The sequence below is a fragment of the Miscanthus floridulus genome, chromosome 1, assembly GCF_019320115.1.
Source record: "Miscanthus floridulus cultivar M001 chromosome 1, ASM1932011v1, whole genome shotgun sequence".
Lineage (NCBI taxonomy): Eukaryota > Viridiplantae > Streptophyta > Magnoliopsida > Poales > Poaceae > Miscanthus > Miscanthus floridulus.
In genome coordinates, this window is record NC_089580.1 from 155,039,914 (window position 1) to 155,183,314 (window position 143,401).

General features: G+C 45.3%; 9 protein-coding genes, 1 long non-coding RNA gene and 1 pseudogene across 10 annotated transcripts; 6 read left to right on the forward strand and 5 right to left on the reverse strand.

Annotated features, from left to right (window-relative positions):
• The first annotated feature begins 2,791 nt into the window (after positions 1 to 2,791).
• Positions 2,792 to 5,008, forward strand: LOC136465842 (heat stress transcription factor B-4d-like). The gene is made up of 2 exons (XM_066464424.1): positions 2,792 to 3,091; positions 4,373 to 5,008. The coding sequence occupies exons 1-2, from the start codon at positions 2,792 to 2,794 to the stop codon at positions 5,006 to 5,008; spliced, it is 936 nt and encodes a 311-aa protein (XP_066320521.1).
• A 34,190-nt stretch (positions 5,009 to 39,198) lies between these two features.
• LOC136465851 (heat stress transcription factor B-4d-like) lies at positions 39,199 to 41,432 on the forward strand. Its single transcript, XM_066464429.1, has 2 exons — positions 39,199 to 39,498; positions 40,785 to 41,432. The coding sequence occupies exons 1-2, from the start codon at positions 39,199 to 39,201 to the stop codon at positions 41,430 to 41,432; spliced, it is 948 nt and encodes a 315-aa protein (XP_066320526.1).
• A 2,939-nt stretch (positions 41,433 to 44,371) lies between these two features.
• LOC136498663 (uncharacterized) lies at positions 44,372 to 48,268 on the reverse strand. Its single transcript, XM_066494546.1, has 6 exons — positions 47,903 to 48,268; positions 46,786 to 46,872; positions 46,461 to 46,694; positions 46,226 to 46,328; positions 45,360 to 45,589; positions 44,372 to 44,979 (listed from the first exon to the last, which is right to left on the reverse strand). Exons 1-6 carry the CDS (start codon positions 48,214 to 48,216, stop codon positions 44,769 to 44,771), a joined length of 1,179 nt encoding a protein of 392 aa, XP_066350643.1. The 5' UTR covers positions 48,217 to 48,268; the 3' UTR covers positions 44,372 to 44,768.
• Positions 48,269 to 60,302: 12,034 nt separating this feature from the next.
• Positions 60,303 to 71,445, reverse strand: LOC136544573 (calcium/calmodulin-dependent serine/threonine-protein kinase 1-like). Its single transcript, XM_066536688.1, has 11 exons — positions 70,421 to 71,445; positions 67,756 to 67,886; positions 63,327 to 63,368; positions 63,136 to 63,244; positions 62,685 to 62,763; positions 62,309 to 62,605; positions 62,104 to 62,216; positions 61,157 to 61,264; positions 61,028 to 61,081; positions 60,783 to 60,950; positions 60,303 to 60,712 (listed from the first exon to the last, which is right to left on the reverse strand). The coding sequence occupies exons 1-11, from the start codon at positions 70,940 to 70,942 to the stop codon at positions 60,575 to 60,577; spliced, it is 1,761 nt and encodes a 586-aa protein (XP_066392785.1). The 5' UTR covers positions 70,943 to 71,445; the 3' UTR covers positions 60,303 to 60,574.
• Positions 71,446 to 80,815: 9,370 nt separating this feature from the next.
• LOC136498676 (10 kDa chaperonin, mitochondrial-like) lies at positions 80,816 to 87,284 on the forward strand. Its single transcript, XM_066494550.1, has 3 exons — positions 80,816 to 81,044; positions 86,168 to 86,307; positions 86,923 to 87,284. The coding sequence occupies exons 1-3, from the start codon at positions 80,940 to 80,942 to the stop codon at positions 86,969 to 86,971; spliced, it is 294 nt and encodes a 97-aa protein (XP_066350647.1). The 5' UTR covers positions 80,816 to 80,939; the 3' UTR covers positions 86,972 to 87,284.
• Positions 81,745 to 83,742, reverse strand: LOC136498692 (uncharacterized). The gene is made up of 2 exons (XM_066494551.1): positions 82,994 to 83,742; positions 81,745 to 82,921 (listed from the first exon to the last, which is right to left on the reverse strand). The coding sequence occupies exons 1-2, from the start codon at positions 83,727 to 83,729 to the stop codon at positions 82,446 to 82,448; spliced, it is 1,212 nt and encodes a 403-aa protein (XP_066350648.1). The 5' UTR covers positions 83,730 to 83,742; the 3' UTR covers positions 81,745 to 82,445.
• Positions 83,977 to 85,187, reverse strand: LOC136498708 (L10-interacting MYB domain-containing protein-like). Its single transcript, XM_066494552.1, has 2 exons — positions 84,632 to 85,187; positions 83,977 to 84,519 (listed from the first exon to the last, which is right to left on the reverse strand). Exons 1-2 carry the CDS (start codon positions 84,929 to 84,931, stop codon positions 83,977 to 83,979), a joined length of 843 nt encoding a protein of 280 aa, XP_066350649.1. The 5' UTR covers positions 84,932 to 85,187.
• An 804-nt stretch (positions 87,285 to 88,088) lies between the features above and the next one.
• LOC136498740 (uncharacterized) lies at positions 88,089 to 89,373 on the forward strand. The gene is made up of 2 exons (XR_010769748.1): positions 88,089 to 88,152; positions 89,012 to 89,373. It is a non-coding gene; the product is annotated as an uncharacterized lncRNA (long non-coding RNA).
• A 1,076-nt stretch (positions 89,374 to 90,449) lies between these two features.
• Positions 90,450 to 92,241, forward strand: LOC136498724 (GDSL esterase/lipase At1g28600-like). Its single transcript, XM_066494553.1, has 5 exons — positions 90,450 to 90,811; positions 90,899 to 91,120; positions 91,213 to 91,364; positions 91,454 to 91,730; positions 91,832 to 92,241. Exons 1-5 carry the CDS (start codon positions 90,562 to 90,564, stop codon positions 92,059 to 92,061), a joined length of 1,131 nt encoding a protein of 376 aa, XP_066350650.1. The 5' UTR covers positions 90,450 to 90,561; the 3' UTR covers positions 92,062 to 92,241.
• Positions 92,242 to 99,134: 6,893 nt separating this feature from the next.
• LOC136465861 (uncharacterized) lies at positions 99,135 to 99,692 on the forward strand. Its single transcript, XM_066464433.1, has one exon. The coding sequence runs from the start codon at positions 99,135 to 99,137 to the stop codon at positions 99,690 to 99,692; it is 558 nt and encodes a 185-aa protein (XP_066320530.1).
• A 22,496-nt stretch (positions 99,693 to 122,188) lies between these two features.
• Positions 122,189 to 143,401, reverse strand: part of LOC136465871 (uncharacterized) — a 22,018-nt pseudogene continuing 805 nt past the window's right edge.

Here is a 143,401-nt window from a genome sequence, read left to right on the forward strand (position 1 = left end):
CAGATATCCATGCATATGCATGTATAATGATGATGAGAGAGAGATGGGGACAGAGATTGGAGGAGACTGTAGCTCGAGCTAGAGGGCCGGACAGTGCCCCACCGCCGGTACCCAGCAAGACTATTTGAAGGTGGTGCCTTGTGGGCGTGCATGTGTGCGCTCCAGCCTGAGAGGTGAGAGCTAAGGCCTTGTTTAGTTCCCACCAATTCCAGAATTTGGCATTATGTAAAAAGAAGATTCTCCATCACATCAAACTTGCGGTATATGCATGGAGTACTAAATGTTGACGAAATCAAAAACTAATTGCACAGTTTGGTTGTACTTTGCGAGACGAACGTTTTGAGCCTAATTAGTCAACGATTGGACAATTATTACCAAATAAAAACAAAACGTCACTGTAGTGAACTCGGCGGCGCCGATCCGGCGGAACTAAACGCGGCCTAAGTAAGCTTTAGGGAGAGGTAGAGAGCCTTCATAGCTTCTCCGACGATCCTGTCAAAACATCGTAAATAAATGTGAATGAGAACCATAACTACAGTACAACCAATTTTATTCTAAAAACTCAAAGCAGTTAACATTAAATCATAAACTTAGGGTTTCCTATTTGATACACAACAATGAACCCATAACATAACTACATACGCCTATGTTTGCTAGCTTTTTCACGCCTTGGCATCATCCTACGATTGTATAATACATATATTGATGGATACAATGAAACCCTAAGTGATAACGATTATTACATTCAAAAATCTGACTAATACATACCGAATCAATGCGAAAAAAATTAGGAAAGGAGCGAGGATACCTTGCTCTCGAAGATCTACGGATCAAATCAAAGTTTCCAAGGTCCAATATGCCGATGCGTGAGGTAGGGTGAAGTGGGGAGAGAAAAAACCCGAGAAGAAGAAGAAAGAAGAGGAAGAACGCTCGGGCAGGAAGGTTGGCCGGGGTTAAATGGCAGTGAGCTTGGCGCCAGAGTGACTGGTACCGAGATCACTGCTGTCGGTGTTTCGGACTGGGGGGGGTCCTCAATCAACTAGTAAATTTATCCTGCGTGTTCCCGATTCCGGATGGTGATGCAAAGAGACACAAGATTTATATTGGTTCGGACAATTCGGGCCCTACGTCCAGTCCGGGAGATCGATCTTGGATTCCTTGCACCGAAATGCTTGTTGTAGGGGGTTACAAGCTAGGTGAGAGAGGGAGTTCGTCCCAGGTCTCGGCGAGGTGAGGTGTGGGCTGCTTGAGATGTTGCTCTCAGGCGGCTGGGAAGTGTGTGTTACAGGGCCTTGTTCCCCGTGAGTCCCCCCTAAAAATAGTCCAAGTCCTTTCCTTTTATAGTTTAAAGGGAGAACAAGGGTAGTACATGAGCTAACTATACGGCGTTGTGCAAACAGGGACGGCGTGTCCGAGCCCTATGGCCTGTTCCTATGGCGGCGTAGTCGTCGGAGTGGTCCGTCCTTGGAGCACTGGGGCGGCGTGCTGGTCACATCCGATCCTGTGCGGCATGGGAGCTCCCGGGCTGCCTCGGAGTGGGTGCGGCGGTCAGCGTGCGAGTCGCTGTGGACTGACTATGCGCGAGGCCGAGGCTCGGTCGGTGCCGAGGCTGCACCGCAGTGGGGGGTCTCGGCAGACACGAATCCCGAGATAGCCAAGACCCTGGTGCATAGTGCTGAGGCCCGGAGAGAGCGGTTGATCCGGTGTGCTGGCTTGGAGACGGTGATGACCCGGGCCAGGCCGTCCGTGTCGTGTTGTTTTTCGAGGCGGGGATCGCGGGGCACAGTGTAGTGCGGGCGCTGATCGTGGGCACAGCGTCAGGATACAGTGACCGGTAATCCCCGCCGTGCCCTGTCTCAGCTGGTATGGTGCTGATGCGACCACATGTCCCGTCGGCCATTCTGCGGTGTCGAGCCATCGTCCGGCTGAGATTGCGGGAGTGGTTGACGTATTAATGGGACATGACGTGCTGTCGGGAAGATCGGTCGAGGCGGGGGGCGACGGCCTCGAGCGATACGGAGAATGAGGCCTCGCGCGAGACGGAGATCGGACTCCTTGCCGAGGCCTTTCGTGAGAGGCCTCGCGCGAGGCGGAGATTGCACTCCTTGCCGAGGCCTTCCGTGAAAGGCCTCGCGCGAGGCGAAGATTGCGTCAGGACGCCGAGACCTCCTGTGCGAGGCTTGAGGCGAGGCGGAGAGCCTGGTGGGCTCGGACGTGGCCGGTGATGAGCACATGGCTTACCTTCTAGCTTTGTTTTTTGACGGGACTTAAGTGACACTTTTGATTTACGCTCGGGGTACCCCGTTCTACGGTACCCGACAACTGCCATGTCATCTACCATGCCCAGGAGCTCGGCACCAGAGACGCTGGCGCCGAGACGTATTAGCTCGGCGCTAGCACCAATGACGCCGAGCTAAGGGTCTATTTTCTGAATTCTTTCTGCCAGGAGTCTATTTGTGAGAAACTTTCAAAAAAAATTCCAAAATATAAAAAAAAATTCAGGAGATGGGGATAGAGATTGGAGGAGACTGTAGCTCGAGCTAGAGGGCCGGACAGTGCCCCACCGCCGGTACCCAGCAAGACTATTTGAAGGTGGTGCCTTGTGCTGTGGGCGTGTATGTGTGCGCTCCAGTCAGAGAGGTGAGAGCTAAGTAAGCTTTAGGGAGAGGTAGAGAGCCTTCATAGCTTCTCCGACGATCCTGTCGTCTCCTCTCTCTCGCACTAGCAGCAATCTAGCATAGAGAGGCAGTTGCCTGACTCCTTGTTGCCTCCTCTTGCACTGCACCAGTCGATGGCGGCATTCCTCGTGGGGAGGCGGTGTGGTGGTGGTGACGGTGAGACGACGACGGTGGTGTCGTCCATGGACGACATGGATATGAGCTCGCACGCTGCTAAGCCGGCCGGGCCGGCCCCCTTCCTTACCAAGACCTTCCAGCTCGTGGACGATCACCGCACCGACCACATCGTGTCGTGGGGCGAGGACGGCGCCACCTTCGTGGTGTGGCAGCCGCCGGAGTTCGCCAGGGACCTCCTCCCCAACTACTTCAAGCACAACAACTTCTCCAGCTTCGTCAGGCAGCTCAACACCTATGTGAGTGATGATACATACATATATTAGCCGCGCATGCTCAGATTGTGAGTGTGTGTTTATCTGCGTGCGTCTCAGTGTGTGCTTCTCCATCATTTGGATTTAATTTTGCATGGTTTGATTTGGAAGCTCTTGTTTTCGACCTGTGCAACCCAAATGGCGCTCTGACGTAGTTTTGGGCTTTGGTAGATAGGCTTTTAATTTGAACCCACATGTACAGCATATTGCCGAGATCCTAGTGTGTGGCTGTGGTGTTAAGTAATTAGCTGCGAGGTCTGGTGGTCAGTGGGGGGCGAAAAGACGAGTGTCATATGCATGCATGTCTGAAGATTTTAAGACCACCTGTTGGTTGGTGGTGACTGGTGACGTTTCATCATTTCCATTTCGTGTTTCCTAGAACGTGACAAGAGATGTTTGTTTCTGGGCAGTGGCTGTGGACTGAAGAATAGAATAGATACAGAGGACATGTACCATCTTGTTGCTAGATTTGAAAACCACTGCTAGCTATTGTGCTTCCTCTGCCTGCCCTTTTTTTTATTTCCTGGACTCCAAAAAAGAACATAAATATCTTGTATCTTTTACCACTTTCATTTCATTGGTTCTTTGTTGAGGACTGAGCTTTTGGTTACGTTCTTTTTCAATTTGAAACCTCAGTTCTAGCGATATTGCTTCCTACCACCTGCAGAGTTCATGGTTTGCAGACCAAAACTTTTCATAATATACAACAATAAAAGTAGTTGCATTACATTACATTTACATCATCCATCTTATCTTTACCCTCCTCTCATCTAAAAACAAACAAACCATGCATGCATTCATCATGCTTCTCAGGCACCAGTAAATAAACAGTACATTTTTGCAGTGATATTTGTCTCCCAATCATTGTCAGAGAAGAGATTGACATGAGCACTTGCAGTGCTAGTACAGTAGACAAACTCCATCCTGTGGCATCATGTATATATTGTGTTCATGACTCCATGTAGCACCGATGTTTATCGAGGTTTTAAATCCCCGGCTATAGCTAGCCCGCTATATATAGTTGTTTAACGCAAATCAATCTATTTGTGTCCGTATACAATTTAGCAGGCTATAACCCACTAATATATAGCCTCATTTAAAACTGCTATTAAGTGTTTGAGAGGCCATTCCCTGAATGTCTTATCCGAAGATTTAAAACATTTTTCCATACTATCTTCTGAGCTGTGAGTTGAGACTCGAGACAACTAAGCATTCGAACTTGCACCGTCCTTGTAGCTAATTAGCATGGTTTTTGGCCTTTTGCAGGGTTTCAGGAAGATAGTGGCAGACAGGTGGGAGTTCGCCAACGAATTCTTCAGGAAGGGCGCTAAGCACCTCCTCTCGGAGATCCACCGGCGGAAGTCTTCGTCGTGCTTGCAACCGCCGCAGAAGCTGCAGCCGCCGCTCCCTCAGCACCAGCCTTACCTCAGCCTCTTCTTGCCGCCGCAGCCGCCTCGGCATCCGTCGGGCTACCACGTCCAGGAGGAGGACCTCGGCCGCAAGGACTTCCTGGCGACCCTGTCGGAGGACAACCGGGAGCTCCGGCGGCGCAACTCGCTGCTGTTGTCAGAGCTGGCGCACATGAGGAGGCTCTACAACGACATCATATACTTCCTGCAGAACAACGTGGAGCCGGTGCCACCACCGGTGGCGACGACGACCGCCAGCTGCAGGCTGGTGCAGCTCGGCTCTACCGACAGCGACACCTCGGCACCGACGTGGAGGCCACGCTGCGATAATGAGGCGCCGGTGAAGCTGTTTGGCGTGCGCCTGAACGACGGCAAGAAGAGAAGGGCACAGCAGGTCGTGCCGCTGGAAGAAAAAGGCGATGATGAGAAAGGTGAAAGCCTTGGCGATGGTGAGCACACTATCAAGCCCGACACATTCGAAGCCGAGACCTGAAAGTGGGCGACCTGGTGCTGAGACTGAGGTAGAGCAATAAGGGCCACCACAAGCTGACCCCACCATGGGAAGGGTCATACATCGTCGCCCAAGTGCTAAAGCCTAGGACCTACAAGCTAGCCAACGAGAAGGGCGAAATCCTAACCAACGCTTGGAACATAAAACAGCTACATCGCTTCTACCCTTAAATTTCCAAGCATTGTATACTTTGTTTCTCGAAATACAATAAAGAAATGTTCTTTAGTTGTTCTAATTTTTTGAGAAACCCCCCGAGCCCATCGTGGGGCTTAGCATTACGATAACACTATAAGGGAGACTTGGCTCTACCACTGTAGAGGTGCCCACTATGGGGCTCAAACAAGACTCGGCTCTGCCTCTGTAGAACTGAGCCTCCCTCGGGGGCTAGAAAGGGGGACCCCCCTAAGTCCCAGTCACTGTTTTTAGTCGTTTTTTGAAGAAATTTCTAAGCCCAACTCTCTCGCGTACTCTGGCAAATCGATTGTAAAAAACCTAAGGACCAAAAGTCTATCCCAGGGTCAAAAGGCCAGTCGAGCCGCGAGATGGCCTATGCCTCCGGGCTACGGCAACTCCCTCACCACCTTTTGCCCTGAAGGACATCTTAGGCTCCGAGGAAGTTTTTTGCAAGAGATATGTTCGAAGACGAGACAGAGGGTAGAGGCTCGGAAATACAATAAAAAACAATTAAAAAAGCATATACACATAAGTACTTTAAAAATGCCTCGATGGCCACGAGTGTTATGGTACAATAATGTAAGTCCTAATCTATTTACATGGCCCCTTCGGCCTAGGTCAAGGCTTAGAGTCGCCAGCGTCGGCGGTCGGCGTAGGAGGAACCACCTCCTCTTCGAACAGCTTGGCCAGCGCCGTGCCAAGGGCCTCAGCCGCCTCCACTAGCTTCATAACCTCCTCCTCGGCCTTCTCGTCATCATCAGCCATGACGTAACCATCGCTGATGGCCTTGAGGTCAATGCCAGCGTAGTGCGAGGAGACGATGGCCAGGGCGCACTTGACACCCGTATGCAGTGCCCCTAGAGCCGCTCGTGGACTCGGCCGCTAAACGTGATCAAGCGGCTACCGAGGGAGCTACCCGACTCAACCCCTCTAACCCCCAGGGCCTCACAGGCAGTACGGGCGGTGCTCTGCAGCGTGTTGTGCTCCTGGATCTCAGCATCAAGCACTGCCTGCACTACGACAAAGGCCTCAGCCACCCGGGTGACCTCCTTCTCCAACCCTACACCAAGACAGATAGGACGGGGTCAAGCATGAAAGAAAAACAAGCCGAACAGGGGTGCAAGCCTATGAGACTCACCCTCGGCTTTCTCCCTCAGGTTTTAGACCTCAACCTGAGAGGCCTCGGTCGCCTTGGAAGCCTCCCTCTCTAGCTCTGCGTCACATCGGGGAGTTAGGGGTCAAACACAAGGAAAACAAATAAAACAAGGGGCGCAGTTCAACAGAACTCACCCTCAGCCTTTTCCTTCTAGGCCAAGGCCTCGACTCGGGAGGCCTCGACCACCTTAAGGGCCTCTACCAGGGCACCTTTTGTCAGCAGGTGCGCACCCTGCTCCGCACCCAGCTGCCCAGCGACGGCCTTGGTAGAGATCTCCAATTGTTTGGCCCGGGACCTGAAGGCGTCCCACTCACCGGCCACCCAGGTCAACTCCTCCTCCAGCTCCTTGATCCGCACCGCCAAATGGGTGGCCTACTCCCGAGTTGTGGCCGCCTTGGCCTTCGTATCGGCATAGCGAAGGCAGAGGTCCTCCACCTCCATGCTCTGCACCGATAGAAGCTTGTTGGCATGAGCAAGCAAGTCCTTCTACCGCCAGAGCTGGTCCTAGACGTCCCTCTCTCGCCAGAGGAACATCGACTTCCCGAGGGACCGGGCCTCGAGCTCCTGGATAGGCAGAACAGACATCAAGCACTGTGACAAAACTCAGGAAAAAGACGACACAGCACAAGAAAAGAAAGTGCGCACCTGGGCAATGCCAGGCAGATCGTCAGCCAGGACGGACAGCGCTGTCTGTAGCGACTGCTCCGCCAGCTGGTGGAATTGCTCGAAGGAGCCCCAACGCCCCCCTCAGCCGCGTCCTCAAGGGAGAAAAGAGGCTCCCCCTCAGGGTCATCCCGGCTTCGCCATAAGACAGGCGGGTGATCCCACCTACGGTGCTTGGGTTGTACCTGCATGAGGGCCGAGCTCCCCTCGCCAGAGGTCAGAGCTAGCTGCTCTGCGCTGCTAGCCGCCTCAGTGTCCGCCACCCCCTTCCCCCGGGAAGTATTGTCGGAGGAGATTGAATGAACCTCATCCTCCTGGGCGCTCTCCTGTGACGACGGCAGGTCTTGGACCGGGGGCGGTGCCAAAGCTCGCCCCGCCTCCATCTCCACATCCTGGGCCACCGGCCCCACCGTGCCCATGCCGGCCTCCGCCACCTCGGTCTTAGTGGCCTCGGGAACTCTAGCCTCCACCACCTTGGCCTCGGTGGTCCTTGGAGCCCCGGTGTCCGCCACCTCGGCTTCGGAAGCCCTAGGAGCCCGAGCCTCCACCACCTCGGCCTCGAAAGTCCTAGAGGCCTCGGCCTCGCCCTCGGTGGCCTCAGCGATTAAAGGTGCCTTGGCTTCACCTAGCTTGAGGGCCTCGGCCTCGCGAGGCGTAGGCGCCTCCTCCCCCACTTGCTTCGTGGCCGCCTCGGTAGCCTCTCCTTGGGTGACCGGCTCCTTCAGGTTGGCCCTAGCCGATGCCGCGCCACGCTGTATGGTGGCCTGTGCCTCCACCACCCATCAGGCAGTGGAGCTAGTGCTCACCTTGAGCGCCTTACGTGGCGCCAAGGCAGGCGCTTCCGCCTGACGCTTTTGGCTAAAGACGAAACACTTACTTGGTCAGCATACGACCAAAGAACGAGTGGAAGATGTGGCAAACTCCACTGACAAAACACTTACCTCGAATGGGGACATAATAGCTTCTGCACTGCGCCCCTCATCCTCTACAACGGTAGGTGGCGGCGGTGGTGGCACGGCCCTCGTGTCCACCGGTGCCGGCCAGCCCTCGCCAGACTCCAATGCCCCCTCGATCCTCTGTGGAGGCTATTGGGTCACCCCCGCCATAGTCTGTTCCACCTCCGCTGTCGAGCCCACTGGGCTGACGATGCGCTTCCCCAATGCCTGCACCTTGGGCGTGTCGGCATTGGCCCCAGGGTGGGCGATCGCCAGCCTTGAGGCATCCTCTCCTCCTCCTCCTAGAGATGCTAGGCCACTCACCGATGCCCCAGGCATAGTCCCCCTGACATCAGGGAGATGGTCCAGAGGACCCCGCCCCGCCTTGTTCTCGTCGTCGTCGCTCGAAGAATCCGTTGATGACAGTGACGGAGATGGCTCCATCGAGAGACCATCGTGCCTCTACTGCTAGTGATGTTTCTCTAGCTCATCGCGCTCAAGGCTCTTCCTCTTGCGCCTTGCCTCCTTGGCATCCTTCCGCTCCTTATACGCCTTGGCATGCACCTTGTTCGCCGCCCGCCGCTCTGCGTCCTCGGGAACGGGCGGCGGGGAGGCTCACACATCCCTCATCCCCTATAGGAATGACAAACATAGATAAGGGAATAGGAAAATGTAAGAAGCAAGGAGGCCTCGGGGGGCCACAGCAGTGCGTGACTTACCAGAGAGATGTACCCCCACGATGGCCACATCGGGAATGGGGCTAGCTCGCTGCTCCCCTGCCGCCCCTCCACCATCTCCCTCACCCGACGCAGAACCTCCTTGTCAGAAAGGGTGATGGCAGACAACCGGATGCCGTCGATCAGCTCAGCCGGTGTCATCTCGAACAGGCATTGCCACCGAGCCATCAACGGCAGCACCCTCCGGCGGTGGAACACCGCCACGACCACGGCCATCGTAAGGCCACAGCTGCATAGCCTCTCTAGCACCTTCAGGAGCGGCTGTAGCTTGGGCTAATCGACCACCGGGATGCCGTACCTCCACCTCTCCGGCTGGCTCTCCACAACCCGCCTGGTATAGGGGGGAAGCCCACCGTCATCATTGCGGAGGTAGAACCAGCTATTGTACCAGCGGCGGTTGGATGACGTGACCTGGGCCGGGATGTACGAGGGCTGCCTGTCTTGGCGCACTTGGAGAGTGCAGCCGCCGGCCCTCAATGCCTTTCGTGCGCCCGTTATGCCCGTCGGCTTGGTGTTGATCCCCACCCGAAAGAAGTGGAGCCAAAGCTCCCAGTGGGGGGTGATGCCCAGGTACCCCTCGCAGACAGCGACGAAGATGGCCGCCTGCACGATGGAGTTGGGGTTGAAGTTGTGGAGGTCCACGTTGTAGTAATATGGGAGCGCCCGCATGAACCGGTCTGCCAGCAGGCTGAGACCGCGCTCGTGGAAGGCCACAAAGCTCATGATGTAGCCATCGCGTGGCCTCGGCTCTGGCTCGCCCCCCGGAGCAATCCACTCCGGTCTATTGGGGTCGGTAACTGGGCGGAGGAGGCCGTCGTCGACGAGCGACTACAGTGTCATTGTGGACACATTGAACGGACCCCAAGGATCCGCCTGGACAACAACAGTGCCACCGGCCATGGATGTGGTGGAGAATGCGGCTACGGCGGTAAGGCAAGCTCTTGCTATCTCTCTCTCTCTCCCCCCTTCTCCCTTCTTCTCCCCGGCGATGTCTGTTCTTAGCAACCGCTCGAGGGCAGAAAGGGCGAACGCAGGCAGGCAAGGTAAGGAGGGGCGGGGTGAGGCTCGTCACATATTTATGAGGGAGGGAAGGGGGTGAAACAGACGGGCGATGAAACCGGGGAAGTTTCCCACAGATCTAGCGTAGTTAATCCAGATTCGACTAAACCGCCCACGCGTCCACCTCTTCCTTATTAATCATGTGCACAGTAACGTCCCATCCACAGATGTCGCATCACCTCCGACCATAGCGATGGTAGGCGTTGTTCTGTCTCCTCGAGGAACTGCCTCAAAAGGCGCACCCACCATTGTTAGCCGATGGGAGGGGAATATCCCCCACCCTAATTCCTTTCAGACTAAGGAACTAGGCACCGAGCCCGTTACGGTCCAGGGGTTCGAAGGTTGGGCCCCCGAGGGTCTCGATAGCCGCCCCAGGACAAACAGAGTTAGGGATGACTATGGGCGAGCCCGTACATGGCCGAGGCCCAAGTAAGCGACTACTTGGGATGCCCTAAGTCGTGTCCGAGACCGGTAGGGAGGTCTCTGAATGGGATCCCACCGTAGGGAGGCACCGAGCCCCCAGGGCCAATTGAATGGCCCTAGGACCCACTAGAGAAGCCCTCTGGTACTTTTGGAGCGCATCTCTAGACCACTAGCTGACCCCTATCGAATGGGGCATGGGCCTTCACTTGGACTTACCCGATAGCAGCTCACTAAATGTGTCACTGCTCGTGCCCACCGAGGGTAGCCTAGCATACTCCACCCCTCCTTCTGAATGAAAAGGATGTGCGAGGGCCACACACAAAAGATAGGGAAACTCCTGATCGCCCTCTTGCTCCGCGTAGAGGCTCGGGGGCTCTTCCCTACAAATAAGCCGAGGCCTAGCAATCCAAACTCGCACTCGGGGGCTCGACAAACACAGTAAAAGGCACTGAGCCTATTACGATCCAGGGGTTCGAAGGCTGGGCCCCTAAGGGTCTCGACAACTGCCTCAGGACAAACAGAGTTAGGGATGACTATGGGCGAGCCCGTACATGGTCGAGGCCCAAGCAAGCAATTGCTTGAGATGCCCTAAGTCATGTCCGAGACCAGCAGGGAGGTCTCTGAATGGGATCCCACCAGTAGGGAGGACACCGAAGTCCTCCTAAGGGCCAGTCGAACTGGCCCTAGGGACCCACTAGAGAAGCCCTCTGGTACTTTTGGAGTGCGTCTCTAGACCGCTTGCCGACCCCTATCGAATGGGGCACTGAGCCTCCACTCTGGACTTACCCGATAACAGCTCACTAGAGGTGTCACTACTCATGCCCACCGAGGGTAGCCTGGCATACTCTACCCCTCCTTCCAAAAGAAAAGGATGCGCGAGGGTCGCACAAAAAGGATAGGGAAACTCTTGATCGCCCTCTTGCTCCACTGCAGAGGCTCGGGGGCTCTTCCTGCAAACAAGCTGAGGCCTAGCAACCCGAACTCGCACTCAGGGGCTCGACAAATACGATAAACCCCCCCCACTCAATATGAGAAAAGCTCCTGGAGGAATAAATCTACTCCTCTAGGGCCTCGGGGGCTACACCCGGTGGGTGCGCTCGCGCGCACCCACCGGAGCCTCGAGTATGAAACACCATCCCGCCAGGAGCTACTGCAAGCCCAATCTCACCAAAACCTCAGGGAGAGTGCTCACACTCTCCCTGAGGCTCGGGGGCTACTGTCGGGTGCCATAAAAAGGGGTCCCCTAAGCAAGAACCGAAAAAATCGCTTAGACCCTGTAAAAATCAAAGCTAAGAGACAACCACCGGCAAAACCCCACCTTATCTGAGGCTCGGCTAGGCCACCCTACCCACCTCAAACAATACTCGGGCTCACCCAAAGCGGGCTCGGCCCAAAATGAAACCGTAAGGCCTCGGACGAGGTACTGATTCTCCACCATGCCTGAGGCCCCGCCCATAAGGCCTCGGACGAGGTACCGATTCTCCGCCTCGCTCAAGGCTCCGCACGTAAGGCCTCGGATGAGGTACTAATTCTCTGCCTCGCTTGAGGCCCCACACATAAGGCCTCGGATGAGGTACCGATTCTCTGCCTCGCTCGAGGCCCTGCGTGTAGGGCCTCAGATGAGGTACCGATTCTCTGACTCACTCGAGGCCGGCTCGGTAACAACCCCATCGCCTCCGCCTTGACCGACTTCTCTGATAGGACATCACGTCTAACCAACATGTCCAATCACTCCTACGACGTTAGCCGAACGACGACTCAATATAGCGGAGTGGCCAATGAGACATGAGTCACATCAATGCCATGCCATCCGAGATAGGATAGGGTGGGGGTTACCGGCCGCTGTGCTCGGCGCTATGCCCACGACTGACACCCATGCTGCACTGTGCTGCCTAACCTCTGCTCCAAGGACAGCGTGGCATGGAGAGTCATGTCCGAGTCCCTGTAGCCTCAGAATCGACATACAAAGACCAATTGCTCCCTCCGAGCCTCGGCTATCCGCTTTGGGGTCCCTGTAGCCTCGGGACTCGTGCCCGCCAGAGACCTCCATAATGGTTCAGCCTCGGCACTGACTGGGCCTCGGCTCTCTATGTTGTCAACATACAGCGACCGGCACGTCGTCCGCAGTACGCACCATACCCTGCGCCAAGTCGCAAGAGCTCCCACGTCGCATAGGATCAGGCGTGACCGGCACGTCGCTCCAGTGCACCGAGGACAAGGCCGCTCCACTGACCATGCCACCACAGTGACAAGCTACAAGGCTTAGACATGCCACCTCTGCTCACACAACACCACGTAGCAAACCCATGTACCGCCCCTGTGCCTCCCTTCGACTATAAAAGGGAGTGACCGGGGCCGCTTCTAGGGAGGGATACACAGAGATGAACATAGACACATGGACACACGCGCAAGCTATGCACAACGCTCTGTAATACACACGCTTCCTCACTGCAAGAGATTAACATCTCAAGCAACCCATGCCACTCCACGCAGAGACCTAGGACCAGCTCCCTCTCTCGCCTAGCTTGTAAGCCCCTACTACAAGCACCTCGGTGCAAGGAATACAAGATTGCTCTCTCAGACTGGACGTAGGGCACTCATTGCCTAAACCAGTATAAACCTTGTGTCTCTTTGTATCACCATCCGGGATTAAGGGCATGCAGTACACTTTCACTAGTCGGTTGAGGATCCGCCGGACCCAAAACTCCAACAATTTTGCTCCCAAATCTTCACCATCTTTCCAATGTACGGTACAGGATCACCATACTTGAAGCAAAGTGTGTTCTTGTTTTTTTCCAATATATTTTATTTTATTTTTTAATTTGGTGTGTTTCCTAGAGTTTTCACTATGTCACCAACATATTCACTATGCTTCTGAAAGGCGATTCAGTTGTGCAATTGATTGAAAGTTGAAACTGAAGACATTGTACATGTTTATTTGCAGCTACACCAGGTCACCAGCAAGTTATATCTACAGGTATCCTTCTTTCATGGTCTGAATCACTGGTCCTAGAATCACATCAATGTCTCAAATACTATGAGAAGAAAGGAAGCGTAATTGCCTAAATATATGAACACCTAGGAGGATCTAAACTCAGTTAGGTAGAATGCTTGATCTCTTGCCAGCTGTAAACTGAGAAGTGGAATTACAAGGAAAAGAGGCCCACATGGTAGGAAGGGTTATAACATCATGGTGTAGATCCTACTCTAAGGCTTAGCGAAAGGCAAGTAGTCAGATGCTGCTCAAAGATCATTGTAATAGACCCACCAGAAGCACGCAGACATTTAGGATCGCATCGATATATGCTTCACATAGTTTTGAACCCTAAAAATAATTGTAGTTCAATTCAATTTACATTTATGATTTACCATACATCCACACCTGATCACTATGTGAAAAACGGTTTGTAGCAACAGGACAAATTTTTTTAGAGGCGGTTGGTGATGGAACCGCCCCTACAGTGGCGTGCTCGGGAGCCTAGAGACCAGTCGCCCCTACAAATGAAACAGCAGGGGCGGCTGGTGATACGAGTTGCCCCTACAAATGGGTCTGATTTATAAGGGCGGCTCACTCACTAGCCGCCCCGGTGTTTCTATTTGTAGGGTCGGCTCAATCACCAGCCGCCCCTACAAATGACTCTGACTATATATTCTAGAGCATAGTCGAAAAATATATTCTCCTTCAGAGCTTCTCTTCCCCTCCCCTCTCTTTCTCTCCTCTACGCTCTCTCCCCCTCCTGACACGAGCAGCGGCCAGAGTGACAGCGGCTGGCGTGAGCAAGCTAGCGGGCGCCACAGCCGCCCTCCTCTTCCTCCATGTCTCTCCCCCCTCATGCCCCTCCTGGCTTGCGTTGCAAGGGCGCGGTGACGGCGGCCCCGACCAAGTCGCCGGTGTAGTGGGTGGTGGGTGGTCGCCCCTGGCTACGGGGGGGGCCAATGGCTGCTCGGGCACGGCGCTTACTAGTGATTGCTGGCTCGGTTGCCCCCGATGCGACATCTTGTCTGCTCCATGAAACCCTAGGTGCCTGTCTCTTCCTCTGCCTCTCCCTCTATCTCGATCTCTCTCTCCGGATGTGCCTGTCTCTTCGTCTGCTCCATGAAGCTCCTCAAGGAGGCGAAGAAGTTGCGATTGGCCTCCTCCTCTTCTCCATCGGCTCAGACTCAGATATCTGCTTGCGGCGATGGCATCGTTCTTGGAGGCTCCCTCGGGAACCCCAAGGCAGGCGAGAAGATCTTCAAGACCAAGTGCGCATAGTGCCACACAGTCGAGAAGGGCGCCGGCCACAAGCAAGGTGAGCGACAACCCCCCCCCCCCTCCACCACAGCCTTAGCGGATCAGATCTGAGCTCAGGTAGCTGTAGATGCATATTTCTTTGTGTGGGAATGGTGCGCGTGGCGCTTAGATCTGTTCAATTGCTATGGGATTCGTGATAGGAACTTAGGCTAGTTCATTTGCTTGTCATGTTTTAGCATCAAAACGCCTACGGTCTGGGTGGGTTGTTTGATTTGAGCCTGGCGTTAGTAGAGCAGGGCTAGCTTGTTCTGATTCCATTGTTTTGGGCTTACAGTAGTTGGCCAGATGGGAATTTTTACTTATGCAACTTGCTATGCAATTAGAACTGGCATATAAAAAATGTACAAGCTAGTAGTGGAAGAACTAGTTTCATTACCTTTTCATGTTCTGAAGGTCCTAACCAGAAATAAGGAATAATCAATAATGTTCATCACTGACTGAAAATAAAAGGTCTGAGCATGGGGAGGATGATGGACTTCCAGTTGATGTCAAGCTTCCTGTTAAGCATGTATTATCTAGAGAACTACAGGTACTTTGATTATGATACCGTGCATTGTATTACTCATATATTTCCAAGAAACTTATATACTTCTTCAATGTTTGGTTTTGCAGATGTACTTTGATAAAATAGCTGAGCTTACTATGAGTAGATATGATACATCTCTTTTTAAAGAAGTTTTAGTGAGCTTGGCAAAAGATTCTGGTCTTCATCCTTTGGTTCCTTATTTTTCCTACTTCATTGCAGACGAAGTTTTACAGTAGCTACTTGCTTTTGGTGTTATTTTTTGAGATGGCATTAAGTGTGTAACTATCTGAATTTCAGGTTACCCAGAGTTTGGGTGATCTTCCTGTTTTATTTGCTCTAATGAGAGTAGTCCAAAGTCTTCTCCGTAATCCACATATTTATATTGAACCTTATGTAAGTGGTAAACCATAAAGTTTTGATAGTTCATGTGTGTGACTTATTTTTTAGTCATTTTGTATATTATTCTCATCATATTAGTCCTAAATTAGCAATGATTATCTTGATTTGTAGTTGCACCAGCTGATGCCATCAATGATCACTTGCATTGTTGTAAAAAGGCTAGGGCATAGGCTCTCAGATAACCACTGGGAACTTAGAGACTTCTCTACCAATTTGGTTTCCTCGGTATGTCAGAGGTGAGTGATATGTGAAGGGTGTCAATAGGTCCTTTGTATAATTATCAAAATTCAATTCAATTACATTTATGATTTCAACTCCTTGATCCCATATTATGATCTTAAAGAATATATCATATGAAATGTGCCCATGAAAGTGCTTTATCTTAGTTACACTAATATGCAATCTTTTCGACAGGTTTAAGATGAAGGTTAAGTCAATAATAGTTTGACCACTATTTCATACTCTTTCTTTCATATATATAAAATTTTACTATTTCGTGGGATCCTGTTATATGTGACATGATCAGTTTCATGGCAGCTTACATCTTTTTTAGCGGAAAACATACCAATAAACCATTGCGTGGCTTTGCTACTGAGTAGACTACATATTATGTTCTTGGCACATCATAGATAGATTTTTGGCACGTGAAACTGTGGTGCGGAAGAAGCTTCAGTTAGTTGGTGTAACTGCTATGTTGCTCGTGTGCAAGTATGAAGAAGTGAGCGTACCGTGGTCGAGGATCTGATCTTAATCTGTGATCGCGCCTACACAAGGGCTGATATTCTTGAAATGGTAAAAATGTGCTGCTTGTTGATTTTTAGTGCAAAAAAAAAAGATAACTGACATTGAAATCTCTGCAGGAGAGGAGGATAGTGAACACACTTAATTTCAATATGTCGGTGCTGACTCCATACTATTTCATGAGAAGGTTTCTAAAGGCAACACAATCTGAGAAGAAGGTAAGATACTAATACATACTCCTATTTTTGTGATCAATAAATCATGTAAGCTATAGGTTTGCTATATAAGTACATAAACCCTGGCAAAATCTTTATACTACTGGACAACTTGAACTCCTATCTTTCTTCATGATCGAGCTGAGTCTTGTCGAATACGAGATGCTCCAGTTCTGCCTGTCTATGCTAGCAGCTGCTGCCATCGACACAGCTCAATGCACCATGCTTGCTTGGTCTTTTTGTGATATAGATATATGTTTTGTTGTCATAATATGAGTCTGTTTGTTATTATTATGATTCTGGTACTATAGAAGATGTTTAGAAACTTTTGGCTAAACAATCTTATTTGGGCAACAATATTATAGTCAAGTTTGCCAGGATACTTGATCATGTATTTTTACTCGTCACATGATGATTTGGGGGAGCACATGTTGGTAATTTGAATTTTCTTTGGCAAAAAAATACACTATAGGGGTGGTTGGTACTGTAGCCGCCCCTACAAATTGATTTATAGAGGCGATTGGTGTTATCAGCTGTCCCTACAAATCGATTTGTAGGGGCGGCTGATAACACCAGCCGCCTCTACAAATCGATTTGTAGGGGTGGTCTGGGAATAGCCCCTATAAATGCATGATTTGTAGAGACGGTATGGTAGGGGTGGCTGGCCAAACCGCCCCTACAAATGCCCATTAGCCGCCCCTGAAAATCATATCTGACGTAGCCGATGAAATAGCATATCTGCTACTGGTGTTTGCAAAAAATAAACGTAGGCAATCCATTAGAAAGGAAAATAGTTACTATATATACAACACAAAATCAAAGAAAATATTTGATTTTGTTTTGCCAAGTCCCATTAGTGAACTCAGTTTACATCGATTTTGGCAAAATGCGAATCATTTGTTGAACAAATAATTTAATTATTGTTATGATAGACCCAACAATTTTATCTTATCTTATCAAATTATTAGGCATGGCAATATAGCTAGTTAATTCAACAAATATACTAACTGTGAACCAGAGCTGAACGATTGCTTCAGTCTAAATTCAAGTCAGGATTCAATCTCTAATGTTAACTGCAGTGTTCCTCCAGACTCATCTGCTTGGTTCTGCAGATGCAGTACAAAAGCTATATAGAACAATTATATCTATTGGATCCTCTTCCCATCAATCACAGCATATACCTCCATGAAGTAAGACCACAAAAGCAGTATACTAGATCAAGAAAGAGCAACCCTAAGAATACCTTGGGCAAGTACTGCGCATGCACCATGGGCATCGTGGATGTGAGAAACCTCTCCAAATTTCCGGCCACCGCCACCATTGCAGCCACATTCACCTCAACCACCCTAATGGCCATTGTGGTCGCCGTGGACACCACCACCGTCTTCGGTGAGGCCATTCACGAAGAGTCATCGGATCCAACTTTGGTGGCAAACCAGCGCCACTGGAACTGGTGATGGCCACATGCTGCCTCAGGGCGAGTGCCTGGCCACCTACTCCACATCCGCGTTGTCTCCTCACCGGATCCACCTAGGTCGAGTGTCCGGCCACCTGCCCCCTAGCCAAAATAATTAGCTCTCGAGAGGTGGCTCATGGTCCTGCATGTTTGTTGAAAGCAGTGACCATTAGAAGAGACAAAAAAAAGAATAAAGAAGGTAATAATCCAGAAGAAATCACAAAAATCATTTGCTCCTCAAGTGCCATCGCGGCATCCTCCTGTCCGCTGTGGTGTCCTAGATCTGCTCCTCAACTGCTGTAGCGGTGTGCTCCTCTTCCCTCGTTTGCTGTCCAGCTCAAGCAGCACCGCGCTCCACTCAAGTACCTGATTTTTCACACCAACATGGAGTGCCGCACGGCCACGAGCAGCTCACTGGCGTGGCCATGGATCTCGGAGGGGCACTCATTGTGGATGCGACTGGACTTGCGGCCCCGACAGACAAGGCAGCGGTGTCTTCGGTCGGCCATCGCCGCCGCCGCCCCACGCACCGCAAGCCCCACGGCCGGGCGCCGCCGTAGCCTCGCGTGCGCCGAGAACCGCGGCCGAGTGCCGCCGCCGCCCCGTGCACCCTGAGAGCCATGGCCGGGCGCCGCTACAGCCCCTGCGTGCGGCGATAATCGTGGTCGAGAGCCGCCGCCGCCGCTGGATTCGCCCCGAGCGAGGGCGTCGATGCAGACGGCCGCGGGAGTGGAGTCGCTCGCGTCGCCTGGTGTTCGTCTGTGGGGGAGAGGAGAGGGGAGGAGGAGTTGCCATCGTGATGGTGATCTGGAAGAGAGGGATCGGTACAGGGGAGGGGATAGGAGACGATGTTTTTTTCAGAAAATACTACCACATGACCGCATGAGGATCAAACCCTGGCCGCGGTGCGTGAGGGGGGCCGCGATGGTGAGGGGGAGGACCGTCAGATATGGCTGAGCAATAATCTGGTGTGTATGTTTTCAGTGTGGTCTATCTTCGTGTGTGTTTTGTACGATGGATGTAGTTTATTATATGACTATAGAGGTGGTATTTGTTTGGTGGCTGTAGGATAATTTAAAGTGGTGTATTATAAGATAAGATAGAGATAGAGATAACGACAGAGAATAGAGACAGAGATATTCATCATCAATGGCTATTATGTCATTTATCAGTTTTTCCAAAACCAGTCAGCTATCAGCCTGGTGCATGCCACAGATATTTGAACCAACCGTCAAGCATTTTTGTTTTGAAAATAATGACCTGTTGTCCTGGTAAAATACTCTTGACTCACCCCCCTAATCTCCCTGTTCAAATGTTCTTGCTGTTTCTAGTTTGTACCCTACCTCAAATGTGCAAAACCAATAATTTTAAAATTCTGAAGATTCAAAAGGACAGTAAAGCAGCAGGGTTTTTTTCATGAAAAGTAGCTAGCTGTCAGTTCATATTATATTGAAGTTGTATGAAGCGAAAAATGCTTAGATTATCTGGTATGTAAATGTATTTCAACAGAAAAATCTAGTACCCAACATAATTGAGCCCAAGGGTCTCAAGGGAACCAACCAAACATGCCAGATACTCTTGTCCCAAGAGCTTGTTAATTTATTTGTAATATGGAATACATGATGTCATAAAAAAAAGTTCTGGCCTCAATTCCATCTGCATATGAGATCATCATTTCTCTCTCTCTCGTGTGTGTGTGTGGCGGAGCCAGTCAAAGACAGATCTTGACCTGCACAGAGGCCACAAATGCAGTGGCCCACAGGTGGGGTGGGAAAAGGTCATGTGATGTACTGCTCATAAAATGTCTCTCCAAACACATCATGAAAGCAGCTTTGTCATGTATGGAGCAGAATCTTCCGAAGCCTTGTTTAGATTGAGGTTAGAAATCATTATTTGACAATGTAGCACTTTCATTTATATTTGACAATTATTGTCCAATCATGGTCTAACTAAGCTTAAAAGATTCGTCTCGTAATTTACAATCAAACTATGTAATTAGTTATTTTTTTATCTACATTTAATACTCCATGCATGTGTCCAAAGATTTGATGTGATGAAGAGAGTGTGAAAAAACTTGCAATCTAAACCAGGCCCAAATTCAAATTCCAACATCCAACTGCCACGTAACACGAAGCAGTAATTCGTTTGAGCGTTCTCACAAATGCATGTTTGTACTACGTTATATATTTGCCTTCCACTCTCCCTGTGGGTTATGACTTTATCTGATGCTTCACTGCTAAAGCTGATTGCAGCTGGTGAGGTATCTAATGCAGGACATTTGCCATCAGGCCATTTACACCTGCATGCACAGATGCTTCTGAATACGTGCTATGTTATTTGCAGGGTATATGTGGTATTTGAGATGCATCACCATGGTCCATGCCTGCCCAGAATTTGATGTGTGCATGGAGTGCAGCGGTAGTATATCTCAGCTTAGTGGGGCTAACTTGACATAGACGGAGACAGACTGATGCTAAGCATCAGATACAAGGAATGGGGGAAAGGGACTAGTGCGTGTTTAGTTCGCGAATTTTAAAAATTTGGTTACTTTAGCACTTTCATTTTTATTTGGCAATTAGTGTTTAATTATGGACTAATTAGGCTCAAAACGTTCGTCTCGCAATTTCCAACCAAACTGTACAATTAGTTTTTTTCGTCTACATTTAATGCTCTATGCACGTATCGCAAGATTCGATATGATAACCTACTGTAGCATTTTTTGGGAAAATTTTTTGGAACTAAACAAGCACATAGAGGGACTGCAATTCCAGTTATTGCCCTCCAGAACCCTCTGCATCTCCTTTGCACAAAAGGTAAATCCTACCCTGTTCTATTTTCTATATATATACCTATATAGATAGAGGCTTCACACTGCGCCACGTTACCTACAAAACAGTGCCATCCAAGTCACACATTTGATTCTGCCCACACATTTGCCATCCAACTCACATTTTCCCTCTCCAATAGTGATATGTTCGCGTCGTTGGTTTCAGCCAGGGCTTATCAGCCAGCCAACAGTATTTTCCTCTCACAACAAACCAGCACCAGCCAGACTTATTAACCTGAAACCAACCAACAAACAGACCGAATGTCTATCTCCTCAAGTAAGACAGACAGGACACAAGGTGAAGGAGAATGTCATTGAACAGCCTGCGTCCCACCTACTATCCAAAATTGAATAGAAACGGCCTATCAAACCCACCCTATCATCTTCCTCAAGACCTCATAACACGGTCCTCCGGTAGTCTGGCTCTGGTCCATGTATAGACAAAACCGGGAATTAGTTAATAAGAAGTCGGTGGAACTTAAATTAGTAAATTGGACTTTAGTAGTCTCCTTGCTATTTCTATCCCAAAATAAATACATATCTCCCCTTTCAGATAATCAACTAATCTCAAATTGACTGAATATAGGAAAATAAAAAAATGCTAATATTCATGGTACCAAATAAGCATCATTATGTTAATCAGGACATATATTTTTTTTATAGTAAATCTATTTTGATATACAAATGTTAATACTATGTTCTATAAATCTATTCAAATAAAAATTAGTTGACTTCTCGAAAATGAAGATGTTCGTTTATTCTAGGATGGAGGAACTACTTGATAAACACTATTCCCTTCGCCACAAGAAGAATGTCAATATAGGTTTGGACTAAGTCGGCCATTATTAAATTTGACCATAGCATGTCGACCGAGAGATGTGCTAAACGGGTCTTATCCAGGTCAGCACATTTCGAATGCCGCACGATGAGGTCTGTATAAATAAAATTAAGTTGTCTCGTAAAATCACTTTTGTTGTACAACATATTCGTTTGTTGGTTTTAACCGGGGCTTATCAGCTAACCAACAGTATTTTTCTCTCATAACAAACTAGCACCAGCCAGGCTTATCAACCCAGAAACCAATCAGCCACTACTACAGGATGGACTTGTTGTCCCGGGCGGTAACGGCCTTTAGTTCCGGTTACCGCGCCGGGACAACGATCCCGGGACTAAAGGTGGAACCTTCAGTCCCGGGTCATCGAGCCGGGACTAAAGAGGAACCTTTAATTCCGGTTGGTGTTACCAACCGGGACTAAAGACCCTCCAGCCGAGCATACGTGGCCGCACCCTTTAGTCCTGGTTGGTAACCCCAACCGGGACTAAAGATTCCTTTTCTTTTTCTTATTTTTGTTTAATTTGTTTTCAGTTCAGTTACATATATTTGTTTAATATATAATATGTTTTTATGTACGTATTCTACGCTGCTAATATAAATACACACACGCATATAATTACAGCTAATTCTTATCTCGAGCATTATTATATTCGAATAAAGTATGAAACTATATATATTATAGATATATGTATATATACAACACTTTTCATAATCTTGTTCTCGAAAATAATGATATCAATAAACATTTAATTTACATCATTAGTTCCTTAGGATCAAAGTAGAACTCGTCGTTGGGATTTAGCACTTTTCTACAAGATATCTTGCTATTGACTCTTGAACTACTTTCAGATGGTCTTTTTGCATGACCCTCGTTTCAACCATTCAGTCTTGCATTTGAAATAAAAGAAAAGGTATTAATATATATATATATATATATTCATTTAAAAATAAATAAAAAAATGATATATACGTACTCTGAGGACATCTTCAGGAGTTATTCTTATGTGTGTGGTGATAAATTCACAAACGTAGTATCCACACAAGTTATTACCTGGTTGCTGCCGCAAATACCACTGTACAAGAAGAAGATTATTCTCATCATCTCACACGTAAATTGAAGTACGATATAGTAATTAAACACGTGGGGAATTATATATAGTACAACTTACTAGTATTTCAACTACATTAAGTGGTGCCTTGCAATCCTTGCAGTGTTGCCGAATAAACTCTTTCCAAACCCTGTGCGACCAATAATGTACGATCGTTAATAAATTATGGCAAAGTCTATTCAATAATAGTTGTGCGCGAGAGATCGAAATTACCCCTGGATAATATCTATCATATCTTGGTATAGTGCCCGCTCTTTTCTCCATGAGTCCAAGATTACTAACCGACTTGAGTTTAACTCAATGACAATGAGTATCCAGTGAAACCTGCATTGGTTTATACACACACGTACATGTATATAAGTTGTATTGATATTACATAAAATGTGTAGACTACATTATTATTAACACTTACTTAAAGTTGTACGGGAAAAGTATTGTTGTCTTGTCGTGCTGCTTCACGAAGAACTTCATGATATTCGTCTGTGCTTCAGATACCTAGTGCTCCTTGACAATAATATCAGTTTTGTATACGATATAAGGATCAATGAAGCCAACACTGGTGTCTTGTATTCTTTGGAGCTCTGACATCTAGAATCTGTATATAAATATAAGTTACTATGTGAGGATAATTATATACACGTACGCATAGAAGTGAGTTTATTAAATAAAAGTAAGAATCACTTACAAACAAAAGGAGCTAATAATTGATTTGTCCAGAGCGTCCAAGTGGTATAGTTGATGCAATTCTTCGAAACTAATATGTAAGATGTCATCGCCACGGAAGTAATGATGGTCTCTAAATCTGACAAAGATCCACTGCTCACCCATGCCACACGCCTGCATGTACCACTTGTTGAGCAAGTACATTTATGTACCCAATTCATTCAGAGCCATAGGGTTGTACAGACTTTTGCCAAATTTATAAGTCTTCCAGGTATCAACTTCTATGTTCTGGATTGGAGCTTTGCCCGTCAATTGATCCAAGGTTAAACCAGTTTGTTCAAAAAAAGCATTAAGGTCTTGAACCGACACTTCTCCAGAGTTGTCTGGTCGATAGACTTCTATGTTGGAACCATATTCATTAGCAACAACAAGATTTTGCATTGGTTGCTTCTGTTGTCCGAGCTGTGGGACATCCTTTCCTAATGCTCTTTTTCTTTTCTTATGTGCATCATGTGACTTCACGAGGGAGCGGTCATAGTCTGATAGTGGCGGAGGCTTACGAACTTCAAGCATCTTTTTCTTGTGAGCCTCGACCTTCTGCCTTAGCTGATCTCGTGGTATGTAAAAGTACGACTTCTCCTTAAGCTTTGCTTGTCTCTGCTTTTGGATATCTATAAAAAAATCTTTCACTTTTTTGTCTTCTTCAGCTGCTATTTGCTCATCAGTCTTTTCAGGAAGTATTTCTTGAGAAATAACTCTTTTTTTTCTTCTTTGCCGTCGGGACCTTAGACGTCTTTATAGTGCGTCGTTGTGGAGGGGGTGGGGGCGGTGTTGGAGACCGGCGTGGAGGCGATGAGGCCGGTGTTGGAGTCCGACGTGAAGGCGTTGGAGATCGTTGTGGAGGCGATGGGGCCGGTGTAGGAGTTGGAGATCGCCGTGGGGATGAAGTCGTCTTGCCCCCCGCGACGCTGTGATGAGATGGGGAATGAATGATTGGGCTAGGCTAGAGGGAGACCCTGCTATAAAAACAAGTTGTGGGTCAATTATTTTTGAAGCAAATATAAAATTAATGGAAAATAATATTTCATTCACTTTCATTCGTACCTAGGGTGAGGTAGGGGAAGCGGTGGCACCCTAGGAATGATGATAAAGCATTTGCGCCATTGAATAAATGTCTTATCTGCTTCTCCTAGTGTCTTCTCCTCATCATCGCCTTCAATGTCAAGAGGAACATTGCTGTAACCTTTGAGCACTCTATCGACCGAGACGCTAGCATATCCAGGTTGAATAACTGACCCATGGATTCTTGGTGTCTTCGTTTGGTCTATTGGAGATACAACCCCAACAACCACCATGATTGATGCATTATTACCATCTGGAATGTGCAGCTCACATGTTGTTAGAGGCTCGGTAATGTCATCAACAGGGAAGCGCAACCTAGCGTCACCTTGAATAACTGGTAGCTCCGTGGAAGCACAACTGCTTTTCATCTGACCAACGGGGCTAATGGTGACTCTCGGCGTTGATTGCGATTGCATTTGACTCATTGCTAGCTGCACTTGCCTCTTGATCTCCTCCTGCATTCTTGCCTCAAGAGATTTTTCTTGTTCACGTGATTCAAGCAATGCTTGTCGTGACTCATTAACAAATTGCTCCAATACACAGATTCGGTCTGCCTCCTCATCCTTCTTTCTCTGGCGGCTTCTGTAGGTATCCTTGTCTGCTGGGAATGCTTGTAGCCACGGAACCACCCTATAGCCTCTTGTTCGACCACCGTGTTCAGGATTCTCTAGGGTATATGTCAATTCATCCTTTTCTCTATTGGGCTTGAAAACACCACTATCAGCTTCTTCCCTAGCACGAGCTAGTCTCTGTGTTGCTCTCTCAATTTTTTGGCCAAAAAATAGCTTGCCAGTGTCTGGGTCTAGGCTTCCCCCATGAGCGTAGAACCAATTTTTCACGCGTTGAGGCCAGTTCTTCTCTATTGTTTTAGGTATGATTCCCTTGGCAGTAATCTTTGCTTCTAAGTTCTGCCACTTGGGAATAGCACTCCTATAACCACCTGATCCCATGCGATGATGGTATTGCTTCTGTCGGGCATTCTGCTGATTCCTCATTACACGTTCCTCACTCTCTTGAGATGTCTTGTATTGTACAAAGTCATCCCAATGGGACTCCAACTTGACAAACGCCTTAGCATTAAAATTCGGTGTTTCATTCTTTAAGATAAACTTTTTATACAATGTCTTCTTCCAATTCTGGAACAATGTTGACATCTTCTTCATTGTCCAATCCCTCACTAGCTCCTTCAAAGCATCATCTGCTTATAATGTGAAATGCTGAGTGATATCTATCCAAGCTAGGTTCTTGTCACGATCAGATACAAAACTAACATTAGGAGCAGATATCTTCTGCTTCCATTCACGAGCACTAACTGGGATCCTATTTGTTACAATGAATCCACATTGATTGACATATGTCTGAGCATGTGGTCCCAATGGTTTGCCGGTATCGGTGTCAAATTTTGATATTATGAAACGGCCCTCTAATGGCTTTTTTGTCCCTCGGAGTTTCCTACTCTTGCCGGTGGTTGATGTAGATCCAGAGATCGACTACATGAGTAGAAACACAACGATTAACAACAAATATACGTACGCATGCATCTATAAGAGATGATAGATAATCGAATATACCTCGCCAGTATTTTCTTGCGTGACAATTTGTTGATCTTCAACCACCGGGATATTCAGGATATCCTCATAATCAGCAAAGTACTGACTCGTGTCATCTACATCCACATTGGTGCCAACGTTGATAATATCCGCTATTATGTCATCATTCAAGTTATCATCCGGAGCAGCTATTTGTATCTTTAAGATAACACATAGATAGAATTAGGGTGTGTTTGGTTGAGCTGTGGCTGTAGGAAAAAGCTGCTGTGGGCTGTGAGCTATGGGAAAGCTGCTGTGGGCTGTGAGCTATAGAAAAGCTGAAAGCTGTTTGGTTAAACAAGTATAAAATATGCCTTCTATCTTTATCTCTCTTAAAACAACTATGGAAGAGCTTTTTATTCCACCAATTTCAAAAAGCAGAAAGCCAAAAGCCAAAAGCAGCGTCAAACCAGCTTTCAAAAATGTACTACGGAAAAGCAGCTGCTTCTGAAAAAGCAGCCTCCAAAAGCAACCCCTTTGGTTGGGCTTTTGGCTTTTGGGGCCAAAAGCCAAAGCCAAAAGCCCAACCAAACGGACCCTTACTATGGCACATAACATAAGTACATGTGATAACACATATAGAATTACTAAATCCAATTAAATATAATAACACATAATATTTTATAAGAATAAACAATAATAAGGTATAGGCTTTGGAATCGAATCAAAAACACTTTCGATCCAAAAACATGGAAATAAGTACATGCATATATACACATAGAATGATACAATTTTCTCTCTCTCAACACATAGAATAAGTGCATATGTATATATCTCTAGATATGCATGTGATAACACATAGAATGTCTCTCTAGATACAATTTTCTCTCTCTCTCAACACATGGAAATAATTACGTACATATATATATACACATAGAAATAATTAAGTACATATATATGTATACATATAGAATCTCCAGATAGAATTAATTACTAAATCTAATTAAACCTAACATATATACATAGATAGAATTACTAAATCAAAATTAAATTTAACACATATATAGAGAGATATAGAATAATAATTACTAAATATATCAAAAACTATAATAAAAAACTTTCTAAAAGAACTATCTAAATAAAGTACTAATTAAATTTTAATACATCTAAATCTAATTAACATATATCAAAAACTATCTAAAAAACTAAGAATAAACTACTAATTAAATTTTAATATATTTTAATCTAACATATATATCAAACACTACCTAAAAAACTATCTAAAAAAACCATCTAAAAAAGTATCTAAAAAATATGGCCGAGCGCTAGCAGGCTAGGGGCGGATGGCCATGGCGGGCATGCTGGCCAGCCACGGGGCCGAGCTGAGCCACGCGAGGACGACGTACGGCGAAGACGATCTCGACGGCCGTTGGGCGGGGCTCGACGATGAGGCCGGGCGGGGGTAGACGACGACGACGGCGCGGCAGAGCTCGACGCGGCCAGGCGCGGCAGAGACGAGATCGACGTTGTAGATCGAAAAGTAGAAGATGAACAGAGGAACCGTTCGATATATATAGACCGGGACCCTTTAGTCCCGGCTAGTAAGCCGAACCGGAACTAAAGGTCCAACCCTTTAGTCCCGGCCGGGACTAAAGGATCTTTAGTCCCGGTTGGTGTTACCAGCCGGGACTAAAGGTATTTTTGGGCAGGCAAGTCCGCCCAACCCTTTAGTCCCGGCTCGGCTTACCAGCCGGGACTAAAGGATCTTTAATCCCGGTTCCTAGCCTAGGTCAGGACTAAAGGCCTAAAAATTTTGGCAGCCCGCCAAAGTAATTAGAAATGCCTGGGATTTTGATTTTGTTCTCCTTGTTTAATACTAATTAATTCTATAGCAACTTCAATACTTTGCAATATTTATTTTAAAAAATACTATTGATTAAATAATTATTTATTGTAAATAGAAAAATTTTGTAACCTAAAGTTTTTAATTTCTTTTATGAATATAGAATATAAATGTTACTAATACTAAGTATTTTGTTAATGCAAAAATATATTTGTAACTTAAAATTAATAAAACTAATATTATTCAATAGGAAATTTATTATCACATTATTGTAACGTCAATGTTTCAATTTTTTCTCGATTTTTTGACCAAAATGACAGGAAATTTTTGTTAAACCTATAAAAATAAAGAAAATATAGTATTTTTGTTCTATAACTTTTTCAAATGAAAAAATGGCCTATATAAGGATTGTATATCTTGATGAGTTGAACAAACTTAATATTTAAAACTTTTCAATTTGAGATAATCTAGGGTTCCGAAAACTAGTTTGTAGGCGTTGAAATTTAAAAATCATAAATTTGAATCATCTAAACTTTCTCAAATGGAAAGTTGACCAAAACAACAATATTATATCTTGATGAGCTGAACAAACTTGGTATTCAAAACTTTTCAATTTGAGACAATCTAGAGTTCCAAAAACTAGTTTGTAGGCGTCGAAATTTAAAAATCACAAATTTGAATCATCCAAACTATCTCAAATGGAAAGTTCACCAAAACAATAATTGTAGATCTTGATGATTTTAACAAACTTGGTATTCAAAACTTTTCAATTTGAAGTCATTTAGAGTCCATAATACTAGAGTCAAAGTGTTGTTTTTTCATTTGACCAAATTTGACTTGGTCAAACTTGCTCAAAGGAGACACTAAATGACCTCAGATGAAAAATCTCTAAATACCAAGTTTGATCATCTTAGCAATATATACAATTGTTACATAGCTTATTTTTCTCATTTGAGAAAATTTTATCAAACACTAGTCATAAATTCTTAAATCTCATATAGACTTTCTAAAACTATGTCACACACTTGTGAATTTTGAACTACATTTTATTCAAACTTTCTCAAATGAAAAATGGCCTATATAAGGATTGTAGATCTTGATGAGCTGAATAAACTTTGTATTCAAAACTTTTCAATTTGAGACAATCTAGGGTTCCGAAAACTAGTTTGTAGGCGTCAAAATTTAAAAATCACAAATTTGAACCGTCCAAACTATTTCAAATGGAAAGTTGACCAAAACAACAATTGTAGATCTTGATGATTTTAACAAACTTGGTATTCAAAACTTTTCAATTTGAAGTTATTTAGAGTCATAATACTAGAGTCAAAGTGTTGTTTTTTCATTTGACCAAATTTGACTTAGTCAAACTTGCTCAAATGAGACACTAAATGACCTCAGATGAAAAATCTCTGAATACCAAGTTTGATCATCTCAGCAAGATTTACAATTGTTACATAGCTCATTTTTCCCATTTGAGAGAGTTTTATCAAACACTAGTCACAAATTCTTGAATCTCATATAGACTTTCTAAAACTATGTCACACACTTATGAAATTTGAACTACATTTTGTTCAAACTTTCTCAAATGAAAAAATGGCCTATATAAGGATTGTAGATCTTGATGATCTGAACAAACTTGGTATTCAAAACTTTTCAATTTGAGACAATCTAGGGTTCTGAAAATTAGTTTGTAGGCGTGAAATTTAAAAATCACAAATTTGAACCGTCCAAACTATCTCAAATGGAAAGTTGACCAAAACAACAATTGTATCTTGATGATTTTAACAAACTTGGTATTCAAAACTTTTCAATTTAAAGTCATTTAGAGTTCATAATACTAGAGTCAAAGTGTTGTTTTTCATTTGACCAAATTTGACTTGGTCAAACTTGCTCAAATGAGACACTAAATGACCTCAGATGAAAAATCTCTGAATACCAAGTTTGATCATCTCAGCAAGATCTACAATTGTTACATAGCTCATTTTCCCATTTGAGAAAGTTTTATCAAACACTAGTCATAAATTCTTGAATCTCATAGACTTTCTAAAACTATGTCACAACAGTGCATCGTTGTATCATGCGGGCACAACAGTGAATTTCTTCTTGACGTATGACCCTTGGTTATGATCTTGTCGTAACCATGGAGTGTCTTCATCATTTAACATGATGCTTGGATCTTTCTTCACTATGAAGGGTGGAATTCGGACATTTCTTTCATAATCTTCTGACTTGTCTTCAATTCCACTATATTTATTTTCTCAGAAAGAACTATAGTGGCGCTTTGGCTCATTGATCATTGAGTTGATGTCTTCATTTTTTCCTCTCTTTGATTTTGTAGACATGTCTTTCACATAGAACATCTGACTCACATTGGTAGCAAGGACTGAATGGTTCGTCTTTGTACCCAATATTGTTGAGGATCCACTGTTGTCATTCTATACTCTTTGTCGACTGTTACCCCTTCCTCCGATCAGCTTCACCCATTGGCACCATAACAAAGGGACTTTAAAATTAGGTGCGTAGTCTAGTTCTCATATATCTTCTATGCGGCCATAATATGTTTGTATATTCCCATTTGGATCTGTGCCATCTATGCGAACACCACTATTTTGATTGGTGCTCCTTTTATCTTGGGCAACTGTGTAAAATATATTCCCATTTATCTCGTACCCTTGGTACATGAGGATATGCCATGATGGTTGCCTAGCCAACAAATACAATTGCTCATCAATATTGTCATCGCTCTTGACATTCTTTTCGCAACCAACCACTGAAACTTTCTATGTGCTGACGCCTAATCCAAGCTTCAGTCTTCCCTGGAAACTTGGATCGTAAGAACTCCTTATTTATCTTGATGTACGGATGCACCAATGACGAGTTCTGAAGAACTGTGTAGTGTGCTTTATTGAAATAATCGTCTTCCATGCCAATATATGTTTTCTTCCCTAAAGTTCCTTTACCACTGAGTCTCCCCTCGTGTCATGATTCGGGAACAGCCAATCAGGGACAAGGTCAGGAATAAAGTCAATACAAAACTCAATGACCTCCTCTGTTCCATAGCCCTGGGCTGATGCTTCCTTCAGGCTTAGAACGGACTTTCACATATTTCTTCAAGACTCTCATAAACCTCTCTAAGGGGAACATGTTATGTAAGAACACAGGTCCAAGAATACTAATCTCCTTCACCAAATGAACTAGGAGGTGTGTCATGATATTAAAGAAGGATGGAGGGAACACCAACTCAAAGCTGACAAGACATTGAACCACATCATTCTGTAGAGTAGCTAGTTCCTACTGGATTGATTGTCCTTCTGAGAAATTGCATTGAGGAATGCACATAGCTTCACGGTGGCTAGACTGTACATGTGGAGGTAGAATTCCTCTTAAAGCAACTGGAAGCAATTGCAGTCATAAGCACATGGCAGTCGTGGGACTTTAAGTTTAGAAATTTCTTCTCTAGCACATTTATTATACCCTTTATATTGGAGGAGAATCCCGATGGGACCTTGATGCTGCTTAGACATTCGAACATGCTGTCCCTCTCTTCTTTGCTAAGTGTGTAGCTAGCAGGACTTAAGTAATGACGTTCATCATCTGTCTTCTCTAGATGAAGGTTGTCTCAGTTCTTTCATGCCCTACAAGTCCTGGCAGTGCTTCAAGTGAATCCTTTAGCTTCCCATACACATCCATGAATCCTAATAGGTTCACACAAAGATTCTTTGTCAGGATGCATCACGTCGATTGCAGTTACGGACCTCTAGGACTTGCCAATAGGGTAGCTTCTCAAAAGATAGGACTTCTTCTTCCATATGGGTGCGTGTCCCTTAGCATCTTTAGGAATAGATTCGCTGCCTTGTCCCTTTCTAAATACTACTTTCATATCCTTGACCATTGCGAGTACATCTTCCCCGGTTTGGTTATGAGGCTTCTTCCGGTGGTCTGGTTTACCTTTAAAATGCTTACCTTTCTTTCTTACTTGGTGATTCAAAGGAAGGAATCGACGATGGCCAAGGTACACTGACCTTTCGACATCTTTTCAAATATATACTGTCAAGGTCATCAAAACAATGTGTGCATACATTATATCCTTTGTTTGTCTGACCTGAAAGATTACTTAAAGTAGGCCAATCATTGATTGTTACGAACAACATTGCTCGTAGGTCAAAGTGTTCTTATTTGTACTCATCCCAGAGTAACTGGCCAAGTGATATGACTAGTGCTCTGCTCCCCAAAAGGATTCATATCATCTGTACTTAAGGCGAACCTTAAGTTTCTAGCCTCATTTGCAAACTCTGGAAATTCCTTGTCTATCGCTCTCCACTAGGACCCATCAGCTGGGTGTCTCAGCATATTATCTACCTTACGATCTTCTTTATGCCACTGCAACAACTTTGCATGGTCTTTATTTCTGAACAAACGTTTTAAGCGTGGTATTATAGGAGCATATCACATAACCTTGGCAGGGATTTTCTTTCTAGGACGTTATTCACCCTCGACGTCACCAGGATCATCGCGCCTGATCTTATACCGCGTTGCTTTACATATCGGGCATTCATCCAAATTCTCGTATTCATTGCCATGGTAGAGGATGCAGTCATTAGGACATGCATGTATCTTCTGGATTTTTAATCCCAAAGGGCAGACAACCTTTTTTGCTTCGTACGTAGTGGTGGGCAATTCATTTGGCTTCGGAAGCATCTTCTTTATGAGGTTCAATAAATTCTCAAATGCCTTGTCGGATACACCATTCTTTGCCTTCCACTGTAGCAATTCCAGTGTTGTACCCAACTTTTTTTGCCCCTCTTCGGCCGTCGGGTATAGCAACTTCCTATGATCCTCAAGCATGCGCTTGAACTTAACTTTCTCTTTTTTCACTTTTGCATTCTTGTTGTGCATCACGAATGGCATCGCCAAGAGCATCACCGAGATCATCTTCTGCCGCTACCTCTTCTTCATCTCCCCCCATTGTAGTATCATCAAAGGCACCATACTGAGCAATAATGTCATCAATGTCTAAATCTTCTCCTTCACCTTCTTCCATCATGACCCCGCTTTCTCCATGCTTAGTCCAACATATATAGTTTGACATGAAACCTGACTTAAGCAAATGTGAATGAAGACTCATTGAGCTTGAATATTCCTTTAAATTCTTACATATGGCACATGGACAGCACATGAAACCATCCCACTTATTTGCCTCGGCCACACCTAAGAAATAGTGCACGCCCTCAATAAAGTCTTGGGAGCGGACGATCGGCATTGTACATCCAATGGCGTGACATAATCTGCATTACACGATAAATTATGAAAACCTTGAATATAATTAAGTATTTTATTACACAACATAGATGACACACACACGGTTGATTAATTAACTAAGCCTGGCTACAACGTAAGCAATCCCAACTATCACTAAACAAACTAAAACTACAATGCACTTCAGTAACATAATTATTTCAGTGACCGTACACAACTAAAACAGACAAATCATTCTTCTGTTGAATATCAATAAGCTTCTTCCTGCTGGCTCACTGCCTCATCATCAGCAGCCGCTACCTCAAGCGCACCTGAATTCTACACTGTATGTAGCATAATCTTCCTCCCAGTACCAACCATCGCATCTATTGCCCTCCCACTGAAATTAAAACAAAAAATATTTAGTCAAAAATATTCAAGAAAAGCAGGTCAATTAGCCATAATAATCAAATGCGTAAGAAACTCACATCGTGATCCGGGCACTTGTAGAAAACATGATCCTTGTTGGGTCCCTGTCTCTTGACTCGGTACTTCCATCACTAATCTTCTGCTTACACTTGTCGCAGATAATGAGAGGGAGTTCTGGCCTCAGTCGTTTCGCAACCGAACGAGAGGCCGAAGATCCGATACCAGTTGTCATCTACTTTCTATACTTATTTTTGCAAAGTAGTATAAATTTCATATTTTCTAAAGTAATATATTTAAACAAAACTAAAATTATTTATTTATCTAACTAAACCATGAAATATGTACTATGTATAATAGTAAAATACCAAACTATCAAGTGATTTTACTATTGTAAATCATCATGTGATTTTGAGCTAAAAATGACATAGAAATCACATAGCTCAAAAACATGTTTCAATAAATAACCATCCGTACTAGTTGACCTTGCTTACGTGATCATCTCGGCGAGCATTTCTCCACCGGACGGCACCGTACTTGGTCAAGGAAGAGCTCCAATTCTACGAGAAAGGAAACACGGTCTTCCACGACCGTTGCCGCTCTCCCTCGTAGAATCAAAGCTCCTCCTTGACGTTCGTTACCGCTCGGTAGAGAACATGCTCGCCAAGATGAACACGGTCCGCAAGTTCAACTAGTACGGATTTTCTATAATTTTCTAACTATTTTCTAAGTTTTTTATTTCATGGAAAATTTAATTCTAAAAAATAAAAGGCATGATTTCTAAGTATTTCATTTCATGGAAAAAATAATTCTAAGTGACCCGCTCGATATCGGCGAGCTCGCGGGCGTTTAGGTTGCCAAGGATAGTAACATTTGCAGATAACATTTGTAGGTCTGAAGTTATCAAATATCCATTAAATTATAGCTCAAAACATGTTTCAATAAATAACCATCCGTACTAGTTGACCTTGCTTACGTGATCATCTCGGCGAGCATTTCTCCACCGGACGGCACCGTACTTAGTCAAGGAAGAGCTCTGATTCTATGAGAAAGGGAACACGGTCTTCCACGACCGTTGCCGCTCTCCCTCGTAGAATCAAAGCTCCTCCTTGACGTCCCTTACCGCTCGGTAGAGAACATGCTCGCCGAGATGAACACGGTCCGCAAGTTCAACTAGTACGGATTTTCTATAATTTTCTAACTATTTTCTAAGTTTTTCATTTCATGGAAAATTTAATTCTAAAAAATAAAAGGCATGATTTCTAAGTATTTCATTTCATGGAAAAAAATAATTCTAAGTGACCTGCTCGATATCGGCGAGCTCGCGGACGTTTAGGTTGCCGAGGATAGTAACATTTATAGATGATATTTGTAGGTCTGAAGTTATCAAATATCCATTAAATTATAGCTCAAAAACATGTTTCAATAAATAACCATCCGTACTAGTTGACCTTGCTTACGTGATTATCTCGGCGAGCATTTCTCCACCGGACGGCACCGTATTTGGCCAAGGAAGAGCTCCGATTCTACGAGGAAGAGAACACGGTCTTCCACGACCGTTGTCGCTCTCCCTCGTAAAATCAAAGCTCCTCCTTGACGTCCGTTACCGCTCGCCGAGCTGAACACGGTCCGCAAGTTCAACTAGTATGGATTTTCTACAATTTTTTTAACTATTTTCTAAGTTTTTCATTTCATGGAAAAATTAATTCTAAGATCACGTAAGCCGCCGGGGATGAGGATGACGCGTGCTTCAGCGAGGACGAGCGAAGCGTGATTTTGATGAACTAATTTAACTTTTGTTTATCCAAACATATATGCAAATCATCATATCATTTTAAGCTAAAAATGACATATAAAATCATAATAAAGTCCAACATATAAAGTTACACATGCATCAATATCGCAAAATGAGATAAGCTACTGATAAAACATAAGAGGATTAAGTTTGTTACCTCCAAAATCGAAGAGCAACACCAATGGAGGGGGAGAGAGCAAGAACAACAGCAAGCTGAAGAACAGAGGCAGTGAGTTTGAATGGAATGGCTCGGGCTCGGGAAGAAAGAAATGAGCTGGTCTATAGGCCGGGATAATTAGTCCCGGTTAGAGGGCCAAACCGAGACTAAAGATTAATCTTTATTCCCGGAGCATCACCCAAACCAGGACTAAAAGCTTTAGTCCCGACTGGTATTACCAACCGGGAACCTTTGGTCCCGGGTGGTATTCCCTGCTCCGCGGATGACCGTTGGACAGAAACTTTTAGTCTCAGAGGCAAAAAAAAATGCCGAGGCTAACGCCAAATTGAGACATCGTTCTAAAGTATGTTCTCTAGTAGTGAGCGAACAGGCCGGTAGTGTACATGTGTGGAAATATATTTATCGCTGACATTAGTTAGAGTCAGGTGATTGCTAGTACGTCTTACATATATAGCGGTGTCAGATGATCGTAAGCGTCAGTTATCAATCACCTTTATTTAGTGTTCATTGCTAGTGTTTAAAGAGAAGAGCAACTTGGTTTGAAACGTTAGGGTTCTGCTATCCGGCTGCTGCATCAATTGTACTAGTGTTTGTAGTTAAGGCATGATCCATATGTACGGTTATTCTATAATTAAACGTTCGATTATGTTCATGCATGACGAGAAAGTTTCGATCAATTAATCAACCCCTGTACGTACGTTTGCATGTCACTATGCATATATATATTGTTCTGTCGCATATATAATATTCACGTACATACTCCCTCCGTCCATAAATATTAGTCGCCACAATTTACGTACCGATAATTTTGACTCAATTTATAAAAAATACATGTAATATTTCTATCTCCAAATAAATTTATTAAAAAACTAGATTCAAATATCTATCTAATGATACTAATTATGTATCATAAATATTAATATTTTTTAATATATATTTAATCAAAATTATTTCTCAGAAAGTGAAAACGACAGACATTTAGAGACGGAAGGAGTATAGTGTGTCTATATACATTGTGTCTAGTATTATCTAGCGAGGCATTGTTCACATATATTTATATATATATATATATACTGTACATACAATCACGCACTCACTGTACAAGTCATAAACAGTTGCACAGCAGCAGCAGGTATATATATGCATACATATACATGCCATGGAATTCCTCGTGTGACCACTGAGCAGCCCCTCAAAAACCAAGGGCTTGTTTAGATGCCTAAAAAATTTGGCAAAATGTATTTGTAGCGGTTCAAGTGGAGCTAGTTCGTGCCAAGCGGAAGTGCGTGCAGGAAGGCACGCACGCACAGATATCCATGCATATGCATGTATAATGATGATGAGAGAGAGATGGGGACAGAGATTGGAGGAGACTGTAGCTCGAGCTAGAGGGCCGGACAGTGCCCCACCGCCGGTACCCAGCAAGACTATTTGAAGGTGGTGCCCTGTGGGCGTGCATGTGTGCGCTCCAGCCTGAGGTGAGAGCTAAGTAAGCTTTAGGGAGAGGTAGAGAGCCTTCATAGCTTCTCCGACGATCCTGTCAAAACCGTAAATAAATGTGAATGAGAACCATAACTACAGTACAACTAATTTCATTCTACAAACTCAAAGCAGTTAACATTAAATCATAAATTTAGGGTTTCCTATTTGATACACAACAATGAACCCATAACATAACTACATACGTCTATGTTTGCTAGCTTTTTTACGCCTTGGCATCATCCTACGATTGTATAATACATATATTGATGGATACAATGAAACCCTAAGTGATAACGATTATTACGTTCAAAAATCTGACTAATACATACCGAATCGATGCGAAAAAAAATTAGGAAAGGAGCGAGGATACCTTGCTCTCGAAGATCTACGGATCAAATCAAAGTTTCCAAGGTCCAATATGCCGATGCGTGAGGTAGGGTGAAGTGGGGAGAGAAAAACCCCGAGAAGAAGAAGAAAGAAGAGGAAGAACGCTCGGGCAGGAAGGTTGGCCAGGGTTAAATGGCAGTGAGCTCGGCGCTAGAGTGACTGGCACCGAGATCACTGCTGTCGGTGTTTCAGACCGGGGGGGGTCCTCAATCAACTAGTAAATTTATCCTGCGTGTTCCCGATTCCGGATGGTGATGCAAAGAGACACAAGATTTTATACTGGTTCGGGCAATTCGGGCCCTACGTCCAGTCCGGAAGATCGATCTTGGATTCCTTGCACCGAAATGCTTGTTGTAGGGGGTTACAAGCTAGGTGAGAGAGGGAGTTCATCCCAGGTCTCGGCGAGGTGAGGTGTGGGCTGCTTGAGACGTTGCTCTCAGGCGGCTGGGAAGTGTGTGTTACAGGGCCTTGTTCCCCGTGAGTCCCCCTAGAAATAGCCCAAGTCCTTTCCTTTTATAGTTTGAAGGGAGAACAAGGGTAGTACATGAGCTAACTATACGGCGTCGTGCAAACAGGGGTGGCGTGTCCGAGCCCTGTGGTCTGTTCCTGTGGCGGCATAGTCGTCGGAGTGGTCCGTCCTTGGAGCACTGGGGCGGCGTGCTGGTCACATCCGATCCTGTGCGGCATGGAAGCTCCCGGGCTGCCTCGGAGTGGGTGCGGCGGTCAGCGTGCGAGTCGCTGTGGACTGACTGTGCGCGAGGCCGAGGCTCGGTCGGTGCCGAGGCTGCACCGCAGTGGGGGGTCTCGGTAGACACGAATCCCGAGATAGCCGAGACCCTAGTGCATAGTGCTGAGGCCCGGAGAGAGCGGTTGATCCGGTGTGCTGGCTTGGAGACGGTGATGACCCGGGCCAGGCCGTCCGTGTCGTGTTGTTTTTCGAGGCGGGGATCGCGGGGCACAGTGTAGTGCGGGCGCTGATCGTGGGCACAGCGTCAGGATACAGTGACCGGTAATCCCCGCCGTGCCCTGTCTCAGCTGGTATGGTGCTGATGCGATCTCATGTCCCGTCGGCCATTCTGCGGTGTCGAGCCATTGTCCGGCTAAGATTGCGGGAGTGGTTGACGTATTAATGGGACATGACATGCTGTCGGGAAGATCGGTCGAGGCGGGGGGCGACGGCCTCGAGCGATACGGAGAATGAGGCCTCGCGCGAGACGGAGATCGGACTCCTTGCCGAGGCCTTCCGTGAGAGGCCTCGCGCGAGGCGGAGATTGCACTCCTTGCCGAGGCCTTCCGTGAAAGGCCTCGCGCGAGGCGGAGATTGCGTCAGGACGTCGAGACCTCCTGTGCAGGCTTGAGGCGAGGCGGAGAGCCTGGTGGGCTCGGACGTGGCCGGTGATGAGCACATGACTTACCTTCTAGCTTTGTTTTTTGATGGGACTTAAGTGACCCTTTTGATTTACGCTCGGGGTACCCCGTTCTACGGTACCCGACAACTGCCATGTCATCTACCATGCCCAGGAGCTCGGCACCAGAGACGCTGACGCCGAGACGTATTAGCTCGGCGCTAGCACCAATGGCGCCGAGCTAAGGGTCTATTTTCTAAATTCTTTCTGCCAGGAGTCTATTTGTGAGAAACTTTCAAAAAAAAAGTCCAAAATATAAAAAAAATTCAGGAGATGGGGACAGAGATTGGAGGAGACTGTAGCTCGAGCTAGAGGGCCGGACAGTGCCCCACCGCCGGTACCCAGCAAGACTATTTGAAGGTGGTGCCTTGTGCTGTGGGCGTGTATGTGTGCGCTCCAGTCTTAGAGGTGAGAGCTAAGTAAGCTTTAGGGAGAGGTAGAGAGCCTTCATAGCTTCTCCGACGATCCTGTCGTCTCCTCTCTCTCGCACTAGCAGCAATTGCATAGAGAGGCAGTTGCCTGACTCCTTGTTGCCTCCTCTTGCACTGCACCAGTCGATGGCGGCATTCCTCGTGGGGAGGCGGTGTGGTGGTGGTGACGGTGAGACGACGACGGTGGTGTCGTCCATGGACGACATGGATATGAGCTCGCACGCTGCTAAGCCGGCCGGGCCGGCCCCCTTCCTTACCAAGACCTTCCAGCTCGTGGACGATCACCGCACCGACCACATCGTGTCGTGGGGCGAGGACGGCGCCACCTTCGTGGTGTGGCAGCCGCCGGAGTTCGCCAGGGACCTCCTCCCCAACTACTTCAAGCACAACAACTTCTCCAGCTTCGTCAGGCAGCTCAACACCTATGTGAGTGATGATACATACATATATTAGCCGCGCATGCTCAGATTGTGAGTGTGTGTTTATCTGCGTGCGTCTCAGTGTGTGCTTCTCCATCATTTGGATTTAATTTTGCATGGTTTGATTTGGAAGCTCTTGTTTTCGACCTGTGCAACCCAAATGGCGCTCTGACGTAGTTTTGGGCTTTGGTAGATAGGCTTTTAATTTGAACCCACATGTACAGCATATTGCCGAGATCCTAGTGTGTGGATGTGGTGTTAAGTAATTAGCTGCGAGGTCTGGTGGTCAGTGGGGGGCGAAAAGGCGAGTGTCATATGCATGCATGTCTGAGGATTTTAAGACCACCTGTTGGTTGGTGGTGACTGGTGACGTTTCATCATTTCCATTTCGTGTTTCCTAGAACGTGACAAGAGATGTTTGTTTCTGGGCAGTGGCTGTGGACTGAAGAATAGAATAGATACAGAGGACATGTACCATCTTGTTGCTAGATTTGAAAACCACTGCTACCGATTGTGCTTCCTCTGCCTGCCCTTTTTTTTATTTCCTGGACTCCAACAAAGAACATAAATATCTTGTATCTTTTACCACTTTCATTTCATTGGTTCTTTGTTGAGGACTGAGCTTTTGGTTACGTTCTTTTTCAATTTGAAACCTCAGTTCTAGCGATATTGCTTCCTACCACCTGCAGAGTTCATGGTTTGCAGACCAAAACTTTTCACAATATGCAACAATAAAAGTAGTTGCATTACATTACATTACATTTACAACATCCATCTTATCTTTACCCTCCTCTCATCTAAAAACAAACAAACCATGCATGCATTCATCATGCTTCTCAGGCACCAGTAAATAAACAGTACATTTTTGCAGTGATATTTGTCTCCCAATCATTGTCAGAGAAGAGATTGACATGAGCACTTGCAGTGCTAGTACAGTAGACAAACTCCATCCTGTGGCATCATGTATATATTGTGTTCATGACTCCATGTAGCACCGATGTTTATCGAGGTTTTAAATCCCCGGCTATAGCTAGCCCGCTATATATAGTTTTTTAACGCAAATCAATCTATTTGTGTCCGTATACAATTTAGCAGGCTATAACCCACTAATATATAGCCTCATTTAAAACTGCTATTAAGTGTTTGAGAGGCCATTCGCTGAATGTCTTATCCGAAGATTTAAAACATTTTTCCATACTATCTTCTGAGCTGTGAGTTGAGACTCGAGACAACTAAGCATTCGAACTTGCACCGTCCTTGTAGCTAATTAGCATGGTTTTTGGCCTTTTGCAGGGTTTCAGGAAGATAGTGGCAGACAGGTGGGAGTTCGCCAACGAGTTCTTCAGGAAGGGCGCTAACCACCTCCTCTCGGAGATCCACCGGCGGAAGTCTTCGTCGTGCTTGCAACCGCCGCAGAAGCTGCAGCCGCCGCTCCCTCAGCACCAGCCTTACCTCAGCCTCTTCTTGCCGCCGCAGCCGCCTCGGCATCCGTCGGGCTACCACGTCCAGGAGGAGGACCTCGGCCGCAAGGACTTCCTGGCGACCCTGTCGGAGGACAACCGGGAGCTCCGGCGGCGCAACTCGCTGCTGTTGTCAGAGCTGGCGCACATGAGGAGGCTCTACAACGACATCATATACTTCCTGCAGAACAACGTGGAGCCGGTGCCACCACCGGTGGCGACGACGACCGCCAGCTGCAGGCTGGTGCAGCTCGGCTCTACCGACAGCGACACCTCAGCACCGACGTGGAGGCCACGCTGCGATAATGAGGAGGCGCCGGTGAAGCTGTTTGGCGTGCGCCTGAACGACGGCAAGAAGAGAAGGGCGCAGCAGGTCGTGCCGCTGGAAGAAAAAGGCGATGATGAGAAAGGTGAAAGCCTTGGCGATGGTGAGCACAATGGCCATGGCGTTAGTGACGATGATCGGCGAAGTGAGACGTAGGTGACTGTGTTGCGTGTCGCGTAGACTAATTTGGTGGATAGAGAAGGAGAGGTACGTATGTCGCTGCAGGAAGCTAGCTCGGTAGCTAGGCTACGATTCTATGTAAGTTGATTAGAACCCCTACTTTTGATTTTCTTTGCCCTTTTTACCTGTTATATATTATGGTCTCGATCTGCATGCCGTCATCACTAATCTTTTCTCAAAGGAATGGTTTCGGTATTGCTGTAACGAATTCAGACTGATCTTAGAAATTCTCATAATAATTAGAAACATCCGTTTACTAATGTAATACACTCTAATCATCGTGATAAAAAAATAAAGTACGTGTTTTCCCTGAGAACTTGTCATGACAAGGACCGAATGTCCCAATAGGGGGTTGAGAATTGGGCCTTCAAAATTAAATCGATAACCTTGGCCTATGCAAATTATAAATCTTGACACCTAAGTTCTTAAAAAAATAATCTAACAAGTCCTTAGGGCCATCAGACATAATCACACTAAAATATAAGTCCATAATGCCAAATAATGGGACATGTATACAATGGCAAGGGCAAGATAAGTATTCTATATGTTTTTATTCATTTGGAAACTTTAGCATCATATGTTCTTGCTCTTGCACTGCATCCTAGCAAGTAGAAAGTGGCATTTTCATTTAGTATCTATTATTTGCTTGCTTTGATTATGTTGTTATCAAGCACCAAAAAGGGGGAGATTGTAAGGACAATGGGCCCTATAGGCTATTACGTTTGGATTTTGATGTTTGATAAATAACATGACGATTTGGACTAACAATGTTTGCTAGTATATAAGGTATAGTTCAAATGGATGCAAGGTGGACTTGGATTTAGGAAAAGTGATGGTCCGAATGATCAACACCTACAAGCAAAACATTAGAAGCCATATCGAAGGCCTGCAAGACATACTAGAAGTCTAAGACACCAAGAAGTAGAAGCCCGGACGTAAAGAAATAAACAGAATTGAAGTCACTGGAGCCGAGACAAAGAGGCGGATGAATTGGAATTGTCTCATGATTTTGGATCTGCTCAAATTGACATGACATCAGTTCAAAGTTGTAGAGCTTTTCATGAGCTTTTCAAAAGTCTAAGATCATCAAAATATGAGTTTAGAGCTAAAAGTTATGCCCGAAATACGAAAGTGTATTGCGCTGAAAATTGAGCAGCGAACATTTCCCGTGTGAAGTCCGGTGCATAAGTCTGGTGCTGAAATCCGATGTACACAGGACATAATGGTGACATCCATTGAACCACCGGACATGTCCGGTGTAGAGGTCCGGTGCTCAAAGAAAAGCAACGTAATGGTCAAGTTCCAACGGTCGGACTCTAGAGGTCCGGTGCTACCACCGGACATGTCCGATGTACAGAATGCTGCAGTTTTTGGCAACGGCTAGTTTTAGACTTGGGGTCTATAAATACCACCCAAACCAGCCATTCGAGATGTGAGGGAGCTGAGGAACATACCAAAAGAGTTGGTGCTTCATCCTAGTGCTCTCCACTTGCACAATGTTCACATGGTGATTAGTATAAGTATTTTGTGAAGGGCTTATTAGGCTAGTTAGACCACCACTAAATGTGTTTGCTCTAGGTATAGACCTAGTGTTTAGTGAGGTTTGCATATCTCTTCTCAGTCGGTGCTTACGTATACTATTGTTGTACATCGGAGGGACTTATATATAGTTTTGTGCGACCACACCAACTGCGTTTGTGTTGTGGCCACCACTATGTATCGACGGGAACAAGGCCCATGGTGGTTTGGCCAGAAGCTCGATAGTGAAAACAGTGGGGAGCGGCCCAGGAGAGGCCATCTCAGAGACCCACTTGTACGTGGGGAAGGCCCGGGGGCTATCCACGGAGTTACCTGACCAAGAGCTTGGCCCTTGCGAGGGGCTCCAACGAGGACTAGCAAAAAGCGAGGAGCTTCTCGATACCTAGATAAAAGTACCAGAGTCGTCGATGCAAGTTCGCATCTCTACCACACTTTAGCTTCCACGTTTATATTATGTACCTTGTTGTGTGCTTCCCTTCCTAACTTAGTTTCATAGGCTAGTTGATATGATTGTAAGGTTGCATAACTCTCTTACAGTAGAGATAGCAACACACCTAACAAAACCTTGGTTGCGCATCTAGATAGTTTATTTCTTGCATAGGTTTTGACCATATGAGAAAATTAGAGGCCATAGTTAGTAGTGATTTTTAAGTCGTCTAATTTAACCCTCTCTTAGGCGTCACAGTCTCTTCAATTGGCTACTCAGCATGTTCGTTTGTTGGTTTCAACCAAGGCTTATCAGTCAGTCAACAGTGTTTTTCTCTCATAACAAACCAGCATCAGCCGGACTTATCAACCCAGAAACCAACCAGCGAACAGGCCAACTGTTATTTTTCTTAAGATAGGAGAGACATTTGGTGTCTTTCTTAAGAGACAAAAAAAACTCATCTCAGAGGGATAGGTAAATAAATCAAGTGTAGCACATACACAAAACAGAGAATAAACAATACTCACCCGTCATAAATACTCGATGTTACAAGACCCAGATTTTAACTACCAATAACTTCGTACATTTAGTTTGAAAACGTGAATATCATCAGGTGTATATTTTCCTTAAGAAATACCATCAGTTTGGGAAATCTATTAAAAAAACTCCGACCCTGGGGGTTTGTTGAAATCTATTGAAGTTTATAAATATATATAGTACTACTAGAAAACTGTGGTCAAAGGTACACATTAGAAACCAGCCTGTTCGCTTGCTCGTAAACGATCGTAAATTTCCAGCCGGGAACAGTGTTTTTCTCCCACACCAAACCAGCCAGCAGTAAATAATCCACGATACGATACGGCCTCCCGAACAAGCTGCGCCGCAGTCCAAAAATAGTTTTTTTTTTGGTCGATCGGAAGGGCGGCAGGTATAACAAAAATGCTAAAAGAAGAAAACAACCAATTAATGATATTCTCCACACAGAAGCCTTACGGTGCCGGTTCATTCTTATACATATTGTACAGAAGGATATGTAACATGTATGCATCCTAAATCTGCAAACAAATCTTCTCTGGTAACCTATATACTTCCTAATTGTTAAGTAATGGGAAAAAAAGGTCAATACTTTTAGCTTTTTTCCAGATTATAAGTACACGTGGTAATATGAACAAATGTGCTGAAGTGAATCACGGGTGGAATTTCCACTGCTGCAGGTTGATTTTAGTTGGCTTCTGCAATAACAGCAAACACTACCATGCCAGCTTTAGGCTTAATCAGCTGTCCACGTCAGACCGTAAAGTTGCTGAAAGAGGGAGCTCTGCATCACATTCGATGGCCAGCTAGCGTCAATCATCTGTATATACTGGCTTTTGCCAGACTTTGGTGTTCTTTTTGGGATCATCACAGAGGGTCAAATCACTGTCAAATTCTCTCATTGTGTTGACAAATGTCTTTGCTCCTTGCATCATTAGCCTCTCTACCATGAATAGCTGATAGTTATTCTCAATGATTGGGTCCAATATGCTACTGAAGTTGGACGAGTATGCTAACTTGTACCTGAATTGTTTCCAAAAAACGAGCAAACAATTTCAGTAAGCACAAGGTGATTTTCTTGATATAATAGCACACATGGATGTAGAAACCTGAATAGGATTTAACCAGTATACAGATTGAAGAACTGACATGACCAGACACATGAAAACATCTTATAGCTAAAAAATGCTTAACCATGGCAATATGGAAAGTGAACAGAAAAAATAAATTTAACTGGCTTAAGTAATCCTAAATAGCAAGAATGAGGACAGCTTTCCAACTGCACTTACCAAGAAGTGCTCTGCAATGCATTAGGAGGATGGAGGAGGAAGATAAATGCTAATTTAAACAATGCCAGAGATCCTAGTTGGACAAGAGAAATGGAAAAGCAGCACAGATGGTACCTGTCTGATAGAGGGGAAAAGAAGCCTGGAGTTCTTTCATTTGATGCAATGTACAGAGTTCGACCTGGTGGAATCCATTTTGCAATTCTTTTTCTGATGTACTCAGGGCGGGTGTCTCTGTCTAGATGAGGATGAAGGCTCCGTTCGACACCAAATCTATCTTTCCTATTTTTCAATAGATCGCCGCGTCTCACATGAATAGCATCATAATCACCAAGTGTTTCTTTCATCTGAAACCGAGGAACTGATTTAGGGGTTGCATCATAGCCTGCATTGAATATTACTGAACATGACAATAGAGGGAATAACTTGATTTAAGAACTCATGTAAAGGTAACAATTACCCAAAACCATACTACCAAATCTGATGTATGCTTGACAAGCTACAAATCTAAAGATGTTTCAGGGCATGAGGCTTGAGCTAATTCTGTTTTCGCCCAGTCAGAAGTCTGTGCAGCCTTGGCATACCATATTAATGACCTGGCATAAGAAAGTGCAATAGGAGTAGACAAACTGGTATCTATACTTGCAGGGTGCGGATAATAATACTTTGCTTTATGGATGCACCACCAAAAAAACAACAATTGCAGAACTTACACTGTGTTTTGAATGGATAAATGAAAGTCGTCAAACATTTATCCAATGTTAGGGTTCAGTTAGCAGCAGTAATTCCACACTTTAGGTACATCATCAAATCGTAATTTAAGGTCAGTGCAGCTTAAGGATTGTATGAAACAACTGGGTCAAATCATTCTAACAAGAAACAAGAATATGAACATAACCAGAAGATTGAGGAAAAGAAACAGATACATACTACCAGTCCATTTCTTGAGACTGCATAAACAAGATAGGCGAGGAAAAAAATACCTTATTTGCTGCATCCCTCAATTTTTGTGCTGGCATACTTGGCAAAAAGTTGTAGGATAACATCACTGAGCTGCGGTTCTTGCGATCCTTGCACTCCATAAACCTGAATTTCAGATATGAGCTTAATGTTTGGACATAATAATTGGTTAAAATCAGCATAGGCATTGCTGAACAAAATATTAAGTCCGGATGAAGGAAGTTAAAACAAAGGCACTACAAGAACCTGTGTGCTTACCAAGCAAGGGGGCTTGCAGTGCGGTTTATTACGAGAGCTGTTGAGTATAAGGGATTTTGTTTGAGTTCACCTCTGCTAATTCCTTGCACATGTGCCACTCCTCCCACTTCTAGTTTCATGCTTCTTGATACTATATCATCCCATTTTTTTGAGTTGTCCAAAATAACTGGTACTGTTCTTGAGATCTGATCTATATCGTATAGAGATTCCATTGCACAAGAACTTTCTTCCCATCTACAAAATACTTGCTTTATTAGATAGTAAAATATGCGAACTTCATTGTGGTAAAACAACAGAGAGATAGATGCGGCTAAGAAGCAAAAACCTATGTTTTGTAGTTGCACCACTTTGGATAACTCCCTTTGTGTTATGCAGTGAACTTAGGCACATTCTTGAGGGCATCACAAATGTTCTGCAAAGAAACAAAAATAAGTAGTGATGCCTTCTTTTTTTCTTGTGTAGTCACAAACCAGTAGCACATTAGCCGACAGTGGCGGACCCAAAGGGTAGCCCAGGTAGGCCCATGACTACCCTGAAATTTGGCCCAAAATTTATTTAGTACTCATATTTTCAATCCTTTAGCCTATAGAAAGTATGGTCCAATAAAAAACTGAAAGAAGCCCACGTTATCGTAGTCACGGAGTGTGCGCAGTCAAGGCATGTTGTGCTTCTGCGTGGTGAAACTGGGGAGCAGGCAAGGCCTCCTGCCTGAGTCATGCGGCTTTACCAGAGTGGCTGGGCCGTTCGACGGCTCTCTCCCACTGGGGAAGCAGATGGGGACGCACCTGGCCAGTATCGATGCCTAGTGCATGTGCTGCATGGCGCTGTGCTGTTGGGCTCTCCTGGAGTTTGCTAAGTGGACGTTGACTTCTCTTTTAAAATTAATATCTTTTGGATCCGAGCTCCCAATATAGCAAATAATATGTCTGTTTCGATTGTCTCGACAAGCTCTTCACAATGGTGTACTCCAAAACTTTGTTTGATACTATTTTTCTATAAAATAAATTTCAAATTTCTTTTATGTCCAATCTCCGCCAAGTTCATGCTTTCATGGCAATGAGAAAGCGCAAAGCAAAAGCCTTGAACTAGAAATTGTATTGTAATCTCTTATTTATGTAAGACCTTATATAAGTTTGGTTAATTTATATAAGTTTTGAGCCTTCCAATTGTATTATCTCAATTTGGTTAATTTATAGCCATTTTACCGAATTTTTTCTTTGAATTTTATCGTGTTGCACATGAATTTTTTTTATTAGGACTACCCTGGTTTGAAATCCTGGGTCCGCCACTGTTAGCCGATTCAAGGCATTAGCATGGCCCATCTTCCTTCTAGCATCAGTCTTCTAGTCTCCACATTCCGAATTTCAACGAGATGAAAATTTAGCTAATCCAAAAACAAACCTACCTAGTGAGCATAAGCACGGTAAGGTAGTTCTTATTACCTGCCAAGGAAAAGGGCCTCCTCGAGACCACAGCGGAGGCTGGACTCCTGGTGCCCGAGCCCCGCGCAGGAGCCGCAGTGTTTGCCGGGGCAATCCACGCGGCTGCCCCAGTAAAGGTACTTGTCGCCGCTCCAAGCCCCGGATCTCCAAGAACCCGACAGCGAGGCGGCGGGGGACGAGGAGACGAGGCAAAGGACAGCCAGCGCCGCCGCCGCGGCAAAGGCGGTCAGGAGAGTTCTCTCCGGTGGGAGCAGCGGCACCCTCGGCTTGCGGCCGCCGCCACCGGCCGCCGTGATCCGGGGAGGGATCGCCATAGGAGAGAAGTGCGAGGGAAGGCTGGGACCAGGGTCCAGGGCCGTCAGTCTGTCACTGTTGTGGATGCCACTTTAAACGGTAGGCCGTTCAAAATTAATCGAACGTCTGAAACCAGTCGGGTAATATATAAATAGGATTATAAGAAGCTTTTATTGTAGATTGTGGATTGTACCTTTTATATTGTAGGCGAGTTTTTTTCTAAGCCACAACACACTCTAAACACAAGAGCATCTCCAATAGTTAAAAAATAATTAGTAAAATGAGTTTCCCAATTCACTAAAAAGTAGAAAGTCTCCAACCATTTCCAATATCTCATTCTTACAAGTAAAAGAAAATTTTACGTCAAGAATCTCAAACTATTTTTAAATTACCATAGCCACTTTATATTTTTCTTTCTCTTTTATACATTTGTATTTGTACTGGGCACACATCCTTTTACCTTCAGATCGGTCGATTGGATACACTCCTAATTGCACAGAGATCGGAAGTTAAGATAAAAAGTTGTTGAAGAGATATTTTTTTCGAATCTTACAAAAAAAAGATCAAAATTAAGAGTGGGTTTTGAAAACTCTTGGAGATGCTCAAGGGCTCTACTTGTATCCATCTCAATCCACGTGTGTTGAAATACATTTATGTGAGAATTAATTAACTTTCCACCTTAATCTGCTCTAATACATGTGGAATGATGTGAATATGTATGCAGCCGGACAAGGCCTAACCGGGTTAAAAATCCACCTTTCCGCTAATCCTAGAAGTTCAAGCGTAGACGGGACATATGTCATATGAAAATATAAAATTATGTACAATTCATAATCCTTCTTTATACTATGCTTAGGTCACTTGTGCTTATGAAATAATACAAAGTTGGATTGACATCTCTATCTTTATTATGCCTTTTTCAAAATATATACTCTTTGAATTACATCTTAATTATTAATAAAATAACTTTGAATGGGCTGTGTTTCACATGAATCATGTGGAACATTATTGATGGCAAGACAGGAGCGTGTTTGGTTGCATGCCACGGTTAGCCACTAATCCTAGAAGTTCAAGCGCAGACGGGACATATGTCATATGAAAATATAAAATTATGTACAATTCATAATCCTTCTTTATACTATGCTTAGGTCACTTGTGCTTATGAAATAATACAAAGTTGGATTGACATCTCTATCTTTATTATGCCTTTTTCAAAATATATACTCTTCGAATTACATCTTAATTATTAATAAAATAACTTTGAATGGGCTGTGTTTCACATGAATCATGTGGAACATTATTGATGGCAAGACAGGAGCGTGTTTGGTTGCATGCCACGCCACAACTGAAAGCGACCACAAAAAAATTATTAGCATTGTTTGGTTTGCAAACAGAGGTGCGGCAGCCATAACTTTTCTAAGTCATTTTGCGTCAAAGCCTAGGCGCTGATTTAGGACGCCACAACTGCGGCGGCGGCGCATCAGCGGCGTGGCTGGCTGTGGTCGGGAGCCAAATTCATCCATAGTTCCTGTAGTTTCTCAGTTTCAACTTGAGACATGGAAGTATTTGAAGCAGCAATAGCTTTCTTTGTTGCGTGTTACTGAAAAAGAGATATAAATTCTCCACATGTATTCATAATAATTAAACAATTCTGTAGAGAAAATTTACAATGCATCAAGAATCCAATATCTTTAAAATATAAAGATGGCACTACATGAGAGAGTAATAGGGGCCGGCAATATCTACTTAGGACTGAAGTCTGCAGCATGCAAGAATCACTAGGGCGGGTTTGTTTCTATGCAATTGAATCTTGTTTCAAGAATCACATTTCATTTCACATCTTAGCCCTTGTTTAGTTCCCGAAATTTGGATTTGGGGCTACTGTAGCACCTTCGTTTTTATTTGGTAAATAGTGTCCAAACATTGACTAATTAGACTTAAAACGTTCGTCTCGCAATTTCCCACCAAACTGTGCAATTAGTTTTTCTTTTCGTCTACATTTAATGCTCCATGCACGAGCCGCAAACATTCGATGTGACAGGTACTGTAGCAACTTTTTGGATTTTGGGGTGGAACTAAACAAGGGCTTAATTGAGATGTTGCCGTCGACGAGAGTTTGACGGCAACGATGAAAGTCCCCCACAAGGAGCTACGCAAGAGACGAGGGAAGGAGATCACCCCGTGGAGGTGGTGATGAATCTCATATTCCGTTTCTTACTATTTTCTTTCTATTTTTTACCTTCTGAATTTGACATAGGTCTATACTTAATCAGCATGTTCGCTTGTTGGTTTCAGTCAGGGCTTATCAGCCAGTTAACAATATTTTTCTCTCACAACAAACCAGTACCAACCAGACTTATCAGTTCAGAAACCAACCAGCAAACAGACCGAATATTTGGAAAGTGTGGAATATCAAATTTTAAGGAAACATAGTCCAGTTCATGAAGTGTAGATTCCAATTCTAATCTAACCAAATAAAAGGATCCAAACGGGTTGTAAGACGAAAACAGTCAAGCAGAGCTGGTTCGGTGCTAAGGGTGCTTCCTCCAAAAGAAACGACGCACCACTTGAACCGCACGCGAGGAATTGATATATCACATCAACTGAATAGCAGTGGCATCACAATGTTTAGCGCGCGTTTAGTCCCCCTTCAAATTCCAAATAAAGTGCTACAGTACATATCACATCGAATCTTGCGATACGTGTATGGAGCATTAAATGTAGACAAAAAAACTAATTGCACAGTTTGATTGAAAATTACGAGACGAGTGTTTTGAGCCTAATTAGTCCATGATTGAATACTAATTGTTAAATAAAAACGAAAGTGCTAGCCCAAATTCCAAATTTCAGGCGACTAAACACGCGCTTAAAAACGATGTTGTCGTGCCGATGGGGCAATAACCAGATCCGATGTTGAACTTGACATGGAATCGGACCTTCAGCCGCAGGGAGCTCGTGCGAGGCAAGACCCAGACCCAGCAACCAACCTCCGTGTACCCGCGTCACTCTATCACGCAGGGCACCCGGTCCCCGCACGATGAGATCCTGCTACAGGAGACGCGTGCGTGCACCGCGCTTGCCCGAACGCTAATGCTCTCGTGACAGCGTCCGAAGGGACAGACATGGCTTCCCCACTGCCTACCGCGTATCCACTAGCTCCCATCCGCGTCTCTTAAAAAAAATCTTTCTACCGTGCTTCTCCACCACGCCGCTCGCCTGCACCACGCATCCACACGTGTAGCGCCGCCTCGACCGAGCTGCCGGCCCGCCACAGCCGCCTCCACCAAGTCTCCACGATGAATGCTCCCGCAAGCAGGCGATGGGAGGAGTTTTGTTTGACACCGCCCTGCCGACGAGTTGCTCGCGCTGCTGCCGCACCGACGAACTCCATGCACTGCCACCGACCTCCACGCCGGCGTCGAGCTCTGCAATGACAAGCCTCCATTCATTCAGGCAGCAAGGTGACATTGCGCTGAAAATGCATGTTTGCAAGCGTATGTTTAGTGTTTCAGATGTTTCAGAGGTACGTTACAAGTGTTCCATATGAATGTTGCAAAAGTAGATCGAGATGTTGCACAGGCTAAATCATTATACACGTTTGTTGCAAATATATGTTCCAAATGTTTCATATGTTTTTTAAACATATGTTTTTTAAGTGTTTCATCTAGATGTTGCTTATGTTTCATACATATATTGCAAGTGTTTTATCTGGATGTTGCATATATTTTGCAATGAATTTTCAAGTGTTTTCTCAGTGTTCCAGATACATGTTTCAAGTGTTTCATCTGTCTTCAGATGTATATTGCAAATGTTTTATTTAGAAGTTTCAAAAGCAGATCTAGTGTTGCACATGTTGTAACGACGGTGGCTAGCCACCACCTTTCCCTTGTCTGTGAACTCCCTGATCAGTGCCATGGCCCCATGGGTCACCAGCAGCTCCGGCGCCTGGCCTCCCAGGACGACGCAGCAGCCCGGCCTCCTAGGACGATGCAGTCAAAGCGGATGGTGGCGTGGGTGCGGGAAGCGGAGAGGGAGCAGGCGTCCGAACGGGAGACGTGGAGGGGCACGGGTTCACGTGAAATAGAGCAGCAGGCGCCGACATCTGGACGCCCGACATCTGGACGCGGACGTTCGTCCGACGTCCGGCCACTGGCCACCCTTGCCCGAAACGCTGGCTGTCGTGTTGCCACCGAATACCGGCCAAACCAAGCCATGGCTTTGCTTGCCGCCAATGATAGCATCCTCGGTATTCTTGACCTCGTTCATCTTTGGATTCTCACTAGGGTCGTGACCATGCATTATTGCGGGGAGCTTAAAAAACTTCTGACGCATTAGAAAGAATTGTGTTTTCAGATTACCAGACACTACAATCTACATGATCTTAAAGCATATTGTTTTGAGCTACATAAGCATCACGCTGAATGGCCGTCCTTTGCTACGTGCAAAAAAGAGAAAGAAACTAATACTTGTTAAAATGTCCATAGAAATGCCTTGGGCAAACATCATGTTTATTATGTCTTCGCCATTCATTTGTTTAGATCCTCCTCCTAGAGGCTGCTATTGTTATGCTCTAGGAAAGTGTGATTGCTTGATCTCTGCTGAAGTTGCTCACAAAGGTTAGAAAATTATAAGATTGCTCCCTTACTTTAATTTGGATGTAAGGTAAGAGTGGGAGACGCAGCTTGAGGATCCATCTGGTCTTGCAAAAGACTCTCCGCCATTTTGTACACACCAGATAATATAGCGCGGACCAGACAATAACTCATTAGTTTATATGCAGAGGAGGTTATTATATTTTACACGCCAAATTATCAGATTGTTACAACAAAATGTGCTTTTAAGAGCAAAAACTAATTATAGGGCCACATGTAGCACCAATAATATTTAAATATTTTATTTGAACGGTTAACGCAACTAAAAAGAGTGAATTTATATATTTATAACATGTCATAATCTCTATCTTTTCTCTACGTGTATCTACTACAATTATACTTAAAAGAACATGCATGGGGCACATTCTGTCATCCGCCCCATCCACCCATCAAAAAAGGACCAAAACTAGAAAAGATCAAAACCGTATCACACCGGTCCCTATGTTCAAACGGGCAACACGGCCCTACATAGCATGGCGAGGCACGATTAGCTAATTGTGTTGAGCCATGCAGTCAGGCCAGGCAACACACCATACAATCTTAGCCATGCTAGTGCCAATATGCTAGACCGTGCTAGCCCAAGCCGTGCCAGTCAGGATACACATACGAACGCCACTTGGACGTTGGACCGTATACCTTGCACTGTGCAACACCATGCACGAGCACCACCTCTGTTCTGGCTCTGCTTCACGGGCCTCACTGCCACTTTCACACAAGCCCTCTCCTCCTGCGCTTCGTCATCCTTAGAGCTTGGCTATCGGTGTCTTGGACTAGGTTGGACCATCGAAGCTAGACCACAAGGATGTGTGGCCGATGTTGAATCAGCGACCTTCAACCTCGACGCCTCATGCACCACCATCTAGGACACAAGGATGTGCAGAAGCCTCGTGTGCTACCATCTAGGCCGCAAAGGATGTATGGACCTAGGGCACCCTTTGTCTAAACTTGTATAAACTACATGCCTCATGTGCTACCGTCTAGATCTGCTATTCATGTTGTGTCCATAATCATTATCACCATATAAAAACACCAACAAAAAACCTCTCTAGCTCTCCATACTCCCTCTTGTGAGGATCGTGTGTGATTTGTGAGAAAGCTAAGACTTGGGTTCAAAGAATGAAGCCTGTGAGCAAGAGAACGATCCAAATTCTTGAGCACTTGTTGGCCTTGTTGATTATTTGCGAAGCATTTGTTACTCTTAGAGGTGAAGAAGCCTCCTAGATGGTTATGTGTCAGCTAGCGAGTGACCCTGCTTGTGGTGAGCCACGGGAAAGACTACGAAGGCCCTGATCTTGTCTCTTCAAGAAAAAAGGTAGTAGATCTAGGAAAGTGGCTGAAAGAAACATGGCTTAAGTTTATCCCTTGGGTCTCTTTGAGCTTCCTTAATAGAGACATAGATCCTTCTTAGAAGGAGAGTAACTTTAGGAAACAAATCATCGGTATTCACTTTGTTTGATTGTGCTTTGAGTTCCTACGTCCAACTATGTATTTTTGCTTGATCTACTTTGTTGTATGTGCTTGTGAGTGCAGTTGCTTTGTGAATGTCCTAATTAGAATATCAAGAAGCATATCTCCATGTTTAGTTTGATGTAGAGATCATTAGGTGCACTCCCTCAGTCCTTAAATAAATCAATTCTTAGAGGTGCCTTAAGGTAAACTTTTTTATGTTTGACTGAATTTATAGAAAAATGTACAAATATTTGTGACACCAAATGAGAACATTTTGAGAATATAGTTTATGGTGTATCTAATGGTACTAATTTGGTGTCATAAATTTTGACACTCTTTTTTTATAAAGTCGGTCAAACTTAAATTTTTTGACTTAAGATAACTCTGGTAATTGATTATTCAGGGAGAGAGGGAGTAGTTTGCATTCAAATTTCTTGTGCTTTTTTGGCATTTTATAGAAAATCCACATTGTTTTAGCAATCTGCAGATAATCTGCAAAAGTATGGATAATCTACAAATTTTCCGACAATTCGCTTTTAACTAATCCATTGCAAGTTTGTTCTTGAATTCTTTAGGAATGCTTATTCATCCCCCTACACATCTTGATCCTTTCAATATGATTAATAACATTTTCCCAATCTTCTAAAAATATTCTAAATGGCTTTTTGTGTGGGCCCAAATGTGGTTTTATTCCCACTTTAAGTGTTCTACCATTGTATATTCATATTTCCAAATTCAAATCATGGTCACTTTGGAACAACATTTTCTCAATACATACATCTTAGGTGTCAAGAGATTACCAAGGTAAATTGGGGGTTGATTTTGGGTAGGCATGCTAGGTGACAGTTGCGAGTTGGGACCATGCATGGAATGGCATCTAGAGCCAGCTAGGCATCGACTAAGATCAAAATAATGATAATGCTAATATTTGACTAAATCCGTGTTCATGTATGAAATGGGAAATCCTCATGATTGCAATCCAAATATGTTAACACAACATCTAGTGAAAACGCAACAATAGAATGGCATGTGTGCATTCACATCTATGCAAACTATAAGTTTCTTGTTTTATCTCATTGTGCGTGCCTCTTGAAAGCTCTAGTTTGGTTTTGGTGAATTGATAAAACCCTAAGTGCTAACCTAGTTTATCAAGTGATTATGAGATAGGTAGCACACTTTAAGTGGAGAAGCTAATGAAGATCATAGCATGACAATGGTGATGGCATGGCGATGATCAAGGGCTTAAACTTGAAAAGAAGAAAGAGAAGAACAAAAAGCTCAAGGCAAAGGTATTATTTCTAGGAGCTATTTTGTTTTGGTGATCAAGACACTTAGAGAGTGTGATCACATTTAGGTTTGATAGCCGTACTATTAAGAGGGGTGAAACTCGTATCGGAATGCGGTTATCAAAGTGCCACTAGATGCTCTAACTCATTGCATATGCATTTAGGATCTAGTGGAATGCTAACACCCTTGATAATATTTGTGAAAATATGCTAACACATGTGCAAAAGGTGATACACTTGGTGGTTGGCACATTGGAGCAAGGGTGAAGAAGTTAGAAGTAAAAACAGAGGAGATGCCAGCGTCGGTCAAGTGACCGGACGCTAGATCTAAAAGCACCGGATGCTGACTGCCTACGTCTGGTCGAGTTGACTGGCGGTACAGAGGCTAGGGTTTACCACCGGACGCTGGGCTGTGTCCGGTCGAGGTGGACCGGACGCGTCCGGTCGAGGAAAATTAGTTTTTGACCCTTACTGTACTCGACCGGACGCTGAGGCTCCAGCGTCTAGTCAGTTTTGCCGTGCGTCTGGTCAGCTTCATAGCCGTTGAAAACTGACGAACAACATTTGAAGCTGGTGATACGTGGCATCCATCAGTGGACCAGACGCTGAGTCTAGGGTCTGGTCAGTTGGACCGGAGCGTCCGGTCATAGCGCAGTGTGCCCAGTGAAGGAGTACAACGGCTCTATTTCGTGGGGGCTTTTATTTAAGCCCCATGGCCGGCTATGGCTCACATCTTTGGCCATTTTCATTAGCATAGCAACCTTGTGAGCCTAGCCAAAGTTCTCCCACTCATCTCCATCATTGATTCATCATCATAGTGAGATTGGGAGTGATCCAAGTGCATTGCTTGAGTGTTTGCATCTAGAGGCACTTGGTGTTCGTGTTTCGCTATGGATTTCGCTTGTTACTCTTGGTGGTTGCCACCACCTAGATGGCTTAGAGCAGCAAGGATCGTTGAGCAGAGGGTGGTGATTGTCTCCGGCTCCGATCATGGTGATTGTGAGAGGTTCTTGACCTTTCCTCGGTGGAGCGCCAAAAGATACTCTAGTGAATTGCTCGTGGCTTGTGTGATCCTCATCTTGTGTTGGTTGTGCGGCACCCTATTGAGGGTTTGGCATGTGAAGCCAATTAGCGCGTGAACCTCCAAGTGAGTGAATCGCCACAACGATGAGTAGCTTGCCGGCAAGCAAGTGAACCTCGGTAAAAATCATTGTGTTCATCCTTTGATTCTGAGGTGATTGGTCTTTATAGTTATTCATCTTTGTGATTGATTGGTTCACTCCTCTACACGGCGGTATAACTATCTTAATCGCTCTCTTTACATTATCGCAAACTAGTTGATAAGCTCTTTAGTGTAACTAGTTGTGAGAGCTTGCTTGCTTGGTTGGTGTGGCTCTTTAGTTAGCCTTTGATAGCACACTAACATAGGGTAGTGTCATACCTCTTGTGTGAATTGACACTATTTAAACTAGAATTGTGGTAGGTGGCTTGCATTTTGAGTAGGCTAGCGCAACACTTGCTTCGCCTCATAATTGTCTAACCTTTTGTTAAGTGTTGTTGTAGAAATTTTTATTAGGCTATTCACCCCCCCTCTAGCCATTAGGACCTTTCACCTCTATATAATCGCTTGCATTGTTCCATCGATTGTATACTCCATCTACATACTGCTCCAAGGTTAAACTTTGTCAAACCAAGGCATGGTGAAGGGTAAGCCATCCATGGGTAGGAAAAAGATCAAGATGAAGCGAATCGAGTCTAAGGAGGCACGTCAAGTATGCTTCTCGAAGCGCCACCAGAGCTTGTTCAATAAGGCTAGCGATCTATCCATTATATGTGGTGCGATGGTTGCTATTGTTGCCTTCTCCCCTACTGGTAGTCCCTCCTTTAGGGTTGTGATAGATTGCTTTCTCACTTTGATCAGGCCTGCTACAAGTGATGAGAGTTGTGATACTAGTAATGAGGAGACAAACATTAAGCACCAAATGAGTTTAGAGTGTTCAGAGTTAGGACAATCGATTGAGGTTGAGAAGGAGAGAAAGGAGAGGTTGAAGGAGATGATTGAGTGTTATATGGATTCACATATGATGCATTTGCTGACTGCCAATGCCTATCCATCCACGCTTGATGAGCTACAGGAATTTCATAAGAAGCTTCAAACAATACAAGATGTTATCAAGGAAAAGATCAAGAAGGTGTTGCAAGAACAACTGCCAACAAGGCCATATCCACCTACATTCATGGATCTGGCTTCAAGATACTAGCTTGATGAGAAGACTGCTACATCCATTTCTTCCATGTCTCTGAATTCCATCCACGGGCTTACTGGTGGGGTTAATGTCAATGACTCCTTGGCTAATGGCATCCATGCCATTGGTACCTCGGTGATTTGTGCCACTGATCAACTTGATGGGTGACAGATGCAACTAAATATGTACTAAGAATAATAATGATCAATCATATGTGATGCATTGGTCATTGATAATATGTAGCTCATGTAGTTTCTATTATTTATGTTGGATGTGTGTCACCAACATATATTAGAGACATGTTGTCAAGATACATCCAAGATATTTTACCATTGGTCCTAGTCTCTAAAACATGGTTTATCTTATATGTTAATATGTTGTTTTCACGCAACAAGCCATGTACTTGTGATATGATATTGCTCCATTTTCAAATTGGGATATATATCAAATGCTCATGTGTGTTGCAATGCATGGTTTGGATAGATCTCAAAACCATATATGGAAATCATATGCCTTCCATGTTTCTTGCTACATTTAATATAAGAAATGAATCCTTGACCATTTGATCTAATCCACCTTACATATGGTTAAAATTCATGAACAATTTTACATATTGTACGTAGGAACACAAGGATCATAGGGATGAAAGGATTTTCATTGGCAAATTTTTCTGTAAGACACCTACTTTGCGGTCTTAACTAGAGAACATGATAAAAAATCATGTTTGTGACTACAAATAATATTCAGTTTGGTTTCTCACAAAGAGAGGGAGAGGAGAGAGAAACACTATAAAATGGTTATATTGCCCTTATTGGTATCGATGCCCCCACATGCACATGGAACGTACACGTCAATACTAGCTTTGTCCTATTAGTGATGAATTGGATCCTATCATGACTTATCCATCTACTACCTACGAAGCTCATGACCCCTTCCCTGCCACCTCTCCTAAGTTGCTCCATGTCAGAGCTCTATATTTCACGCCGCCGCCCAAACCAGCCCAAACCAGTCGCTTGTTTGTTTCAGCCAGTCCAAATTAGCCAATCAACAATGTTTTTCTCTCACAACGAATCAGCACTAGCCAGCCCAAACTAGCCTAGAAACCAATCAGCGAATAGGCCGATGGGGAGGAATGGCATCATTGGCATTATAGTGTGCATCTGTATACTAGAGCCCAATCAAGCAAGGTGGCATCGGTACATTGTTAAGGCACCATAGGCATGGCACTTATCAGAGCCCTCCTCCATCAAAACGAACTATCCATGCCTCTTTTCTGTGATGTTCTCTTGAGCAGTTGTTGCACGGTAGGTGTTTGATGTTTTGTCCTAATGGAATGAGAGATCCTACATGTTACTTAGCCTGTTCGCTTGTTGGTTTCAGCCAGGGCTTATCAGCCAGCCAACAGTATTTTTCTCTCACAACAAACCAGCACCAGCCGGACTTATCAGTCTAGAAACCAACCAGCGAACAGACCGACTACTTGTTAGCATTGTTAGGCGAGCTAGGTGCGGATTACAAGGCTCCAAAATTTATCCGAGGTTGGCTCCTACTTCAACAAATAAAGAAAGATCATTAACACTTTTAAGTCATTTTGACAACACAACCATAATAATTTTGAATTTATAAAATCTCTACAAATACAGGCACCATGAACAGTTTAGACCCCTTTTCTCTTGATGACTACAATTTTCCAACGTAGTCAAACGGACCTCAAACTTAGTATCTTATGAGGACTATACCAGGCAATTTCGGAATAACAATGGTTTTAAACTAAAAGTTGACAAAACTACAACATTATAAATTCCGCTGAGCTTTAGAATTTTAATATAAATTTTATCTCCATCATATATCACATGGAAAATTTAAGATCTTTTGAAATAAGAATAAATTTAATATCTAAGCCACCAAGAAAATACATGTTTTTTTTCTGTACATACATAATATTAAAATGAGAAAATTTCTCAACACCCTGTTTTTCGTCCGGCCCATTCAATTTTGGCAGCCCATCCAAAACAACCGGCTCAATTTTCAGCCTGCACGGCTGCTGGCCCGTTCGCCCAGGAAAAAAAAACGACACACCCCTCTGCGGGCTGCTGGCCCGTTCGCCCAGGAAAAAAACGACGCGCCCATTCGCCCAGGGAAAAAAACGGCATAGCGAGGGATCAATCCCTGTCACAGCAGACAGCTGGATTTCTGTTCAGGAAATCTGTTTCCTGAGATGTTCCAGCTTCAAGTGGGAGATAATTTTAAGGATCGCTAGAGATCAACACCAACAGACCTTAGCTTTTCGCCTTTTCCTGAGATCACCTCCCAGAGCCCCATAATTATACATTAGAGGCCGCCTAATCCTTCTTGTGGTAAGGATTCCAAAGTTACAAAGCTGTACATTAACTCTCATTATAGAATTATAAATAAAAACAACAATAGTATATGTAACTGGGGCATCAAGTGGCACAGGTGCACAGCACAGATGAAGGCAATACCTGCATTACTGGAACAAAAAAAAAGCCTCAAATCCTTTAGCCTTTCCATTCTTCCCAAACCAAATCTGTACATTCCTCTGAACATCTTGAGGGCAATGTCGATCCATGTTGCGGAAGGCAGGACAAATATACACCTACTGAGTATTTTACCTCTTACGCTAAGATGATCTGTTAATCTTTGTACTGGTTTCATGCAACTTCTACAACCAGCCAAGGCATGCACTGGCCAGAGATTAGGGAATGGTCGATGCAAATGGTTTTCTTAGACTTTAGGGATTGTGCGTGAAGAAACTCCATGCAATAGTTTTATGAACCCGAGGAAACTGAGGTTTCCATCTGAATGCCTGATCCAATCTTTGAGAACAACATGAAGTGGAACCGAAGGGCCAAGTCCAAGTTCCTGAAAGATGAACATCATAAGTCACAGTCCGTTTCCTAAGCAGAAACTTTGTTTTGAGATCAAACTATACCGATGCAAGTTCTTCAATCACAATTGGTCGGTTGCCCTCCTTGTCAAACAATTCATATGCTTGTTGAGCATGTTGTTCCCATGTCTCCAGGCCTTCCATTTGATATACACTAATGGCCGCAGCAGAGAACTCTTCAAAATCAAACTTTCCATATTGGATATTGCATATCTAGCGCAATGGATAGAATTAGTACGATGTCATGCACCGAAATATCAAAAGAACATAAGAGGACAAAGAAGGCTTACTGAGTTAACGAAGTCAAGAATCCTAGAATCACACGAGGAATTTTTCATCAAGGCCTAGAAGTTCCATGAAAATTCAGCAAGTGCATGTTACGAATTAATTTTAATAACTGAATAAAGCAAAATACTAACCGCCTTCATATTTTGCAAGGATATATGGCCACTCTTGTTTGGACCTAACAATGTAAACTGCTCTCTTAGGTAGAAGAGTTGATCTGTCGTCAGTGTCTTTGCAAGAGCCTGAAAAACTTGAAGAGCTAATTAGCAAGTCCCGTGTAACAGTTTCTTGAAGTGTCCTTTGTTCACAATAACATCAAGAAAACAATGGCATCCCAACAAAAATGCAGTCCCAGGAAATAAGGGTCAGTAGAATGGAAAAAGTACAACACCCACAGGATGTATCTATGATCATTGATTATAATTTTTAAGGTGAAAGGAAAGCAAGGAGCATACTGAATAGTTACACTTGTGATAACAGATATGCACAGGGTCTACAGAGTTGAGAAAGCTGAGCTAGCTCAGTTGGTCAAGGGTGTGGATGTATACCTAGACTGAGGTGAATTTGGGTGCCTATTTTCTTCTTAATAAAATGACACCTAGTTCCTGCTAGGTTGGTCTAGTTTTATTAGAAGAACAGAGTTGCAACAGCTACAAGTACCCCAGGCTGAGGGCATAATGGTCAGCAGGCTATTAACAAAGGAGTTTACCAGATGTACCCTTCAATTTGAATTCATGATGATGCATTAAGCTAAATAGAAAGCATGGAATACAATTATGTCCACAGGCATTCAGTGTTTTTATTTACAGAGCAGTATATACTGCATATATTTATACGAGGAAAATGCATGACAGAATCACATGAATCAAAAACAAAGCAACCATTTGTTAGGTGATGCAGATGAAACATTACCAATAAAATACACTTCGAAAAATGAAGACTATTTTATATTTTTAGCATCAATTACGCTGGAAAATGGAGGCTTCAGTTATTAATCATCCAACCCACAAAACAGTTACTAAACAACACGGAAGATGGTAATTCCTTGCAAAACAGTACAAGCAACCCACAAAAGTATTACCCTCAAAGCAGACCTCCTTAGAGAAGATGAACTTATGTAAGCCCTCACAAGCCTGTAGATTATCATGTCTAGATTAGTGTTAACTTCCTGTGTGCCACGGATCCATGGATGGCCTGTAATTTTCAATGTATAAGAAAGAAGGGGTCACCTTATCTGCAAGCTGAGTAACTGGGTAAACCAAGTTCAAGACAAGAATGTTACTTACAGAGGGCTTGTGCAGCAGTCATCCGCTTACGGTAATCCTTATTGAGTAGCCTTCTTACAAAGTCTTTCGCTTCAGCAGAAATGGTAGGCCATGGGATTTCATCAAAGCTAGGCTCAGCTTTTAGGACAGCTCGAAAAATTCCTGACTCGGTTCGTGCCCAGAAAGGGCGGCTTCCACAAAGCAAAATATATGCAATTACTCCAATGCTCCACATATCTGCCTCAGTACCGTAAGATCGATGGAGAACTTCAGGAGCAACATAATATGCACTTCCAACAATGTCATTAAGTCTTTCATCTGCATAATAGAATAGCACATGTATTTTAATGGAAAACAATAATAAGCAATGATCAAAAGAAAATTCTGTAAGACTAACCTGGTTTAACAAAGTCAGACAAACCAAAGTCTATGACTTTCAAGGCAGAATTCTCATCCTTTGACATGAAAAGAAAATTCTGAGAAATGGGAGTAAAAGGCAGACCAGCATTAGCATCAGCATAAAATATCAAGGTTGTCACAGCACCTCTTCAAACAATAGAAGTAGCCAAAAAAAATTCTTGAATACGAAAGAGGGCTGTGCATCATTATATTAGAGAAGAAATAAGGGTATAAGAACCCACACACCCACAAGATTGGTTACATTCACGCCTTTGGGAGACAAAAACACGACCTCAACCTAAAACATAGGCTAAGAATCCACAGAAACAACAGAGACAAGGGCATGTTAAAAGGAGGTATGCAGCAGCACACACAGTTCCACCAACAACCGCAAGCTTCATAGAATCATGGTACTAAACAGTAGTTGTGAATTGTTCGACAAACCTTACCTCTGGTTTCAGATCTCGATGAACAACACCCTGAAGATGGCAAAATGAAGCAACACTCAGAATTTGGTGAATAACAACCTTAGCATCTTCCTCAGGATATTTTCCACCTCTGCAAAACAGTATGCAGGTATAATCAGTATTCCTGTGGAGTCAATGACTTCAGTCTTAGAAATGAAATGTCATGTAAGTACCTAGCCAAAATCTTGTCCAGCAGCTCACCTCCTTTGCATAACCTGGATCAATAAAATATACTAGTGAGTTAAATGTGATCAAACAAATGAAAGATATTCAGGTATCGCAAACCTTTTCTAGAGGTGTGCATCATATTTGTATATCAAAATGCGCTAGCCTTGGTAACCTACTTTGGAAGAAAACACAACAACAACAACAACAACAAAGCCTTTAAGTCCCAAACAAGTTGGGGTAGGCTAAAGTTGAAACCCAGCAGAAGCAATCAAGGTTCAGGCACGTGAATAGTTGTTTTCCAAGCACTCCTATGTAAGGCTAAGTCTTCGGGTATATTCTATCCTTTCAAGTCTCCTTTTATTGCCTCTACCCAAGTCAACTTTGGTCTTCCTCTGCCTCTCTTCACGTTACTATCCTAGCTTAGGATTCCACTACGCACCGGTGCCTCTGGAGGTCTCCGTTGGATATGTCCAAACCATCTCAACCGGTGTTGGACAAGCTTTTTTTCAATTGGTGCTACCCCTAATCTATCACATATATCATCGTTCCGAACTCGATCCCTTCTTGTATGACCGCAAATCCAACGCAACATACACATTTCCGCAACACTTATCTGTTGAACATGTCGTCTTTTCGTAGGCCAACATTCTGCACCATACAACATAGCAGGTCTAATCGCCGTCCTATAAAACTTACCTTTTAGTTTCTGTGGTACCCTTTTGTCACATAGGACACCAGATGCTTGGCGCCACTTCATCCACCCTGCTTTGATTCTATGGCTAACATCTTCATCAATATCCCCGTTTCTCTGTAGCATTGATTCTAAATATCGAAAGGTATCCTTCCTAGGCACTACTTGACCTTCCAAACTAATATCTTCCTTCTCCCGAGTAGTAGTGCCGAAGTCACATCTCATATACTCAGTTTTAGTTCTACTGAGTCTAAAACCTTTGGACTCCAAAGTCTCCCGCCATAACTCCAGTTTCTGATTCACTCCTGTCCGACTTTCATCAACTAGCACTACATCATTCGCGAAAAGCATACACCAAGGGATGTCCCCTTGTATGTCCCTTGTGACCTCATCCATCACTAAGGCAAACAGATAAGGGCTCAAAGCTGACCCTTGATGTAGTTCTATCCTAATCGGGAAGTCATCCGTGTCTCCATCACTTGTTCGAACACTAGTCACAACATTGTTGTACATGTCCTTAATGAGCCCGACGTACTTCGTTGGGACTTTATGTTTGTCCAAAGCCCACCACATAACATTCCTTGGTATTTTATCATAAGCCTTCTCCAAGTCAATAAAAACCATGTGTAGGTCCTTCTTCTTCTCCCTATACCGCTCCATAACTTGTCTTATTAAGAAAATGGCTTCCATGGTTGACCTTCCGGGCATGAAACCAAATTGGTTCATAGAGACCCGCGTTAGTGCTCTCAAGCGATGCTCGATAACTCTCTCCCATAGCTTCATAGTATGGCTCATCAACTTAATTCCCCGATAATTAGTACAACTTTGAATATCCCCTTTATTCTTGTAGATCGGTACCAATATACTTCTCCACTCGTTAGGCATCTTGTTCGATCGAAAAATATGGTTAAACAACTTGGTTAGCCATACTATAGCTATGTCCCCAAGGCATCTCCACACCTCGATTGGGATACCATCCAGTCCCATCGCCTAACATCCTTTCATCCTTTTCAACGCCTCTCTAACCTTAGATTTTTGGATTCTCCGCACAAAGTGCCTATTAGTGTCATCAAAAGAGTCATCCAACTAAAAGGTTGTGTCCGTATTCTCATCATTGAACAATTTGTCAAAATACTCTTACCATCGATGTCGGATCTCATCTTCCTTCACCAAGAGATGCTCCCTTTCATCCTTAATGCACTTAACTTGGTGGAAGTCCCTTGTCTTTCTCTCACGAACCCTAGCCATCATATAAATGTCCTTCTCTCCTTCCTTCGTACTCAAATATTCGTAAAGATCCTCATACGCTCTACCATTTGCCACACTTACAGCTCGCTTTGCAGTCTTCTTTGCCACCTTGTACTTTTCTATGTTGTCCACACTCCTGTCATGGTACAAGCATCTATAGCATTCTTTCTTCTCCTTAATAGCCCTTTGGACTTCCTCATTCCACCACCAAGTATCTTTAGCCTCGGCTCCACTTCCTTTGGTTACTCCACACACCTTTGAGGCCACCTTCCGAATGTTGGTTGCCATCTTCTCCCACATGTTGTTTATGTCCTCTTCTTCCTTCCAAGAGCCCTCTTTGATAACCCTTTCCCTGAATACCTCTGACGTCTCTCCTTTTAGTTTCCACCACTTTGTTCTTTCAATCTTAGCTTGTTTATCCCTACGGACACGCGCCTGAAAACGAAAGTCTGCCACCAAAAGCTTATGTTGAGAAACAACACACTCCCCTGGTATCACCTTGCAACCCAAACATGCTCGTTTGTCCTTTCTTCTTGTGAGGACAAAGTCAATCTGGCTAGAGTGTTGTCCGCTACTAAAGGTCACTGGATGAGATTCTCTCTTTCTAAAGAAAGTGTTGGCTATCATCAGGTCAAAAGCTACCGCGAAGTCCAGAACTTCCTCATCCTCCTGATTCCTACTACCATACCCAAAACCTCTATGAACTGCCTCGAAACCTGCGCTTGTAGTACCTACATGCCTATTAAGATCTCCTCCTATAAAAAGCTTTTCACTACTAGGTACAGCTCTAATCAGGCCATCTAAGTCTTCCCAGAACTGTCTCTTAGCACTCTCGTCGAGGCCTACTTGGGGGGCATACGCACTAATTACGTTCAAGACCATATCACCAATGACAAGCTTGACTAAGATAATCCTATCTCCTTGCCTTCTCACTCCCACCACACTATTCTTGAGGCTCTTATCAATGAAAACTCCTACTCCATTTCTATTCGCAACTGTCCCTGTGTACCAAAGCTTAAAACCTGTATTGTCCACCTCCTTCGCCTTCTGACCCTTCCATTTAGTCTCTTGAACGCATAATATATTTACACGCCTCTTAGTCGCGGTATCAACTAATTCTCTTAACTTACCTGTAAGCGACCCTACATTCCAACTACCTAAACGGATCCTAGTTGGTTCGACTAGCTTCCTTACCCTTCGCACCCGTCGACTCATATGTGAAGACCCTTGCTCATTTTTCACTACACCCGGGCGCCGATATAGCGCGCCACTAAGGATGCGACGACTCGATCCTTGCTCACTTGACACCGTGCCCAGATCGCGACACGGCGCGTCACAGGGGTGACGACCCAGCCCTTGCTCATTTAACACCATACCTGGGTTTTGATATGGTGCGTCGCTAAGAGGGTTACGCCCCAACGGTTTTCTTTCGGGTTTCATCTCCATTAGAATGGCTAGATTTAACGTTGGCTCGCCACGCCTATCACAACCCTCCTCCTTTACCAGGGCTTGGGACCTGCTATGTTGAGACAACACTACTTTGGAAGAAAAGTTTACAAATATTACAGAAACAAAAGTCAAGGCCAAATCTGCACTTGCAGTAACATTGTTATGAGTTACGACAAATACAAGGAAAAACATCACCGAACCCAGTCTCTGTTCCAAGAAAACAATCCTACCTTATTGAGCAACTCTTATCCAGTCTCACCACCATGAAAATATCTAATCAAATATGGATCATATAGGTTCCATCAACATTAAGACGCCATTTCTCATAAGGGAAGTTCTGTTCTCCTTCTCCACAGTTGGTATGCTTGGAATGTAAGCTTTGCATGACCAGGGTAATAAAGCATCTCTACTAACAGTTAAATTCATGACCACATATCCTGAGAGCCAACTTTTCTTTAAATATGCTAATTTCACTTGCAGAAACGTGCATGGGATTAGAAATATTGATAGCAATCTAATTAGGTTATCATGTGTATATTACTAGCCTTTTCCAACACTTGAGTTAGCCAAATCCACCATGCTTATTTCCTTTCTAGATTTGACAAAAGTACATAGAGCATTTTGAAAGGTGACTGAATTTAGCAACGTTCAAATTCTGAGTGCCATATGTTTCCATGTTCTACTTGCTGACTTCTAGATACCTGAATCATATCTAGACAATTATAATGTTCTTTAAAAAAAAGGAAGAATAGGAAGAGAATGATAAGACATGGCCAACCAAAATAAGTGTCTTGCGAGTCAAGTTTGCCCAGGACCAAATTTCATCAGCAACAAGAGACTAGAGTTTAACCATTCTAATCTCTACCAAAATTAGTACATCATGTATTGCCTTTTCTGAAAATGCATAACGACAAAAGGTTGAATGGCCCATTCTATTTTGCTGACATAATGCTGCATTAAACTCTAGGAGTTTCAGTAAATCAATAGGGTTACTAATAAATGGAATTCGCAAAAAAAAAAAAAAAGTGGAACAACTGTGAACTTACTCCATAACAACATATACATTTTCTTCATCCTCAAAAGCATCATAAAACTGCACTAGGTTGCTGTGGCCTGTCAAAGAACTCAATATTCTGACTTCTCTTCTGACATCTTCAATGGCAATAGCAGTAGTCATCTGTCCAGAAGTAGTTTGCTTGGGTGAGACTACATCATGACAGCATTTACTAAGGATTTTAAGTGGATTTTTAAAGAAGGTATCAAAGAAACTGCAAACTGAAATCCAACTTTTTACTAGCAATATATACTATACAGCTACTATAACAAGATCAATATAATCATATGATCACGAATATTTCACATAGAAGGGCGTCAAACATAGAAAAAGTTACTATGGTGAATACTAAAAATATAGGAGCGTCTATGTTTATGTTGGAAGCTATTGAATATATCAGACACTTTCTAAGCTCTCCTTAGATCACATCTTAATTGTGCCTGAAAGTTACAAGACCAATGCATAAAATATATCAAATCAATTAGGTCCAAACAAAAACTATGCGAGTATGTTTTATGTTGTTATATTTATCATATTGCCCAAGAGGTATGAACACTAGTAGCCTTTGTTTTAAAAAGTTGACTCCTGGCTTTGCCTAGGCGCTGGGCGGTGCTGCACTACCATGCCTAGCACCTGGGTGTTTTGTCTAGACTTTTTTCTAGGTAGACGTGTTTTGGGCTTGATGTATACTGTATGCATGAAAATGGGCAAATTAGAGATGGAGAAAGAAGAAGTACGATATATTACTCATGGATGCATGATAAGTTGATAACATATTCTTTTTGGTATGGTATGCAAAATTTCCTTCATTTAGCATGGAGCACACTGTCCATAGAAAGTACAAACACCTAGCACTGCCGAGGCACCGCCTACGCACGTCTAGGCGCTAGGCGGAGTCCGACCGCCTGCCTAGCACCTTGTGTTTATTGAAACACTGCTGGTAACAGAAAATTCAAGTGACCTCCAAGCACAAGTAACGATTCTTAATTAAACAACCAACAATTTTCCTAGTTAAAACTATGCAATCAGAGCACAATAAAGGAAAATCACAAAACAAGTATACAAAAAATAAGAATATAAGATGCTCCATGCTAGCAATACCAATTAGAAACTAGCGATCGAGAAAAGGGCGTACCCAATGCAGAGAGCTCCCGCTCTGTGCGGGGTCTGGGGAAGGGTGTTAGTGGCAAGCCTTACCAATTAGAAACTAGCGATCGAGAAAAATGAACCAAAAGTATCAGTAATCTACAATATAGCACTACCGTAGTTATATTTTGTCTTCTTCAGTTCACCTTTTTTACATATATATCAATTATTATTATTTACTATTTAGGGGAGAAAGTAAAAGGAGGCAGGGTGAACCCAACAACACCCTAAAATTTGGCGATTTTACTTCCCTATATTAAATTCAGGAAACCAATATTACTGAGATCTTGACGAATAACACAAATGTATCGAAAAGTAATAGTATCTGTCAACTGTTGACCAATCCAGCCTTCAATAAACTAACTAATATCAACTTATTTGATTCTGGCCATCCAATAAACTGCATCTAATGCTTCTGTTAGTTTTGTGTTGTCTTCATCCAGCAATTAATACAAGTAATACCTTAAACATTGACCATATAATCACCATATCAGCATTACTGCACCTAATTAGTAAAACTAATACCACTAAAATGGCCCCTAATCGCCATCGACTTACCTGATTGGAGGTGCCAATTGCATGAGCAGGGTTACTATGATGATGAATTGAAATGGATAATGCATGTATAGAGGATAAGAGCCTCAAATCTCTACAGAAGTATTTATTAAAAAAAACTTCCAGCAACAGAACTGAAAGGTCCTACAATGGGTCAAATGTGAATATTTCAACAGAAATGAAAATTAGAGTGACCAGACTGGACTTGCATAGCACCATACACATTTCTACCTATGACTCCAGAAATCTAACCGATGATTGTTTTTAAAATAAGAAGATCATATCACCAAGTGGGAATGGAGAATCAGATAGCCAAAGGTACCATTATGATCACATGACACCAATTTATTGAGCAAGCTCTCTACATCCAACCAGAGGGGGGGGGGGGGGGGGGGGGGGGGGGGGGCGGGCACTTACAGAGCTTTTGAATAAGCAAGCAAGCTTTGCTGGCCACATCATTGTCCCTGTCCCAACTAACAAACAGGAAGGCAGGAACCGTCCCAATAACTCAAGAAATCAAATTCATACTCTTAGTATAGGGTGCTATTTTAATCCCAGTCAAGCAACAGATTAACGCCTAACAATCTGATAATTTTAGTATGGGGTGCCCAAATGAAGTACCCTGGAAGAGCAGTGTACACCTATTATATGATTCCTATCTTTCTCCTAGTAGCGCAATATGAACCTAAAAGGTTTGAAGAAGTCACAAGCATATCGACTGAAAGTCTATAACCAAATGAGCACAAGGTGGACTCATGTGAATCTACAAAGAATCAGATTTTAGGAAGAACTGTGCAGGATAGCATTACTCGAGCTGATCTATTATAAAAGAATGCAAGAAGCCATGGAAACGGGAGGATCCAGTCAAGCACAAAACTAAGCAGTGAACACTGAACACAAGTGAGGGACCAAACAGAAGAAATCACCACGGGGGGCGAAAGAGGATATGCTCGCACCTTGGCCTTAGGAATGACCTTGACAGCGACGTCCTCGCCCTTGAGCTCGCCCTTCTTGCACTTGGCAGCGCAGGTGAAGCCAAAGTGGCCGCGCCCCACCTCCCGGCCAAGGTCGTACTTGGCGGCGAAGTGCCTGGAGTAGCCGAAGCTCTTGTCCAGGCCCAGGTCTGGCTCGCCACCCTCGGGGATGGACGCCTCGTTGGGCTTGACCGAGCCGTGGCGCCGCGCCAGCAGCGCACGGATGTGCTTGGCGGGCGACGGCGGCGGGAACGGGCGCTTGAACCCGCCGCGCGCCGGCGTGGACGCGACGCTGGAGTTGGCCGGCGAGCCCTTGTAGCTGGAGGGCGGGAGCGGGCTCGGCAGGTAGAAGGAGAACTTGGCCTGCTTGGGCGTCCGAGGCGCCTTCACCGGCGACGCCGGCGGCCCATCGCCGCGGCCCGCCGCCGCGCCGTCGGCTAAGTTGTTCTCCTCCGCTACCGCCGGCTCCTGGACCGCCGCCGACTTGCCGTAGCAGAGGCCCATGGTGCCCGGCGGATCAAGAAGCCGTGGGACTTGAGCTCGGAATTCGGAAACTCGGCTGGTCAAAGATTCACCTCGTATTCAAGAACCCATCGATGCATCGCGGACTCCTGGCAGGACGCCATCAACCCGCACCAAATTCGTCGCCTCGAAAGGGGGGCCTTCCCAAACCAGGAGCCGAGCCTTCCTAACCAAGAATCCGAAACAAAGCCGCGGAATCCAAAGCGAACAACAAAGCCCGCCGAGTGGGAGGGGAGGGGCGCTCTTAAGAGATGGAGCAGGGATTGAGCTCCCAGGAGCGGCCAAAAACCGCAGCAAAGCAACACAACGAAATCCGTTGTTTTCTACACCGGACAAGGCCGTAGACGCCAAGGGAAAGTGGGGAAAAGGTCGGAGCTTTGGGGGCGGGCGAAGACGACAGACAGCGCTGGATCGAACATCGAAGGAAAAGGAAGGAAGGCGAGGGGAGGAAGAAACGGGGGGGGCGAGCGATCGAAGAGCGCGTGAGTCCTGTGTGGAATGGGGGCACTGGCGGAAAAGGAGAGGTTTTGGGTTGCTTTCCGTTGCGCTCTCCTTCTCGCTCCGTATCTTTTTTTCCCTCTTCGTTTCGAGGTTTTTTTTTTTAAAAAAAAAAGACGCCGGTCGGTTGTACGGTATCAGCAAGTTCTGAGGGAGTTGAAGAGGGAGACTGCCCTCTGACACTGGTCGTGGAATTTTGACAGTCTCCTGTTGCCACAGCGCGTTCTCTCCCAAGGTCAATTAAAAAATGGAATAAAATATCTCATCGTGGTTTCCATTGAATTTGTCGATATTTTGTAGGGGTTATATATTTTGTGCCGGCACTTGGCAGACTGTCGTGTAGGTGGCCATGAGAGGCACGGCTAGAGTACTTCAGGGGTGTTTGGATCCAAGTTTAAGAGGTATCGTCACGTAGGGTGTTCGGATAAAACTGATTATAGAAGTTGTGACTAATTCACGAGACGAATCTATTAAACCTAATTAATTCATCATTAGCACATGTTTACTGTAATACCACATTGTTAAATCATGGGCTAATTAGGCTTAATAGATTCGTCTCACAAATTAATCTCAATCTATGTAATTAATTTTTTAATTAGTCTATATTTAATGCTCCAAATTAGTGTCCAAACATTTGATGTGACAGGGACTAAACTTTAGGAGTTGGGAATCAAAAATACTAAATTGAGACCAATGTACGGTCTTTGTTAAATTATCTTTAATTAATAGGGTTGGTGTACAAGTGCCAGGAAGCCAAAAAAACAAAAACTTTGGTTATTTTTTTTATAAAGCTTGAATTTATTAAAAAAATGAAGAAGCTAGAAAAGGCCGTTTTGACTTCTGCCCCAAAACAGTTTCATCTTCACTGTTTTAACTTGATTTTGCTTCAAAAGTCATTCTTGTGTGCGCTCATTTGATAAAGCTTTTAATTAAACCATTGAAGAAGCCTCAACAAAAAAACTGCCAAAGGGCCTTCATCTCCAAATTTTCATTTTATTTGGGAAAACTTCTAACACTTTTTTATAACTTTTTAGGTGAATTTATCAAAACTTCCCAATAAGAAAACTTTTCAACTAGAGCTTCTAGGGGAACTTTTCAAAGACATGTTTTCTGTAGAACTCCTTCAATTTCTTCAAATAAGTCTATGGATAATTTGATCTTTTATCTTCAAACAAATTTCCTGGAAAATTTCTTCTACCAAATTTGTCGTAAAAACCTCTTGGACTAAGTTTTTTTTGGCAACTCCTTCAAAAATAATGGAGAACTTCTAATAAGGACCTAGAAAATATATTTTTTTAAAAAGCAGGGAACAATGGGTACTAAAGATCAGGCATGGTAGATCTAGCTTTTTATCAAGCTAGAGCAAAGAGCAGGATGAGTGCAGAGAGGACAAGGAATTAGAAAAACATGTATTAATGAGTCGTGGTCTTAGGATCACGCATCCTCAAAACAGGTTTTGCGGTATAGTTTATCTTTTCAACACTTATCTGGCTTCTTCAATAAATTCTTGTAATTATTATCTTGTGCAACATTCACATCAGATATGTAAAATTGTAGAGCTAAACTGCAATCAAACTCTAGCAAGGATCTAGGGTTTAAGGTTGGAAGTTCGGGATCTAATGAGGATTCTTATAATCCTGTGTGTTTAAAAGATATTACAAACATGAATAAAGCACTCATTCCTAAGTCGTCATTCATGCCAGTGAAATTGAAATAGACATAACTATAATATCAATGCCAGATCAAAACATGAGCCGACAGTGACATGACCGAAGTGTTATCAACCAACATAGATGCCTTGGTGAATATTAGTGTTGGCTTGTTGTAGGGATACGTGAGCCCAAGAGGGAGGGGTGAATTGGGTCACTTAAAAACTTAAACCCATGCTTAACTTGATCTACAATAAAAAGACTATAAATTAACTAGGATAATGTGCACCTTAGATTTTTCTAATGTGTTGTACCTTAAACAACCTAAGCCGATCATGCCAACTAGCCTATGCTGATCTTGGGAAGGTAAAAGGTCACACAATATAAGAACAGTGCAAAAACAAATGCATAAGGTAAAGATCAACTCAAAAGAGAACTCCCAGAGAGAGACGAAGGTTTAATTTATCCCGTGTTATCGGTTGCCAAAGCGAAACCCCTAGTTCTTGTTGAAGCACCACGGGGCCTATGCCCTTGGTCACCAACCAATACCTTGGCTTCCTGTCTGTTTTTGCGGGATCCCGTTTTCATCTAGGACGAACCTGTATTTATTTCGTTTTCAATCTATGCGGAAATATGCCTAACCATCACATGTTCTTATGTTATGTTACTCCACCGTATTTGTCTTTTTTCGTATTCGTATATTCACATAACCCGATTTCGTTTCTAGTCCTGTCTTTTCCAAACCCAATCCCATTTTCTTAAAAAATATATATATAGAAACACAAGAAGGATTTTTCTGCCTGATTTGCATCCAGTCTTCCTCCCTATCTCCAAGGGTGAATCAAGTGGGATACAAAGAAAAAGAAGCAAACTCCAATTCTCCTTAAAAAGGAATTGAATTTATTCTGGGCCAATAAATTTGGCCTAGTAGCCAATAATATTAGTAACACATAGTAGCAAATTATCTTCAGACCGACTAATTAATTATGTGAAGGAAAGCAGACTTTGATACGCGCTCTCATGAGACTGGCTAGAATGTGTGTTCCACATCAATTTCCCTTTTATGCAACAGAAATGCTATACAACACACATGTGTTTTAGCAAAAAAAAAACACATGGATTTCTCCCTCTCTCTTTTTAACTGTCTTTAGTCTATGCAGTCAAACTGTTGTTTCTATGCATGCATACCAGCGAGCGAGGCATACCAGCGAGACATATGCATGCATACCAGCGAGCGAGACATATGCATGCATACCAGCGAGCGAGGCGAGGCTGCAAAAATTGCTCGGGGCCCGGCCCGATTTGTCCTTTTGTCTTTGCATAGAAAAAAATTATTTCTTGTGATCTGTGGATCTGTGATCTTGTGATTTGTGATTGTCTGGAGGTAGAAGAAGGCCGGAGATAGAAGAAGGCTGGAGGTAGAAGGAGGATAGAGGCTGTTGGATCTTAATTCTATGGTGCAAAAAATTCATGTGTTGAAACTGCATAAAACACATGGTTGTTTGGTAGACAGACTCTTATGCAAACTGCTGCAAGCCCTGCAATTATATTTCTGCTGATGCAGACTGTTTCCTTAATTTTCGGGTTGCGCTGGAAGCAGCGGCATGCAATTCGGTGCTTGGTAACAAAAATATTCAATGCCGTTGTCACTTTCTCCAAAATTAGACTCGATCACATATATAAATGCAGGTTGGTTGTCGGTATCAGTATTATTTTGTTGTGCGGTCTAGGCTGTCTGCTTTACGTTCAGGTTAGATGTACACATCCATCGTTAGTGTATAGTATATTCAGTTATTTAAACTACAAATAAATATACTTAACTGAAACTAATTTTATGATGCAAGCATGCATATATACATATATAATAATGGTGTAACCTTTTTGCCAGAAGGTAACTACAATACGTTTTTTTTCGTAATTCATTGAGGGCAAGAGGCCTTGGTAGTACTCAGGCATGGTTGATTAGCGTCATTAAAAAAACATGTGTACGATGTACTTCGGTGTAATCTTCTTGATATGAAAAACAATGAGAGCTAAAAAGCACATGACATCTAGACTTTTCTACGTCTGCCCAAACAAGTGAAAAGCTAGTGAATTGTTATTGACCTCTGATTGATCATCATGACTTCTCTAACGTTGACGGTCCACCACCACCAATATATATATATATATATATATATATATATATATATATATATATATATATATATATATATATATATATATATATATATATATATATATATATATATATATATATATATATATATATTATCCTATAGTTGGCTACAAAATAATTTATTCTGTAGCCACTTTGAGTTACGATAATTACTATGTTAATTTACGAGATTATAGTAACTTCTTACTAAGTGGTTTACTATAAAGTTATGGTAAATATCCCCATGTGTTATAGTAACTCAACTATCGTAAATATGTATTGACATTATCGTAAATTAGTATATAAAATTATCATAAATAGAGGTGGCTACAGAATAACTTATTTTATAGCTGGCTGCTGAATATACTCTCTCTCTCTCTCTCTCTCTCTCTCTCTCTATATATATATATATATATATATATATATATATATATATATATATATATATATATATATATATATATATATATATATATATATATATATATATTCAGTATATGACGTTCCCATATGTACCGGTAAACACGAGCGTGACTTAGCTAGGTAGTTTTTTTAAAACATGTCCATCTGAATTTAAGTTCACGATTTAATACGAATGCTAGTATTTTTAAAATTATTCTAAAATTTAACGATGTTATTCTTCTAGTGGTAGGTGATACACGAACATGTTCGTCCTTTGACTTTGTCAATTTCGAAATGTATCTATCGAGTATTCCAGATGTGCTCATAGATATAGGGTGTACCATAAAAAAATCCAAACCAGAGTTTGTAAAAAAGATATGTCGTTTTAGAAGCTATACTAGAATGTAGATGACGGTTTCGAAAGAACTGGATTTTCTTGGTCCAGTACTTCTTTTATTGACCTGTCAAACGCATCACACGGCCTGTCAAACATTTACGCGGTTCTTTGGATAGTAGGAAAAACAAAGAAACTACGTAGGATTCACATTTCTATAAATTGAGTTACTATATACCATCCTTTGATTTTCTACAAGAGAAATCAGAGATAAAAGCAAGCGCACATGGAGATTCACAGAACTTTCTCGGGTTGCTGAGACATGTGAAAGATTAGCGCGCGCCTTGTTATTGACCTCAGCACATGATGACCTGCCTAATAACATTCACGGTCCACCGTACCAAATCTCAGATCAGCCAAGCATAAAGTTACCCGGTCACTTTGATCTGATCACTTCGTTAATCAGGGATTCATGGGGAAGGGGTGAGAGAATGACGTGGACATAGAAGAAGAATCATTCTTTGGTCGTCAGCTCAGACTTATAAACTTTTAACTTGATGTATGATTCAGTCATCATCAACTCCGTACATAAACAACTCCGATCACTCTTGATTGCCCTTTTTGAGTAGTCCAACTTGGGAATTGCCGAAGAAAGAATAATATGTGTGTTACAGGGTGGCAATCGAGGTAGTACAGATTATACAAAGGAATAAATTAGGGGAAAATGTATACTGGTCGATCAGTTTGTGGTGATGCCATCATTTGTCTTTAGAAAAGGTCCTTTGCGTTTGTTCTTTGTAGGTACATAGGTCGATCTGTGTACAGTTTCAGTTTGCCAAGTACATAGTTCTCTAGAAAGTAGAAACAGTCCCCCTTTTTTGCTGGAAACTGAAACTTGATTGTACCGGAGAACAGATATAATACCCACATTGCTCACATAAACAATCATTTCATGTTGGGTTTTAAACGTCGTTTTTGAAGGGGGTAATACAAGTTACAACAGCCAGAGGCAAACGATAGGACACGAGCTAGATTTGGCTAGCAGTAATGGATTTGGTTCTCTAGCAAGTGCCAACATTTTCTTAGGATTTTGGCTATTGTTATTTGTTAATGGACACATGCATGCACATTGTGTGATGCCTTGGCAGTATGGCAAGAGTCCAGTCTATATCTATCTATATCTATATCTCGCTTTTTTTATCCTCATAATTACTCCGTTTAGTCTTACCCTCTTGTCTGACGAGGTGAGGCGAGCTCAATTCTAGGATCCAAAGATGCCTTCCAAGGATCCAGACCATAAGAGTAAACTACGAAGTATAATTCAGAATAGGAGTATTTATTTGTCCACTTGTTCTCTTGACTCCGTTCCCTGAATTTATTGGCACTTAACTTTGTCGTAGTCCGAGAAAAAAGTTTATTCACATCCAGATCCATGCATCATCAATCAATCATGCGTGAGAACTCGCCACCGATGCAGCTGAATCCCATGACAGTACTAGGCAGTTAAGCGTTCGGCAGTTAGTACGTTCATATCGGAGGGCTTGAAGAGGAAGGACGCCTTTACCTTGCTGACAGCGAGCAACATCCACATCTTCGTCGGCATAGGAGGGTGTTCGGGCTGGCTGGCTGGGGCTGGCCATTCCACCCACGTGGTCACTAATAGTATTTTTTTCTCATAATAAATCAGCTAAAACAGTATTTTGATTTTTTTTTCCGGCCAGCCGAAGCATGTGCACGCGCTACGCAAAGGCGTCGTGCACGCGTCGTTTGTACATGGTCCTAGAAATGCACGAAGGATTCTCAATTTTGCAAGGCAAGATGGTCCTGAGAGGCTGAGAGAGACCAAACGGTATGAGAAACCCAACCTTAGAGACTTATCCTGTCCCTAAATTAGTGCCGTTCTCGCTCCTAAACTCTTCTAACTTTGACTAAATATATACAAGAAAAATATTAATGCTTACAGTACATAATTACTATCGTTAGATAGATCGTTGAATCGATTTTCATAACAAACTTATTTAGAGATACAAATATTGTTAATATTTTTTTACAAACCTAGTCTAACTTAAGAAAGTTTTACCGGCACAAATATCATAATGACGCTTATTTAGGGATGGAGGGAGTAGTACAGAATGCAAACACATCATGCTGGGAACGGGCATGTTCGGCTGGTATTAAAACCGGCTGATAAGCCGGCTGAAGCTATTTTATTGTGAGAGAAAAATACTGTAGATTCTAACTGATAAGTTGGCTAATAAGTTTAAGCGAACAGGCCCCTGTCTAAAAATTTTAAAAGGCCAGATTGCATGTCTATTGTCCAGCGTTTACAGACTCAGGCATATCTGAGGATGCAGGGATACATTTTCTCAAAAAAGTTCAGTAGTAACAAACGTTGGACACTTTGGCTCTGTTCGCGTGCCCTTAAATCCGGCTTGATTCGCTTTATTTTTTTTATCTAGAACAGTGTTTTTCTCTCATAAATTCATCCAGCATTCCTCAAACCATCCGACAAGAGAAGAAATGGAGTAAGAACTTGTTTTGCACGGCTCCGGCTTCGGCCTGCAAATTTACTGTTCATTCACTGTAGCGGAGCCAGTTTTCTCTCTCCTTCCCTCTCCCTCTCACAGCCAGCAGCTTCACCGGTGAAGCCCGAAATTTTGGCTCCTCTGGCTCCGTGAACAGTACCTGAGCTACAGTGAGAGGAAAAAGCAGAAGAGAGAAATTCGGCTCCGAGCTACAGTGTTCTACAGTGATCTGCACGGTGATTGTTAGACGGAGCCGGAGCTGGCCGAAGCCGTGCCAAACAAGTCCTAAAAAGTCTATCTGGATACTATGGCTGCTGATCTGTACTATTAGTTCTTCCTGTGCAAGTCAAGATAAAAGACAGTGCTAACGCTTATTTTAAGGAAGCTTCTAACACTGTACTAGTACTTGCGAGCTGTGACACACTGACACTGCTACATCAAGCACGCACTACTGACCACCGTATAGTTTATAAAGCGCGTTTTTAGCTGGCTGAATTTTAGAATTTGGGTTACTGTAGCACTTTCGTTTTTATTTAACAATTAGTGTTTAATTATGGACTAATTAGACTCAAAACGTTCGTCTCGTAATTTTCAACCAAACTGTGCAATTAGTTTTTTTTCGTCTACATTTAATGCTCCATACACGTATCGCAAGATTCGATGAGTACTGTAGTACTTTTTGGGAAAAAATTTTGGAACTAAACAGGGACAAAATCTCTCTTCGCCGGCATCAATCAATGACTCTTAATTACGTGCTTTGACTACTAGTAAAAAACTTGACCAAGCACGCAATTTGATTTCGTGCAGTCTCCAATGAGGCCGGCCGGGCAGAACCTGATCGATGGCAAGCCAACAATTACAGCTCAGCTTTGTCTCCTCCCCCAGGGTTTCAGCGCACCTAATCCACTAGCTGCTACACAACAGCAAGCTCATCCCGTCTAACTGAACCAGTTACTATCTTGCTTAGCCACATTGATCATCATCAGCTCGTCGTTCATGCGCTCTTAGCTAGCTATCTAGCTGGTTAAAGAGATCCACAGACAGCAGAGGATGGTGCTGCGCAGGAGGAAGGAGCCCAAGCTCATCCCTGTAGTCCTGCTGCTTGTATCTCTGGTGTTGATGTTGCAGGCTGCAGAGAGTGCAGCAGGGAGCTCATCTTCTTCTTGCTGTTGTGATCAGCATGAGCATGGAGGAGCTGCAGTGAGGTTGCTTCAAGGGAGAAGAATGTTAGCGGGTCGTCATGGCGAGGTGCCTGCGAATGGATTAATGGAGCGCGTCACAAAGGGAGGTGGAGATGCGATTGGCGAGGAGGAGAAGAGGGAGGTCATCACTGGGTCTAATCCACTTCACAACAGAAGATAGGAGGGCTGGTTCAGCGAGTGCTGTGCTGCTACACGCTCCAGCTCTTCAGATTCTTTTCTTTCGTTCTTGTTGCCTTTGTTTTTGCCAATTCTTTCTTAGATAGGTACCTAATCATGCATAGAATCTTCCATGGAATTGTTGCTTTTATTTGTTTTGTACTTTTGATTTGGCATGACAGATAAATCCTAAGTTTGAGTTGGCCCAACTGTCGCATACTGCTACCTGGTTTGATTTGCATGACTATGTCTTCTGTTCTGATTCTGATTCAGAGAGATGCTGATCGGAATACTCAAGTGTTCTTCATTCCTGGCATACTCAAAGAATTCATTTTCATTTATCTTACAAAATCTTTATAGATCCTAAGTTTTCGAGATTGCAAACATATATGATTGTCTCTAAATCATACTTTCTCTTCTAACAAATATGTGTCCTTTATGACATTTTACACTATCGCGAATATATAATACTTTAACTTGCGCAACACAATATCTATACATAAAAATACAATATCTTAAACGAGAAGAGTTACATATTATGAAAGTACAGTTTCATAATAAATCTAAGAATGTTAAACTCATGTTACCAACATATATAGTTTACCTATCGATACCTATAATAAAGATAAAAATAATTTGAATTCGAGCATGTCTAGATGAACACGTATGCAGTATACTTCTGATTTTTTTGAGGGGAATATACTTATGATTTGTTTTTGAGAAAATATACTTATGATTAATTGATTAGGGCAGGAGGCAGGAAAAATAAAAGGAAGAAAAGCTCAACTTGCAGCCCACATGATAAGAACATCTTCAGGATGGGCCGGCCCATTAAGTTGCACGTTAGGCCGTTAGCCCAACGTGTGACCTTGGACGCTCTGTCCTCTATGCTCGGTCGAACATTCTAGGCGTCCTGGAGACGGTTTCCCCATCCTACCCTCGGCCGCACTCCAAATAAACCCTAAACCCTGCAAGCCGCGGCAACAGTAAAGCCACCGCAACCCCGCATCGACTTGCTCCCCAAGAAGAATCGAGCGCTAGACCTCCTCGCGGCCATGGCGAAGCGTCTGATCCCCTCGCTGAACCGGGTGCTGGTGGAGAAGCTGCTGCAGCCCAAGAAGAGCGCCGGCGGCATCCTCCTCCCGGAGACCACCAAGCAGGTAACGGATACATAGATCTCGCTCTGTTCCTCCTTTTGCTGTATGCCCCCAAGCAGGTAACGGATACATAGATCTCGCTCTGTTCCTCCTTTTGCTGTATGCCCCCCCCCCCCCCCCCCCCCCCCCCAAGCGTGGTTTGTATTGTACATGTACATCAGTGGCCATCGTGGCGTGGGGGTTTGGTATTGTAGATCTGGTTCGGTATTCGAGTTCGCGGCGGGTGCAAGTGAGGGGAAACTGAGCCAAATCATCCAGTGTCTCTTTTGGGGAAAAGTTTTAAGTTTGTGTCGCTGATATTGTGCTGGGCATTGATAATCAGCGTTGACAATCTTCTCATGAGAAGATTACCTGCTAGAAGTTCGAGTATTCTGTGAACTAGTTGGTGGCTCCTCACGTGTATCCTTGAAGTTTCATTTGCTAGTTGCTACTAGTACTACTAGATTAGTACGGCACTCTGCGATATCCAAACTTATGCTCTTGGATTGTTCCCGTTATCATACCTTAAGTCTGCGGGTAGCTTGAATTCGTGAATCAGTTTCAAAATCAAATCTTATGAACTGTGGTATACTGGTATTGAAGCTTCTAGTGCTGAACTTTTGTTCCGCTATCAAGGCAAACTTAAACAATTTGGGCATCAATTACATGGTAGCGGGAGTGTACTTGGTTATTAAAGCGTTGCTTAATCGTCGAGCGGTCTAGGGTTGCCAGAGGCCACTGGTGACGTCCCGCCGCTTTAGGTGTATGCAGTCACCGCACCATTCTGTCGTCTTCCCCTCAATTCCGCTTGATTCCGCATCTCCCCTCGATTCTGCTGCTGGCCCATCTGATTTTGCTTCTTGCTGATTCTGCTGCTGTTAGCTTGATTTTGCTGTCTCCTGCTTGTCAACCTCTTGATTTAGAAGGGGATGTCGCCAGCAGTCGATCAGAGGGGGTGCAGAGTGGTTTGGGAAAGAAGAGGAAGCAGCAGAGAGGAGAGAGGCAAGCGCGAGCGAGAGGGGCAGAGGTGCAATGGCGCTGGAGACAAGAGAGATGGGAGTGACGGCGCTGGAGGCAAGAGAGGGGAGCGACGGCGCTTGAGAGAGGGGATGGGGAGTTTGGCTAAATTGGTACTCTGAGCTCTAGAGTTGTGTTTAGACAGTGTTGTTTGCCCATTTTGCCCTTGCACAACGTACTGATCCCAGCAGCTTATTCGTTTGCACAAGGACATCTCGTACTCGTACTACTACTAGCACAAATCAAGGTATAAAATAAATTCCAACAACATATAAGATAATCTGAAATAATAATTCTTAGATAATCCAAATATTTCTTAGATAATCCGAATAATCCATGAAATCAAATAATCCGACATACACGTCCAACCAAATAATCCAAGATACAAAGTTTAAGAACATGATTACATTAATTCCAAGCTAATGCGATGGATGTAGCCAAACTATCACGAAATGTGTCCATGGTCACAAAGCTTGCTTCATTAGTAGACGTATCAGAGGCATGGCGAGACACAGCATACTTGTTGTACCTTTCCGGGATAGTTGGCACAAAGTTCGGATCTCGATCAAATCTAGCAAAGTCCACATCCCCACTAGCATGCTCACGTATGAAATTGTGGACGACCATGCATGCAGCTACAACCTTCTTTTGTGTTAGCATGGAAAAATGGGGCATCTTATAAAGAATTGGCCATTTCATCTTTAATAGTCCAAATGAACGTTCAATCACATTACGAACAGATGAATGAATCCGATTGAACTTTTCTGTTGGAGTATTTGGTTCCATACCTCGATGCCACTCTGGTAAATGATATCTTTCACCCTTGTATGGAGATAAGTAACCTGGACGATTAGGATAGCCCGCGTCCACAGCATAGTACTTGTCTGCGGATATGAAAAAATAGCATAAGAATTCGAGTTATAATTGACCATGCAAAATGTAAGTTATTTTTTTACCTTCAGGAGGATGCGGGAAGGCCTGCTTATCCACTTCCATTGCATGGTACAGTACACTTGTGTCATGATAAGCCCCCGGTTGCCCCGCAGACACATATGTGAAACGCATATCAAAATCACAAATGGCAAGCACATTTTGAGTAGGAACTCTTGACTTTCCAATGTATCTAACTTGTTCCTCAGGTGAAAGAGACACTAGAATATGAGTTCCATCTAGTGCTCCTATGCAATCCTTGAAATGTGGCCATGCTCTTTTGTCATTTCTAATTCTCTTGTGAACTGACCGAAAATTGGGATCAATTGGTCTTATGTAATCCTTAGCCATTGCAATCACACAATCAAGAACTTCATGAAATTTCTTACTAATGGTTTCACCAGAATGCTTGAACCTATTTTGCCCTTTTCTATTTGTCTCACAGCCACCACATATAAATAAAAATATTGCTAGTGATTCATAAGTATTTATGAACTTGGATGGTTGCAAACCATAACGAGTAGTCAACTTATCATGAAGATCCAGAAAGATGCGCTCATTCATCCGAAACATTCTGTGGCATTCTCCTGGAGTGTTTAGGGTCTCAGTCACCCATCCCATTCCACTCAGCTGTGATATCCTTGGTGGTGCCTTGTCCATATAAAGGCTCACATAAGCCTTAGCAAGATTTGCACCACCTTGAATGAGAGAAAAAAATTGATCGTCATCATCAGTACTGTCACCACTTTCACTTGAAGACATCTGTGAACCCTAGGTCAAATTATAGAAAAAATAAGGTCAACCATGTGACAAGCTGATGGACAAATAATTGTGAAACAAGGAAAAAAATGGAATAATACAATCTGAGTTCATTCATACGACAAGCCTTAAAACAAGCCTTAAAAATAATTGTCAAACATGGAATAATCTAAATTATTACAAGCCTTAAAACAAAGCAATGTAGCAAACGACACATCAAGGTAGCAAAGGATACATGAGACAAGCACTCCTACTTTGCAAGCCTGTCATTATATTTTCTAGTGAGCCAATTCTTCTTAATTTCATTAGTAGGTAAGGTCATGAACATCTCCCTTTGCTCCCTCTTGACAAACAATGAAGTGGCAATGTAGTGTTCATCGGATCCATACGTAGCACCACATTCAATTACTGCCTTCATCACTTCTTCATTAGTGAATTTTCCTTCTTTCTTGGCAGCATATGCACTTGCTGAACTAGCCATACTAGTGCATGCTTCTTGAATGAGGATTGCATTGGCTGTCTTAGGCTTCTTGCCTGTAACATGGAAAGGCCTTGCCGGTCTCTTGCCACTACTAGGGGAAGGGGTAATCTCATCTAAATCCTCTTCTTGTGTCGCACCTAGTGCAGCAACTTCATCATCCACACGAACAACATCATCCACAGCCACTGTAGGAGTGTTACCACAAGGGTTCCAATGATCAGAACCAACATTCACAAGACCTTGGAAACAAATTGCTAACTCTTCTTCATTTTGAAGTGGCTGCTTCTTAAATTTCCCACAGCCTGGAATAGACTGAAAATATGCAAAATAGCAACACATATTAGAACAAATACTTATAGCTCTAGCTTTCTTCCACCATCAATTAATTTAAGAAGTAGGTGATATTCATAAAACAAGCACTTACAGCTTTAGCTTTGTTCCACCATTCATCATCCATATTAATAGTGCCATTATTCCAACCAATTCCTGTTTGCCCCATTGTTAGCTTTTTCCATGCCTTGAAATCTTCCTTCAGTTTGTCCCACTTGTTCTTGATTTGGTTCTTGGTCAATACAATACCCGTCCGATCTTTGAATCCTTTCTCAACCTCAGCATAGCCCACTGAATTCAAGAAAGTATTTGGCCGGTTTCCTTTCTCGACTTGCTCAGCCATCAAACCACAAAGGATCCGAAGGTTCTCTACGTTCCAAACAATTTCCGGCATCTATACCAACTCAACACAACAATTCAAAACATGACCTAGCACAGGACAATTCTACACATCATGTTCTCCAAAACCATGAACTCACTGTTCTTAAAAAAAACACACAGCATAGAGATGGGGATGGGGATGGGGATACCTTGCAAGGTTGGGGGAGCGTCGGGGGTGCCTTCACGTCGCCCTTGTTCTCCTTCGCCGGCCGCCGGTGGGTGGAGAGGCGCCCTTCTTCCCCTTCTCTAGGGTTAGGGTTGAGGATGACCTTCTCCTTGTCTTCTCCTTCGCCGGCCGCCGGTGGGGGATGGATGGAGGGGGCGGGGAAGAGAGGCGGAGGGAGGGGGCGGGGGAGAGAGGCGGAGAGAGGGGGGGGGGGGGGGGGCGGCGCCGCCCGGCCTGCTCGTCCCCTGGAAGCGGACGGCGGCGAGTGGGCGCTCGCGTGAAGGGCGTCGGGTCGGGGGAGTGGGCGCTCGCGTGAAGGGGAAGGGGTCGGGGCAGGGAGAATAGAAAAAATAACGATTCACTTGTGTAACCAGTGGCAATTGCGGGTAATTTCACCCCAACTCCATGTCTACCTCTGTTTTGGCCGGTTTCGGAGCAGGAGAAGAGGTGCTCCACAAATTTGTACTGGGGCTCCAAAAACTCCATGGAGTTGGGCTGCTCCAATATTTTTTGGAGTTGGGGTGTTTGGCTAGCTCCACCTGACTCTGGGGTGGAGTTCGGCTCTGGAGCCATGCCAAACAGGCTCTTAATATGCAGGTTCATGCCAGGTGGGAGGAGCACATGGGCTGCCTCTGCCTGGTGGGCTGGGCTAGCCCACTTTTTACTGCCCATTTCTTTTTCTCCATCCTCCACGGCTCTGTCCTGCTATTTTGCATTTTCCTTTGAGTGGTGCGGTGTCGCCTCACATCATGCCACAGCCACTTAAGCGCGAGGCAGTAGTCAGTTGTCACACCTCGCCTTACGCCCTTACTGCCTTGATAACTATGCAAGTGTACTCTTGTTAATGGAGTTTTATGGAGCCGTAGGTTGTAGGAGCTTCTAGATTAATACTTGCAGTGTGAACTGCTTGTAAAGTTGCTGCAATATCGATGCATGCTTATGTAGGTTGAGTGAGTTCAAATATATTGAATCAAGGTGTTTCCTTTTTAGCTTTAGTTGTTTGTGGACTGTTTTTTTATCATGTTTTTTTTTAGTTTTCATGTCTCTTTTAGGCCTAACATATCACTTTATTTTTGAATGCAGCTGAACGCTGCTAAAGTCATTGCTGTTGGCCCTGGTGATCGTGATAGGGTTGGTAAGCTGATCCCTGTATCTCTGAGTGAAGGCGACACTGTTCTGCTTCCGGAGTATGGTGGAACAGAAGTGAAGCTTGCTGAAAAAGAGTATGTTAACATATGCATGTCATTTTGACTTGGCACTATGTTCTCTCTCCCCTCCCTTTCCTGTTGCTGTTGCTTTGTACACCTAAATCATAGAATTCAACAACGATACCTTTAAAATGATATGTTTAAACTGGCATTCTGGATGGTGATTTAGTAGTTTGATGAACTATCACCCAGTGAATAGCGAAGCGAGCAGCTCACGTTCGTCCAGCTGGGTTTTTACTGGTAATACAGCATGGTATCGAGTTGTTTTGTTTAAGCTGGTTATAAACCATTTACTACCACCTCCTTCCATTTAAGAATTTAGGATGTCACTTTTCTATGTATCCTGCTAACTAGTTGTGGTAGTAGTCTGAAAGGGGACTTTGTTTTTTCTAGTATTCTTAGGAGTATTTTGTCAACCAAGCTGGAGTTCTGTCATTATTTTTCTATATAGTACATTATATTGTGCCATATGAGTTCTTAACTAAACCTGGTTCTAATTATTACAAAAATTCTTAGCTAAAGGTAATGTCAATTTGAACATGTACAAACATAGTGCCGTAGTTCTTTCAGGTTTGATAGTCTTCTTTTTTGGGTGTGTTGGTGGTCTAACCTGGTTACTTGAAATGTCAGGTACCTTCTTTTCAGAGAGCACGACATACTGGGGAAGCTTGAGGGGTAGCTCTGGAGCGTCAAAATGTCAACAATCAAGGCTGGAGTTTGAAAGTAGGGATGCAGGAGTGTAGCCACGACTTCTCTCTTTTTTTTATGTGTGGGGGACAAGCGAGAACCCGACCCTTGTGAGAATTCGATGACATTGCCTCATTTCTGGACATCATTATTTAAACATTTAAACTGAATACAATTGCATGTTTGGTGCTTCATTTTCGACGTGACATAGCTAGAGGACATCTTCCCGCTGTAGGGGAAGAAAATCTAGCCGGTTTGAGCACGAATCTGCAAAACGAAATCGAACTCGTTCCTACCAAAGAAAAGAAACAACTTGATTATAAAATTCCTTTGTCATATTCGGGTGGTTTTTTAGCCTGTTCGTTTGCTCGTATACGATCGTGGGTTATAAGCTGGAACAGTATTTTTCTTTCAAACTAAATCAGTCAGTAATAAATAACCTATGATCGTTTACGATGAAACAAACAGGCTGTTTATAGGGAATTTCTTTGACTTTGTCATTCAACCTGTGCTGGTAAAGGCCGTTCGCTGCAGCTGCTGCCAGCTGCCAAATGCGCCGCTGCTTACAAGTACTCCCTCCGTGAGTAAAGAATGCAATTCAGCGTAGTATCATGATTATCCTAAGTTTGATCAATTGTAGATAAGAAAGTATCAATATTTATGATATCAAATAATTATCATTAGATTAATTACAAAATGTATTTTTATAATAAATTATTTTGGAGCTGTAAATATAAATAGTATTAACTATAAATTTGATCAAACGTGAACCACTTTTGCTGGCACGTAACCTATTGTTATATTTTTTTTTGGACAGAGGGAGTAATTTACTTAGAGGACAGCGTCCGCAGGCCGCAGCTGCTACTATGGCTGTGTCAAATGATCCAAGTCAAATTGGTGGCGTCCTCCATTGGCACACCGCCGGTCGCCGTCGCTCACTCCAACCACCGCCATGCCATGCATCTAGCCGTGTCTTACGGACTTTATGGTGATAATTGCATATATATATATATAGGCCGGCGGTGTGTTGCTGTGGTTTTTCTGAAATTTAGTCTCGTGATCAATTCGGTCGTGCTCGAGGATGACAAGACTAACCAACAGCAATCTTCCCAAGAAAATCACTGTTCTGCTTCCGGAGTATGGTGGAACAGAAGTGAAGCTTGCTGAAAAAGAGTATGTTAACATATGCATGTCAGCCCTTGTTTAGTTCCAAAAAGTTTTTCCAAAAAGTGCTACAGTATCCATCACATCGAATTTTACGATACGTGCATGGAGCATTAAATGTAGACGAAAAAAAAAATTAATTGCACAGTTTGGTTGGAAATTGCGAGACGAACGTTTTGAGCCTAATTAGTCCATGACTGAACACTAATTACTAAGTAAAAACGAAAGTGTACAGTACCCCCAATTCAAAATTTGACCAACTAAACACGGCCTCATTTTGACTTGGCACTATGTTCTCTCTCCCCTCCCTTTCCTGTTGCTGTTGCTTTGTACACCTAAATCATAGAATTCAACAACGATACCTTTAAAATGATATGTTTAAACTGGCATTCTGGATGGTGATTTAGTAGTTTGATGAACTATCACCCAGTGAATAGCGAAGCGAGCAGCTCACGTTCGTCCAGCTGGGTTTTTACTGGTAATACAGCATGGTATCGAGTTGTTTTGTTTAAGCTGGTTATAAACCATTTACTACCACCTCCTTCCATTTAAGAATTTAGGATGTCACTTTTCTATGTATCCTGCTAACTAGTTGTGGTAGTAGTCTGAAAGGGGACTTTGTTTTTTCTAGTATTCTTAGGAGTATTTTGTCAACCAAGCTGGAGTTCTGTCATTATTTTTCTATATAGTACATTATATTGTGCCATATGAGTTCTTAACTAAACCTGGTTCTAATTATTACAAAAATTCTTAGCTAAAGGTAATGTCAATTTGAACATGTACAAACATAGTGCCGTAGTTCTTTCAGGTTTGATAGTCTTCTTTTTTGGGTGTGTTGGTGGTCTAACCTGGTTACTTGAAATGTCAGGTACCTTCTTTTCAGAGAGCACGACATACTGGGGAAGCTTGAGGGGTAGCTCTGGAGCGTCAAAATGTCAACAATCAAGGCTGGAGTTTGAAAGTAGGGATGCAGGAGTGTAGCCACGACTTCTCTCTTTTTTTTATGTGTGGGGGACAAGCGAGAACCCGACCCTTGTGAGAATTCGATGACATTGCCTCATTTCTGGACATCATTATTTAAACATTTAAACTGAATACAATTGCATGTTTGGTGCTTCATTTTCGACGTGACATAGCTAGAGGACATCTTCCCGCTGTAGGGGAAGAAAATCTAGCCGGTTTGAGCACGAATCTGCAAAACGAAATCGAACTCGTTCCTACCAAAGAAAAGAAACAACTTGATTATAAAATTCCTTTGTCATATTCGGGTGGTTTTTTAGCCTGTTCGTTTGCTCGTATACGATCGTGGGTTATAAGCTGGAACAGTATTTTTCTTTCAAACTAAATCAGTCAGTAATAAATAACCTATGATCGTTTACGATGAAACAAACAGGCTGTTTATAGGGAATTTCTTTGACTTTGTCATTCAACCTGTGCTGGTAAAGGCCGTTCGCTGCAGCTGCTGCCAGCTGCCAAATGCGCCGCTGCTTACAAGTACTCCCTCCGTGAGTAAAGAATGCAATTCAGCGTAGTATCATGATTATCCTAAGTTTGATCAATTGTAGATAAGAAAGTATCAATATTTATGATATCAAATAATTATCATTAGATTAATTACAAAATGTATTTTTATAATAAATTATTTTGGAGCTGTAAATATAAATAGTATTCACTATAAATTTGATCAAACGTGAACCACTTTTGCTGGCACGTAACCTATTGTTACATTTTTTTTTGGACAGAGGGAGTAATTTACTTAGAGGACAGCGTCCGCAGGCCGCAGCTGCTACTATGGCTGTGTCAAATGATCCAAGTCAAATTGGTGGCGTCCTCCATTGGCACACCGCCGGTCGCCGTCGCTCACTCCAACCACCGCCATGCCATGCATCTAGCCGTGTCTTACGGACTTTATGGTGATAATTGCATATATATATATATAGGCCGGCGGTGTGTTGCTGTGGTTTTTCTGGAATTTAGTCTCGTGATCAATTCGGTCGTGCTCGAGGATGACAAGACTAACCAACAGCAATCTTCCCAAGAAAATCACGTGCTGATCTTGCTTGCGCAACATGGCCCTGTTCACTTGGCTTATCAGCTATATTTTTTCAGCAAATGAACAATGTTTTTCTCTCACAATAAATCAGCGAACAGTACTTTTCAGCCTGCAGGCTTACAACTGCAGATTTGACAAGATGGCTAGCCTTGGGTCAACTTCAATATTTTTTACTATTTTTCTACTACTATAGTGTTGCATATTATCTTTCGAGATTTATTTCGACATTTCAACCGTATGTATGAATCTCACATGTGCTTAACACAGGCAAAGGCAACATTTCAACCGTGAATGCGTGCAACCTCTAATAAGTTGCCATTGCTGAGACGTAGCTAGCTAGCTAGGACGAAGATCAGCAGACATCGATGGCGTCTTCCCTAGTGGTTGTCCTCCCCCTTCTCCTCCTCGTGGTGTGCCCGTACGCCGCCGTGTCGTACCCGGCCGGCACTTGCCGCTACACGCGCCTGTTCAGCTTGGGCGATTCGTTGACCGACACCGGCAACTTTGCCAGCTTGTCCCCCAACGGATCCGTGTTGGCGTTCCCCTACGGAGAGACCTTCTTCCGCCGCCCCACCGGCCGGTTCTGCGACGGCCGGCTCATCGTCGACTTCATTGGTAGGGTAATATATTTCCAGCACTGGTAGTTGTTGGTTGGTTCAATGCGGTTGATGACATGCGTCCTGTACGTGCACTTGCTTGCAGCGGAGGCGTTGAAGCTGCCGCTCTCGACACCGTTCCTCCTCGGGAAGACGGCGGAGGACTTCCGGGCGGGAGCCAACCTGGCGGTGTCCGGCGCGACGGCGCTGAGCCAGCAGCTGTTCAAGGACATGGGGCTGGACCTCACCATCCTGCCACCCTACTCGCTGGACGTGCAGCTGGAGTGGCTCAAGCGCGTGCTCCACATGCTCGCCCCAACCGGGCCAGGTGCTCCTCCACTCCATGCATATATGTACAGGAAGAAAGCTTTGGACAATTAATTATTCATCAAGCTAAGTGACATGCATGCATGTATGCAGAGCGGCAGGAAATCATGTCGAGCTCTCTTTTCCTGTTGGGGGAGATTGGGTTTAACGACTACAACCACCCTTTCTTCCAGAACCGATCCTTCACGGCCCAGATCAGGCCCTTGCTCCCAAAGGTCATCAAAAAGATTGAAAACGCTACCAAGGTATGCACTTGAACGGAGCAAAAACTATCTATGTTCATGCAGTCGTAATGTCTCTCCATGTAAATATGTATATATACAACGATAAGCAGGTGTTGATCGGGCTTGGAGCAAAGACGATCGTGGTCCCCGGAGTCATCCCCATGGGCTGCGCCCCGAGGTACCTCACCATCTTCCAGAGCAACGACCCCGGCGACTACGACGCCGCCGGCTGCATCAGGTGGCTCAACGACTTCGCCGAGGAGCACAACCGCGCGCTCAGGCACATGCTGGACTACATCCGTCCCCGGGATCCCACGGTCGCCGTCGTCGTCTACGCCGACTACTACGGCGCCATCCTGGAGATCACCCGCAGCCCCCAGAAACACGGTATGCATGGAGGATCGTCGTCGCCGTTTCAAGTCTTGAACTGCAACTGCTGCATGCTCCGAGTTACGATACAATCGCGCTATTCGCGCATGCCAATGCAGGGTTCAGGAAGGACGTTGCTTTGACCGCGTGCTGCGGCGACGGCGGGCCCCACAACTCTGGCAAGCTCATCGCCTGCAACGCCACGTCGATTCTCTGCCCTGACCCGTCCAGGCACATCTCCTGGGACGGGATCCATCTCACTGAAGCTGCGTACCAGTTCGTGGCGCGTGGCGTCCTGGACGGGCCATACGCTGCACCCTCCTCCATACTCTCCAAATGCAGACGCTAAATCTATAAAAATCAATACACGCGTAGAAGTACGGAAGTCACGGTACTGTACTATTACCCTGTTCACTTTTGTCGTACTCTCTTCAATAAGTGCCCAATAGAAGTATGGAAGCCATGATACTGGCCATCTGCAGCATGTTTGTTTGGCTGTGGCTTATCATAAATAATCGTAAATTTCTAGTTGGAATAGTATTTTTCTCTCACACAAACTAGCCAGCAATACTTTTTCACGAATCAGCAACGATACGAACCAGCCAACCGAACATGCTGCTGATCTGCTGCCCATCATATGGGCCAGCAAACCTGCACCGCTCGTGTACATGATCACTACCAACAGCCATCGAGGACAAGGCTCGTAAGAGCTGACGCGGTCAACCAATGTGGAGATAAGGTAAACCAAGACATACGTATCTGGACGATAATGTAACACCCTCGGTGTTACGTTCTAAACTAACTACTAAATCATGTTACAAGCATCGTGTTTGTGTAATAATGCATGTGATAGAAGCTGTTGATAAATTTCTTGTAGCCTAAAATAACCAATTTTTATTGAGCAAAAATACTACAGAACACACATGTGACACTTAAATGAAGCTTGAAATATGAACTTTGTAGATGATAGTGAAATACTTGCTGTCGAAAAATGATATTACTAGCTAATATTTTCAATAGCTTAGAAATCGCAAATAGAAATCAAATTCAGCTTAAAACTTAGAAATTTTTCAAAGTTTGTCAACAACTAGACATTGCTAAGTTTAGCAATTTATTTAGAGAGATTGGCTTAGAGGGTGATGCGGTGTTTTAGCTTGGCTGAACAGCCTTATGTATCAGTTTGATCGTGGTGAAGTCGGTTTCGGTTTAGAGGCAATGGTTTAGTGGTACTTGCTGTTTTAAAATTCCTACACAGCACGTTCTTAGGCTAGCCCTCTGGGCTGGGCGCGGTCACCAGGCTGCAGGGGCGCGTCGTAGCGGCGTTGGCGCGCTCTGCCCGGCTGAGCGCTGCCGCACCGCGACGCAGCCGTTGCTGTTGCTGTCGCATCACGTCGCACTCGCGCCTGCCCGCTACATTGCACTGCGTCGCCTGCCGCTGCACCGCGCTACGTCGCTGGCCCGCTTTGATGCCGCGCGCACGAGGCCGGACCGCCGTCGCCATGCCATTTATGGCACTGCGGGTGTTACACCGTAAATCATTTACTAAAACATGTCATGAGCATCATGTTTATGTGTTAATGCATGTAATAAAGTGTGTAGATCAATTTTCGTAACTCAAAACGATCAACAAAAATACGAAACGAAAGTTGATTCGATAGTCATGTTATATCACTTAGGGTTTAAAACCATTTTTTATTAAGCAAAAATGCTATAGAAGATATTTGTGACACTTTAATAAAGTTGGAAGTACAAACTTTGTAGATGACAATGAAATACTTGCGGTCGAAAAATGATATTACTAGCCAATATTTCCACTAGCTTAGAAATCGCAAATGGAAGTCAAATTCAGCTCAAAAACTTAGAAGTTTTCAATTCTGCCAACAGTTAGACATTGCTATGTTTAGCAATTTATTGTGAGAGATTGGATTAAAGGGTGGTGTAGTGTTATAGCTCGATTTGGTAGTGTCATGTGCCATCTTGAGCATGATGAAGACGGTTTAGGCTTAGGAGCAACCGTTTGGTCGTGTTGAGCGCTTTAAAATTCATGCACGACATGGTTTCGAGCTGGTTGGCCGCGTCGCCGCGTTGGTCGCGCGTGCGCGCACTGCTGCACGCGGCCGGCCATGGCTGCCTCTGGCCTAGCTTTGGTTCGGCTGCCGCTGGCCTCACCGCGCGGAGCTGCTGCTACTGACGCCTGCCTCGCCCACGCCGCGACGGAGCCACTGCCGGTGCCATCAACTGCTGTCGCGTCCACCACTACTGCCTCGCATCATGACGCTGCCACCGTCGTCGCGTCCGTGCATGTACGATGTAACCGCTGCATCGTGCTGTGCCGCTGGACCGTTTTGATGCCGCGACATGTGGCCGTGCCGCCGTCCCATGCCATTTATGGCATTGCGGCACGCGGGCCATGCCGGTCGAACACGCGCACGCCAGTCGGCTAGCGTCGGCGCGTGGGCCTCCCGGTCCCGCCGCTTGCGTCCCGCCAAGGCATGGACGAACCAAGCCCACTGCCACGCTCCATTTCTCTCTTTCTCTCTTCTCGCTCTGCTTTTTGCCGCCGTCGCGTCGCCTCATGGTGAAGCCAGAGAACGAGCACCTCTTATCAATTCCTCATGCTCGTGTCTCTACCTTCACGCCCCCTCTCCAGCCGACCCCACCCCTACCTTGATTACGGTTAGGCCGAGCTCCAATTTTTGGAACTTTGCCCGCCACCGTGCCGTTATGTACCATCACCGCCCACATCGTGGCCAACCTCCACCACTTTATCCCACGCCAATTCCTCTGCACCACTAGCTAGCCTTGGCACCCTCTTCGTTGTGCGCTCGCTAGTCGTAGCTCTAGTGCTGCCTTCTCGCCGCTAACGTGGCCATGACTTTGCGGTCCGCCGTTCAACTCTCAGCGCGCACGTGGCTAGCCTCGCTCGGATTCGCGTCAACTTCGATTTCCAAGCTGTTAAGTAAGCTATTTAGCGAATCCCGTTCTCGACCGCAAGTATTTTATCGCCACCTATGAAGTTTGTACTACAAATTTTATGAAAGTACCGGGTATGCGTTCTATAGCATTTTCGTTCAATAAAAATTCGTTTAGAACTCTAAGCGATATAACACGACATAAAATATAACATTTGTTTTGTATTTTCGATAAATGTTTCAAGTCACAAGAATTTATTTACACATTATATTTCATACACTATCACATAAACATGATGCACATGCAGTGTTTTAGCAATATATTGTACAGCGTAACACCAAGGGTGTTACACCTCCCGTCTTCAAGCCTTCCCAGACCTTCCTCTTCAAAAGCCTAGACATCATTGCCGACTAGCTCGGCATGCATCGCCTTTGCGAGGAGGCACTTGTCCCGATGCCCGTCGAAGGAGGAGCGCCCTCCGTCGGCTCTGGGCCACCTAGCGACCTCAACGACGAGACGCCTGCACTTCGCTCTGAGCCCACGCTGGGCTCAAACCCCACTATGAGTAACGTACATATTGTTCTTTACTTGCTATTTGATATCTTCCACCGAATCTTTAGAGGGGCCCTGTTGTCCTCATCAAAACTGCCATGCAACCGGTTCCCCTATGGCCTTGCGTCTCCCGTGGACACGTACGCATGGGGGCTCTGAAAGATGCGGACGCCGCCCCCTCTCACATCCGAATTCGTGGGGATGGCGGGCTATGCTCCCGCCTCTTTCCACGACCTCATGGATGACGAGGTTGAGAGCGACGGCTCCAGCGTCGGTGATGTCATGGCACCTCGCCGCTCTCTGTCCTAGGAGTGTGCTATGGTGGATGCTCTGGGACAGCCACTGGTGGTAGCAGAGTCTCTATAGACCTACACCCCTTTAGACCCTCATGTGGAGGCCCTTGCCCCCACGTAGGAGCACGGCGACGAGTTACGACAAAGGCGGTAGCGCCTGCCACCACCTGCACCGGTGCGCTCAGCGCAGCACGCTGCGCCATGTGCGCGTAACCCGGCGAGCGGTGCCCGGGGTCGCGCCCACCTGGTCCAGCACAACATCATGGATTGGGGGAACAATACGCCATAGTTCGCTTGGGCTAGCCAGAACATCGCCGCTGCGGCGATTCTTCTGTGCGGCCTTCTAGAGCCTGTCGACCCCCAGGAGCAGGCGGTCCACCAGAACCTCTGGGCGCTGGTGGAAACCACAACCATTCAACACGTGGAGAGCTCCACGTCGTGACACCGACACGTGGCCTCTTTCCCTACCAGGGGAATGGGGGCTCACCAGTCGAATCGCTCCATCCGCTCACCACTACAGTCGCTAGGTACGGAACAGGAGGCCATAGCTGCACCATGGCTTGACCCCACGCCCGCTCCACACCGACCACCTATGCATGAATGCCTCGGGTAGAACCAAGACGCTCATAATGTCATCAACATTCGGCGTCAAGCCCGGCGTGATGATGACGTCCATCATGGGGCGATGAGAGCAGGCGGTATGGGCCCTGGCCAGACCATCGAGGGGAGCGGGGAAACGCACCCTAGACATGGTCACCAACCGGACGACTGGAGTCCTAGCCCGGATGGCTCAGGACCATGGGCCTTTGGCCATCGTATCCAGAAAGCACCATTCCCACAGCGCTTCCGAACGCCTACCAACATCACCAAATATATCGAGGAGACGAATCCTAGTATATGGCTCGAAGACTTCTGGCTCGCCTGCTGAGTCGGAGGAGTGGATGATGACCACTTCATCATTCAAAACCTCCCCATCTACGTGGGGGAGCATGTTCGAGCATGGCTCGAATTCCTCCCGCACGACAGCATCCGTGACTCGGCGGACCTCAAGAGGATCTTCATTGAGAATTTCCAGGGGACGTATGTCCGTCCTGGGAATTCCTAAGACCTCAAGAGCTGCCAGTAGGAGCCCAATGAGTCCCTATAGGATTATATCCATTGGTTCTCAAAATAATGCAACTCCCTTTCTGATGTCGTCGACGCGGACGTTATCAGCGCATTCCTTTCTGGGACAACCTGTGAGTCCCTGACCACCCGTGACCTGCTCGACGTCACCATGAACCACGCCTCCAGCGAGGAGGTGGTCAAAGCGGTCTTTAGTGGATGCCCGGACAAGGGCAAGGCCAAGTGCGAGGACCAAGACGAGGGCTCCTCCACGCAAAGGGGCAAAAATAACAAGAAGGATCAGCGCCGATAGGCCAACTCCGCTTTGGTTGCCGTGGCCGATCAAGTGGGCAAGCAGCCCTAGCAGGGCTAGTATGACCACTTTGACAAGCTCATGGAGACCCCATGCACCAACCATGCCTACCTCGTCAAGCACCTCTACAAGGACTGTGAACTCCTAAAGCCCTTTATGCGATATGCCGGCGGACCGAAAGAAGAAAAGGGTAAGGAGACAGTGGCCAAAAAAGGAGGTGCGGTGGGCAAGGATGGGGACAACTTTCCTGATCCTGAGGAATGCCTCATGATCTTCGGAGGATCTGATGCCATCTACTCTAAGCGCCAGCACAAAGTGCGCTACAAAGAGGCATGCATCACCGAAATGGTCGTCCCCTCCTTTCTTAGCTGGTTAGAATCTCCAATCACTTTTGATCAGAGGGACCATCCTTCCCACATCGCCAGACTAGGTCACTACCTGCTCATCGTTGACCCCATTGTCTGCAAGAAGCGTCTCACCAAGGTGCTGATGGATGGAGCTAGCGGCCTCAACATCCTCTACGTCGACACCCTCGATGCCATGCACATCCCCTGGCCGGAGCTCCGCCCAGTGAGCTCTCCCTTCCATGGCATGATCCCAGGAACATAGGCATACCCGCTCGGGCAGATTGATCTGCTTGTCACGTTTGGCGACCGAGCCAACTTCCGCTCAGAGGTCCGCACCTTCAAAGTGGTGGACTTCCCAGGGTCCTACCATGCCATCTTGGGGCAGTCATGCTACGCCAACTTCATGGTGATCCCCAACTACACCTATCTCAAGTTGAAGATGCCAGGACCGAACGACGTCATCACTGTGGGTAGCAACTTTTTGCATGCCTACACATGTGACCACGAGCATTACGAGCTCGCCACTACGATCATCAACTCATCGACTCCAGTAGTCCCGGACTGCAACAAGCCAACCTCCTCGACTGCCTTCCGCCCACTCGAGGAAACTAAGGCAGTGGGGATCGACCTCACCGACCCAACCAAGATGGTGCGGATCGGACCCCAGCTCCTGACCAAATAGGAATGCGAGCTCGCTGACTTTATATGCGCCAATCGCAATGTCATCGTATGGAAACCTTCTGACATGCCAGGCATACCGTGGGAGGTCGCTGAGCATGCAATACGCCTTGTCCTAGGCTCGAAGCTTGCCAAGCAACGACTGCGTCGCTTTGACGATGAGAGGTGCAGGGCCATAGGCGAGGAGGTCTCCAAACTCTTGGTGGTTGGATTCATCAATGAGGTATACCACTTTGACTGGCTTGCCAACCCTGTTCTTGTTAAAAAGAAGACCGGGAAATGGAGAATGTGCGTTGATTATACTGGCCTCAACAAGGCATGTCTAAAGGACCATTTTCCTTTGTCGCGCATAGACTAAATAGTCGACTCCACGTCAGGATGCGGAATCCTCTCCTTTCTAGATGCCTACTCAGGTTACCACCAGATCACGATGAAAGAGTCCAAACAACTCGCAACTTCATTCATCACCCCGTATGGTTCGTACTGCTATGTAACCATGCCTTTCGGTCTGAAGAACGCTGGCGCCACCTATCAATGGTGCATGCAGCAATGCTTCATGGACCAAATCGACCCGCTCGACCAGCCTGACCAAGTCGAGCGACCAAAACCAACAATCGCCGTCTATGTTGATGACGTAGTGGTCAAAATGGCTCAAGCTTGCGATCTGATCACAAACTTGGCCGCGACGTTCGTGAACCTCTGATGGTTCAACATCAAATTGAATCCCAAATAATGTGTTTTCGGGGTTCCAAAGGGGAAGCTACTTGGATACATCGTGTCCGAATGCGGCATCGAGGCCAACCCTGAAAAAATCATGGCCATCTCCAACATGGGCTCTATACGCAACGTTAAGGGCGTACAAAGGCTCACCGGCTGTTTGGCCGCCCTAAGCCGGTTCATCTCCTGGCTAGGCGAGCGGAGGATGCCTCTCTACAAGCTTCTTAAAAAGATAGACACGTTCGTCTGGACTGAAGAGGCACAGCAGGCTCTAGAAAGCCTCAAAGCGTCACTGACATCGGCCCCAATTCTCGTCGCTCCCAAACAGGGAGAACCCCTCCTCCTCTATGTCGTAGCAAGCAACCACGTGGTGAGCGCCACCCTAGTCATTGAAAGGGAGGAGTCGGGACACCACCTTAAGGTCCAACGACCCATATATTTTGTCAGGGAGGTACTCACCGACGCTAAGGTTTGGTACCCCCAGGTGCAAAAACTTCTATGCGCCATGCTGATGGCGACCCGAAAGCTCCTACACTACTTCACTAACCACGAAGTCTCGGTCATCACTTCATACCTGCTGGGAGACATCATCCGCAACCACGACGCCGCAGGCCAAATCTCCAAGTGGGCACTCGAGCTAATGGACCATGACATTAGGTATATCCCCCGCACCGCTATTAAGTCTCAGGCTCTCGCGGACTTTGTCACTAAATGGACGGAGGTCCAGCTCCCAACCCTAGACGTCACCCACGAGTACTGGATGATGTACTTCGATGGGTCCATAATGGCGCCCGGCTTAGGGGCTGGAGTGGTTCTGATCTCCTCGAACAGGAGCAGGCTCCGCTACGTGATTCACCTCCATTTTTTTGCCTCAAACAACGCTGTGGAATACGAGGCCCTCATCAACGAACTATGCATCGCCATCGAGCTCGGCGCTATGTGGCTGTACGTCCGCGGTGACTCAGAGTTGGTCATCGACCAAGTCATGAAGGAATCCTCCTACAAAAGCCCCCTCATGGTAGCATACTGCCAGGAGGTGTGCAAGCTCGAGGACAAATTATAGGGGGTCGAGCTACACCATGTCCTCCTAGTGGGCTCAGAGAGGATTCCTTTCCCGCTATGATCGTAGTATTTATTTATAACCCTCACTAAAAGTTTTTATAAGAAAAGATGTAAAATCTGCTAGCATCTCTTGTATGAAAATGTCCACTATGTTAATGCTCCACCATGTTATTAAATTAAACATTCTTCCTCTGTAACTCTGATAACATTGTTATATTCCGTTGTTATAATCAATCGAGGTAATATTTTGTTATTGTAATAAAGTGATGTAAAAAATGACTTAAGAGAATGTTGTAAGCTGTATTCTCTCATTTTATGATCCTGATGGAAAAATGTGAATTTTCGAGTTCTCCCTTGGGGTGTGCTCGATGAAACTGTGTAGTTTAGTGTCCTCTCTTGGGTACTTAGTGTCTAATGGAAGACAAGTACTTCTGGGAGACATTAGATTAGGCAGTTCTGCCATAGGTAACTAGGATCAATCTATTGTAACAAACTAGGAACACAATCTGTTAGCCTAATCACCCTCTTTGTAACCCTACCTCTTCTACCTATATAAAGGAGGATAGGGACCTCGGGCATGGGATCCATCTTCCACCTATTCCATCTACCTCGTAGATTAGAGCAACAGGCCCTGTAATTGAGCATACGAATACAAGAGCAGCAGCACCACTAGAATAGGGATTAGCTCACACCGCGCCCAAAAATCAGTATAAATACTTGTGCCTCGTGTGCTACCATCTGAATCCATCTACACGATCACATTGCTGGATATTACCGGAGCAAAATAATTCGACAGCTGGCGCGCCAGGTAGGGGCCTTTCGCGTTTAGACTAATCTTGTGTTTTAGATGGGAGTCATCTTCAACATCGGCGACAAACCAGGATAGGAGCGGCCGGGCAAGAGGATCACCTTTAGCAAGCTCGACTTCATCGCGGACCAATTCGGGGACCTTTGCCTTTAGGAACCCGAGCCGACCGAAGAAGGGCGATAGTCCCTCTAGATCCATGCTTTCGCCACCAAGCTGGAGGAGGCTATGGACGCCGGACCGGGCACCCTTGCGGTATACCTGAAGTGATACGCTCATCTTTTTGTCGAAGATGGGCGAGAAGGTGAGATCGTCCCCACTTTCCACATTAGCAAAACCACGGATCTCGACTCTGCCTCAGATCCGATACCCATACCGCACTGCCCCCCCCCCCCAATCTTCGACAAGATCGGTGCGTGCAATGACAACCCATGGCGAGACACTTTCGTAGGATGCGGTGGAACCCACCGAACCTCCCACGAAGGAACACCAGCCGCAGGAACCGAGAGACCGTGACGACGTCGACGGCACCCCCAATCAACAAAATTGGTGGGATGATGCCGACGTATCCGGACTCATCGACCCAGAGGCCTTCCGTTGTTTCCTCTACAGCTGCGTCGGGCACTAACACCGAATCGTCACCGGACAAGCAGCCGAAGCTCAGACATTCCCCATGGATGAAAGAGTAAGACCTTTTCCTTAACCAAAAAGGGTAACAGGGCAGCGCAGTCGACTACTCGAGCACGGACCCTGCCTCGGGATACTCCCGATCTAGGCTAAATGCTTGCATCTGATGGCCGACGGACGCAAGTAAGAGGCTGTCATCCCTCCCTCAATGAGAAGAGAACCCCCATTAGCCAACAGATTACCAAGCAAAATCACCCGAGGGGAGGGCTCGTTAATTTAATTTCATCTTGGCTCTCGCATTCAAAACACACACATATATAGCGGGGTATACTTGACAAGTGCTTAGCTATGCTTGATCTACATACTATGATTAATTTGATTTTATCGAGTGTGGATGCTATATATAGGGTCTGTTTGACATAGCACACAACAGCTTCATGAGGTGTTGTGAGCCGATTGTTTCGCCAAACACTTATTTTTAAAACAGCTTCATGGGTGAAGTTGTTTTTCTCCTCTCACAGAGTCATGAGTTGGGATGAAGCTAAAAATAGTAGCTTATCCCAGCTCTCTCCCTCATGAACTGTTGGTGAAGCTATTTTCCCAAATATTTTTTTCTAAAACAGCTCAGCTTCACTAAAAAGTCGCCTGTGAAGCTGTTTTCTAAAAAGAATAGCTTCAATAATGAAGCTGAGTTGTGCCAAACAGGTCCATAATGTACTAATATAATTATGCGCACACAGTTGCAAAATTCGTAATCATACCCAGTTGCAAATTGCAATTCGTGTGTCGCAGGGAAGAGTTGTTCCCTTACTTGACAATACAAGTACCAAGCCCGCGGCATGACAGTTCCTCCATCAGTTCTATTCGCCGATATACTGTTACGAAAGGCGGTACGCTACTCGCTAGTATATACAAAATGCCACGTAAAAATATGATCACTTGTTTGCAGATGATGATCATAACTCAAAATGGTAATCAGACCTTACAATTCAAATCTCTTAGAGTAGAGTTCTTAGGATAAGATTTTTTTAATCCATCGAGCGAGTCAGCTATAGGCCCACCAGCCAGCGCCATAGAGACCTCTAGTAGTGAAGATCAGTTCCATCAAGGAGACCCATGAGTTGCATAATTTTTTTAATTTTAACGCTTTTTTTAATATAATTTTAAATCTAACACTGTCGGTTTTTTTAAAACTAACACTTTTGGTCGCGCCTATTGCCCTGGCGCGGCCAAATGCCTGTGCCGCGCCATGCATGGTGGCGCGGCACAGGGCTGACGTGGCGTGGGCCGGCCTGGGGGGCGATGACGTGGTGGGTCCTGCCCGCCACCGTCCCTGGCGTGGCAGTGCCGCGCCTTGTTGCGTGGCGCGTCTGGACCAAATATACCGCACGAGCAGCCACACCATCTGACTGCTGTGCCTGCCGCCGGCCCGGCCTACCTGGATGGTTGAATCAAAACGCGCCGCGCCCGTATTTTGTTGAGTTTTTTTCATGGCCGAATAGAGAATTTGATAAGCCAAGGATTAGTTTTTCGTCTTTCATAATAAGGTTATGCACCATTTTAACTAATCAATTACGAAAAATTGCCACCGGCGTCCAGATACGCTGGGACTGCCGGTTCCCGAACGCAGGGACTACCGCGACTCAAAGAAACGAATAAGAAGCAAGTTGACAAGCTGCCACATAACATAATCATTGTTTTGACATAAGTTTGACATAACATAACCAAATAACCCCGCAAGTTTCGGATGCCAATATTCGTTTGACCTAACAAACTAAGACCCAGGAGTGTAAGGATCCCTCGGACGCCTCTGTCTCTTCGGATTTGTTGGCAACACATTGGGAGTGTAGCCAACGTCGGTATGGTCGCGTCGACGGTGCGTATGGCTCGTACCCTGCAGGTATATGATACGCACCATTACTTATAATTCTTTATGACCGTTAGTTCATGGAGCCTACGTATTGAAACAAACTATCTTTGTTAGTACCTGTGAGGCTCCTTGGGTGCCAAACGGGGCACCACCTAGCTGAGACATGCTGATCTCGTCCTTGCGGCCATTCGTCCCACTGGCCGTGCTGTCCGTGGAAGCCCGGGGGTTCGTCGTCGTCGTCATCGTCCTCCTCCTCGTCCGCGGTTGTAGGGTCCTTCCCAGCGCTATGATGTGGTGGTGTACGCACCGCGGAAGTAGCACCCCGCGTCATCGGCTGAGAAGAGCCGGCTGGTGTCCTCAAAGAGGCTGAAGACATGCCACCTGACCGCGCGGAGAGTGGCGGTTCCTCATAAGGAGTGTCCATGCAACTCAACTTCTGAGCTAGCTTCCTGCAGCTCTTCTTCACCTTCTGCATAAATAGATGTTAAAGTTAGTTCATTACCCAAATGCATATACACTAAAGAAATATTTTCGAAACGGACAAGTTTATGTTTACCTCCACAAAAGCCGCGAGTACGCTATTATATAAATTTGGTCAAAGACACTGATAGTCAATGAAAATAGCCTCGATGTCCCTACATGCTCCTAGAAATGCTAGCACTAGCAGACCATCATCAACTCTTTTGCTTCTGCGCCGACCGATCGAGGATTGCGAGGGCACGTGGGGGTACCATAGGGATACAAAAAATACTAACTATACTAGATAATAATAAAAAATATGAAATCGAGAGGGAGGTACCTTAGGAGCGGACGGCCTTGACGCGCCGGCGTTCGTGGCGCGGTCGGCTAGGGCGCTGCGCGGCGGGAGTGGCGGGGCGCGGCGTGGGCGAGCGGCCGAGGCCGGGCCGTGCGGGCGCGGGCGGGGCGAGGCGAGGCTGGGTGGGCGCGTGCGGCCGCAGGCAGGGCGCTGGCGGCGGCGGCAATCGGGCGGGCAGGCAGGGTAGGGGTGCGTGCGGGCGGGCGGGCTCACACGCGGTATATATCTGGTCCAGCCGCGCCACGGATCAGGGCGCGGCACTGCCGCGCCAGGGTCGGTGGCGCGGCAAGACCCGCCACGTCATCGGCCCCCTAGGCCGACCCACGCCACGTCAGCCCTGTGCCGCGCCACCATGCATGACGCGGCACTGGCATTTGGCCGCGCCAGGGCAATAGGCGCGGCCAAAAGTGTTAGTTTAAAAAAACGACAGTGTTAGATTTAAAATTATATTAAAAGAGGGTTAAAATTAAAAAAAATATGAGTTGCATACTTAGGTTTGCATATGTGATGCGAGGGGATTTAGCCTTCTTATACGGTTATACCTTCTCGACACGTGGTGTAGGGGAGGACTTACAAAACGCGCATAGTTGATTTAGGAAAGTAGTCGGAAGCATGTTGTGAGCACCTGAATGAGGAGCACTGAAGATGGCATGTTGTGAGCACCTGAATCAGGAGCACTAATGCAAGTTTGCCACACCTTGCGACTCAGGATCTGTAGCTCGGAAGCACTGTCATCAACCTTAGTGTGTAGACCTCAAGAATCGTGTCGATGCGTGTGTGGCTAAGGGCAACCTCGACGAGCTAGCCCTGTGCCTCGGCCCCTAAGATCCAGCAGATTGGACCTGACAGCTCTCCTGCAGCGGGCGACAAGTGAATAGGTGAGGAATGGGGAATAGGCAGAAGGGTTCACGCTCGGTTCACGAACATGTTCCCATCGTCCGTGGTTCGTATTTTTTTTTAAGCTAATAAATAATATTTTTCTCTCGTAATAAATCAGTCAACAGCTATGGCAGCTAAGCGAACAGGACAATGGACGGACTTATCTCCCTGACCTGTGGGCTGTAAGGCCGAAACAGGCCGAAGAGGACTGGCCCTCGAGCCCGGTTGCCCTGCAGCCAGGCAGCCCAGCTTCGCTGATGATTTTCCATCAGTAGAGTAGAAAATGCATGAGGTACCGACGTTTTTCTCTCAGAATTATCACCACTATTTGTCTATTTGGGCCGATCCCCCTGTAGGTCAGCCCAATGCGTCTAGGGAAGCCCAGCTACCTACTACCAACAGGCCGAAACAGCTTTGTACGGCGAGTGAATAATACGATGTTCTTGGGCTCATATGTGCCATCAGCCCACAGGTTCTAATTCGTCCCACAGCATGCATTCGGCCTGCTAGCGCAACGTCTACTTCATCACACACGAATTTCAGAACGTCTTTCTTTACATTCATTCGTCTGTCTCCAAGGACAGCGCGCACAGCCTTCTTTCGCAGCTAGCTTGTTCATTCACATTTCACAGGTAGAGGTAGCAGGGCCCTTCAACACTCTGATGCAGTTGCAAGGAGCACACGACAAGAGGCAGCAGCCTATCTAGGCATGCACACCCAAGTCACCAAACAAGAAAGCTTTTGCTCTAAAGTTGGAATGGCTTTTGTTCGTTCTTGTTCATGGTGTTGTGCGATCGATATAGATGGCGATATGTTGCTGCTCGGAGGAGGACATATATCTAGTGCACTTTATAGATGTAGCATAGTAGGATCGAATGGGAGGCAATAATAAAGGTGTAATGGATGGGCGATGACAGAGCCAGAAAAGGTACCTTTTAGACACCGCCGTCTCTACTAGCGCTGCATATATCCTTAGCCGCGAAGCTAGCTATGGATTATGGAGCATGCATAATTTGTCCTTAGCCTCGATTCCTTCCGAGAATGATGTATTAGCATTTTGCTCGGCATGTTCATGTTTTTGCACTCCACAACAATCTGAGTTAGATGATGATGTTGAGGCTATAGAATCACTAGGATAATAGATCTAGCCGGTAGATTGATTCTATACAGCATAAAAGACGCAGTACATCCTAATACATATATAACTTGAGAGACAGAGAGAGAAGAGAGAAGGTGTTGAACCTGACACTGCAGAGGGGAGGGTTCAGAGGACGCCATCACGTTTGTCGGTGTAGTCTGCGCACGGGCAGCGGTGGTCGGTGAAGAGGACGGTGAAGACGTCGACGTCGATGGAGCGGGCGGCGCGGCTGGTGGCTTCACATCACTCGCTGCGCCCCTTTCTAGATCGGGTTAGGGTTTAGGTGTCGGTGGGAAGCTCGGCTCAGGCAAACATTGTGATAAGAGTCGTCGGCCCACACCTCTTTTTATAGCGCAGTGTGACAGGGGCCCTCCAGCCATGGTAGGCTGGGCGCCCCTGATCAGGGCGCGAATCAAAAGCCCAACTGGACCGTTGGGTCAAGTTAGGATTAGAGATCAATCTAACAATCCCCCCGTTAATCTCCTTCCATCTTTCATTTTCATATCATTAAATTTTGTTCATTCCATTACAGATTAGCGCATAGAGTATGTCTCATCGTCACGGTCCATTGCCGATAGATTTAACAGCTACAACACACCACTCTGTTCTGAAATAGATACTTATCTTTGGGCCTTCTTTTGTCCAGAAATTATAGGCTTTCCCTTAAACCCATGCCGGCTACATGTTCTCTGAACACGCTGGGTGATAAGCCTTTTGGAAGCGGATCCGCGGGCATCTTTTCAGTACTTATGTGCTCAAGACTTATGACATGATCCCGAACTTTCTCTTTCACAACATAATACTTTATGTCAATGTGTTTGGCAGCACCACTTGACTTATTATTGTGAGCATACTATACTGCCGGATTATTATCGCAGTATAACTTAAGTGGTCTATAGATATCGTCAACCACCTTCAAACCGGGTATGAACTTCTTTAGCCAGTTCACCTGCCCTGTTGTCTCATAACACGCTACAAACTCGGCATACATTGTGGACGATGTAGTGACGGTTTGCTTTGAGCTTTTCCATGAAATAGCTCCCCATGCGAGAGTGAATACATATCCAGATGTGGATTTTCTATCATCTCCTGCATAATCAGAATCTGAATATCCCACTATATGGTGTGAATTAGATCTTCTATACGTCATCATGAGGCCTTTCGTTCCTTGCAAATAACGCAAGACTTTTTTTACTAATTTCATGTGTTCTGTTCCAGGATTACTCTGGAATCTGCCAAGTAACCCGGTAACAAATGCCAAGTCAGGGCACGTACATACTTGGGCATATTGCAAGCTTCCGACAGCTGAAGCATATGGAACCGCTTTCATTTGATCGATCTCATATTGGATCCTAGGGCATTGAAAATCCCTATATCTGTTGCCCTTGACTATAGGAGCAGGTGAGGGACTACATTTGTGCATACTGAATTTCTTTAAGATTTTTTCTATGAATGCCTTTTGTGATAATCCTAATACTCCTTTACTTCTATCTCGGCGAATCTCGATCCCTAGAACGAACGAAGCTTCACCAAGATCTTTCATATCAAATTTTGAGGACAAAAACTTATTTGTCTCCAGTAGTAGACTGACATCACTACTAGCAAGTAAGATATCATCTACATACAGGACAAGGAAGATAAACTTCCCATTTTTAAACTTTGCATAAACACAATTGTCCTCAACATTCTCTTTAAACCCAAAATTCCTTATTGTCTGATCAAACTTCAAGTACCACTGTCTTGAAGCTTGTTTTAATCCATAAATATATTTCTTTAGGCGGCATCCCATTTGTTCTTTTCATTCCATGACAAAACCTTTCGGTTGTGCCATGTAAATATTTTCCTCCAAGTCTCCGTTGAAAAATACCGTCTTTACATCCATCTGATGTAATTCTAAATCGTAATGTGCCACTAATGCCATTATGATTCTGAAGGAATCCTTACATGAGACTGGAGAAAAGGTCTCATTGTAATCAAACATTTCTCTTTGCGTAAAGCCTTTTGCCACAAGTCGTACTTTATATCTCTCTATATTTCCTTGAGAGTCAAGTTTTGTTTTGTAGACCTATTTGTAGCCTACTATTTTGGCTCCTTTAAGAATTATTTCTAAGTCCCAAACTTTATTGGCATTCATAGATTTTATTTCATCTTCCATGGCCTCAAGCCACTTTGATGAATGATCACTTCTCATGGCTTCTTCAAATGAGGTGGTATCATCCTCCATTTGAAATTCCTCAGTATTGTATACTTCATAGTCAGCAGGAGTAGCTGATCTTCTAACTCTTTGAGACCATCTAGGGGCCTCCACATTTGGCACATCTTCTGTTTGAGGCTGTTGTTGCTCCCCCTCATGTGTGGCAATAAGATCTACAGGATCCTGAAGAACAGGTTCCTCATCGTCATTCATTGTTGCCACAGGCAGAATAACAACAGGTGATGGCACCAGAGTGTCTTGCATTGTCGGTGCAGCGACAGCAGGTAGTAAGAAAAATGGCCCATGAATCATCGGAGTGGGCGCATACACCCGCTTCTCTTCAAGGTCAATTTCTTGAGCTACCATGCTCCCCCCCATTATTTCATCCTCTAGGAAGACAACGTGTCTCGTGTCCACAAACTTTGTATGTTTGTCTGGACAGTAAAAATGAAAACCTTTTGACTTTTCTGGGTAGCAAATGAAATGGTAACTCACTGTTTTAGGATCTAGCTTCTCAATATTTGGATTAAATACTTTAGCCTCAGCAGGACTCCCCCCCACACGTAAGTGGTTTAGTGAGGGTACTCTTCCTGTCTACAACTCATACGGTGTTTTGGACACCGATTTACTTGGTACTCTATTGAGAATATGAATGGCGGTTTTTAATGCCTCCATTCATAGGCTCAACGGTAAGGTGGAGTAACTTATCATACTGCACACCATATCCATCAGGGTACGATTGCGTCTTTCAGCTACTCCATTCTGTTGAGGTTCACCCGGTGTAGAATACTAGGCTACTATACCATTCTTCTATAAGAACCTTGCAGAAGATCCAGGAACTTGGCCATATGGGGTATGCCGACCGTAGTACTCCCCCCAATGGTCGGACTTGACTATCTTAATCTTTAAATTGTGTTGGTTTTCAACTTCTGCCTTAAATATCTTAAATTTATCCAATACTTATGTTCTTTCTTTGATTGGATAAATGTAGCCATAACGGGAGTAATCATTTGTGAATGTTATGAATGAATCATAACCATCCACACTTTTTACAGAAAACGGACCACAGATGTCTGTGTGAATAATCTGTAAAATTTCTGTGCTTCATTTGGCATCTTTCTTAATTTTCTTTACATACTTTACTTTTATGCATTCTCTGCATTGTTCTAAAACTGAGAGCTCTAATGGAGGAAGAATATCATTCTTAACTAGTCTTTCTATTTTTCTCCTCGAAATATGGCCTAAACGACAGTGCCATAATTTCGACAACGCATCGTGAGCTCTCTTTTGTTTTCTGTTTACATCCGTAGACGAGGATACATTCTCATTGTCGCACGCAACTTCCCATCATTACATACACCATTTACATCATCACGTAGTGATAACAAATAAAGCTCATTTTGTAAGATAGCAAGACCAACACATGCATTATTAAATGTTATCTTACATTTTCCATTTCCAAAATGACAATCATATTCATCATTGTCCAAACATGAAACGCTAATCAAGTTTCTCTGTAACGAGAGAACATAAAGAACATCTCTAAGTATAAGTGTGGAGCCATCAGCAAGCTCTAGAGAAAGATCACCAATGGCTTCAACATCTGCTCGGACTCCATTTGCAACGTTAATGTGTCTTTCGCTTCTTTGCGTAGTCGTCCTTATCGAACGGAATCCCTGTAACGAATTAGCAACATGAACAGTTGCACCTGAGTCAATTCACCAAGTAGATTTCGAATACTGTACATACATGGATTCATTTATGAACGTAATATTGTTCTCACCTTTCTTTGCCATGATCATCTTTAAGTAATCGGGACAATCTTTCTTATAATGTCCCGTCTTCTTGCAATAGAGACATTGATCTTTCTCTACTGTGAACTTGTTTTACTGAGGCTGATGTAGCATGGGACCCTTTCCCTTTGACTTTGAGGAGGAGTTAGTATTATTATTCTTTTTCTTATTGTCTTTTAGATAATTGATAGTGCCACCATTGGCAGCTTTCATTCTCTCCTCCTCTTGCATATACATAGCCATGAGCCTCTCCATGTCCCATTTCTCAGGCTGTATGTTGTAGTTGACAACAAAAGTGTCAAACTCTTTTGGCAAGGAAGCAAAAATCAGATGGATAAGAAACTCTTCCTTGAGAGCCAAATCCATTGGTTTTAGCTTGGATGCCAAATTGCTCATCCTTAGTATGTGCTCTTTTATGTCATCATTACCAAAGTACCTCTCTGTCACCAATAGCTTTATCAGCTAGGTAGCATATATCTTTGAAGAGCCAGTGAACTGACTCTTTATTCTTTCGAGGTACTCGATGACAGTGTCACACTCTGGGATTGAGCCCACAATTTATAGGCTCAATCGTGTTCTTTATCACAACCAAATATTTCTTGTTGGCAGTGACTCACTTCCTATGCTCAAGGTCATAGGATATTCTTTGGGATGCAAAATCCCTCTCTTTGGTTGCCCAAGCGGCATCAGCCTCGTTTGTCTCCCTCACCGGTGCCACAGGTTCAGTGGGACACGGTGAGGTGACTACCCAGTCCACCTCAGCTAAGATGAAGGTCAGGTCAATCTTTTTCTTCCACTCCGTGTAGTTATCACCTTTGAGGTGGGGATCTTTTTGATACAACCCATCAAGTTGTATCCGTCTGAAAACACAATTCATATAGAGTGAGAACATAAATAATAACAATAACAATTGCATGTCTTAGTTCCAACGTTGGTCAAAATTAAAACATACAATTGTCCTTTATACTAATTCTACATCACCGTTGGGCAGAAATAGAATTAATGATTGACAAAACTCATGATAATATTGCCATTAATCAACGTTGGTCAGAATAATAATAATATTATAATAAGCTAAAAACATATTCATTTTTCAAAATTAAATTCTCCTGTTGGTTCGAATTTAATAATGAAAATAACAACTTTAAATACGCAGTGGAAAAATAATTTCAATTTAGTGAATTTTACCCATAGGAAAATTCTCTTTTCTATTTTCTTTAAGCCATTTATTCATTTTCCAAGAAATAAATATTTACTGGAAAAAGAAAAAAGAAAAAAATAATTCATTTCAGAACTGTTCATTCGGCCCAGCCGGCAAAACGGCCCGGCCCAACTCCCTTGATGCGCGCGCTGTGCCTCCCAGGCCGCAACCTGGGCCCGGGCCGGCAAAGTCGCCCGCCCGCACGCTCCCTCCTGGGCCACGAAATGGCCCACTCGATCCGAGCCGTCCGCGCTGATCCGACGGTCGAGCGTCGTTATCGGGTAATCAAAACCCCCGACGGCCGACGCGGGCGAAACCCTAACGCCATTCTCTTCTTTGCTCTTTCTCTCTTCGCCGCTCTCTCTTCTCTCCTCAGCGCAGCAACAGCAGCAACCGAGCGAGCAGACGACGGTGGGCGAGAAGAGCCTCGGCGCTGTCACGTGGCGTGCGCGTTCCCCAGCAGGTGAGCGCGCCGCCGTCGAGCGGCCTGGCCGCGGCGCCCTTTTGGCCAGAGCCCGACGAGCAGCGCCCCCGGCTCGGCCTTCTTCTCCCCGCGCGCCGGCGAGGCAGTAGTGCTGCGCAGCGGCGAGGTAGGCTTCCCCTTCCCCTCTAATTTGCTTCTTTCTTTTGTTCTTCTCGGATTCAACCGATTGGGGATCTAGGGTTAGGGTTTCTTTTCTTGTTAGGGTTTCACTGTTTATCTTCCCCGTGAAGTCTTCACGGGTTTAGGGTTCGACTCTCATCTTCTTAAGGCCGAAACCCTCTTCATCTTTTCCTTTCCTTAACCCAGTTAGGGTTGTGGTTCAACCAAACCCTTTGTCTTCTTAGATCCGAAACCGGATTTGACATTTCTCTCTTTTCTAACACCTCTGCCGAGATCTACACCTAGTGGACCGGCTCTGATACCATTGTTGAGGCTATAGAATCACTAGGATCATAGATCTAGCCGGTAGAGTGATTCTATTCGGAATAAAAGACGCAGTACATCCTAATATATATAGAACTTGAGAGACAGAGAGGGAAGGGAGAAGGTGTTGAACCTGACACTGCAGAGGGGTAGGGTTCAGAGGACGCCATCATGTTCGTCGGTGTAGTCTGCGCACGGGCAGCGGCGGTCGGTGAAGAGGGTGGTGAAGACGTCGACGTCGATGGAGCGGGCGGTGCGGCTGGTGGCTTCCCGTCACTGGCTGCGCCCCTTTCTAAATCGGGTTAGGGTTTGGGTGTCGGTGGGGAGCTCGGCTCAGGCGAACCTCGTGATATGAGCCGCCGACCTCTACCTTTTTTTATAGCGTAGTGTCACAGGGACCCTCCGGCCATGGTGGGCTGGGCGCCTCCGATCATGGCACGAATCAAAGGTCCAACTGGGTCGTTGGGTCCAATTAGGATTAGAGATCAATCTAACGGATGAGAGTCGTCCTCCAAAGCTAGCTAATTAATATAAAGGGCTAAAGACTTGTATGAGACCAGCCTTGTTTTTAGCTGCATGCTTGCATTCATGCATGATGCTAGATATAGATAGACAATACTATATGCTGATGGAGATCAGAGGCAAGAAAAGAGATTTGTTGTCAGATCTTCTAGTATTATTAACGCTTTTCGTCATGCATTACTACATGTATTATTTAGCTTGCAACAAGGAGATATGTGCCCTACAATAGCTAGCAAGATATTTAGATGCAGAGAATATCCATCTCATTCTCATGCTTGTGAGGTCGAGAGCTCCAGTTAAGGGAATGAATTATTGGAACAATGTTTCGATGACCGGCCATTACTAGCTAGTGAGTACTATAGCTAGCTGCTAGTGACCACAATGATCCCGTTCGATTTGCTGAATCTTGGCTGAAACTGGCTGAAAAACACTGTTCTGACTGAATTGTTATGAGAGAAAAACACTGTTTCAGCTGAAAAAACAAGCCGAACAAACCGAATATAGGATAAACGAACGGGGCCAATGACGTACAAGTTGCAACTTGCAACTGCGGCGGTCCAACCAACCAAACCAATAAATCCCTATACAGATGGATCAGATCACTCGACCTTGATCTTGATCTTGTTCTTGTTCTTGTCATGTGGTCGTATACATACTACTCCTATTATGAAGGAAACAAAGAAAGCGCAGCAACAGAATCCCTATACAGAATATATATGGCTAGCTAGAGATGAGATGAGGCTATAATCAGACAGTATCTCACATATCTCCGATGGAGCTGAGACGGCCCCCTGTCCCCACATTTGATCAGATGCAGATTGCACAGACTGAATGGTATCATTCAGGTCGGTGGCTAAAGCAAAGGCAGCGCCACCTTACCAGCAACAGCCACTGGCCCGGCCCTGGGGCTCACTCACTAGCTAGCAGCCTGAGCGAGCCAGCTGAGTAGTGAAATGAAGTCCCAAGTGGGCCGCTACTCTCACTCACTCCCTTCGTCTCGGCTCCAACGAACAACAAGAAGAGTGCGTGTGCGGTGTGCCCTCCATCTCCATCCAAAGTCCAGATGACCACCATCTCCTTCTCTCCTCCCACTAGCAGCAGTAGTGACTAGTGACTGTCTGACTGGAGACAGGCCTCTGCTGGCTATATTTATATACAGCTCGTTCGTTGGTTGATTTTAGGCTGATAAGTTTGGTCAGTGTCGGTTCGGTGTGAGAAAAAAATATTATACTATAACGAATAGTATAGTATTGTCAATTGTCATGTTCCGTACACGCCCAAACTAAAGTACGTGGATTAATTAATTATTATTCGGCAGGTCGGTGTGTCGGTCTCTCAGGGATCATACTGGAAGAGGAGTGGATCGTGGTTACCTAGGGTACTGTACATAATTAGGCAGCCTAGTTATTAGGTTGCCTAGCTAGCTAGGTCTAGACTTGCACTGATCGAGTTACTCAAGTTTGTTCGGCTGGCCACAGTCGGCTGGCTGATTAGTTTTTTTTTTCAGCTGGAACAATATTTTTCTGTCACAAAAAACTAGCTGCTACAGTGTTTTTAGCTGTTACAGTGTGAAGTTAATGCCAGTCGAACACCTTGTATCCATGTCGCTCTAAAATGCATGCATTCTGGTTTATTGTGTTAGTTGATCTCCACCAATATGTCCAATGGCTTATTGGTCCCTTGAATCTGCGTCCTGATTGGGAGCGCCTAACCCTAATATGGTTGGTGGGCCCCTATCGCATAGCACTATTAAAGATAGGTGGGGATCACGGCTCTAACTATGAGGTTAACCAGAGCCGTCGTAACCACTGACAGAGAAACACTAATCCGATCTAAAGAAGAGTGCTGCCAGCGACGGGAGCTCCATCGACTCCGCCGTCGCCTCTGCATCGTCTCCACCACGCTGGACTACACAGCGCCGAGCTCCCTCGACACCGGCGTCCACGAGGCTGCGACGCAACTGCGCCAGGATGAACTAGAGGAACCCTAAGTTGCCAGTGTGTAGATCTAGTATGTGGTAAAGCATTGAAAAGAAATCAAAGAAAGAACACGGGTTCGATCCGTTTCGGATTGAAACCCTAACCCTAACCGGGTAAAAGAAAATAGAAAAGAGACCGGGAGGGTGGCGGGCGTCACTGACTGCCGGTCACCACCGCGACCGAGCCGAGGGAAAGGTGCCGCATCGCCGGCGCGCGTCAAGAAAAGAACATCGATGTTCGGATCTGAGAAGAGAATAGAAAGAGGTCTCGGCACTCCGAGTCTAACCCTAACCCTAACCCCTAACCCAAATCGGTTCAATTCCGAAAAGAAAAGAAAGAAGATCCAAAAGAGAAGAAAGGGAAGAGGGGAAGGGGCTTATCTCGAAGATCTTGAATCAAAACCGAGAGAAAAACCGAATTGGGTTCAACCGAACCCTAACCCTAACTCGCGACGAGAAAGGGAAATAGAGCAATTTGGTACAAATAGAAAAGAAAAGAAATCAAATGAAAAAGGTGGTGAACCGAATCGATCGAAATGAATCAGGTTAATCCTAACCCTAACGATTCTCTTACCCTAACCCTAACTGGGTGAAGGAAAGAACGACAGAAGAGGGATTCAGCCTAGAAGAGAATCAAAGCCAAACCCTAAAACCCATAAAGACTCCACGGGGATGATACACAGTGAAACCATAACCCAAGATTGTAACCATAGAACGAATCCCCACCCCAATCGAACTCAACCAAGAAGAAGAACCAGATCCAAAGAAGAAAAGGGGGAGAGAAAGAGCCAGTGGGCTGACTCACCGACGCGCGGGGAGAAGCATGCCGAGCTGGGGGCAGCTGCTCGCTGGACCCTGGCCAAGGAGGCGCCGCGGCCTGGCCGCTCGACGGTGGCACGCTCACCCGCTGGGGAGCGCGCACGACGGCGAGGGGGGCGGCGACGGTGTCGAGGCCCTGCTCGCTCTCGTCATTGCCTGCTCTTTGCTTGGGCTCGCGCGGCTGAGTGAGAGAGAGAACGGGAGGGAAAGAATGGCGCTAGGGTTTCGCCCGTGTCGGCCGAAGGGAGTTTTGTTTACCCGATAACGCCGCTCGGCCATCGGATCGGTGCGGACGGCTCAGATCAAGTGGGCCGTTTCGCGGCCCAGGTGGGCGCGCGCGGCCGTGGCACTTTGCCAGCCTAGGCCCACGTTGCGGCCTGGGTGCGGCCGGGCGCCGCGCAGAGGTGGTGGGCCGAGCCGAATTGCTGGCTTTGGGCCCAGTAGCAGTAAACAAAGAGCCCAATTTCCCTTTTTTCTTTTTCAGTAAAATTGAAAAATGGAAAATGGCTCAAAAGAAATCAGAAAAACGAATTTTTCCTGTGGGTAAAATTCAAGAAATTGAGTATACGTTTTCCGCTGCTAAACAAATTGTTTATTCTCCAGTTATTTTGAACCAACGTGATATTTAATTAGAGAAAAAGAGATTTTGACATGATTATGATGTTGTTATTTTCTGACCAACGTTGTGAATAACAATATCATAATTTTAATAATTTTATGCATTAATTCTATTTCTGCCCAACGGTGATGTAGAATTAGTGTGTAAGAACAGTTGAATTATTGGAGAAAAAGAGATTTATACATAATTATGATGTTGTTATTTTTTGACCAACATTGTTAATAACAATATCTTAATTTTAATGATTTTATGCATTAATTCTATTTCTGCCCAACGGTGATGTAGAATTAGTGTATAAGAACAGTTGTATGTTTTAATTTTGACCAACGTTGGAATCAAGGCATGTAATTGTTGTTATTTTTTATGTTAAGAAAAAGATTGGCCTTGCCTTCATCTTCGCTAAGGTGGACTGGGTAGTCACCTCATCGTGTTCTACTGATCCTGTGACATCGGTGAGGGAGACAAACGAGGCTGATGCCGCTTGGGCAACTAAAGAGAGGGATTTTAAATCTCAAAAGATGTTCTATGACCTTGAGCATAGAAAGTGGGTCACTGCCAATAAGAAATGTTTTGTTGTGATAAAAAACATGATTAAGCCTGCAATTATGGGCTCAATCCTAGAGTGTGACACGGTCACCGAGTACTACGATAGAATAAAGAGTCAGTTCACTGGCTCTTCAAAGACATATGATACCCAGCTGATAAAAGCAGCTGGTGACAGAGAGTTACTATAGAAATGGTGAATAAGAGAGCTCACGATGCGTCGTCGAAATTATGGCACTATCGTTGAGGCCATATTTCGAGGGGGAGAATAGAAAGACTAGTTAAAAATAATATTCTTCCTCCATTAGAGCTCTCAGATTTAGAATAATGCAGAGAATGCATAAAGCAAAGTATATAAAGAAAATTAAGAAAGATGTCAAACGAAGCGTAGGAATTTTACAGATTATTCACACAGACATTTGTGGTCTGTTTTTCTGTAAAGAGTGTAGATGGTTATGATTCGTTCATAACATTCATAGATGATTACTCCCATTGTGGCTATATTTATCCAATCAAAAAAAGAACAGAAGCATTGGATAAATTTAAGATATTTAAGGCAGAAGTTGAAAACCAACACAATTTAAAGATTAAGATAGTCAGGTCCGACCGTGGGGGGAGTACTACGGTCGGCATACCTCATGTGGCCAAGTTTCTGGACCTTTTTGCAAGGTTCTTACAGGAGAATGGCATAGTAGTCCAGTATTCTACACCGGGCGAACCTTAGCAGAATGAAGTAGCTAAAAGATGCAATCGTACCCTAATAGATATGGTGCGCAGTATGATAAGTTACTCCACCTTACCGTTGAGCCTGTGGATGGAGGCGTTAAAACCGTCATTCATATTATCAATAGAGTACCAACTGAGTCGGTGCCCAAAACATCGTATGAGTTGTGGACAGAAAGAGTACCCTCACTAAACCACTTACGTGTGTGGAGGAGTCCTGCTGAGGCTAAAGTATTTAACCCAAACATTAGGAAGTTAGATTCCAAAACAGTAAGTTGCCATTTCATTGTCTACCCAGAAAAGTCAAAAGGTTTTCGTTTCTACTATCCAGACATACATACAAAGTTTATGGAAATAAGACATGCTGTCTTCCTAGAGGATGAAATGATGAGGGGGAGCATGGTAGCTCGAGAAATTGACCTTGAAGAGAAGCGGGTGTATGCGCCCACTTCGATGATTCATGAGCCATTTTTCTCACTACCTGTTGTCGCTGCACCGATAGTGCAAGATACTATGGTGCCAGCACCTGTTGTAATTCTGTCTGTGGCAACAATGAATGACGATGAGGAACTTGTTCTTCAGGATCCTGTAGAACCTATTGTCACACATAAGTGGAGCAACAACAGCCTCAAACAGAAGATGCGCCAAATGTGAAGGCCCCTAAAAGGTCTCAAAGAGTTAGAAAATCAACTATTTTTGCTGACTATGAAGTATACAACACTGAGGAATTTCAAATGGAGGATGATCCCACCTCATTTGAAGAAGCCATGAGAACTGATCATTCATCAAAGTGGCTGAGGCCATGGAAGATAAAATGAAATCTATAAATGCCAATAAAGTTTGAGACTTGTAAATAATTCCTAAATGAGCCAAAACAGTAGGCTATAAATGGGTCTACAAAACAAAACTTGACTCTCAAGCGAATATAGAGAGATATAAAGTACGACTTGTGGCAAAAAAACTTTACGCAAAGAGAAGGGATTTATTACAATGAGACATTTTCTTCAGTCTCATGTAAAGATTCCTTCAGAATCATAATGGCATAAGTGGCACATTACGATTTAGAATTACATCAGATGGATGTAAAGATGACATTTCTCAACGGGGACTTGGAGGAAAATATTTACATGACACAACCGAAAGGTTTTGTCATGGAAGGAAAAGAACGAATGGGATGCCGCCTAAAGAAATCCATTTATGGATCAAAACAAGCTTCAAGACAATGGTACTTGAAGTTTGATCAGTCAATAAAAAATTTTGGGTTTAAAGAGAATGTTGAGGACAATTGTGTCTATGCAAAGTTTAAGAATGAGAAGTTTATCTTCCTTGTTCTATATGTGGACGATATCTTATTTGTTAGTAGTGATGTTAGTCTACTACTGGAGACAAAGAAGTTTTTGTCCTCAAAATTTGATATGAAAGATCTTGGTAGAGCCTCATTCGTTCTAGGGATCGAGATTCACCGAGATAGAAGTAAAGATGTATTAAGACTGTCACAAAAGACATACATAGAAAGGATCTTAAAGAAATTTAGTATGCACAAATGTAGTCCCTCACCTGCTCCTATAGTCAAGGGCGACAGATATGGGGATTTTCAATGCCCCAGGAACCAATATGAGATCGATCAAATGAAAGTGGTTCCATATGCTTCAGCTGTCGGAAGCTTGCAATATGCTCAAGTATGTACACCCCTGACTTGGCATTTGTTACCGGATTACTTAGCAGATTCTAGAGCAATTCTAGAACAGAACACTGAAAATTAGTAAAGAAAGTCTTGCGTTATTTGTAAGGAACGAAAAACCTCATGATGACGTATAGAAGATATGATTCACTCCATATAGTGGGATATTCAGATTCTGATTATACGGGAGATGATAGAAAATCCACGTCTAGATATGTATTCACTCTCGCTAGGGAAGCTATTTTATAGAAAAGCTCAAAGCAAACCGTCACTACATCGTCCACAATGTATGCCGAGTTTGTAGCGTGTTATGAGATAACGGGGCAGGTGAACTGGCTAAAGAAGTTCATACCCGGTTTGAATGTGGTTGACGACATCTATAGACCACTTAAGTTATACTACGATAATAATCCGGCAGTACAGTATGCTCACAACAATAAGTTAAGTGGTGCTGTCAATCACATTGACATAAAGTATTATGTTGTGAAAGATAAAGTCCGGAATCATATCATAAGTCTTGAGCATATAAGTACCGAAAAGATGCTCGTGGATCCGCTTACAAAAGGCTTACCTCCCAACGTATTCAGTGAACATGTAGCTAGCATGGGTTTAAGGAGAAGCCTAAAATTTCTGGATAAAAGAAGGCCCAAAGTTAAGTATCTATTTCAGAACAGAGTGGTATGTTGTAGCTGTTAAATCTATCGGCAATTGACCGTGACGATGAAACATGCTTTATGCGCTAATCTGTAATGGAATAAACAAAAGTAAATGATATGAAATTGAAAGATGGTAGTGAGATCAAGTGGAAGAATGTTAGTTGATCTCCACCAATAGGCCCAATGGCCTATTAGGTCCTTGGATCTGCGCCCTGATCGGGGCGCCCAACCCTAATATGGTTGGTGGGCCCCTATCGCACAACACTATAAAAGATAGGTGGAGATCACGGCTCTAACTATGAGGTTGACTTAAGCCGCCGTAACCACTGACAGAGAAACACTAATCCGATCTAAAGAAGAGTGCTGCCAGCGATGGAAAGCTCCATCGACTCCGCCGTTGCCTCTGCTTCGTCTCCACCACGCTGGACTCCACCGCGTCGAGCTCCCTCGACACCGGCGTCCACGAGGCTGCGACGCAACTGCGCCAGGACGAATTAGAGAAACCCTAAGTAAGATACTTACCCCAATCTAAAATTTAGAGGTGCTGTTGTGTCTAACATATTGGTCTTATTATTATTAGAGGGGTCGCCTGTCAGGCATCAGGCAGCTGCCGATCGATCGAGCGCCTCCAGGGTAGGTGTGGTGAGTGGTCAGGGCTCAGGAGGACGAAACCGGCCGGAAAGGGAGCACTCGATCGATCGAGCTTTGCCGACGCCGCCCGTTTGCATGCACTTGTCAGTACGTCCTCCTCGATCGGTCCTCCATCGGGCCCCTTGCCGACCATGCATATGCATGCCCTTTATGGCCTCGATCTCTCGTACTGATGATGATGTTTTTAATCCCCACATCCATTGCACCTCATCTATTATTCGCTATAGCTGTCACCTTTGAACATCACACGCACTCTTTATTATTTGTCACACGCTACAATCAAGCTACAGCGACACAAGGATCACATCTCCATCGCTTCTCGTTCCTCGACTGTGCAGCGACGTAACGCACAGTTGAACACTTATCAAATAATCAAATTAATTAATCGTCTTGTCGTCAATACTTTAAGCCTTTTGCTTGAGACCTAATAACACTATGAATTTCTCCGCCTCTTTATTTCACTTCACGCCATTGTTTTCGAAATGCGTGTACGACCATCGCCCCTGGTTTGTTGTAGGAGTAAACTTTAGCACGACAGGGGATCAAATTCCTTGACAAAAAAGGTGGAACAATGTCAGACAATAAGCAAAGTGGTAAAAGGAGGAGGATGAGCACATAATTAGCTAGACAGCAAAATCACACTACTACAGAAATGATTTTGCGAGACACCCCAAAAACTTAACCGAGGCGGACGCCTATTTTAGCCCGCCACGGTAAATCCCACGATTTACCGAGGCTGGTGTTTTTTATTTACTGTGGTGGGCACTTTTGCCCACCTCGAAAAATCGATTTACCGAGGCGGACACCTTAAAATGCCCACCACGGTTAATAGGTATTAACCGTGGCGGGCATTTTAAGGTGCCCGCCTCGGTAAATTGATTTTTCGAGGCGGGCGCGTTATAAGGCCCGCCACGGAAAATGGCCTGGCCCAACCGGCCCAAGACGAAGCCCGATAGCCACTCCAGGTATAAATAGGCACACTTACGGTTTCCCAGCCACAGCCGAACCCCTTCATCGCGATCCTCGGCTCCCTCTCACTCTCATATCCACACGGCGCCCCTGCTCCCTCTACTCCAACTCTCACTCGTGCCCCTCTCCCTCACACCGTCTCGACGCGCCGCCCCTCTCCTCCGGCCAGCCTCCATCTCCCTCTCCACCCCATGACGCCGGTGATGGCGATGCAAGGCGGGCATACCCGGTGGTGCGCGCCGTGGCCAGCGGCAAGGACCGCCACAGCAAGGTGGTGACGGCGTCCACCATGGTGTCCCCGGCGGATCTGGCCTCACCATGGTGGCAGCCTTCCTCCCTCCCTCTCCATGGCGTGGATCGACACGGCGCGGATCCACGACGGCGGCCTTCCCCCTCCCTCCTCGCGGCGGCGGCGGCTGGGGCGTCCACGACGACGACGGTGACTGGGGCCAGATCCATGGCGGCGGCACTTGCTCCGGCAGGGATCCACGGCGGCGCGACGCGTGGAGGTAGGTACAACACTTCCCTCCCTCTCCCTCTTCCTTCATCTCCCTCTCCCTCTTCCTTTGCAGATGACGACGATGAGATCCGGCCACCATGGCCCAGATCCAGCCCCCACGGCGCGTATCCGGTGGTGGGTCCATCCACGGCGCCAGATCCGTGGTGTGTGGGCCGCTCGACTGAGGTGGTGGGCGGATCCGGTGCGGAGGAGCTCCCTGGCCGCGGTGGTGGGCGGATCCAGCAAGGTGGGAACGGGTGCGTCGATGGGTTGGGCTGGGAACGTACGGGCTCGCTGGCGGGCTTGAGAATGGGCTCGCTGGCGGGCTCCTAGGTTTTTTTGTTTTTTTAAATGATTTACCGCGGCGGGCGTCCTAATGTGTCCGCCGCGGTAAATCGATTAACCGCAGCGGGCAAAGTGGCCCGCCGCAGGAAGGCCACGATTTACCGTGACCTTTACGCGGTGGCGGACGCGTTTGCCCGCTGCGGGAAAGCAAATTCGTCCGCCACGAAAAACGTTTCTGGTAGTAGTGTCAGGGCAAGCATGCAAGTATCCCGATGCTTATATATTAGGGTGGTAGCTATATATTTGAAGAAACAGAATTGTTCACACGCTGTTTTCGCCATCAGGTTTTAGACACGTACACTTGCCGCTCATGCCTGTTTCATACTGAAAAATAGGAATGCAATCGAGCCGGCAAATATTATATTCGGTAAAATAGTCAATTTGTAAAAAGGGTTCTGTGAAACCTACTTGAAAATGGAAAATAGCTAGCTTTTTTCGGTCATACTAAAAAAAAGGTCAGTCTTATTGAGAGTTTCATGACTCTGTCCAATACGCCATGATGTTGGAAACAGTGTAAACAAGTTTCATCCCAATGAAACTCATTTTATCCCATGAAACTATTTTCATCTAACTCTTCATTAAAACTATGCCACATCAATTTATTTAATGCGCATGAAACTCTCATCGAGACTGGCCTAAATGATTGTTGTGCAAAAGAAAAGAAAAAACAAATAGAATTTACCTTTGTCCTAGATTCATAGGAAATCTAAAACAAAGGCTAAAGCATCGAGGCTCGATTTGGGGTTTTTTGGCAATTGATGAATACATGTAGCTATTACTAATGCGTGTTTTGCAAGATTTAAATTACATTGAGCCCACGTGGAGGTTCTTGGCCCCAGAGGTGTTTTCAAGTATGGACGCAAGAACTTTTGCAAAGTTTAAGGACACTACAAGGTTCAAGTAAGTGTACTTGGAGTTTGGAAGCACTTGACACAATGTTTGTAGGTCTTTGTTTTTATATTTGACTGTACTATTAAGTTGGATCAAGACTAGTAGCAGTTCCATTGGTGGGAGTCAAGTTGAGAGCATTTTGATGCAAACATGTGGTGTACTCTCACCAAGTCAACGCAAGAGTGGCCCATTGGATTGGTTTTAAGTCTAGGATCTCAAAAAAAGTTGAATTGGATGAAATTGAACTTAAAACAGACTAGAAATATGCATCGGATGAATGGGATCCGCTCGGTGGATCATCCAGTGGCACTGGACACTGCTCATTTTTTACTTGCCCCACTACCGGATCCGCCCCCTTTGCCGACGGCCCAAAGCCGTCGGCAAAGGCAGTTCTGCCGTCGGCGAAGCCTTTGCCGATGGCCTGCCACTCTGGCCGTCGACAAAGCACCGTCGGCAACGAATTGCTCGGCAAAGACACCTTTGCCGATGACCACATGGCAGACCGTCGGCAAAGCCTTTGCCGACGGCCACGCCAGCCCTCGGCAAAGACGCCATGCGCCGTCACCCTAACGGAGGCCTTTGCCGACGGCTGACGTGTCAGGCCGTCGGTAAAGTTTTTCCTTTTTTTTTGAAAAATTCTTTGCCGGCGGCCGACGTGGAAGGCCATCGGCAAAGAATTTTTTTTTCTTTTTTTTGATTTTTTTAAATAAAAAAAAGACTTTGCCGACGGCCGGCAATCGGCAAAGGTCTGGTCACTTTGCCGAGTGCCAGGCCGGCCCTCGGCGAAGCTGGGCCGTGCTGGTAAAAAAGCCTAGCTTTGCCGAGTGCTGGCCGTCGGCAAAGCTGGGTAAATTTTTTTTTGTTTTCTTGCATTTAAACCACATTTCATCACATATATACCATATAAACCACATTTCATCACATATATTCACAACAATATCACATATAAACCACATTTCAGCATCAAATTCAGTTTCAACATGAATCCATACATGAAGGTCCTCAAATTCATCGATACATGTCCACAAGCCGAATAACATGTCCAACACGAATCCATACATGTCCAACATACACATAACATGTCCAATGTGCCACAACTTCATCGATACATGTCCAGAAGCGGGAAGAAAAGGTACCTAGCTCTGTGCGTCGTCCCCAGGGGTCCCAGAGCCCCCACCTTGCTCGAACAGAGACCAACCCGACTACGCGGCCGTACCGTAGTGCCAGTAGTGCGGCGCAGGGACGCTTGCAGGCCCGGAGTGCCCCTACTGCATCGGCGCCTGCGGCTACGAGGAGTACCCCTGCTGCGACGGTGGAGGAGGCCACATGTACCCCTACTGCGTGGGGAAGGTCGGGTCAGCTAGCCAGCCCTACGGTGGAGAAGGACCCAGTGGAGGGCTGGCACCTGGAGTCGAGTTCGAACCCGTCGACGGTGCGTGCACAAAGGCCAAGTGATGTAATTAGTACCTGCAGGATGGACGCACAAGCTAAAGCAACATGCAATATACTCACTGGAACAGGTACAGGAGCAAGCACAGGAACTGGTGGTGGAGCGAAGATTGAGGCAGGAGGCTCCTGCGTTCCCGGGATCTGGGACTAGAAGTAGCCGGTCAGGTCCGTCAACTGACGCTGGTAGTGCTGCATCAGTGCCGCCATCTGCTGCTGATGGGCTGCCTCCTGCTGCTGACGCAGCGCCTCCTGGGCCGCCTGGTTGGCCTGCAGCTGTGCAACCTGGGCCTGCAATATTACACCCGCAAGGTTGATGGTATGTGAAGGCAAGGTACATCATGTGTGAAACAAGTGAACGACGAATGAAACTGCACTTACCTGAAGTGCCGTCATCATCTACGAGCTGCTCGGCTACCGAGGCGCTATGGGGATTTCCGGCCCGCTCCTGGTCCCGCCTCTTCGGATCTAGCTCAGCGTCTGAAAAGAGGATGGCTCGATGGCGCTGTTGGCAATAAAGTACCGGCCGTGCTGCTTCCCTCCTCCCACCCTCATCGTGAGGTCAGTGTCCAGGGGGTCGGTGGTGGGGTCGAACGTCGGCCCATGGCACTCGAGACCTGCGGCGGTGTACTGGGCGAGCTTGTTGTAGACATTCGCGTTGGTGTACGCCTCGGGCCCCTCCACCGGGTCGTAGACGGTGGACTCCACTGTTGCTTTGCCCTTGTGAGCAAGGGCGAACCCCGTGAACTCGTTGATTTGCTGCCCACCATGCGTCTCCGTCTGCGAGGAAAACACAAACATGGTTACAAGTAGTGACAATTGAGCGCTATAATAAATGGATCAACAGAAGCATACCCATCTGTCCATGTACACTGGGAGGCTCTGGTTCCCTTGGTGGTGTGGTACCCCTGGCGTCGCCAGGTGGCGCTCCCGATGTTCTCTGCGCTCCTTGTACGCCGCGTCCGTACGCCACCCACACACAATTTGAAGCTAGCAGTCCGGGTACCTACTGCACCAGCTTGGACACTCCTGCATGACATTCAAGTATTTGATATTCCAGAAGATGAATTGAATGTGTCACGTAAGGAATCACAACGAATGTTTCCTACTTAATTACCTGCATGTACTGCTCCTCGGTGAGGTCAGTCTCCCTCTCTAGTATCAACTCCTTGACTCGCGGCTTCTTCACCACCTGGCGAAACACGTCAGCGTAGTAGCTGATGACGGCCTAGAGATGCGCCTCGTGGTACATGTCCTTGAGATGCTCTTTGCAGACTGCCTCCTGCACTCACGCCGCCCGCTCCTCATCCTGCCCCTCCTCCAACTTGTAGTACAACTACACACAGACATCAAACATCATTTCATTATTTGAAGAAAGTCCAACGAATGCGTAGTATTGAGATATGTGGTGCGATGCAAAGACTCACCCAGAACTCCCTCTTGATCTTCACCGCAAGGATTTTGTCGTGTACGTCCTTGACCTGGTAGAAGTGTTCCCATTTGTCGGGCATGATCTCCTTACCCCCGATGGTGACCAAGCCAGGGTAGTGCTTTCTAATCAGCAGGCCCTAGATGCCATTGACATGGCGTGCACTGTTCCTGTCGGTCACCTTTGCCCAGCCCCTGCACGAGTCATTAACAACAATTGTTAGTCTGCAGTTCTAATTTCAACATGTCATATGAACAAGTAGTGAAATCAACAATGGTTACTTACTTGCCCACGGGTTGAATCACCGAGCGGCGGCACGGGAGCGGCAGGTCAGGGAGCGATGAGGGCCCGCGCTGGTAGGGCTTGCTCGAAGCTGAGGAAGTCGAGGTGTTTGGTGTCTGCTCGCCCCATCGCCGCCGCCGAGGTCGTTGTCGTCGTCGTCGTCGCCGCCGCCGCCGTCGCCGCTGAAAGCATCTAGGCCCCTAGTTGGATTTCGGTGATTAATGTCAATACAAGATTACTATGACTAACGTGTGTTTTGCAGAGGCAACTAAGTTAGGTCATGGTAATGGAGATCGATTGGGCAATCGAGGTTGTCATGCCCCTACGATGGAAATCGTTTCGGTTTTCAAAGGACGGACGACAAGGTTAAGGATAACTAGTTCTAAGTGTCAATTGGAGTTGGAGAGACACTTAGAGTAGTTTAGGACTTTGTTTTTCCTTTGGCCGTACTATGAAGGGGGGTATGAACGGGTAGCTTGACCTAGTTGAGTCTAGTGAGTTAGGTGTGGTGCACACTTGTTAAAACTAGCTCTAGGTAGCTCCTATGAATGCCTAAGATCCTTTGGAGCAAACTTCATTCACATATGTTCGAAAGTTGGAAGTGAATGGAGGGTCAAACACTGACCGGACGCTGGCTCCGGTGCAACCGGACGCTGGCCGCAGGGTCCGGTCAGTTCATTTGACTGAGGTGAACAAGTCTGGTGTGACTGGACGCTGGAAGGTCATGTGACCGGACGCTGAGGGCCAGCGTCCGGTCGACTCCAGTAAGGGTCCAGACTTGGGAAAGAGTGACCGAACGCGTCCGGTCAATGCTGACCGGACCCTGAGGGTTCAGCGTCCGGTCGAGTCCAGTAAGGTTCCAGTAAGGGTTTTATGCGACCGGACGCATCCGGTCAGTGCTGACCGGACCCTGCCAGCGTCCGGTCGACTCGTTACTACTGGTTCGCGGGTTGAACTGACCGGAGCGTCCGGTCATCACAATCGGAGCGTCCGGTCGTCCCGCAGAAGCTCATAACGGTTAGTTTTTCAGGCTGCCTTATAAATAGAAGCTCCACTCGTGAGTGGAGTAACTTTTGCTCATTCCAACAGCTGAGAAACACGTTTGTGAGTGCCAAGAAGAGCAAGGTCCTAGTGAGGTGTTTGTGATTTGAGAATCCAAGAGAGTAGCCTCACTAGCAAATCAAGAGTAGCAAAGTGTGCATCCATCTTCTCATTAGGCTTCGCGTGGTCAAGTGAGAGTTCGTGCTTGTTACTATTGGTGATCGCCATCACCTAGATGGCTTGGTGGTGATTGGGAGTTTGGTGTTCACCCGGCGGAGCTTGTGGGTGACCCAACTCAAGTTGTGAGCGGCTTTGGGTGATTCGCCGCGACGGAGTGTCGAAGAATCAACCCGTAAAGAGCACTTGATCCTTGCGCGGATCAAGGGGGAGCTACACCCTTGCGCGGGTGCTCCAACGAGGACTAGTGGGGAGTGGCGACTCTCCGATACCTCGGCAAAACATCGCCGCGTTCCTTTCTCTCTCTATTTACTTTGAGTACTTACTTTGAGCATTTACTTTGAGCAATTCAATACTTGTTTTTACATCCATAGAATTGCTTGCTAGAATAAGTTTGGAACTTAGGTTGCGAGGTTGTTGTGCATTAGTTTGATATAAACACTTTTCTAGGCACAAGGGGTTAATTGGGCTATCCGTAGGATTTGATTATTGCAAGAAAATTTAGAATTAGCCCAATTCATCCCCCCTCTTGGGCATCTTGATCCTTTCAATTGGTATCAGAGCCTCGTGCTCACGTTTTTAAGCTTAATCGCTTAGAGCAAGATGTCTCACGGGGATGGACCTCCTCCTATCTTTGAGGGAGATGATTTTCCATATTGGAAAATCCGCATGGAGGCATACTTAGAAGCTCTAGATGTTGGAATTCTTAAAGCCGCCTCTCAAGGGTTCCCCGCACCTAGGAATGCCGCACAACTTCAAGGCGATGAAGTGAATTATGAAAAATGGAATGCAAAGGCTCGCAACACCATCTTTAGAGGCCTTTGCAAAGATGTGTTCAATCGTGTAAGGAACCACAAAGACGCCCATGCTCTATGGTCGGACATTTGTGCGCTCCATGAGGGAACCAAGAGTGAGCGTGAGGAACGCTATCATCTTGTGATTAAAAAGCTAAATTCTTTTGAGATGCTTCCCAAAGAAAGTGCTAATGAGATGTATTCTCGATTGAATGTTCTTGTAGAGGAAGTCAATGGGCTTGGACTCACTCAAATGTCACCATCCGACGTTGTGAGAAAAATCTTGAGTGTCCTCCCCATTGACAAATATGGGCACATTGTGACCGTGCTACATCAAGGTGATCTTTCCGCCGCTACACCGACACAAATCTTGGGAAAGATCAATGCTCATGAGATGTACATGCACATCACACCACAAGATGGCTCATCCTCTACAAAGAAGAAAGAGAAGGACTCAGCATTCAAAGCTAGCCAAGACAAGGGCAAAGCAAGACTTGAGTATGAGAGATCAAGTGATGAAGATGATGAAGAAAGCCTTGCCCTTATGGTGAAGAAGACCACCAAGATGCTAAAAAGGCTAAACAAGAGTGGCATCAAGTTTGATGGCAAGAAGAAGAAGTTCTTCACTAGCTCAAGAAGAAAGCCAATCTCTGAGATGGATTGCTACAATTGTGGCAAACTTGGTCATCTAGCTCATCAATGCACAAAGCCCAAGAAAGATAAGTTCAAGAACAAGGGCAAGAAAGATGATTCAAGTGATGAAGATGAAAAGAAGAAGAACAAGCCATACAAGAAGAGAGATGGCAAAAAGAGGGAGTTCTACAAGAAGAAGAAGAGTGGCAAGGCCTATATTGTCGGTGATTGGCTCACGGACATTGATTCATCAAGTGGATCATCCAATGATGATAGTGACAATGAAAAGGTGGCCACCATTGCTATTGATCTTGCATCTTCACCACCACCATCGCCATCATCCTCTACACACCTATGCCTTATGGCCAAAGGTGAACGCAAGGTAACTAAGAGTGATGATAGTAGTGATGATGAACACGCTAGTGATGATGATAGTGATAGCGATGATGATGACTCACCTACTTATGATGATCTTGTCAAAATACTAAGAAAATATACTAAGATCATTAGAAAGAGTAGAGCTACAAATAAAAAACTTGATGCTAAAAATGATTCACTCTTAGCTAAGTGTGATACATTAGAAAAGGCTAATAATGAGCTCAAAGAAACAAATGATTCTATATCATCCAAACTCAAGGAGCTCAAATCTTCTAAGAAAGAGCTTAAAGATAAAAATGATAAACTTGAGTGGGTGCACAATGAGCTTATCACTAGTCACAATAAGCTAAAAGATGAATATGCAACTCTAAAGATCAATTATGATACCCTTATTATTGCACAAGAATTCTTACCAAATGAGCCACATGATGCTACTAACCATGTTGTTAAGATTGATATAGCTACCTCATGTGATGATTTAATTGATGAAAGCATTGAGCATGGATCTAGTAGCAAGGGCAAGCAAGTGGTTGAGTGCAATGACTATGATGAGTATGTCAAGCTCAAGAGTAACAATGAGAAGCTCATGAAAGATCTTGAAGAGATGAAACGTCACAACACCATTGTGCTAGAAACTCTTGATCATGACAAAGAGGTGATCCTTGAGAATGAGAAGTTAAAAGAAGAAAACAAGAAACTCAAGGAGGAGAAGAACAATGATCTTCTCAAGGAAGAGAACAAGAAGCTCAAGATGGAGAAAGAGCATCTCAAGGTGGGATTGAGCAAGTTTGCTAGAGGCAAGCATCTCCAAAGTGAGCTACTCATGAATACCGTCATGAAGATGGATAGAAGTGGCATTAGATATATGGCAAGTGTAGAGAAGAAGAAGGCTCAAGCTCAACACCAACAATTAAAGCCAAAGCCAAAGCCAAAGAGATGTTTTGAATGTGGACAAGAAGGCCACTTTGCTCATGAGTGTCAAACTCCACCACCACAACCCTTGCCCAAGCATGCTAGACCCTTTGCTTTCAATGCTCACTACATGCTTAGAAAAGATTCGAGTGGAAAGATAAAAGTCATGTTCTTAGGTCCCCCCAACAAGAGTAGGCCTAAGAAAATTTGGGTGGCTAAGTCACTTGTTGAGAAGGTGAAGGGCCCTCAACAAGCTTGGATCCCTAAAGCTTGAATCTCTTGTGTGTAGGTGAACTACAAGACCGGTGGAAGTCATTGGGTTATTGATAGTGGTTGCACTCAACATATGACCGGTGATCCTCGTATGTTCACCTCACTAGATGAAGAGGTAGATGGACAAGAGAAAATAACATTTGGAGATAATTCAAAGGGCAAGGTTAAAGGATTGGGCAAAGTGGCAATATCAAATGATCATTCCATCTCCAATGTGCTCTATGTTGCTTCATTGAGCTTCAACTTGCTATCCGTTGGGAAATTGTGTGATCTTGGCTTTCAATGCTTATTCACTGAGAAGGAGGTTGTTGTATCCAAGGTAGATGACAATCAAGTGATATTCAATGGATTTAGATACAACAACTTATATCTAGTTGACTTCACCTCCGAAGATGCAAACTTGAAGACTTGCCTATTCACCAAAACAACACTTGGGTGGCTATGGCATAGAAGACTTGCTCATGTTGGGATGAGCTCACTCAAGAAGCTTATGAAGAATGATTTGGTGAGAGGGTTGAAGGATGTGAAGTTTGAGAAGGACAAGCTTTGTAGTGCATGTCAAGCCGGCAAGCAAGTTGCAAACACTCATCCAACCAAAGCTTTCATGTCAACCACAAGAGTGCTAGAACTCCTACACATGGATTTATTTGGACCGACAACATACAAGAGTTTGGGAGGAAATCTCTATTGTCTTGTGATTGTGGATGACTATTCAAGATATACATGGGTGTTCTTCCTTCATGACAAATCCGAAGTTGCATCTTGTTTCAAGAAATTTGCCAAGAGAGCTCAAAATGAATTTGAAGTGAAGCTCAAGAAGATAAGAAGTGACAATGGCAAAGAGTTTGACAACACAAACATAGAAGCTTATTGTGATGAAGTTGGAATCAAACATGAAGTCTCCGCAACCTATACTCCTCAACAAAATGGTGTAGTTGAGAGGAAGAACCGGACTTTGATCACTCTTGCAAGGACAATGCTAGATGAGTACAACACCCCCGAAGCTCTATGGGCGGAAGCAATCAACACCGCATGTTATGCATCCAACCGCCTATTTCTTCAAAAGTTCCTTGTCAAGACACCATATGAGTTGCTCAATGAGAAGAAGCCGGACGTCTCCTTCTTTAGGGTGTTTGGTTGCAAGTGCTACATCTACAAGAAGCGGCAACACCTAGGGAAGTTTCAAAGGCGTTGTGATATAGGTTTTCTTGTTGGTTACTCATTGAAGTCCAAAGCATATAGAGTATTTAATCATGCCACCGGCTTGATTGAAGAAACATATGATGTGGAATTTGATGAATCTAACAGCTCCTAAGGAGCACATGAGAATCTTGATGATGTAGGTGATGAACCATTGAGGGAGGCTATGAAGAATATTCCGGTGGGAGACATCAAGCCAAAAGATGATGAAGATGATGTACAAGTCATTAACCAACCTTCTTCATCAAATGTACCACAAGATGGTGATAAAGTTGGGAGAGTAGAAAATGAAGATACTCATATCTCCCATAAGCAAATGGTGGTACAAGCACAAGATGTTGATGCTCCACAACCTCCTCGTCAAGTGGTCAATAGAAGAAATACACCTCTCCTACAAGATCATCCACAAGATCTCATCATAGGGAGTCCAACAAAGGGGGTGATGACTAGATCTCAAAAACTTACTTCATTTATTGCTCATCACTCTTTTGTCTCTTGCTATGAGCCTACCAAGGTAGAAGATGCTCTTAAAGATCCGGATTGGATCAATGCCATGCATGAAGAGTTGAACAACTTCACTCGCAATGAAGTTTGGAATCTTGAAGAGCAACCAAAAGATGCAAGAGTCATTGGAACAAAGTGGGTGTTCCGCAACAAGCAAGATGATCAAGGTGTTGTTGTGAGGAACAAGGCAAGACTAGTGGCAAAGGGGTTCTCTCAAGTTGAAGGTTTAGATTTTGGAGAAACCTTTGCACCGGTTGCAAGATTAGAAGCCATCCGTATCCTTCTTGCATATGCATCACATCATGAAATGAAACTATATCAAATGGATGTGAAAAGTGCATTCTTAAATGGCTTTATTAATGAACTAGTCTATGTTGATCAACCTCCTGGGTTTGAAGACCCTAGATATCCTAATCATGTTTATAGGTTGTCCAAGGCACTATATGGGCTTAAGCAAGCCCCAAGAGCTTGGTATGAGCGCCTTCGGGACTTCCTTATTGAGAAAGGCTTCACCATTGGGAAGGTCGACACCACACTATTCACCAAGAAGCTTGATGGGCATATCTTCATTTGTCAAGTATATGTTGATGATATCATCTTTGGATCATCAAATGAAGACTCATGCAAAGAATTTGGTGAATTGATGTCTAAGGAGTTCGAGATGTCAATGATTAGTGAGCTTACATTCTTTCTTGGTTTTCAAGTCAAGCAAATGAAAGAAGGCATATTCATCTCTCAAGAGAAATACACAAAAGATCTTCTTAAGAGATTCAAAATGGATGAATGTAAGCCAATCAAGACCCCAATGCCTACCAATGGACATCTCGACCTAGATGAGGGAGGTAACTCGGTTGATCAAACTCTCTACCGTTCTATGATTGGTAGCTTGTTATATTTAACCGCATCTAGGCCCGACATCATGTTTAGTGTGTGTATGTGTGCTAGATTTCAAGCTAGTCCTAAGGAAACACATTTGATTGCCGTAAAAAGAATCCTTAGGTATCTTAAGCACACACCAAGCATTGGCCTTTGGTATCCCAAAGGAGCTTTATTTGAATTAATTGGCTATTCCGATTCGGACTACGCCGGATGCAAAGTTGATAGAAAGAGCACATCCGGAGGGTGCCATTTGCTTGGTAGATCTCTTGTGTCTTGGTCCTCCAAGAAACAAAATAGTGTGGCTTTGTCCACCGCCGAAGCGGAATACATTGCCGCGGGTGCTTGTTGTGCACAAATATTATACATGAAACAAACTTTACTAGACTATGGAGTAGTTCTAGAGAAAGTACCTCTTTTGTGCGACAATGAAAGTGCGGTAAAACTTGCAAATAATCCAGTTCAACACTCTCGCACCAAGCATATAGATATCCGCCATCACTTTCTAAGAGATCATGTAGCTAAAAATGATATATCACTAGAAGGTGTAAGATCCGAAGATCAATTAGCGGATATCTTCACTAAACCGCTAGATGAGGCTACATTTTGTAGATTGCGGAACGAGCTCAATGTACTTGATTCTAGTAACTTCACAAAAAATTGAGCTTGTGTTGTCCCTTGCATTCATTGTAATATACAACATGTTTAATTTGTGGCAATGTATATAGGGCTTGTCTAACATGGTTAAGATAACCGCCGGAAAGCGTGTGAAGAAGCTTAACCTTGGATCAAACTTGACAAGCAACTAGATTTACTTACAAGCATTACATATGCATGAAGTTGTTTTGTCGTTTTATTCCATTTGCCCTCTTGTTGCCTATTTTCTTAAAAAGAATTATAGCCTAAGGCAAGATATTTTGAAAAATATGAGGGTTTGAGAGAGGTCACTCACATCAGTCCCAATTGGTGTTTATTTGGATCTTATTCAAGTTGGGACTTGATTGGGAACAGGCAGCGCGAAGGAAGGTTGAAGGTTTGCTGGAAAAGGTGCACCGGACGCTGCACCGGACGCTGCTGTCCAGCGTCCGGTCAGTTCATAGGAGGTGAACTGCTGTTGAAGGAGTGACCGGACGCTGCGTCTGTGCGTCCGGTCAGAAAGGGTTCAGCATCCGGTCGATGAAGGAAGGACAAGTTGTACTGACCGGACCCTGCCTGCGTCCGGTCATGGACCACCGGACGCGTCCGGTCCCGATTCCAGAGGATTTGGTCCTCTCTGGAATCGACCGGACGCTGGGTGGTAGCGTCCGGTCGCTACCACCGGAGCATCCGGTCAGTGGATCTCGCGCGTCTTAAGGTCTCTTTTCCCGTTTCCTTTTCTGTTGCGTTTTGGGGGTTATTTATCCGAACCTTTTCTTCTTCCTTGACCTAAGCCCGAGCCGCCGCCGTGCCCTAGCCCAAGCCACCAAGCCGCGCCGCCGCTGCCTCGCCAAGCCGCCGCACGGTTGCGCCGCCGCCTCCTCGCGCCTCACCTCGCGCCCGCGCCTCCGTGCCCCTGCCCAGCCGCGCCGCCGCAGCCTCCCCGTGCCCGCAGCCGAGCCTCGCGCCCCGGCCTAGCGCGCCACCAAGCCTCGCGGCTCGTCCCACGCGCCACCGCCTGCTCAGCTCCTCGCCGGCCTTCTCGCGCCCAAGCTCGTCGTTCCATCGGTGCCAAGGCTGAAAATCTTCGCCAAGTGATCTTGCCCTATCCTCCCATTGTTTGGTAAGGTGAGTTTTTGTGTTTCAATCTTGATCTCCAATTGTGACCTAGATCAATTCTAAATACTCTAATTCCCCATTGCATTCAGGGCGTTTGACCTAACCCTAGCCCGGTTCCGAGGATCCCCCACGTGATATCTTATCTCTTCTCGGATCGCTGTTCGTCAGGTAGAAAGCCACTCGATTCAATTTCGCATCTACATTGCTTTCTCTATTAGGATTTCGCATCTATTAGATATATGGTATTTATTTGTATATCCATCTATTCTATCGTGCAGCGAGTCGGTTCCGTTGTGTTTCGTCTGGCAGTTAGCAGTTAACTCGGAGCCAAGCTCGCGAGTAAGGATCGAGGCCAAGCCTCGAAAGCGGCAGGTTGACAGTTGATCTTCATCAGCATCAGTTCACCATCTTGTCAGTTCAGATGGCTCGCACCAAGAATGTTGGTGGTGGCCCAGGTGATGATGATCGGAGGCCCCCGCCTCGCCAGCTAGCCGGATCTAAGGGCAAGTCAACCAAGCAGCTGACATCCAAGAAGCGCAAGTACCCCGATGCAGAGACAGCGAGAGCAGCAGCTGTGGCAGAGGCCGCAGAGCGTGCCGAGAGAGGTGGTACCCGCAGCGGAGTTGTCATTGCAGATCAGCCAGTTTCACCCGCAGTCAGAGCTGCGATTGAGGAGGTTGAGCGTCGTCATGGTAGTCCAGCTGGGACTGCCACATTTGCAGGATGACGGGTTGCCATTGAGGAGGGTCCGTCAGCACAGCAGCAGCCCCCACCAGCAGAGCCTCAGCCAGCCCAGGAGACTCAGGAGAGTCAGGAGACCGAGTTGGCACCTCAGCTACGCCGCTCGAGTCGTACCAGTGCTGCAGTTCCACCGAGGCCAGTTACACAGCGCAGGGGTTCATGCCCTCCGCCCAGACCACAGGGTCCGCCTCCAGTGGTTCACCTCGACTTGAGGGCCACTACAGCCAGGCAGGTTCAGCAGCTACGGTTTGTTGAGTTTGAGATTTGGTTTCCTCCGAGGAGGGATGAGAGAGCAGCTGAGGGGTTCTACACGCCACTGCATGAGGATTTCTACAATGCATATCTTAACAGTGGGGCAGTGTTCAGATCACAGAGGGTCTGTTAGATAGAGTCCATTGTGGCAGCAGCCGAAGAGAGCATTCGACAATACTTGTCATATTTGCCAGGACTGTCAGATCTGATTGGATGGACGGGCATATATGTACCATCTTGGGTCCGTCAGTTTTATGCCTCGCTCTACATTGATCCTCATCACAGATACATTCACTTTGCTTTCAAAGGCAAAGACTACAGAGTGACTAGTGGCAGAGCCAGGGAGATACTGAGACTACAGGAGCAGCCTGTAAAGATGCATGAGGTTTGCTATGGCCAGTAGGGGCCTCCCAGGCGTCCTCATGGAGGGCAGGTGCCCCCTATAGATTTAGTGCGGCATTGCTTCAAGGAGCCGTTTGGTGAGGGGTCGAGCAGGAACCCCAGTGACTTGACTCCTACAGCGAGAGTACTAGAGGCCATTATCAGGAGGACACTGCTTCCCAGGTTGGGATACAGGGAGGGCCTGACTTGCTTACAGCTCTGGCTTCTCAATGCCATCATGTAGATGACAGTGTTTGACATCTGGGACCTCCTTCTTTCAGAGATGGAGAATACTATTGCTGAGGGATTCAAGGGTCGCAGGCAGCTTCCCTATGCTCACTGGATCACGTTCCTCATCTGCAGGGTTGTGCTTGATAAGCCCCCTGGCATGATGGATGAGTATACAGGTGCCACTACAGAGTTCCCGGCTTACAACCTGTCATAGAGGATCAGACACGCCACTCCTCAGGCACCCAGTCAGCCTAGCCGTCGCCCCGACGTGCCAGAGTCTACAGCTCAGCAGGATGAGATCATTAGAGGGATTGCAGCCACTGAGGAGGAGGAGCTAGAGGCACAGCAGGAGGTGAGTGAGTACAGTGACAGCTCTGACGATGACTACCATCCTATACCTCAGATGCCTCCACGCAGACACGATGCAGAGGCAGGTAGCTCCAGTTCTGCTCCACCTGCTCCATAGACCGACCCCGCTCTCATTGCTATTCTTGAGCGGATGCAGCAGGATCAGACACGACAGGCACAGGAGATAGCTGCCAACTTCGCACAGTTTCAGGCTCGACAAGACGAGTTCCAGCGTCAGCAGCAGCTCCTTCAGCACCAGCAGTTACTTATGCAGCAGCAGCTCATGGGATTCATGCAGCATGTAGTGACAGCTATTGGGGTCCCACTGCCACAGCCTTCGCCCCAGCTTGCACAGCCTCCTACCACTTCGACGACTCCAGCAGTACAGCCCATCGGGCTCCAGAGTCAGGGACAGCCTCCAGCTCAGTTTACTTCACCTCCTGTACAGGTGTCCCAGTGGTTAGCTTCACCTGGTGTAGCCCCGCAGTTCACTCCTTATCACATGGGTTTCTCACCAGAGCAGTCTTCCTCGCTATTCGTGCCTGAGACGTCAGTTTCCAGGAGTCTTGGAGCATCCTTCAGCGAGTTGACCGGCATGCCTACTCCGCCTCACATGCATACTGCCGGTCCGTCTACAGCAGCTCCAGCTATCATGACTACTTAGAGGCTTCCCTTGTCTGTCGCCTCGTCAGATCCTACGACAGACATACTTGCAGCTTCACAGGCAGCACCAGCCCCAGCTCAGACCCAGACCGCTTCAGCGACACTTCCCGCTTCAGAGGGTCAGTCAGTTCAGAGCTCAGGGTCAGATGATGATGGCGCCCAGTTCCATCTTGCTCCACGTACTTCAGCGCCTGACTCGTCCGCTGTAGCCCCGCCGACCGACCCTTAGGTTTTGGTGTTTGACGCCAAAGGGGGAGAGGGTTTTGAGTATATAGACTCAGGGGGAGTGAGCTTTAGGGGGAGCTAGTTATCTAGTATTAGCTTATTATATACATTTGGAGTTTTATTTGTGTGATACACTATTACTTATGCATTCGTGTGTTTTCTTTCATGCATACTATTATATATATGTGATAGTGCTATCTACGTGGTTGTGATATTTGACATGTGTGATTTCTACTTTGCATTTTCTAAATGTCATATCACTTGTGTAATGCTCATTTGCTTTTGCTTCCGCGTTTATACTTTGAAGCAAATGAGCTTTGTTATTTGTACTCATGCTTAATTCATATCCTTTGAGTACATTGTGTTGGCTTGGGTCATATAAGCTTGACTAACTCTTTTGTTCTTATTGACAAAAGCTTATATGAACCAAGCCCGTCAAAAACCTCACTCCATAACATACTCGAGGTGGTATTGTCATCAATCACCAAAAAGGGGGAGATTGAAAGCATCTAGGCCCCTAGTTGGATTTCGGTGATTAATGTCAATACAAGATTACTATGACTAACGTGTGTTTTGCAGAGGCAACTAAGTTAGGTCATGGTAATGGAGATCGATTGTGCAATCGAGGTTGTCATGCCCCTACGATGGAAATCGTTTCGGTTTTCAAAGGACGGACGACAAGGTTAAGGATAACTAGTTCTAAGTGTCAATTGGAGTTGGAGAGACACTTAGAGTAGTTTAGGACTTTGTTTTTCCTTTGGCCGTACTATGAAGGGGGGTATGAACGGGTAGCTTGACCTAGTTGAGTCTAGTGAGTTAGGTGTGGTGCACACTTGTTAAAACTAGCTCTAGGTAGCTCCTATGAATGCCTAAGATCCTTTGGAGCAAACTTCATTCACATATGTTCGAAAGTTGGAAGTGAATGGAGGGTCAAACACTGACCGGACGCTGGCTCCGGTGCAACCGGACGCTGGCCGCAGGGTCCGGTCAGTTCATTTGACTGAGGTGAACAAGTCTGGTGTGACCGGACGCTGGAAGGTCATGTGACCGGACGCTGAGGGCTAGCGTCCGGTCGACTCCAGTAAGGGTCCAGACTTGGGAAAGAGTGACCGGACGCGTCCGGTCAGTGCTGACCGGACCCTGAGGGTTCAGCGTCCGGTCGAGTCCAGTAAGGTTCCAGTAAGGGTTTTATGCGACCGGACATGTCCGGTCAGTGCTGACCAGACCCTGCCAGCATCCGGTCGACTCGTTACTACTGGTTCGCGGGTTGAACTGACCGGAGCGTCTGGTCATCATGATCGGAGCGTCCGGTCGTCCCGCAGAAGCTCATAACGGTTAGTTTTTCAGGCTGCCTTATAAATAGAAGCTCCACTCGTGAGTGGAGTAACTTTTGCTCATTCCAACAGCTGAGAAACACGTTTGTGAGTGCCAAGAAGAGCAAGGTCCTAGTGAGGTGTTTGTGATTTGAGAATCCAAGAGAGTAGCCTCACTAGCAAATCAAGAGTAGCAAAGTGTGCATCCATCTTCTCATTAGGCTTCACGTGGTCAAGTGAGAGTTCGTGCTTGTTACTCTTGGTGATCGCCATCACCTAGACGGCTTGGTGGTGATTGGGAGTTTGGTGTTTACCCGGCGGAGCTTGTGGGTGACCCAACTCAAGTTGTGAGCGGCTTTGGGTGATTCGCCGCGACGGAGTATCGAAGAATTAACCCGTAAAGAGCACTTGATCCTTGCGCGGATCAAGGGGGAGCTACACCCTTGCGCGGGTGCTCCAACGAGGACTAGTGGGGAGTGGCGACTCTCCGATACCTCGGCAAAACATCGCCGCGTTCCTTTCTCTCTCTATTTACTTTGAGCACTTACTTTGAGCATTTACTTTGAGCAATTCAATACTTATTTTTACATCCATAGAATTGCTTGCTAGAATAAGTTTGGAACTTAGGTTGCGAGGTTGTTGTGCATTAGTTTGATATAAACACTTTTCTAGGCACAAGGGGTTAATTGGGCTATCCGTAGGATTTGATTATTGTAAGAAAATTTAGAATTAGCCCAATTCACCCCCCCTCTTGGGCATCTTGATCCTTTCAGCCGCCACCGTCACCGTCACCGGTCATCATCGTCATCGTCCCTCCTACTGGGCCTCCTGGAACAGCCTCCTCGACGACGTGCGACGTCCGCTGGGGGGCCTCCCACCACTAGTGGTCGACGGCTCCACGTCAAGCTCCTTGCTAAAGCCCGCCTCATCCTCGGCAGCGGCGGCGGCGGCCACGTGCTCCATGTTGGCGTTGGGGACCATGTACCGCGAGCGGACCTCTCGCTGCGGCCACTGCCGCCTTTCGCCCGGCATTTTGTCGAGTGCCTGCAATGACAAAGATTAAAACAGTTAGCATAAATAAATGACAAGTACTTGTAAAGAAACATAATTGTAAGGTAATAATAATAACAATATAGTATTACATGAATTAGAAATTATCTCCACGAATGGCAATATGGCTGGCGTGTACTCGTCATCACTACTGGCGTCATCACTATCAATATTGTCGAGCTCTCTTAAGTGTCGGGCTTCATCTGCATCATCATCATCATCTCCATCGTCATCATCATCTCCATCATCATCAGGCTCTACATCGTCCTCAACAACTCTATCGTGCTGCATCTGCCATTCATCAAGGATTCGTAAGTCCTCAGCATCGTGCACCTCATCACCCTCGTCCTCATCGATGTCGTTGTTTACTTCCATACCCATCAGTGAAAGAATGTCTATCTCCAAACTACCTTCTAGCCCCTCAGGTTGATAGAACTCATCTATCCTTGGGTCAAAGTTGTAATCATCATCGTTTGGGACAGCCGCTTTATCGCGCGGCGATACCAATTGCACAAGGCTCCAACCTGCAAGATTCTTGTCTTTTTGGCACGCCCATGGGAGGTAATAAACTTGTGTGGCGTCTCGGTTAGCCACAATATAGACATCATCTCCTTCATAGTTGGAATCCTGTCGAATTTCGACTTGCCCAATCTTAAGGTCCTTTTTCGTGACATTAGGATCGAACCAATGGCATTTGAATACCACTACCTTACAACCTAGGTCTTTCCCAAAGTTGAGCTTGAGTATCTCTTCGACTATGCCATAATAGTCCTTCCCATCCGTGCCGGGCGTACGAACTCCACTGCACGTGGTTTTTAGGTTGCCCTGATTCTCTTCGTAGCTTCTCGTGCGAAAGCGATAGCCATTCACATCATAAATGCTGAATGACTTGACCCTTTGGTCAAAGCCACTGCCCACCTGTCTCAATTCATCACTCATTTCCGCATCATAAAGGGCCTGCAAGGTTAGGACAGGTAGATCATTACATTACTCGCTCCTAGGAGCAAAGTGGAATCTCAAAGTCAGAACGAGGTTAGTTGGATGGTACCTTTGTACAGAACCAGTTGATGAAACCGGGCACACCATGTCTGAGAAGATGGTCTTCTTCTTGCTCGGTAGGATCCCTATTGCATGTCCAGTGTTCATTAATATATTCCCTAGAACAACAAGAGACAAGGGGGGTTGGATCGATAGGTGGAGGATAGTGGCGGCGTATGTAACAAGCTCATCGAGAACTTACTTCTGATAAGGAATGCATTCCTCAAGGTTCAACAACAAGTAGATCATGATAGTGTGCCACTCATCATGCTGCAAGTTCTTGTTGTTCCCTGTGCCTCCTCTTCCGAGATCCCCTTTGAAAAGGTTGAGGTTCGATGAATTCTCGTCGATGTTGTAACGAGGGGTTGGATTTTGCGGTCTGTGAAGTTTCTCAGTATAGTATGCCTGTGTGAATGTCGAGAACTCCTCCAGAATGAATGCCTCTGCCATAGAAGCCTCAATTTTGGCTTTATTTCTACACTTTTTCCGAAGAAGCTTTAGACACCTCTCGATTGCATAGCACCAACGGTGCTGCATGGGCCCCCCCAACCGTGCCTCACGCGGTAGGTGCAAAATCAGATGCTGCATAGATAGGAAGAAGCCGGGTGGAAATATCATCTCCAACTTGCAGAGCAATAGAGGTGCAGCCTTCTCCAGGTCAAGACAAACATCCCGAGATAACTCCTTGGCACAAAGCTGGTGGAAGAAAAAGCTCAACTCTGCCAGGACGCGCCACACTGGCTTGGGGAGGTATCCCCGGGTCATCGCAGGAAGGATCCGCTCAATCCATATGTGGAAGTCATGACTCTTCATCCCTAAGACTTTCATAGTCTGCAAGTTCACTCCCCTACTCAGATTCACCGCATACCCATCAGGGAACTTTAATGTCTTAATCCACTGCAGTACTTCCTTCCTATCTGCCCTTTTCAAGATGTAATCGGCCGGGCCCTTTTTCCATCTCTTGCCTGGCGCGGGGGTCTTCATCACTAGATTTGGTCTATCGCAAATCGTTTCAACGTCCAGTCTAGCCTTAACGTTGTCCTTTGACTTCTTGTCAATGTCCATGAGTGTTGCCCAGAGTGCCTTGGCGACATTCTTTTCTGTGTGCATTACATCGATGTTGTGTGGAAGAAGAAGGTCCTTGTAGTAGGGGAGCCTAGTCAAGCCCGATATATGAGTCCACATGTGGTCGGTACCATATCCTTTAAAACCACCCTTCTCTTCATCAATTTGGAGAGCCTCTATCTAGGCAAGGACGTCGGCAGGGCTCTTATCCTGAGGGATGGGGCCGGTGACTTGAACACCTTTTGTGAAGTGCTTTTCATCTCGTCTCAGTTCATGGTCCTCAGACAGGAATTGACGATGTTTGTCGAAAGAAGAATACTTACCACCCTTGGCCAGCCAGGTGAACATCACATCTGCCTTGCATGTTGGGCAAGGGAACTTCCCGTGAACACACCACGTGCTGAATAAGCCATACGCCAGGAAGTCATGCATTGAGTACTAGTACCACACATGCATTGTGAAGTTCCTCTTTGTAGCTCGGTCGTACGTCAGTACCCTCTCTTCCCAAGCACATTGCAATTCATCCCACACTGGCTGCATGAACATACCCATATTGTTGCCCGGGTGTCTAGGTATTATCAGCGTCAAGAACATGTTCCTAGGTTCAAACATGACGCCAGGGGGAAGATTGAGGGGGATCATGAACACGGGCCAACAAGTGTATGGGGCCGCCATCATTCCAAATGGGTTGAATCCATCTGTTGTCAACGCTACGCGTACATTCCGAGCCTCCGCAGCCTTGTCAGGATTCATGTCATTGAAGTGCCTCCATGCATCACCATCCGCTGGGTGCTACATCTTGTCACTATATCGTTTGCCATTCTTGTGCCACGTCATTTGTTTCGCGGACTCCTCTGTCATGTACAGCCGTTGGAGCCTCTGTAGGATAGGAAGGTGCCGTATGACCATCTCGGGGATCTTAGACTATTTCTTACTGCCATCACTGCCTTCTACCTCCACAAACCTAGAGGCTTTGCACTTTGGACAGTGTGTTGCTATCTCATGGTCTCCCCTGAACAGGACGCACCTGTTCTTACAAGCTTGGATTGCGTCATACGGCATCTTGAGTGCATGAAGGAGCCTCTGTGACTCGTATGTGTTCTTCGGCAGGAAGTGAACCTCCGGAAGCAGTTGGCCAACAACCGCCAACACGAGATCAAAACCTTCTCGACTAATGCCTAGTGACGACTTCAACGCTATTAGGCGTGAAATGGCATCTAGTTGTGAAACCATAGTGTTCTCGTGAAGGGGCTTCTTTGCCACCTCCATCATGGTGTAGTACGCCTTTGCGGTTTCCTCTGGATCTTCTTCCTCCACCTCCATTCCTTGAACGAACCGTGCTTCGTGATAGTCTGCCATCAAGTCTGCCATCCCGGCATCTGCATCAAACTCCTCGAGGAGGGGTCTCACCACCTCCTCCCTAATACGATGGCGTTCACCATGGTGGATCCAGCGGGTATAGTTTAGAACGTATCCGTTCGCGAAAATATCTCTGTACATGTGACTATAGTCTTTCTTTTTCTGGTTCTTACACTTGCTGCAGGGACACGGCATCCGAATTGACCCTTTAGCAGCT

Bases quoted from the DNA above. Each gene is read 5' to 3' on its own strand.
- LOC136465851 (XM_066464429.1), top strand. From the start codon at position 39,199: ATGGCGGCATTCCTCGTGGGGAGGCGGTGTGGTGGTGGTGACGGTGAG. The intron at 39,499-40,784 runs GTGAGTGATGAT...GGCCTTTTGCAG, and splicing joins TCAGGCAGCTCAACACCTAT to GGTTTCAGGAAGATAGTGGC.
- LOC136465842 (XM_066464424.1), top strand. From the start codon at position 2,792: ATGGCGGCATTCCTCGTGGGGAGGCGGTGTGGTGGTGGTGACGGTGAG. The intron at 3,092-4,372 runs GTGAGTGATGAT...GGCCTTTTGCAG, and splicing joins TCAGGCAGCTCAACACCTAT to GGTTTCAGGAAGATAGTGGC.
- LOC136498708 (XM_066494552.1), bottom strand. From the start codon at position 84,931: ATGCCGGAAATTGTTTGGAACGTAGAGAACCTTCGGATCCTTTGTGGT. The intron at 84,520-84,631 runs GTAAGTGCTTGT...GCATATTTTCAG, and splicing joins GGTGGAACAAAGCTAAAGCT to TCTATTCCAGGCTGTGGGAA.
- LOC136465861 (XM_066464433.1), top strand. From the start codon at position 99,135: ATGCTGATGGCGACCCGAAAGCTCCTACACTACTTCACTAACCACGAA.
- LOC136498724 (XM_066494553.1), top strand. From the start codon at position 90,562: ATGGCGTCTTCCCTAGTGGTTGTCCTCCCCCTTCTCCTCCTCGTGGTG. The intron at 90,812-90,898 runs GTAGGGTAATAT...ACTTGCTTGCAG, and splicing joins GCTCATCGTCGACTTCATTG to CGGAGGCGTTGAAGCTGCCG. The intron at 91,365-91,453 runs GTATGCACTTGA...AACGATAAGCAG, and splicing joins AGATTGAAAACGCTACCAAG to GTGTTGATCGGGCTTGGAGC.
- LOC136498692 (XM_066494551.1), bottom strand. From the start codon at position 83,729: ATGTCTTCAAGTGAAAGTGGTGACAGTACTGATGATGACGATCAATTT. The intron at 82,922-82,993 runs GTAAAAAAATAA...TCATATCCGCAG, and splicing joins CTTCCCGCATCCTCCTGAAG to ACAAGTACTATGCTGTGGAC.
- LOC136544573 (XM_066536688.1), bottom strand. From the start codon at position 70,942: ATGGGCCTCTGCTACGGCAAGTCGGCGGCGGTCCAGGAGCCGGCGGTA. The intron at 63,245-63,326 runs GTACTTACATGA...ACTGTTTTGCAG, and splicing joins CTGGACAAGATTTTGGCTAG to AGGTGGAAAATATCCTGAGG. The intron at 62,217-62,308 runs GTAAGTAACATT...TGAAAATTACAG, and splicing joins GACTGCTGCACAAGCCCTCT to GCCATCCATGGATCCGTGGC.
- LOC136498676 (XM_066494550.1), top strand. From the start codon at position 80,940: ATGGCGAAGCGTCTGATCCCCTCGCTGAACCGGGTGCTGGTGGAGAAG. The intron at 81,045-86,167 runs GTAACGGATACA...TTTTGAATGCAG, and splicing joins TCCCGGAGACCACCAAGCAG to CTGAACGCTGCTAAAGTCAT. The intron at 86,308-86,922 runs GTATGTTAACAT...TTGAAATGTCAG, and splicing joins GTGAAGCTTGCTGAAAAAGA to GTACCTTCTTTTCAGAGAGC.
- LOC136498663 (XM_066494546.1), bottom strand. From the start codon at position 48,216: ATGGCGATCCCTCCCCGGATCACGGCGGCCGGTGGCGGCGGCCGCAAG. The intron at 46,873-47,902 runs GTAATAAGAACT...GTTTCTTTGCAG, and splicing joins GAGGCCCTTTTCCTTGGCAG to AACATTTGTGATGCCCTCAA. The intron at 45,590-46,225 runs GTATTTTTTTCC...CCTCGGTTTCAG, and splicing joins TGAGGGATGCAGCAAATAAG to ATGAAAGAAACACTTGGTGA.